The 125,835-nt window shown below is 38.9% G+C and overlaps 5 protein-coding genes, 6 long non-coding RNA genes and 1 pseudogene across 31 annotated transcripts; 4 read left to right on the plus strand and 8 right to left on the minus strand.

Annotated features, from left to right (window-relative positions):
- Positions 1-24,695: 24,695 nt before the first annotated feature.
- Positions 24,696-26,609, minus strand: LOC133736308 (uncharacterized). Of its 4 annotated transcripts, XR_009859506.1 has the most exons (7): positions 26,548-26,609; positions 26,292-26,453; positions 25,940-26,018; positions 25,737-25,842; positions 25,486-25,630; positions 25,309-25,400; positions 24,696-25,174 (listed from the first exon to the last, which is right to left on the minus strand). It is a non-coding gene; the product is annotated as an uncharacterized LOC133736308 (long non-coding RNA). The 4 variants fall into 4 exon arrangements; XR_009859503.1 differs by having other exon boundaries at positions 26,292-26,605; XR_009859505.1 differs by having other exon boundaries at positions 25,300-25,400; positions 26,292-26,605.
- A 392-nt stretch (positions 26,610-27,001) lies between these two features.
- LOC133726926 (putative disease resistance protein RGA3) lies at positions 27,002-33,291 on the minus strand. The gene is made up of 9 exons (XM_062154570.1): positions 30,439-33,291; positions 30,297-30,353; positions 29,935-30,196; positions 29,781-29,860; positions 28,829-29,650; positions 28,371-28,687; positions 28,160-28,290; positions 27,130-27,694; positions 27,002-27,016 (listed from the first exon to the last, which is right to left on the minus strand). Exon 1 carries the CDS (start codon positions 33,289-33,291, stop codon positions 30,460-30,462), a length of 2,832 nt encoding a protein of 943 aa, XP_062010554.1. The 3' UTR covers positions 27,002-27,016; positions 27,130-27,694; positions 28,160-28,290; positions 28,371-28,687; positions 28,829-29,650; positions 29,781-29,860; positions 29,935-30,196; positions 30,297-30,353; positions 30,439-30,459.
- A 6,818-nt stretch (positions 33,292-40,109) lies between these two features.
- On the minus strand, positions 40,110-43,062 carry LOC133726937 (glucan endo-1,3-beta-D-glucosidase 1-like; annotated as a pseudogene).
- Positions 43,063-43,295: 233 nt separating this feature from the next.
- LOC133724789 (uncharacterized) lies at positions 43,296-51,594 on the plus strand. 4 transcript variants are annotated; one of them, XR_009854006.1, is made up of 8 exons: positions 43,296-43,599; positions 43,746-43,801; positions 43,889-44,022; positions 44,950-44,994; positions 45,219-45,270; positions 45,421-45,475; positions 50,744-50,839; positions 51,163-51,594. It is a non-coding gene; the product is annotated as an uncharacterized LOC133724789 (long non-coding RNA). The 4 variants fall into 4 exon arrangements; XR_009854004.1 differs by having other exon boundaries at positions 43,989-44,022; XR_009854003.1 differs by having other exon boundaries at positions 43,889-44,994.
- LOC133724788 (uncharacterized) lies at positions 46,522-50,507 on the minus strand. Of its 7 annotated transcripts, XR_009854002.1 has the most exons (9): positions 49,936-50,504; positions 49,565-49,673; positions 49,402-49,462; positions 49,031-49,139; positions 48,746-48,796; positions 48,207-48,326; positions 47,100-47,513; positions 46,955-47,008; positions 46,522-46,847 (listed from the first exon to the last, which is right to left on the minus strand). It is a non-coding gene; the product is annotated as an uncharacterized LOC133724788 (long non-coding RNA). The 7 variants fall into 7 exon arrangements; XR_009854000.1 differs by having other exon boundaries at positions 49,402-49,673; positions 49,936-50,507; XR_009853998.1 differs by lacking the exon at positions 49,031-49,139 and having other exon boundaries at positions 49,402-49,673; positions 49,936-49,996; positions 50,099-50,501.
- A 493-nt stretch (positions 51,595-52,087) lies between the features above and the next one.
- LOC133736320 (THO complex subunit 4B-like) lies at positions 52,088-54,753 on the minus strand. The gene is made up of 4 exons (XM_062163780.1): positions 54,601-54,753; positions 53,888-53,956; positions 53,610-53,800; positions 52,088-52,689 (listed from the first exon to the last, which is right to left on the minus strand). Exons 1-4 carry the CDS (start codon positions 54,736-54,738, stop codon positions 52,419-52,421), a joined length of 669 nt encoding a protein of 222 aa, XP_062019764.1. The 5' UTR covers positions 54,739-54,753; the 3' UTR covers positions 52,088-52,418.
- Positions 54,754-59,138: 4,385 nt separating this feature from the next.
- Positions 59,139-74,738, plus strand: LOC133724792 (uncharacterized). 8 transcript variants are annotated; one of them, XR_009854014.1, is made up of 7 exons: positions 59,139-59,734; positions 60,100-60,142; positions 61,769-62,262; positions 72,338-72,428; positions 72,592-72,638; positions 72,966-73,019; positions 74,245-74,273. It is a non-coding gene; the product is annotated as an uncharacterized LOC133724792 (long non-coding RNA). The 8 variants fall into 8 exon arrangements; XR_009854013.1 differs by lacking the exon at positions 74,245-74,273 and having other exon boundaries at positions 72,966-73,962; XR_009854010.1 differs by lacking the exons at positions 72,592-72,638; positions 74,245-74,273 and adding an exon at positions 74,283-74,738 and having other exon boundaries at positions 59,140-59,734.
- A 141-nt stretch (positions 74,739-74,879) lies between these two features.
- LOC133726946 (uncharacterized) lies at positions 74,880-77,960 on the plus strand (the record flags this gene model as incomplete). Its single annotated transcript, XM_062154586.1, has 5 exons — positions 74,880-74,923; positions 76,495-76,569; positions 77,081-77,210; positions 77,301-77,426; positions 77,532-77,960. Coding segments are annotated over 5 exons (519 nt in total), but the record flags the coding sequence as incomplete, so codon positions are not given.
- Positions 77,961-94,638: 16,678 nt separating this feature from the next.
- On the plus strand, positions 94,639-96,536 carry LOC133736329 (uncharacterized). The gene is made up of 3 exons (XM_062163789.1): positions 94,639-94,741; positions 95,304-95,388; positions 95,727-96,536. The coding sequence occupies exons 1-3, from the start codon at positions 94,649-94,651 to the stop codon at positions 96,212-96,214; spliced, it is 666 nt and encodes a 221-aa protein (XP_062019773.1). The 5' UTR covers positions 94,639-94,648; the 3' UTR covers positions 96,215-96,536.
- Positions 96,537-116,577: 20,041 nt separating this feature from the next.
- LOC133736339 (uncharacterized) lies at positions 116,578-119,461 on the minus strand. The gene is made up of 8 exons (XR_009859512.1): positions 119,322-119,461; positions 118,917-119,233; positions 118,706-118,836; positions 117,676-118,240; positions 117,430-117,528; positions 117,094-117,160; positions 116,838-116,999; positions 116,578-116,761 (listed from the first exon to the last, which is right to left on the minus strand). It is a non-coding gene; the product is annotated as an uncharacterized LOC133736339 (long non-coding RNA).
- Positions 119,462-119,509: 48 nt separating this feature from the next.
- LOC133736345 (uncharacterized) lies at positions 119,510-121,044 on the minus strand. Of its 2 annotated transcripts, XR_009859517.1 has the most exons (6): positions 120,985-121,044; positions 120,843-120,899; positions 120,481-120,742; positions 120,327-120,406; positions 119,813-120,196; positions 119,510-119,646 (listed from the first exon to the last, which is right to left on the minus strand). It is a non-coding gene; the product is annotated as an uncharacterized LOC133736345 (long non-coding RNA). The 2 variants fall into 2 exon arrangements; XR_009859514.1 differs by having other exon boundaries at positions 119,510-120,196.
- A 1-nt stretch (position 121,045) lies between these two features.
- On the minus strand, positions 121,046-123,837 carry LOC133726976 (putative disease resistance protein RGA3). The gene is made up of 2 exons (XM_062154609.1): positions 121,219-123,837; positions 121,046-121,060 (listed from the first exon to the last, which is right to left on the minus strand). The coding sequence occupies exons 1-2, from the start codon at positions 123,835-123,837 to the stop codon at positions 121,046-121,048; spliced, it is 2,634 nt and encodes an 877-aa protein (XP_062010593.1).
- Between the last annotated feature and the right edge of the window lie 1,998 nt (positions 123,838-125,835).

Raw genomic sequence — 125,835 nt, forward strand, 5'->3', positions numbered from 1 at the left:
TTACATTTATCCTTGATCCTTATTTCATTTAGTTCTGTCTTTTAGATAGTATTGTATTTATCTTCATTAACAATTCATAATTCAATTGTAGTTTTGTATGTAAATGGATTTTTGTTAACAAGCTTTAGTCCTCTTTCTCTCTAATTTTTTTTGTTTTTAAAGAAGTGGAATAATAATATAAGATAAGAGGGCAAAAAAATAAGGTAATTAAATTTGTATTTATATTTGTTTGTATATAACACAATTTTTCAATGATATATTCATGTATAATCGCGCAAACAAGGCCATATTTTTTATCTCGCACAGGGCCTCCAAAACTTTTAAGACGGCTCTGCTTTTACTGTGTAACCGACACAATGTTATCATTATCTATCATGACCGGATGGCAGGCAGTAGGCATTAACAAATGAACATGAAAATCATGAAAACCAATAAAAGCTAACTTACCATAGCAGCACAAAATGCAAATGCTGGGCAACTAAAAAAGGGTTTCTGTCCAAAAAAAAAAAATACATAGCATTTTAGAACACTTTGGAACAATGGTCCTAACTATTAATAAAGGAAATGGAGATGTTCGACAACAAAAAACCAGCCAGCTAGCGTGAATATCGGTCACATTGATTCATATGCCAATCCTGGGCATATGCATCTTGGGCAAAGAATTTGTTTGCACCCGATTTGAAACTGAAATACATTTTTTTACCAACTACATTCTCAATCAGCATTTGAAGTTTGTCTGTAGACTATAATTAACCTCAATCCTATCAAACAACTAATTATTGATAATCATCACAAACATTCTCTTTCAAGAATTAACAATCAAATCTCTATCAAACAACTAATTACTGATAGTCATAACAAACATTCTCTTTCAAGAATCAAATCATACTAATTTATCATATGAAAAGTTCCTACCTCGATCTCTTGCACTCATGTCCCAAAAACCATCGATGAGGAGCTGGGTTTTGAAGAGACAGAGAGATCGATCCGGGAATGCTTTGGGTTTGGAGCGTGTGGCGGAGGAGCGACGGAGTTCGGTTTTGAATCCTCTTGAGAGATCGATCGATGTTTTGCTTTGGGTTTGGGGCGTGTGGCGGAGGAGCGACGGAATTGGGTTTTGAATCCTCTTGAGAGATCGCTTTCTATAGAAACCGATGGTTTTGAGATCAATGGTTTTGAGGAGGAGGCTGGGAAGAGAGATCTGGGAAGAGAGAAGGAAGAAACGAAACCCTAGAGAAAAGATGAGGACATAATAGGAGAAAGGAGAAACTTTCATTTAATCAGTACTGTTCTGTCACGCCCCTGATTTTTAACACAATTAAAAATCGATATATAACCCCATAATTATACATGCGTGATCGTTCAGCCATCAATACAAAATACCTGGAAACTTTTTCCTTTTCAAACTACATACACATTGATGCCCTGAACCCACAATGTCAATATTGACCTGACCACAGAGTCATATATTACATAAGCTTACGAATTAAATTGCCAACACAATATAAAACGTAACTGCTCCTCAGAGTTTACTACACAACGGAAGTCATAAAAATGGTAAGGCCAACCAAATATGCTTCCTACCCGTTCTGCTGCCAACAAGCCGCCTCAGCTTCAGCCACGATCACCCTGACCTGCAAGGTTAACCCCTACACCGTTTGAATAGTGCACCGGGTTGTCACACAACAAACTCGGTAAGCTTTTGCAAGCCCGTATGAGTAACTCAAAAAAACTCACACCAAATCACGGGATAAAAGCTCGCACAACTCACGCCAACACGAGGAACATCTTTCGACTCGAGAATAAGGAAAACATACCATGCTTCCCAAAAGGAAATCACAAAAGTCATACAGTGGCAAAATCATATAAATCGTTAACCTAACAATTCAAATATGATAAATCGATCCAACCTGGATAAAACACATCAAATCAGTCCAACCTGGACAAAACACATCAATTCGGTCCAACCTGGACAAAACACATCAATTCGGTCCAACCTGGACAAAATACATAAGCACATCAATCATACCTATCGTTAACCTAACAAATAGCATATGATTCTTTTAGTCCAACCTGGACACACAACACATTAACACACCCTCAATCATACATATCGTTAACCTAACAAATAGAATATGATTCTTAGTCCAACCTGGACAAAGTACGTACCCAGGAGTCATAAGTAACCTACTTAGATCCATGAAGTACCATGGCAGACAGACTAGCACCCTAGCTGATCGTACCCACTTACCCGGCCAACTGCGTGATTCCCTATTTCATGCCTTGGTCACTATCTGCGACCTGTCACCATCTGTGACCTATAATCATTCAGACCCCGTCTGCTCTCGGAATCAACCTTTGGTCACCATCTGCGACCTATCACCATCTGTGACACTTGATCTTCAGGCCCCATCTGGTCTCAGATCAACCATTGGTCACCATCTGCAACCCATGCTTTTCAGACCCCATCTGGTCTCAAGCCAACGTTAAGTAAGTCACACCTGACTTAAAACGTTACGACCATCTAGTTCCGGCTTTCCCCATCCCTGCTCACCATCTGTGACCCTCGGTACAAGGACCAATACATTTAAAATGAGTCACGCTTGACTCCAAAATGTAACATCAAATTCAATACTTTTCAAACAATAGAAAACATCTTTTTCCACAATATTGTTTCTATGAAAAGTCTCATTCAACAATAATATGAACCCATCATGCATATTATTCATCACACATCATCCACAAGAATATATATATTTCACGTAAATATATATATACGTAGTCATTCGCTCAGGAATGCCTACTAATACCAACTATAGTTTGCAGTTAAATAATTAACGCCAAAACAATAATGGTAATTTCGTTCATAATGAACCTTGTGAGATTACTCACCTCGAATTCCCGCTGCGTCTTCAACAAAGAACAAAGCGGCCAATCCGCCAAATAACCGTCCAAATACTTCGTCAAGTACCTAATCACAAACGGTTTCCACTTAGTAACGATTCACATTTGATTTAAGTCTGAAACCCCTGTTTTGAACTAAAATCCCCAAAGTGACGCCAATCGAGGCGAAACCACATCCGAGACCACCAAATGTCTCCGGAATACTTCTACGATCGATATGCCAAAACCACAAGTCGATCGGAAGCTCGAATCCTCACGGATCGAAACATCGAACGGTCCGAAACCGTAAAAATCACAACATGCTCATACGATCTCCAAAAATTACAAACAATATATCGAAATGCTCGTATCGACGAGTAGATCGAACTCAGGAACAGAAACTATCCCTGAGGTGGCCGGAAACCACCGGAAAACACCATCACAGTGGCGGCACCGCCGCCAAACCAAACTCGGAATTTGACAAAACTTCCAACACCAAAGTTCTTCATCTCAACCCCAATTTCAACTTTCATAACTACAACAAAGTCCAATTATAAACCAATCGATCGAATTTTACCTTAGAACAAACCGGACCGATTGAAACCCTAGAATTTCAATTCCAAAATTCGGCCTCAACGAGTTGAATCGATGCAAGCCACCTTGTGGGAAGCATCAATGTCCTCCAAGCTCCAAAAGCCCTCAAGAATCACCGACAACGGTGGCCGGAATCTCCGACTCCGATCAAGGCGATTTCATCCCCGAAGCGGCCACTTCCAGTCGATGTAGCTCCCTCCACAGCTCGAATCTCTCTTCAATCCTTCCACAGACCTCAATAGGGGATTGAGGCGAAGAGAACCCACTTTGAATCGCGTCCTATGGTGGCCGGAGGAGGGAGAACGAAGCCGGCGAAAATGGAGAGGCGACTCGGGCTCGGGGAGAGAGAAAACAGAGCTGGGTTTCCCAAAATGGAAACCTGGCCTTTTTTGCAATTTCCGGAAATTTTCGTCCTTTTATACAAAAATGGAAAGTTTTTCCGAAGCCCATAACTTCTTCATACGAACTCCGATTCTAGCATTCCGCATGTCCACGAACTCGTATCGACGCGCTCTACGACTTTTGTGAAGGAAGTTTTCGGAGAATCTCAACGTATCAAAAGTCAACCTTAGCAACCCCCATAAAGTCATACTTTTCAAATAAAAATTAGTCCGAAACACTTCCGCTCCATCCATGAGCCACGAAACCGTCCGATACCCACAATTTAAATTCCGGAAAATCCTCGGAAAGTAAATACGAATTTCCGGGGCATCACATTCTACCCCCCTTAAAGAAATTTCGTCCCGAAATTTAAACGTACTACTCCAACAAGTACGGATAAATCATCCACACATCCAATTCTCATTCCTCAACAACCTGTTCTTGTCTCACTATACAATATATCTAGATCAACAACAGATACAGGTACCCTACCTAGTATCACAGCACTAGGAATCTTTACCACACCGCTCGGTGGTAACCCAATCATTTCATGGATCTCATCCTCGTACACTATCCAACAAAGACTCTGTGACTGCAGCACTACACACAGATCACACAAGAGTCCAGAATCCTGTTATCACAACAGTATCTGCATCATAGCCTCAATAATGCAAACCTTGCATTACAAGAATTGAAAATGAAACCTTCATTTCAACTCACCTAGAACCTATGCATCACAACTTAATAAGTGTCTACCCAACCTGGGAACACAAAATCAAGCCAAGGTCTGGCCCCGCCTGACCCGCACACACATCATCACCTGTCATTGTAATTACAATCAAAGTGGCATCTACTACCACAACAATGAAGGATGCCTCACACCACAAACCACACTCGAAGTCTAACTTTAGACAACAGGGAAAACCCAACACAACACAACACATGGAAAGAAGTACACAACTATCACACATTATTCTAGCACACAAACAGAATTAGATAAGGTACCTTCTTATCCTCACACACATCAGCTTGAGGAAACCATGCAACCATGATTCCTTCTAACATTCTATATCCTTTCCACCGAAAGGACAACATAAATCACCACTGTGACAATGTTCTATTTGCTAACTTAACCATCAAGAAGCAGTTCAAGTCTCATCTAGACAATAAAGGAAGAATACTCCTTGAATTCTCCTATAATTACATACTTATGAGTCTCCAGCAACCTCGACCGTTACTCCCATAAACTATCATGGCAAACAAACAAGAACTCTGACTGACATCGTAACCACTCGTCCGGCCAAGGACGTGATTACCGATAACATGCCTTTGTCACCATTTGTGACCATCTGTGATTCAATCTCGATCACCATCTGAGATCAGTCACCGTCTATGACTCAATATTTTATCATCTGTGATCAGTCACCATCTGTGACTCAATATATCACCATCTGTGATCAGTCACCATCTGTTACTCAATATCAATCACCATCTGTGATCAGTCACCATCTGTGACTCAATGTCAATCACCATCTGTGATCAGTCACCATCTGTGACTCAATATCGATCACCATCTGTGATCAGTCACCTCAACCTAGACACAATATACACATAGCTCACACCTACGGCCATCAATTCCATAATCTTCCATATCGTGCCTACATAAGTCAACTGGTGACTACATGCTCATGCTTAGATTCTCAACTAGCGTTCCATTACACAAATTCAATCAAACAAGACTTCCTCAAGAAATGTTTGATGCCATTCTAACGCCCTACGGCGAATCCCAAACCACGCTCATTTCCTCCCCACTAAGAGCCTTTGTCATCAACATGACATCAAAGGTGAAAACAATAAATCACCTTCCTATCCTCACACAGAGTACAATCGTCATCACTATGACCTTAAAGATCAATCAAAACAAATCATAGTAACCCCTGCGTGCAATTTAGTTTAGGAAGTCACAGCAAACAAGCAAAACAATTCATAGTAACCCCTGCATATAATTTAGTTCAGGAGGTCACAGCAAAACAAGCAAAACAATTCATAGTAACCCCTGCATATAATTTAGTTCAGGAGGTCACAGCAAAACAAGCAAAACAATTCATAGTAACCCCTGCATATAATTTAGTTCAGGAGGTCACATTAAGTCAAACAATTCAAGTCAAAGTAGTCATTGCAATCCCACACTCCGACGTCTGTAGGTAGCCCTGACCATCACAGCAGTCTTCTCGATTATTGTTAACTTAATAACAATTCAGCTCCGCTACCGAGCTGTCATCACATTGATCATCACACAGATGTCGCCAGTCATCACACAGATAGCGATCATCCAACTAATCATCACGCAAATATCGCCAGTCATCACATAGATAACGATCATCACCTAGATTCATTGCTAGTCATCACACAGATAGCAATCATCACACAAATATTCCTACACAAGCTACACAGATATTTCTACACAAGCTTTACATTACAATCATCACAAAGATTCATCATATTGATGTCATCGATTCATCACACGGATATTCCCTTTCCAACTGCTCCCAGCCTCGAAATTTCCTTAGCCAACCTCGACAAACGAGTGGCATCCACAACTTCCACAACGGGTGGAACAGGCAGCTCCACATTTGATGCCTCGACATCATTCTCAAACATCTCCTCAACATGAGGAAGAATCCTGCCCCTACCTCTGGGTCTACCTCGACCCCTAGCTCTGCCTCCTGGTAATCCATCACCCAAGGAGCATAGCACTCTTGGTTAATACTTGCAAAATCTCCAAACGCAAGTATAAGTCAACGCTATGACTAAATCAACCACAACACCACGTCAGAGGAACAATCCCATCCCTCATGTCAAACCAGAGTTAAATCTAAAGGTCCTCAATCCTCAAAAGATTCTAACTCCTAGAAGCTACTCTAAGCTCCTACACTTTGTTCACTGAGCCAACACTACCCTAAAGACTCCCATTCCAACTCTCACTGCATACCCAATGACTATATCAATACCGAAGAGCATCGGATGGGGATCCGCTGCAGACGGGCCATCACTCGAGGAGTATTGATTGTCACCAAATATGCACCTTACGCTCTGATACCAATCTATCACGCCCCTGATTTTTAACACAATTAAAAATCGATATATAACCCCATAATTATACATGCGTGATCGTTCAGCTATCAATACAAAATACCTGGAAACTTTTTCCTTTTCAAACTACATACTCATTGATGCCCTGAACCCACAATGTCAATATTGACCCGACCACAGAGTCATATATTACATAAGCTTACGAATTAAATTGCCAACACAATATAAAACGTAACTGCTCCTCAGAGTTTACTACACAACGGAAGTCATAAAAATGGTAAGGCCAACCAAATATGCTTCCTACCCGTTCTGCTGCCAACAAGCCGCCTCAGCTTCAGCCACGATCACCCTGACCTGCAAGGTTAATCCCTACACCGTTTGAATAGTGCACCGGGTTGTCACACAACAAACCCGGTAAGCTTTTGCAAGCCCGTATGAGTAACTCAAAACAACTCACACCAAATTACAAGATAAAAGCCCGCACAACTCACGCCAACACGAGGAACATCTTTCGACTCGAGAATAAGGAAAACATACCATGCTTCCCAAAAGGAAATCACAAAAGTCATACAGTGGCAAAATCATATAAATCGTTAACCTAACAATTCAAATATGATAAATCGATCCAACCTGGATAAAACACATCAAATCAGTCCAACCTGGACAAAACACATCAATTCGGTCCAACCTGGACAAAATACATAAGCACATCAATCATACCTATCGTTAACCTAACAAATAGCATATGATTCTTTTAGTCCAACCTGGACACACAACACATTAACACACCCTCAATCATACATATCATTAACCTAACAAATAGAATATGATTCTTAGTCCAACCTGGACAAAGTACGTACCCAGGAGTCATAAGTAACCTACTTAGATCCATGAAGTACCATGGCAGACAGACTAGCACCCTAGCTGATCGTACCCACTTACCCGGCCAACTGCGTGATTCCCTATTTCATGCCTTGGTCACTATCTGCGACCTGTCACCATCTGTGACCTATAATCATTCAGACCCCGTCTGCTCTCGGAATCAACCTTTGGTCACCATCTGCGACCTATCACCATCTGTGACACTTGATCTTCAGACCCAATCTGGTCTCAGATCAACCATTGGTCACCATCTGCAACCCATGCTTTTCAGACCCCATCTGGTCTCAAGCTGATTCGGTGCCTATACTAGCGCCTCACGCGTAATACAACACGGTCATCAAGTTTAGGGCAAATAAATTAAGCTCCAAGTATCGTACCCAAGGGAATAGGGAACCCCCACTTAGTTACGGACAACTAAGCACAAATACAAATTATCCTAGCAACAAGTATCCGAAATTGTGATTTTTAATTGTGAAGACTTAAACTAAATTTAAGAACCGAAAATAGAAAATTGCTAAAAATGAAAAATGCAATGCTAAAGTAGTTTGCGAAAAAATTCAAGACAAGAGAGTGTTGGGTGCTAGGGAGGTTCCTTCACCCAAATCCTATGTGCCGGAAGCTAATCTAATGTAGATGCAAAATTCTTCATTTGGCGGTAGTCGTATCCTAGGCTGTTCAAGGCTCAAGGACCATATATTCTCAATTACGGTATTAATGTGCCGTTTCAAGGGTCACACAAACTCAATTAGAAAGAGGTAGAGCCGGTTCAAGGGTCTCTAAGTCGCTCTAATTGGCATAAAGCTCAAGAATTAGACCACTAAGCGATTCACCCTCGCAATCACGCGGCAGGTGTAAATCACCATGCTCATAACCCCTACAATACCAGATTGAGGGTTCTAGCTTAGGAATTAAAGGAGGTCAAGCCTCTAATTCCGTCCTAGACATGCTCAAAATACATACCCTAGAGTTGACTAGGCTCCTAGACATGCATTTCAACCCAAAAAAAATTGATATAAGCATCCAATAAAATAAATTGCATCAATGACATTACAATAGGCATCATTTACATAAAATTTGGGCTAGGGCACACAACCCTAGCCCCCAACAACAAATCTACTCACTACCCATCAAGAAACAAACATCAATATACATAATTTTAAGAGGAACAAAGTGAAGAGAAGTAGGAGCAACAAGAACAAGCCACAAATTGTTATAAAGCAATTATGGCTAGCCTTGATTTATAACTCCCCACTTTTACCCAAATTTAATGGTGATGAAATTCTTGATGCTTGGGATTCCCCTTTGAAATTTGTGGAATTGATGAGGAAAATAGAATCTTAGTGAGGTGGATCTTGATGAGGTGAAGTGGATCTTGGTGAGGTATATTTTGGTGAGGTGGATATCTTGATGAGGAAGAGATCTTGGTGAGGAGGAAAGAAAAGATGAGGAGGAAGAAAATGGAGAAGGAGAGGATTTGTGGTGAGGTGAGGTTTCGGTGAAGAAGAAGAAAAATTGGAGAATGGAATGTGGTTGTGTGCGGCTGTTCTTGAGGAAGAGAAAGGAATTGGAAATGGATCTGGGCGTGAGTGGGTAGAGAGGAAGAGGAAGATTTTATTGGAACGGGATTAATTGGTGTGTGTGGTGTTGCCGAGAAGGAGGAAAGAAAGGATTGGGTAAAGGCCACGTGGCCACATGAGAGAGGAAGAGAGAAAAGAAAAGGAAAAGGAAAAGGAAAAGAAAGGGAAGGGACGGATCAGCCATGCTGACGTCACCATGACGTCAGCAAACTTAAATTTTTTTTTTTTTTTCCTTTTCTTTTCCTCATTTTTTTTTCTTCTTTCTTCTCTCTTCTCAATGCACTTCCACAACATATCAACTTCGACATAAAACTGAGAGCAGCTCAGAACTAACTAGATACTGAAATTTATATTCTTGGAAAGCCTTGGATGTGTAGTTTCCAGAACTTTTAACGGTTCATTCATATCATTTTTCTACAAGAAGTTATGGCCGATTTAGTACAGCAAGGTCGAGCAGTCCGGGAATCTGACACTTTGACGGAAATCCATGATTTGAGGCCCGAATTCCTTTTAGAAGCCCACCGACGACTATTAACTGAATATCTCTGTTTATTAGAGATATATGACATATTTTTATGGGTGAAAATTATTAGAAATCTTAGAGGAGAAGCTACTTGAATCCTAAAAGGAAAAGAAGTGAAAATTTGCTGACCTAAGCAATAAAGAAGGGAGACGTTCAGTTGAGTAGAGGTTCGGCCGCACAAGAGAAAGGAGAGAACGACATCTTCTGCCATCATCTAGCCGTGATCTCATCTCCTTCTTTCATCTCTATTTTTCTTTTCAATTCTCTTGATGTATGCATTCAGCGAATTCATGACTATGTCTAGCTAAATACTTTTGTAGCTAGGGGCAATTTCAAAGCCCCAAACATGTTCAATTCATATTGATGACAATTCAGTTTTTGGTTTTCTATATTATCAATTGAGTGTTTATGTTTCACTGTGTCTACAAGATGAATCTTTACTTGTTTTTTTAGGTGCGCAACTAAATGAAGAGGTTAGGGTTCTAATGCTAGGAGTAACACTAGATTCGTATATGTCGTGTGTTGATTCCAATTGAGTAGCAAAATGTCTTCTTGAATTACATGTGACTCAAACCCTAGGTTTAGCAAGACTACCAACGTACTTGTGACCCTAGATTTATCCAAACCCTTTTAGTGCTTAATGATTTTGATATGTTAAACTTAGCGAGCTTGTGTCTAGGTTGCATAATCGGAAATAGATTAAGTGGTGAGCTTGTATTCACTTAACGAGGAACTAAGAAAGGGTAATGGGTTAATTCGAGCTTGTGAGTTAACTTCGGGTAAATTCAATTGAGATTTAGGATTCCATAACTGAGCTTTGATATGATTGAGTGTGTTTGGTGGTGGAGAATGAGTCCTTAGCTTTGTTTCTATCAATAGTTTAAAGTTATAAAATCTGTTTCTGCTTTGTTATCTTTCTGTGTTCAGTTTTATGTGAATTATTTAATATACCAAATCAACTCCGATTGTTTTGAAATTTTGTATATGTGTTATTCAATGTGTTTTTAGTGTCATGTAAAAGTTTCAGAAAATTCCATCGAGTATAGGTTAGTTAATTAATTTATTTTTGTTAACTATTCAGTAGCATAGTTTAGAGTAGCTTGTGACATTTGATTAGCAGTTTAGGAACAATCTTCAGCGGGTAATGACCCTTGCTTGATCACTATATTACCAACGATGATATTTGAGTGCAAGGTTTAAGCTGTGCATCTTTTAGATGTACCAATTTTTGGCGCCGTTGCCGGGGATTGTTTTCCTTAATTGCTAATCTGTTTTGTTTTTGTGTTTTTCAATTTTGTAATATACTAACTTAGTTTTTGTTTTGTTTTGTTTTCGGACTGCAATACCAAGGTTATTTCGAGCATGCTACTATAATGTGGGAGGATCCCAACTCAAGCATTTACAACAATGGTTGGACTAATGCTAACTCTTCATGGAATCCGGAAGCGTTCAACTCATGGCAGCCTTATCAAGTCCCTATGTATAATCCTTATCATCATGATATTGATTCATTCATGTGGCCGTCATACCAAGAGCAAGCACTAGTCCTCTTGGTTGATCTAATGAAGCCCTCCCTTGAGGCAATTGTACAAAAAGTTGCGAAAAGTGCGGAAGAATCATCAAGGAATATGGACAAAGCTGTGGAGAATATTGAGCGACATATCCAACAAATTATTAATTCTTTGAACCAAGAAACAGAGGAGCGGGAAACACAATCTTGGGTTCAAGAGTCATATCATGAGGTATTGACCAGTGAGGAAGAAGATTGGGCAGAAGCTAATGAGCCTTTGGAGGCCAAGGTACTTATGGAGTGCCCTCCTACACCTACTACAACTTTAGGGAAGTCCCTTGAAGTCACAGCCTTACCTCAGCCTCATAATGTATTCCATGAGTCAATTTTGGATGAGGATGAGGATACAGATTTGGATGAGCCCTATGAAAAGAAACTTGAGGCTGGGACATGTGAGGATTATGTGTTACACTATACAACCGAGCTTGAAGCATATGAAGATAGTGATATTGAAGAGTCCTTGACAGACGAGGAAGTTTACATTAAAGAAAGCAAGGTTCAACTTCATGCGAATGAGTACCAAGTGCCGAAAGCAATCATCATAGCTCATAAAGATCAAGAATGCAAGGATGACATGGAGGATTGCTTAGAAGAGGAGTCCAGCAAATCTCCTATAGACGGGCTTCTAATTCTATCACATGCCCGACCACCTGACCATTACTTGCCACATTCGAGCTTTACATTTGTTACCTCCATACAAGAAACTCTTGAGTTTGTTGATCATGTGGAGATGGTGATAGGTGAATATCCCAATTCTGATAAGAAGATTCTTTTGGCCATGCTTGTGGGACATAAGAAGAGAACGAGACAATGGAAGAAGAGAAAGAAAACGAGAAAGTTGAAATCCTATCTTTCCATTGTTACCAAGGAGCACAAGTTGCTTACAAGGGATCACCTAGCATCTTTGAAAAAGGTCAAGCATCTCATGGAACCAAGACCAAAACCTCCTGATTACTCTTAAAGAATTGGCCTGGCTGTCAGGCTGAGGACGTTAAACCAAGCGCTTCTTGGGAGGCAACCCAATGAATGAAGGAGGAAAATTGCGGTATTTTTCTAAGGGATGTTTTCTTTATTCTTTTCTTCTCTTTCTTTTCTTCTTGTTTTGTTTGGTTTTATGTTTTTGTGTGTGTGTGTGCAGGTGTCATAGTTGAGAAAGATTTACAGGAGTCACTTTTTATCAAACCAGTTTTTCTGACGCCCAGATTTCAGTCTACTTTGAACAGCTGTCGTTCACAGCTCCTTTGGAACCAATAGACGTAATATATATGGATCCAAATCCCCAGATGTCTATTTTCTAATGGCTTTGGCAGATCCAAATTTCAAGTTTCACACCATCTGTAGTTTCCAGTTGAGTACAGGAGGGTTGGAACAGAAAAGCAGAAAACTGGGCATCAGAGCCACTTAAAGTGCAAAACAGGGGATACTTCCGGGGGTCCAAATGAGACAAAATTATATGGGTTTGAAGCCCCGGATTTCTACTTCATTTCTACCAAAGGGTTTCTGAATGTGACCCCTGTAGCTTCTTGTATTCAGGTTTGAATGGACGAAGGTTATTCTGTCAGCATTTAGCCAGTTTTCTGTAATTTTTTTTTGCTAACTTTGCAGGTCTCTATTTTCTACATCCCTTGGAGTTGGAATGCGTGCCACATATGTATGGAAATCCCTAAATATAAACTTTCATCTCCAAGTGGAACCTTTGGATTCCGGTTCTTACTGGATGAGCTATGAACCTCGGAAACAGGGATGCTGCAAGGTTTTAGCTGAAATCAGTTTGTGAAAAGTGATGTTTCCTAATGACTTTGAGCATTATTGGAGTATCTTTGGTGCATTTGGCATAGAGCTTGCCCTAGACTTATAGCCTTGAGGTTGATATCCAAAGATCATTAGCATTGGGAGGTCTACAAGAGGGAGCATTCTCTACTCTTCTTAACTACATTTGTTTGTGATGTGTTTTCTCTTTCCTTCTATACTCAACTATATCATTGCATGATTATATCTAGATCAAACATTGAGGACAATGTTTAGTTTAAGTGTGGGGGAAAGGAATTTGAACTTTTTGTTATTTTTCAATCAAAAAAAAATGAAAAAAAAGAAGAAGAAAAAAAGAGTCTAGTTCTTAGGTTTATTTTCTGTTGAGTCTTTAGGGTTCTTCCAAACTCTATGATGAGCATGAACTGTTTACGGATTTATATTTTGGTCACAAAAGGAATGCAAGCATGTGTTAGATTCTTGATTTCAAATAATTGTTAATAGATTTTGATGATTATTGTGCTTGATTTATATACATTGATGGTTGGATTAATGTAACACTTGAGAATTGATGGATGCATGCTATGCCATGTTAAACTTGATTTAAACCCTTGTGAGCTTTTGATCCTGTATATGTGCTATTTCTTTTCTGAGTGCTTAGTGTAGAATCATCTTATTTTTTTGACGAGGATTTTGCATGATCTCATCTCTTATTCATCTTGGTTGAGACTCGGATTCGACTTGCATATTTTATAAGGACAAATGCTAGAACTTGCCCCAAAGCCTCTTGAAGCGTATGGTTGAATTGCATGATGGATGGGAAGGGATAAAGGCACTAGGATTACCACCATAGCAAAATTAACCTGTGTCCCTTTTATGCACACAAGATGTGCAATCCCCTAGTTAACCCCCTAGAGCCTACATTAAGCCTTTTTGTTTCATTACCCACGAATTCCTTAACCCTAAGCTTAGTATAGATTTATCCTTACCCTATTCTAAGGAATTAGTGGAGCAAATATTTTTAGAGATATATGTATGTTCAAGGTACTTTTGTAAGCAAGTGTGGGGGTAAGACTTGTCCATAAAAATAAAAAAAAACAATATATGTATGCCGAAACAGAAAAAAATATGAAGAAAAAAAAAGTATACGGCAAAAGAGAGGGAAAAAAAAGTGTATGGATTTTAGTCCCCCTTTTGTGAATAAGGAGCTTATTTTTAATTGAAGGCCTGTTCAAGAAAATTTGGCCTTTGTCCTATTTCACAAGTGTTAGAAGAAAGGTTTAGAATGAAGCAAAGGCCCAAGAAGATGACATCTGGCCTTGAAAAATTACTTGCTTCATGTTTGAAGATTGATTACCTTGAGGAGTTCCAAGATTCTTTTATCTCTTATGTTTTTCTGGTGCTCCACTAGGTTCTTTAGGATCTTTGAATTTTCCTTCCTTTTCTTTCTTTTAACCTTAATCTTTGGCCCCATTACAACCCTGAATAAAGACCTTGTTGATCTTTGAAGTTGTGCATTTGATTTGTGGAGACTTGTGTAGAGGGGTGAGCATATGGTGTCACTGGCATTTCATCCGAGTCTTGGCGTTCCAATCATGGGATCATATGTAAAAAAAATTCAGAAAAAACCTTTCTTTCTTATTATTATATGTGAGCTATTTGTTTGTCTTATTACATCATTCCTCTCACATATAACTTGAGCGAAATATATGCTTATACATCAAGTCAGAAAATCATGAGTGAAAAGAAATTGAGAGCATCTTTGTGAGAAATTGAGTTGACGCGTGTTTGACCCATGAATAAGTTGGTTCTCCTTTGTTGCACTAGTTTGATTGTTCATGTATTATAAATTTAGCACTATGGTTATCAAAATAAATTAGCTCTGAAGTGAAATTGTGAATTCTGATATGTGACTGCTTGAATTTTGTTGATCATACTAGTGGGCATTATAAGTTCTCTGAGATGTTTGGAAGACATTAGGTCCGTGTCTTTTGTTATAGCAGTTAGTTTCTTTTGTTTTGCTCGAGGACTAGCAAAAGATAAATTTCTCATGCTTGTCTACCATCTGAACTCCCAGAATATTCGCCATATTTTCGCGCAAGTGGGGAAGCACACTCCTACTGAACACCACATTACTTTTCTGCAAGTTAACTTGTTGCCCCGACGCTTTCTCATAAATATTAAGTAACTGACGAATAAGATAACAGTCCTGAGGACTAGCATAGGAATATAACATGCTATCATCAGCAAAGAGCAAGTGACTAATAACAGGAGCCCCATCACAAATGCATAACCCCTGCCATTGACCACTAGAAACAGCATGACAAATAAGAGCCGATAGACCTTCAGCACATAGCAGGTACAAGTAGGGTGAGATAGGGTCACCTTGCCTCAGACCTCGCTGCGGAGCAATGAAACCCCTGGCATTGCCATTAATGAGAAAGGAATAATGTACCGTGGACAGAAAAAACATAATCAGTTCCACCCATTGACTAGCAAAACCCATCTTGAGCATAATTTTCTGCAAAAAACTCCATTCCAGCCTATTATAGGCTTTGCTAATGTCCAACTTAAGAGCCAAAAAGCCCTCATGACCTCGCTTCAATTTATGCATGTAGTGAGCCACCTCTGAAGCCACAAGTGTATTATCAAAGATTAGGCGATCTGGTACAAAAGCACTCTGTTGAGAGGAAATAAGAGCTGGTAGAAAGCTTTTCAACCTGTTAGCAACAACTTTGGAAGCAATCTTATAAATGATATTGCACAAAGCTATGGGTCTCAAGTGTGACATATTCACCACTTCCTTAATTTTTGGAATCAAAACCACATGAGTAAAGTTCAAATCCGGGGACATCTCCAATTTAGTCAACATAGACATAACAGCATTACTCACTTCATGACCCACCAAGTCCCAATATTTCTGAAAAAAGAAAGGAGACATACCATCAGGCCCCGGAGCTTTGGACGGGTGCATTTGAAAAAGAGCGTCTCGGATCTCCTCCATGCTATACGGAGCCAATAAGGTCTCATTCATTGAATCCGTAACCCTTGGCGCAATGGTTTGTAGTACCATCTCCTGAGCTTCCAAATCTGAAGGCTGAGAACTAAAAATGGATTGGAAATAATCCAAAACAACTTTATCGATCCCATTCTGTGAATCCTGCCAGACACCATTGTCATCAAAGAGACCCTTGACTTAATTTTTTTGTTGTCGATTAGAGGCTCTCTTATGGAAAAATTTGGAGTTCCTATCTCCATCTTTGAGCCATATTGCACGTGAACGTTGACGCCAGTAAGTCTCATCTATCGACATCAATTCGTTCAATCTTCTAGAAAGTTGTTGCTTAGCTTCCTGGTCATCTTGATCAAAGGGCTTCTGTAATAGGGTGTTAAGCTGTGAGCGAACTACCTCCACCTCCTCCCTCCGGCTTCGGAAAACAGTGCGATCCCAAGTCAACAACTGGTTTCCAACTCCTCTTATTTTCCGACATAACTGAAGCATAGGGTTCCCATTATAAGACTCACTCCATACTTCCTCCACCTTCTGTGTAAAACCTTCATGAGCACACCACATTTCCTCAAAGCGGAACCGCCTTCTCCTTCTCTCCAGCTGCGACGGCTCACGACGCACCTCCAGAAGAATGGGAACATGATCAGAATGACTAGGGTGCAAGTTCACCACCCTAGAGAAACTAAACTCTGTCCTTCATGCTAGTGAACAAGTGCCTCTGTCCAAATGCTCTTTGATGCTGGGACTGCTCCACATGTAGATACCACCAGCAGCTCCCATGTCCTCCAAGTTACAGTCCGACAAAGCTTGCCGGAACGCCTGCATCTGGCCTTGACTTCGAAGCCGACCGCCTGACTTTTCCCCCAGGTCCAACGTTAAAATCTCCAACAACAATCCATTTCTCCGCCGGATCACGGGCCAAGGATCCCATTAAATCCTAAGAGACATGGCGTTGACCAGTTTTCGGGTGCCCGTAGAAGCCGGTGAAACGCCATTCCATGTTGTCTGGCCCTTTCACCATCGCATCAATGAAATACCTGTTCACATCTCTTACCTGGACAGAGATCGAATCATCCCACATCAATGCCAGACCTCCTGCTCTATCCACCCGATCAAAATGAGCGATGTGAGGGAGTCCCACCGATCGAAGGAGTGTCTTATGCTGCTGTTTGGTGCAATGGGTTTCACTAAGAAACACCAAGCACGACTTATGCTTCTGAATCAATAACTTGAGGGCATGCCGAGTTTCTCTGTTCACAATACCTTGGTAATTCCAAATCAAACAATTCATGGTGTGGAGGCAAGGTGTCGAGCACCTACTGAAGCCGGAGATCGGCACTGCAGAAAACCCTAGAAACAGAGGCGGTAACCCTAGTTTCAAAAAGTTCTCGATATTTTAACTCAAATTTCCGCAGAAAATCAAATTAGATTCTTGTTTAACATGTTTAATATTTTAAAGAAGGGATGTGTATTAAGTGAATGAGTGTGTGTATATAAAATGCAGTATAATTGTTCAACTTTATATATATATATATATAGGTTCAAGGTTTTGTCTTTTGCGAGAAAAACTTCCTCTTGTTTAAGGAAAAACGTAAATTAACAGAGAGAGAGTAATGTTGCAGAGAGAATGGAGATTCAAGTGTGTTTTCATCTCATACAAAAGAGGTATTTATAGGGATACATTTGAGGTGTGAGTGCTTAAATAATAATGCAACTTGATGGCATCTTCATTTGCAGCTTCACATTGTGGCATCTTCATTTGCAGCTTCACATTGTGGCTGTGATGATGATGATTGTCATACTTGTTCCCCTTTGGCATAAAGCTTGTCACACAAGTCACTATACCTACATTATACACTCAAGCACCTACTCAAATACCTATCTTATACATGATATAGACATTTATACTACAACACTCCCCCTTGGATATTTCATGTCAATAGTATTGTCTAGACCGTGCGCTTCGAAGTTGCCTAGTTAAAAACCTTGCCAAGTAATAAAACCCTGTGGGAAAAAACAACCTTGGTCGAAGGAAAAAAAGAGCACAACGCGCATTGAGTGTGGAGTATGTTTCTGGATACTCCCCCTGATTTAGACTCTTTCTTGTGTCTCCCAAACGTGGTGCTTCTCTTGTTGCCTCATTAAAAACCTTGTCGAGTAACAAAAACCCAGTGGGACAAAAATTACCTCGGTCGAAAGGGAAAAAGAGCACAACACACTCTTCACGTTTCGAGACCATATGTGTAGACATCTCCCCCTCTGATTGATCTTTTGAGGAGAGTCAGTTGTTGCTGATTTATGCTTGGTGTTGTCGCTTTTGATGTAGCCTTGCTTCATTCGTTCAATAATAAGCAGCATTGTCCTAAATGCTTGTAGGCTCATCTGTGGTAGACTTTAAATTAACCACAACTGTTCGTACATGCGTAACTATGGATTCAATCCATATACATTCATGATCTTCTTCGTGAAGAGCAATAATCTCTGCATTGTTCGAAGATATAGCGACTAATGTCTATTCTGTAGACCTCCAAGATATCGCGATCTTACCCATGGTGAACACTTTACCAGTTTGGGAAGACCTTTGTATGGGTCAAGAAATACCCAACATCAGCAAAACCTTCCAAAACACTGATGTCATTTTGGGGTAGAGATAGAAAACGCAGGCCAGCGTTTGGCGGCGTTTCTAGTGTGTGATGGGTCCGAATCCATCATCTTTCTATAGGGATAGAATAAGCCCATATCGATCGTACATCTCAAGTTATCGAAAGATATCTTTTACACCAATCTAATGGCGTCGCGTTGGCGCAGAGCTATACCTTTAGCTAACAAGTTCATGGCAAAGTGAGATGTCCAGTCTTGTGCATTGAGCTAAGTACAATAATGGGCTTTATTGTACTTGAGTAAGGCACTTCAGCCTCTCTAACACATCTTCGTCCGATCATCCATTTAGACGAAGAGGATCCTTTTCAGGATCAAGACTACGAATGATCATGAGGTGCTTGAAGGCTTGACCTCGTCAAAATGCCTAAGCATCTATCAACACGGTGCTCAAATTCAAAAACCGAGGCTTAATCGTGTTCCCCAAGAATCCTTCATCTCAAACTCGGATTTCAAGTGTTCAGCGGTTTCCCTTAACTCTTTAAGGGCTTCTAATAAAGATCATGTCCAACATGAAAATCGCAATAGAATCCGAAACTTGTTATGGAAACGCGCGGGCATATCCCTTCTCAATCAAGTAGTCACTTTAGTGAGCGTTTCAACTCTATTGCAAACGCGCTCGGTGGCCTAGAGCCACTTGATTTGGGTAAATAAAGTTTCACTATGAACTTTCATGTATATTTCGTATCTAGATCCCCATAGAGATACGTAGTGACCACATTTATAAGCTGCATGTTCAGTTATTTGGAAACTACCAAACTGACAGGGTAGTGGATGTAATGTCATCCATTACGAGAGAATATGTTTCATCGTAGTTAATTCCAGTGCGTTTTGTGAGAAGCCTTGCGCCATAAGGCGAGATTGCCATCTCGTTTTCTCAACACGCTTTCTAACGAAGTCCCATTAATCAATAGGTTTTATGTAAGGAGGTGTTGGCATCACTGGCTCAAAAACCTTCCTCTTCGTTTAATCTGGATTGCATCTTTCCATTTAGGCTCAATTTCTCTACGTTGGTATTCATACTTCAATGGAGTGTGGTTCGATATCATTGGTTTCAACAAACTCATGCGCAACTACATCATCAATTATGATGGAGTTTCTTTTCCACGTCTCATGTATACTAGTGTAATTTCATAGAGCTCTATATTCTCAGGAATAGGTTCTGACGTTGAGGTGTCCCCCAACGATAACCATAATCTGGAAGATATTCATGAGACGGATGTTGAGTGTCGATGATCCAAGGATGCCAAAGTCTCCTTCGAATCCACGGGCTTCCCACGCATTCTAGCTGGGGCCATGGCCTATAACGCCAAAGTGCCACTTTCTATGGCGTTGGCGCCTTGCCTACCTCTGTGTAGGGTGGCGCTACGTCCTCTTGTAGGGACGTCCTTCCTTGCAGGCATTTTTGCAGCAAATGTGTGTGATCTCGTCACTTCAATAGGTAGGGATCGAGATGAGACATAGTAGGGACAAGCTACGACTTTTCCTGTCGTTCCTGCTGACCATTCATGTTCTTATCTCCCCCTAACGACGGGAAGACTGTCTCATCAAAGTGACATCCGTAAATCAAACGGTAAGGAGATCGCCTGGCAAGGGCATTAAGTGGCGGACGATTGTTGGAGTCTCAAATCCAACCAAGTTGCTCACTTGTTTTTAAGGACCTACCAGAGGCGCTGTGGCAGCGCAATTGGCACATAAATTGCTCACATTGGCACATAAATGGCTCACTCGAATGTGCGTAAGTACAAAATATTTGTACCCAGTCACTAGCTGTAACGCAGGGATACATTGAGTGGCGGTAGGTCGTAGAGGAATTAGCATAGTTGTATGCGATATTGCATCACCCCAAGTGGATATAAGGAGATTGGTGCGCATTGCCAATGTCTGAACTACCATCGTAGTTATTTCTGCGAAACCATTTAGGTGTGTATATGGGAATGTGATGTCCAACATCAGTCCCTTTGCAATAACCATCGAAAATCTTCGATGTATACTCACTAGCATAGTCAAAACCCAATTGACTGAATGGATGATCCGGGGAGTGAGCCCGTTGTTATATGATTTGTGCTAGGAGTATAGCATACGTAGCTTTTACATGTGGATAATGGCACAACACGTGATCAGTGTGTTTGCGTGTCAACCAACATCATGAGATATTTAAACGTCCGCAAGTTAGTTGAATAGGTCCATAAATGTAAGAATGGTATTTTCTTTAGTGTCCTTTGCATAGGATGGTCTCGATCCTATCTTTGTTAAAGAGCAAGCTTTGCAAAACGAAGTAACTCTTTGGACCAATCTTTGGTTCGTACTTCTTTTCGTTTTGAGGAATGGATGTCCGTGAAGTCTTTAATATACGGAACATCATATCACGACCTGGATATCCCAAACGGTCTTGCCAAAGCCTATATGTGTCAGAATCCCATAAGTCATCTCTTATGACATGGTTTGATTCAATGACTCGAATAGTGGTTGCATGCAACCCATTAGAGCGACACATAAGTTTCTCTAATACTCGTTTATGTCCGTAGTCATTAGAGGCGATGCAAAGGAACTCTTGTCCATTCTTACAATGTGTTTCCACATAAAAATCATTGGCTCTTATATCTTTCAAGTAATAAAGTTCGAAATTTAACACATGTCCATGACATTGAATAATAATGCGACACTTTATTAATAGCCAATGATTACATCAAAGTTTCCAAAGTCTATTCCAAAATAAAATCAAATTTATACAAATTGTAATTGCTCAATCCGTTTGGTAATTCCATTGAAATATGACCAGGGAAGTAGAGAGATGTTGGTGGAGCGAGGCTCGCTTAAATACCCAGATCTCAATTACTTTCCTAGACATCATACTTCATTGGGTACGCCACATGAGAAAGAGTCAATACAATTGTTATTTATTGACTAAGGCACATTTGCCGTTTATTGGAAAATAGAAAAGACTATTCTAATAAAAGTCTGCGGCATCCTCGTACTCTTTATTTGCAGCTTTGAAGTCCTCAGTGGTGAGAGTGATATCTTCACCATCTTCATCTTCAGCAAGATTGATATCTTCATCTTCAGTAGGATTGGTTTCTTGCTCTCTCAATTGCCTATACTCCTTGTAGCTTTCAGCTAGTTAGGTACTTGCATGGCATTGCTTGAGCCAATGCTCAATTGATCCACATCGATAACACATGTCATTGTGGTTACCTCCCTTCATTTGAGGTGCAGGTTGTCCACGTTGTGGATATTCCCTCGGAGGGTTGCTGCTACTACCACGTCTCATGGTGCGACCTCCACGGCCCATATTGTTACCATATCCTCGGCCCATGTTGCTACTGTATCCACCTCTCCCACGTGTGTAGTTTCCACCACGTGTGTCCGCTCTAAAGTTGCGGTTTCCTTCTTTATTGGGGCGGTTATATGGACCCATTCGTCCTTCTTGTCCCCTGTTATTAGGGTACCGCTCCTTGTGCCCTCTCTTGGGTGCATTATAATTCGCCTCACGAACGTTTTTGGTTCCAACGGGCCTTGAATTATAATTCTTTACGAGGATGTTGTCGTGCTTCTCAGCTACCGACAAAATATTGATGAGCTCATTGAACCTCGTAAGTCGTCCAGCATTGAATTCAATGCGATATTGCTTTGATAGTATAATTGCTACGACGGGAAAGGTGGAGAGAGTCTTCTCAATTAGGTCTTCTTCTGTGAGAGGTTTTTCACAGAACTTCAACATGGCTTTTAGCCAAAGAGCTTCTGAATTGTATTCAGCAACAGACTTGAAGTCGGAGAAGCGTATATTGTTCCACTGAACCTTCAAGTCAGGGAGGAGGGAATCTTGGATATTATCAAAGCGCTCTTCTAGCGCTACCCATAGGTCCTTTGCATCTTTAATGGACATATACTCTAATCTGAGTGCTTTGTCCATATGACGTCGCATCAAGATAATTGCTTGTGCATGCTTTATGGGTGTTCGTTGGAACACAAGGCCCGCGTTTGGTGCCTGGATTATGGGCAATATCCCTTTCGATGTGAGATGGTTCTCAACGTCGGTTTTCCAACTATGGTAATCCAAACCTGTTGAGTCAAGGATTTGAAAATCGAGTCTAGGTTCATTCGACATCCTGAAAAATAGGAAGAGAAGATATATTAGTTTCGGAGTTTAAACTTCCACGAAAACTAAAATAATAAGATTTCCGAGCTATGCTACCAAGAAATCAATTTTCAAGAATATTTGGATTAGACCAAAACAATGATGTTTGCGGACGCTCTTAGTCCGAATATTATGAACACTCTTAGTTCATTGATTACGAACGCTCTTAGTTCGTTTAGGTTGAATCCCCACGATTCCGCTTTTAGTTGATAAATTGATACTTGCGGACTCTCTTAGTCCGAATATTATGAACACTCTTAGTTCATAGATTACGAACGTTCTTAGTTCGTTTAGCGTGAATCCCACGATTCCGCTTTTATTTCATAAATTGATGTTTGCGGACGCTCTTAGTCCGAATATTATGAACGCTCTTAGTTCATTGATTACGAACGCTCTTAGTTCGTTTAGCGTGAATTTCTATAATTCCGCTATTTAATTGTAAGTTCCCGAAAAAAGAAAAAGGAGGAGAAAAATAAATAAAAACTCAAAAGCAGGAACTTTTAGTAAAGAATACCTTGAAATAGTGTTGTCGGAAATGACCGAAAAGTTGCCAAAAAGTCGCCGGAAAAGTGTCCGAAAAGTTGTCGGAAAGTCGCCGGAAAAGTGTCCGAAAAGTTGTCGGAAAAGTGTCTGGAAAGTCGCCGGAAAAGTGTTTGGCAGGTGGCTCGGCAGCTGCTGCGCAGGGACTCGGCAGGAGGTGCTGCTTGCTTTTGGCGGAATAGTGAAGGTCCCAAAACAACTCCGATAAGGCTGAAATTTGGAGGTCAGATAGAAGAGACAGAGACGAACAACTTTGGTGAAGGAAAGATTTTGATCTGAGGTACCGATCAAGATGTTTCGGGGCATGCAAGCAGGCTGATCTGCACAGGAACCAGCATGCTGAACAACTCCGACTTCAAATGATGTACAGGTATCAAAACCACTCCAATAAGGCTGAAATTTGGAGATCAGATAGAAGAGACATAGATGAACAACTTTTATGCAGAAAGTATTTTGATCAGAGGTTCTGAACAAGATGTTTCGGGGTGTGCAAACAGGCTGATCTGCACAGGAACTAGCGCAGGGGCAGCGCACGGTATGGCTAGCAAGGGCTAGGAGCTCGTGCTGATAACGTGTTTAAGGAAAAACGTAAATTAACAGAGAGAGAGAGAGAGAGAGTAATGTTGCAGAGAGAATGGAGATTCAAGTGTGTTTTCATCTCATACAAAAGAGGTATTTATAGGGATACATTTGAGGTGTGAGTGCTTAAATAATAATGCAACTTGATGGCATCTTCATTTGCAGCTTCACATTGTGGCATCTTCATTTGCAGCTTCACATTGTGGCTGTGATGATGATGATTGCCATACTTGTTCCCCTTTGGCATAAAGCTTGTCACACAAGTCACTATACCTACATTATACACTCAAGCACCTACTCAAATACCTATCTTATACATGATATAGACATTTATACTACAACACCTCTCTTTTTTTTATGTGGTTTTCTTCTGGAAAAAAGATTGTGTATTGATGCACTCGAGAGATGCGCATCAGTTCAGAACAAAGTCAAAATTGCAAGTATTTTCTATTCAGTTATCATCATCAATTGAACAGAAGATTACTTCATTCTCATTCTCAAAACTGCTCGAGGTTGGGATGAGTACGTAATTTCATGCAAAAGCCTGATAAGTAGAATACTGAATACTGAGTAATTACATAAAATGTCGATCAAAATGACAGTAAATCAATAGGTGATTACAACTACTCACTAGTCATAATGCAACTAGTTACCAAACTCAGACTGCCTACCTAAACTGAGCAAATCTTCTCTCCGACTAGGCATCCGTCTCTTTCCTCACCTCTGCTGTGGAACAACACAACAGATTCGTAAATCGAGTTGCCATCATCGTGACCATTCAAGCTCCGAATCTTCTCCAAAGCACCATTCTTGTCATAAACCTCTTGCAAAGAGTACACAAACCCTTTCCATCCTTCCCCAAGACCCTCTCTACTCAGAGCTGGTTCAGGAAACTTGTGAAGTAGACTGAGAGGGTGAATTTCAGAGTTGGGTAACTTGACGAATAGCAGTTTGACTTCCGATCAAGTATTGGATGCATGCTCATTTGCCCCATCCTCTGCAAAAGAGAATCTCCTATTAGAAGTTAAATCAGCAGAAGGTCACACAAGCTAGCAGGATCTAGTATAGACCAAAGGAACAATCTCAAGTCTAAATTGTCCGATGGCAGGTCATTGTTACAACCTTGCATACCTTCCCAATAACTCTAATAAAGTCCAGACGCTTGGAAGAGATGCTCTTGACTCAGCTCCATCATCGGCCCATGTGATTAACCAAAAGATTTTCTGTGACATAGCTAATCAGTCCAACTTGAAAACCAAAAACTTCAAGTTATGATATAATATACAAAAAGGTATGCACGTAGCTTACCAAACTCTGATAGTCTGATGCCATTCTGAATGCATCAAGCTTCAATATGAGCAGTACAAGTAGCCTGGTGCGATTCTCATCTACAATATATACATAATTAGATAAGATGCTCAGCTGCCTGACTAAGCTACTCCAACCTCGGTATCTGATTAATGAAAAAGGTAAAAAGAAATTAGTAACATAGCTAATCACTCCAGCATGAAAACGAAGAACTTCAAGTTATGCTATTATTATAATTATATGCAGCTTACCAAATTAGCATCCCATAAACTCCAATGCCATTCTTAATGCTTCAAGTTTCAATGTAGTAGCATCTACACTATATGCCAAATTATGTAAATAGAAGAATTGTATAACCTGAATTTGAAGAGGATAATCAATTACAATTTATAAACTATCCGAGTATTTATTGAAAATTTTGTATCTGAAATGTCAGTGCAAGAGAAAGACAAACCTGAGGAGGTGAGGATCATCTTGTCCTTGAGAAGTCCAGAATCCTTTCAGCTCTATACATGACCGAGAATCATCATTTCCTGTATATAAGCAACTTAAATTGGCTAATAAGCCCAGAGACTTCATACACAAATCAGACATTGCAGACAAACATATATAGTAATCACACTGCTCTGCAATTAGCTGTATGTTTAAGAAATCAAGCCGCAGAAGTAATTAAAGCTGATAGGGAGTTCAGTTCAGTATGTGAGGAAGCCATGAGCTGCCTAGCTAATAGCTACAAAGACAATGCTTGATGCTCAACTGATGTGAAGGTGCAAGAACAATGTAATGAAGATGTTTGTTATTCGTACCTTCATTCCTGGAACAGTCACTGGTACGGTGGCAGTTAATGTATCCGTCTTTGACAACAAGCTAGTCAACAGTTCACTCATTTCAGCTCGTGCTGTCTTTGTTTGGCGGACAAACTACAGGGAAGATTCTGTTGATGAAGGAAGATGTAGTGCTTATCCTCTCTGCATATAAGTACAGAATCTTTAAGGCAGGTTCGAAGATGTCGGTGATTCGATTTCAGTCTATCACTCTGTCACATTAATAGGGAAGTGAGACGTGTTTGGAAGTTGGTCGAGCTGGGATTACTATCAGATATTGGCAGATCATTATTCCCATCCTCCATCTAGGTACAACCAAACAACCAATAAAAGTTAAAAGCAATCTCTGATGCTCGATTTAGTGCGCTACTCATAATCTAACAGAACAATGTTCAGAGTCAATAATACAGACAAAACAAATGCTCTCTAGTAAATTGTATACAAATAAAAAGCGAGTAGACATTTCTCAGAAAATACAGCTGCATGCAGTTGCAACTTAAGTCACAAGTAACAGCAGTTCCATGCCGCAAGGCACCAGTTATGAACTTATGATATAAATCATATAATAGCTTACCAAAGTACAATTCGATCAGGCTCTCAACTCCAAGGCGATTCTAAATGCTTCCAGCATCGGTAAATATTAGCTTTACATGTATCTTGGTACGATTTTCTTCTACATTTGATACAAAATCAGAGGACTTAGTAACCTGAATCAAAAGAAAATAATAAATTCTAAACAACTTGCGTCAGAGGAAACGGAATATTATTAACAGTATATGAAGATATAAGTTATAATCAGCAGTAAAGACACAGGCACAACCTAGGTAGACCAAAGAAACAATCCCAAGTTGAACAATCTTCTATGATGGCTCATAGTCACACCTCACACCTCAAAACCATGCACAGCTTCCTAATAAAGTTGAGACACTCGAAGAGATGCCTCAGCTGCTTGGCTAGGCTCCATCCATAATACATCGAATTAACCAAAAGGTTAAAAGCAATCTGTGATACCGAACCCAATAGATAATAAGTTGAACTCATAAATCTATGTGGAACAACATTGTTGCAGCAATGGGCTAAATGCTAATCTCAGTCTTCAAAACATGGCAAAAGTGAATTTTCATGGAATGGACCTCATGGTCATATCCACTCTTTTCTTCCACACCTCGAATATCTTAAGCCAATAACACAACTATTTCATGCCATGGGATCAGTCTAGTTTGTAACATAGGCTTACTTAAGATGGTTATGAAAAATTACCTAGTTTAGGTAAGATAGCCTGCCTCATCCATCAGTCAAATAGGTGATACAAAATAAGTTTGTAATTGCATGTTGTAATATTGTTGCTTGACATTCTACCGCAAGGAATGGTGGTTTGACTGCACCTGCAATATATTAATTGGATTACGGTAAGAAACTTGCTTAAAATAATGTGAATATGAAGACACACTTGTCTTAAATAGTAAGAGATGATTTTGAAAGAAACAGATATGAATCAAATAAAGCTGGTTGCAAGAATTTCAAGCCAATGCCAGAGACACTCAAAACTCAAGAACTTCAAGCAAGTATATACAGGCATGTAGCTGTTTTGATAGTATACTTGTAACAGGCCTATGATACTGTAAATAATTAGTACTAGAAAGTCCATAAAAGTTTTTTGATATCAGTAGAAGTTTTGATAGTCATGTTACTTTACAGATTTCTATAGGAATTTTCTCTGCTCATCACTGTTTTTCAGTTGGAATGACAGCACATATAACAATCTTGCACCCTATAATTCTCTATCTATATATTTTCCTTAAAATCAACTTATCTAAATGTAAAATAATAAAAAAATCTGTTACTCATACCTTGATTATCCTCTCTGCACAAGTAGAGATCAGCATACAGGCAAATTCGTATCAGCAAAAAGGAATAGGGAACGGAGACCTGGGCTGGGCTCCCAATCAAATATTGGATGCATGAGTACTTGCCCAATCCTCTGCAAAAAGGAATTAATCTCCTAGTGACGAGGGGAAACAAAAGTAAATGAAGCAGGCTTTGTGTCTACAAGCAAATTACCCTTCTTTCATCTATCATGGCCACCCCACAGCTTGTCAAATGTAGGTCTGATTGGTGCCTCAGATGCATTGCTCCAACAGTCCAACCTAGGTGCACCCAAATAACCAAAAAGTTAAAGCAATCTATGATCCTTAACTCAGTCTCACAGTCACAGTCTTACAGAGCCATATATGTGCCACAAACACACATGAACTGAGAACTTTAGGTTATGACATAGACAGCTTATCATATTAGCATCCCATCAGCTTTGCAACTCCAAGGCCATTCTAAATGAAGCCTCAGTGTGAGCTGTACATGTACGTTGGTGCGATTTTCTTCTGCAATACTAACATTAGTTAGACTTGACTATATCTTGAATCAAAAGAAAATGATAATTCTAGGTAACATAAGGTTTTGTTATGCTACCTAAAGATTTCTTTTGAATTATTCTGGAACTTTCCACACAACATGAAGAGTACCTGAGGGTCATCTCATCTTCAGGAGTCTAACCAACAGAACTTTGAAGCCGAACCTCCCAATTCCATACACAGAAGGGTGCTTGCAATCTTTCTAAAATGTACTTGATAGGGACCCAAGTTCCAGCATTAGAGGAAGAAGAGTATCATAACCAAACAGGAAGGTCTTCAAACTGGCAGCCTTCAGTAACCTCATGCCTTCTTTCAATGCTTTAAGAACATGTCTCTAACTGGTGCTGTTTGTAACCTCTTAAGCTCCTGACAGTCATGATCACCTATATCACACTCAAACATTAATCTCTCAAGAAAACCATCTGATGCATCATTCTCATGTCTATATAATGCATCAATATTCTCACTTCTTTTTCCTTGCTAATTACTGATAAACACCAAATATACTAAAACATGCAAATTTAGAATTCTATGGCAGGAGTTATGTACCTATATAAACAATGACAATATAACTTAGACGAGCAGAAGGATACACAAGCTAGCATAACCTACTTAGACCAAAGGAACAATCCCAAGTTTAACTTCTCCAATGACAGCTCATTGTCATAACCTTGCATAGCTTCCCAGTAAGTCTAATAAAGTCCAGACAATGGAAGAGATTGATATTCTTGACTAGACCGTCCTCGGTCCATGTAATTAATCAAAAGGTTTTACGAGACTTGCTAATAGTCCAACTTGAAAACCAAGAACTTCAAGTTATAATATAATCTACAAGTTGGTACTTATGCAGTTTCCCAAATTCAGATGCCATGATGAATGCTTATGCATGCAGCTTCAATACGAGCAGTACAAGCAGCCTGGTGCGGTTCACATCTACAATAGATACATAATTAGAGGACTTATCTATAACTTGGTTTACAGAAGAAAATCAATAAACTACCAACTGTCAAAAGATTTAAGGGGAATTCCCTATCTGGAACGTCAGCACAAAAGAAAAACAAACCTTAGTGGTGAAGATCATCTAGTATTGGAATTGGAAGTCCAAGAATCCCTTTAGCTATTCACGTGGGCATGAATGATCATCTGCTGTATAAAAGCTACTTAGTTTTGCTAATAAATACAGAGACTGGGCATAAAAATCAGAGCATTGAAGTTACCTGTATCCTGAAAAAATCAAGGTGAATACGGCTAAAATTGATAGAAAGTTGAGCATCGATCTGAGGAAGCACATGTATGACCACCTCAAGTGTTTGACCTCTTTCGTACCCTCCTAGGTTTGGTCTATGCTATAACTCTGCTAGCTCATGCTCAACTAATCACTGATGTATCTGAAGGGTAGGGGGGAAGACAATGCCTGATGCTCAATTGATGTTCCCTTGTCCCCTAGCTCCAATATTGACTTCCATTGGACATGCATCCCTAGAATACATAATGGTAAAAGAAATGATTCAATTATATAACTAGGAGTCCCATGCATGTGATAAAAATAATAACAGATAAGTGCACATATTAAGCTCACCAGGTTGAAATATGACGAATGATAGAGAACTGTGCTTGTTTCAAGAGAAGCTGAAGCCTGGAATGTGTCGAATGATGGAGAAATTACACATCCAAATAAGAAATATCCCATTAATTAAATGAAGCAACTGTATCAAATGTACCTTTGAGATGCGTCATCCAGATTAGTCTTCTATCACGATGGTTGGGATCTTGGCCCACTTCTCACCTATTCCTTGTCTGTAAAGGTCTTGGAGAATTGGAGATCTAAAGATGTGCAATTTCTGTAGTGGTGTCTCCCACAGGAAGTCCGGCAGTGCTTTTAGCTTGTAGCAGTACCCAATTGTCAATTGAGAGAGGCATGGCATGATTGTAATATTATTATTTTCCACTCCTACCCACTCTTCCCATGGCCCCATGTTGTAGAAGCCGAGTTGTTTAAGCTTGGGGAATGATATGAAAATGGAAGACGATGAGGAGGTTTGCCCATCATCTATTCCCAAAAACTCAACTCCTACCTTTGAGACTCCATGGAGTTGCACAATATGCAATGATTCAAGGGACGCCAGTTTCCCTAAAGGAGGCAAAACCCCACATTCCGTGCAAGTCTCAAGGATGAGCATTCTCAAGCTGTGTAAATACGACAACCAATGGGAGAAGGCGCCACCTTTATAAAACCAGATGTATAAAGATTCCAAATCTGGATGCGGCTCTAAGCCATTCATAATTTCTCCATGCTTTCCTTCATCAACCGAGTAAAACTCTAGTCTCAATTCCAGGAGGTGAGCCTTATTCACCATGATTGCTGCTGCATTCTCCGCCATATTTGGATTTCCCAGAATACGAATAGCAAGACTCCCTTGAAGCTGGTTCAAGTCTTTCAGATGTTCCAACTTGTTTCCTTCATCACCACCGATAATTGGGACAACAAACTGATCTAGCCTTTGCAGATCTGTTAATTTCTCAATCCCTTCAATTAACTTTAGCTCCCAACAGCCTTCAACATAAAGATGCCTCAAGTTAATCAGCCTTCGGACATCTACTTTTTTCAGATTCACGCAACGAACAAGTCGCAAGGTTTGCAGGTTGTATAAACTGCCCAGGGCGCTGGGTAATTCCTCCAACCCCAAATTCTCAGATAAATCGAGATACCTCAAATGTATCAATCCACCTATCGTCTCGGGAATTTCTTTGAGACAACCCTTCCCCCGCCAACCACGCAAGTCTAATGTTCTAAGGCATTTCAATTGTACTATCAACTCAAATATTGGGCCAATGGAATATTCGGATGATTGTATAGCTATCAAGGTACGTAATTTTTTATAATTAGGGAGAAAAGTTTGCAGAGAATCACCCTCGGTTGCATGCACTAAGGTCAAATGATGAACTTTATCCTTTGACACATCTCTTCTCTTACTAGCATCCAACTCAAAATCCAAAATCAAACATTCATTTTCTGTCAAATATTGTAGAAAGTCATGTACAATATCATGAATTTTGCATTTTATGTTTCCATACTCAAACTGAACATCCTCAATATCTTGAAAAAATGACCGCATTACTAAGTCATCAAAATAATTTTGACCAACCACTATCTTTTCTTTACTTTCTTTGACATTCAAATAATCTTGCGACATCCACAACTCAATCAAACAATTCCTATTGTACACATAATCTTTTGGAAATGTAACACAATACAAAAGACAACGTTTGGTTGCTGGACTCAAATCATGATAACTTAATAGTAGTGGTCGAAAAACATCTTGTTGAATCTCTTTCAATTCCCATGTCTTACTCTTTAAAACAGCTTGCCATTCATGAATCTTTTTCTTATTACGCATGAGGCTTCCTAATGTCTTTGCAGCAAGAGGCAACCCATTGCACCTTTTCACAATCTCTGATCCAATATTTTTAAACTCGGTGGACACACTACTCTCATCCATGTCTGCACTGTAATAGAACAATGACAAACAAAATGCTTCACCCAACTCCTTCAAATGGATCAATTGAGTTGTTGCTTTCATTAAAGTAACAACCTCCTCCTTTCTAGTGGTCACCAATATCCTACTTCCTATACCACCATTACGTAAAGGTTTGATCAATTCTTCCCATTGATCAGAGTTTGGGCTCCAAACATCATCTAAAACTAGGAGAAACTTTTTACCCTCAATCAATTTATCTATACATTGCGTCAGGGTTTGCAACACATTTGAGCTTTTTGAACTATTATCTTTATCTATTTCTTCAATGATAGCTTGAGCAATCTTGATCTCTTCAAAAGGGTCCGAGACACAGACCCATATTCTCTTGTCAAAATGAGATTTGACATTTTCATCATTATAAACAAGTTGAGCAAGAGTTGTTTTCCCCATTCCCCCCATCCCTACAATAGGGATGATAAGAGGAACTTCCTTTTCTTGACTACTCTCACTTATCAACTTGCTAACTATGAGGTTTTTCTCCTTATCTCGACCAAATGTTTTAATATTGGGAAGAGAAGTAGTTTTTTGTCGTTGAGGTAGTTCGGGGACCCTAGTGGTGTTTTGATGAAAGCCAAAACTTTGTTTGTTTTGATCAATCAAATCTAAACTTTCATTTAGCTCTTTTATCTTCGCAGCAATTTCGTGACGACGAAATAGCTGATTGACTTGGCCGAAGCGAAAGCAAGAGGAAGGAAAGGGAAAGCATACCTTCTTCTTAGTAGTAGCAAGAGCATTTGCACCTTGTTTTTCTTGGTTCTCCAATTGATGCATGAGAACTCTAGTGATCCACTCATCCAGCACGTCATCCATGTCGTCGGAAACATCATTTAGCTCATTCAGCCAATCTTTCACGCTGGCTTCCATCACTTGCCTCTGCTCTGCGTCCTCCAGTACAGCTCGAATAGCTTTGAGTTTCTTGGTGAGATTTTTGATTTCTTGCTTAACCCCTCTCACCAGCTTCAGCTCGCGTTCGACCTTGTCAAGGGCTAGCGTAGCCAAACGCTCTAACAGAACGTCAACTAGTATTCCAGCCATGTTCTTGAAATAGCTAGCTAGGGTTTGAGAATTGTGAGTAATCGAAAATGGAAGACTGAAAGGAAAGGATAATGTAGGATAATGAGTGTGCTATCGTCTTGATTGACTAGGCAACTTATCGATACCCTCTCCATTTTATAAGATCGCTGATACATAACTTTGTCGACAAGGCAAAAAAGGCAAAACTTCTCCAACGAAGATACCCACCTTCTATAACAGGTAAACTAAATTAAGAAAAGGATGCCCACATGCAAAAATTCGTACTCTTTTTCTTTCAGTTGGCCAAAAGAAATGATATGTTGTAGGAGAATAGAATTGTGTGTTTATTATTGATAATAGGAGCCCCTATATAGGGAGTTACAAGGTATACAAAAGGTAAGAGAATCCGAATACAATTGAATACCAATAACACTTTCCTATTACAATCCTAAACCCTAGTTTGTAGAGGCACACTATGTCGACATCCTTCAACACTACCCCTTGTGCCGCTCAAACTTGGTGATGACGCTTTGATCGTTGCCTCGTTAAAAACCTTGCCATGTAACAAAAACCCTGTGGGACAAAAATAACCCTGGTCAAAGGACAAGAAGAGCACAACACGTCCTTCACTCTTCGAGATCGAACATGTAGACATCATGCCTCCCCCATGATGTCAATATCTCCCCATGATTGCTACAATCATGGGAGTTCGGATAACTTTCTCAATCCGATGCTCTTCACATGTTTCTCGAAAGTGGATTTTGGTAACGACTTAGTAAATAAGTCCGCTACATTATCCTCTGATCGGATTTGGTTCACTTCAATATTTAGAAATGCTTGTTGTCATTTTGATGGAGGGAAGGAGGAGCACGGAAGGTGGCATTTTGCCTTGTGGGGTCCGATCCCACACTTCCGTCATCTCTTTTCTCTGTAGGGATAGAACAAGCCCATATCAATCGTACCTCTCAAATATCGAAAGATTGTCTTTATACCAATCTAATGGAGTTGCGTTGGCGCGGAGCTATATCTAGCCAACAAGTTCATAATAATTGAGGTGTCCGGTCTTGTATTGTGCTAAGTACAATAATGCGCCTATTGTACATAAGTAAGCACTTCTGCTATTAGCACGTCTTCGTCATCATCCCTGGGACGAAACGGATCCCTTTTAGGGCCAAGACTACGGACGACCATGGTACATCTTTGACTTTATCAGAAATGTCTCTTGACACGGTATACAAGTTCTGAATTTAGACAAAACCGTGTTCTCCCAAGGTCATTCCTCTCAAACTCGGATTTCAGATGTTCAGCGGTTTCCCTTAACTCTCAAGGGTTCCAATTATGTTTATCAACATAAACCGCGACAATTGCAAATCCGGAACTTGTCATGGAAACGCGTGGGCATAGTTCATTATATCCCTTCCCAATCAAGTAGTCATTTTAGTGAGCATTTGAACCTCGTTGCAAATGCGCTCCGTGGTCTAGAGCCACTTGACTTGGGTAAATAAAGTCCACAAGAACCTTCATTATATTCTGTATCTAGATCCCCATAGAGATACGTAGTGACCACATTCGTAAGCTGCATGTTCAGTTATTTGGAAACTACCAAACTGACAAGGTAATGGAGTGCAATGACATCCATTACGAGAGAATATGTCTTCTCGTAGTCGATTCCAGGGCGTTGTGAGGAACCTTGCGCCATAAGGTGAGATTACCATCTCTTTTTCTCATCATGCTATCCAACGAAGACCTATTTATGTCAATAGGTTTTATGTTAAGAGGTGTTGGCATCTCAGGCCCGAAATCCTTCCTCTTCGTTAGTGAATCCAATTCAACATGGATCGCATCTTTCCATTTAAGCCAATTTTCTCTACGTTGGCATTCTTCAACAGAGTAAAGTTCGATGTCATTGGTCTCAATAATTCCACGTCCTCATGTACACTAGTGTAGTTCGTAGAGATCTCTATATTCTCATGAATTGGTTCTAACATTGAGGTGTCCCCCAACGATGTCTCTTGGACATAACCACAATCCAAAATATTCTCATGAGACGGATTTTGAGTATCAATGATCAATGGATCAAGTTGTGCCAAACTGGCTCTCTTCTTAGGGCGAGAATCCATCAAACCTATGGGTCTCCTACTCTCTCTAGCGGAACCCATGGCCTATGACGCCATTATGCCACCTTTGTGGCGTCACCATACTACCATCCATGGTAGTGGTGCAGTTCCCATCTTCTCTGGGTGGCACCATGTCCTCTTGTGGGGACATCAATCCTTGCAGGCATGTTTGCAGCAGGTATATGTGATCTCGTCACTTTTAGGGGATCAAGATGAGACATAGTGGGGACAGACCACGACAATTCATGTCGTTCCTGTTGAACATTGACGTTCTAATCTCCCCCTAACGACGGGAAGACTGTCTCATCAAAGTGACAATTCGCAAATCCAGCGAAATAGAGATCGCCTGTCAAGGGTTCTACATAGCGGACTTATAGTTGGAGACTCATGTCCAACAAATATATATATATATATGCATTCGTTGCAATGACTCATGTTGATGCGCTGTGGCGGCGCAATTGGCACATGAACCGCACACTCAAATATGCATAAATACGAGATATTAGACTCGAACCCAGTCACTAGCTGTAACGCAAATAAAAGTTGAGCGGCTGCTATGAGTCGTAGATGAATTAGCATAGCTGCATGCGATATTGCATAACCCAAGCGGAAATATTGGTGTGCATTACCAATGTCCGGGCTACCATCGTAGTCGTTTAATGGTGGCTTTTCCGCGAGACCAATTAGGTGTGTACATGGGAATATGATACTTGATATCGATACCCAATGATATGCAATAGTCATCGAAAATTGTCGATGTAAACTCTCTAGCATTATCAAGTCAAATTGACTGAATGAGATGATCTCGGTAGTGAGCCCGTAGCCATATGTTATGTGCTAGGAATGTAGTATAAGCAGCATTACGAGTGGATAATGGCACAACACGTGACCAGTGTGTTTGCGTATCAACCAACACCATAAAACATCTATACGGTCTGCAAGTTGGTTGATCAAATCCATAGAATTCCCTTAGATTCTTTGTAAGAATGGAATTATTTCCTCAATCTCCTTTGCATAGGATGGTCTCAATCCTAAATAACAGGCTTTACAGAACGAAACATGGGCTTTCTAATCAACCAATGAAGGTTTTGGTGAAGCCATAATGTCACAATAGACTTGAGAAGTAGAGAGAGGAGTTTATGGCGTCAATGCCATGTATTTGTTGCAGGGGGTAGGCGGCGCCGACCATGTATGGCCGGTCTTTGCACAATCATGGCGCCATGAGGCACATGTGAATCTCCTCAAACCAATTCGTGGTTCTTACTTTGCTTCGGTCTGAAAATGGATGTCCGTGTAAAGTCTTTAATACACGGATCATCATGTCAAAGCCTATATGTGTCAAAATCCCATAAGTCAGCTCTCATGACATGGTTGGATTCAATAACTCAGATAGTGGTTGCATACATTACACTAGAGCGACACATAAGTTTCTCTAATACTCGTTTATGTCGTTTATTTTTGGTTGGATTCATTGTGAACGCTCTTAGACCGTACAGCGATCTTATAAAATGGAGAGGGTATCGATAAAACACCAAAAATTCGTTCTCTTTTTTCTTTCAGTTGGCCAAAAGAAATGATAAAGAATAATGCTTTTTCTTTCATGTTTTGCTTTGGTCAGAATTCTTTGAGTAACATGAAGGTCTAGAATTTTGTTTTGCCTTTTCCCTGAAGATGTTCTAACACGCTCAAAATTTTGGTAGAAGTTGGCCGGCCCTGTCTAGCATCAACATCTATGCACTTGAATAGATCTGCTTTAGATCTTTGATGGACCCAAATGAACATTTACTATTCTGCTTTTGGGATGAGGACTCGAATAATGGAAAAAAAAAAAAAAGGAAGGGTCGATTCTGCTCTTTCAATATTGTTTTTGAGTGACCTGTACCATACCAGAAAAGAAAGGACCGGGGGGGGGGGGGTCTTAATGCCAAGATTGGTGCCTCAGCTGCTTGACTCAGCCATCCAAATAACCGAAAAAATCACTTAGAAACCATCTGTAATAATGCTCGACTATGTTGAACAATGATGAAAGTCAAGAATACAAATAATAGCAAGCTGCCCTTTGTCTAGAAATTGGTAAAAGATAATGACAAAAAGGATTTAGACATGAAAATGTGTTTCTTCTTCAGAAAATACAGCCGCTTGCAGTTGCAACTTAGTTAACTCACATGTGACATGCATGCAGTTCCACTCCCATCCATCCCTTACAACTCCAATGCCATTCTCAATACTTTGAGCTTCAATATTAGCTGTACATAAGGTGATTTTATTCTGCAATAGATACAAAGTTAGAGGGTTTTGACTATCCTGGAATACAATTAATTAAATAATCAATTCTACAGAAACATAAAGGTTTTCTTCTACTACTTGCCTAAAGATTTCTTTCAAATTACATATTACATAATCTGGAAATTTGCATGCACACAAAATTAAGAGTACCTAACGGTAATCATCTCGTCTTGGGGAGTCTAGCCATCACGAATTTGAGGCCTAACATTCCAATTCCCTAGCCTACAGAAGTGTTGTTGCAATCTTTTTACAAATTTCATGGCCATATAGTGTGGATGGATGACTAATCTGACCAAGAATGTCAGGATGTGGGGCTACTTGATAAGGAGTTCAGTTGAAGCATCTGAAAAAAAAGTATCACAATCAACCAGGAAGATTTTCGATCCTGCTTCAAGAATATGGCTCTGCCTGATGCTATTTGTGACCTTAATTCACTGATAGACTTGATCGATATTAATGTTTCAAGAAAACCATCTGATGCAATAATGCGTCCTGTTAAATGTATAATGGTTGTATGCAGTCCGGAAGAAGCAAATGACCTCGATGTGGCCTGTCCTCTGGAGTAGATACATGAATTATGCTTGATGCATGAAACAAATGCTGCCCTAGATAGAGAAAGGTCTATTGAAGAAGTCATAGAAGGAAATAGGTCATAAGAATGGAATCGTGTATGAGCATCTCCTAAAAGTGCAGTCTGCCAATAGACTTTTAACAGGCTGATGAATAATGTAATGTACAAATACTTATTAATGTATAAATACTTGCTAAATGCTGACTAGTAATTATGTTTAGCAGATGCATACCATCTTGCATATGAAATTGTCTTAAAAGTTCCATATGAAGGTACGTTCTTCTTATCTTCCTGTCAAGACTTCTGAAAGTAATCGACAGTTCCATGTAAAGAAGTTTCCCTGCCGTCCATCACTTTTTTTTTTCTTTTTTTTTTTTTCAATTGGAATGACACAATATTGAGCAGACATTTTTCAGCGTGAGGAAGTGGGATCCAGAAGGTGCAAGAACAATGTAATTAAGAAATTTGTGATTTGTACCTTCATTCCTGGAACAGTCACTGGTTCTGTGGCAGTTAATATTCTGGCTTCGACAACAAGCTAGTCAACAATTCTTCCTTAATGTATCTGTACCAACGAGCTGAAATGAGAGAAGAACTGTTGGTGGACAAACTGTAAGGAAGATTCTGTTGATCAAGGATAGTGCTTATACTCTCTGCAAAAGTAGAGAATTTCCAAGGCAGGTTCAAAGATGCTGGTCATTTGATGTTAGTGTATCACTCTGTCACAACTGTTTGGAAGTTTATCGAGCTGGAATTACAATCAAGTATTGGCTGATCATTATTCCCATCCTCCACCTAGCTAGGTACAACCGAACTACCAAAATAAGTTCAAAGCAACCTCTGATGCTCGATTTAGTGCTACTCATAATCTAACAGAACAATGTTCAAAGTCAATAATAATAGACAAAACAAATGCTCTCTAGTAATTGAATATAAATAAAAAGCGAGTAGACATTTCTCAGAAAATACAGCTGCATGCAGTTGCAACTTGAGTCACAAGTAACAGCACTCTTCCACTACCTCCATGCAGCAACGCACCAGTTATGACAGTAAATCAATAGGTGATTAATTACAAGTACTCACTACAATCATAATGCAACTAGTTAATTACCAAACTCAGAGACTGCCTACCTAAACCGAGAAAATCTTCTCCATCTCTTTCCTCACCTCTGCTCTCTAATTCCATTATTTGTTGTGGGAGTTACAGATTGTCCGTTTTCAGGGCATCTCAAAGTGTGCCTGCTATGATTTTTGGACCTGCATGGTTTATTTTTTACTGTAAATACGTTATTCTTCAGGTAGTTGTTGATTGTTGTAAAATGGCTGTTGAGAGATTTTGCTCCTCTAGTGACATCGAAGCGATTGATTTTCTGAGAAAAGTATTGGTTTTAGTAACTTTCTTGCAATATTTAACATGAATTGTAAGAGTATCAGCTGGGAATGCTAACATCTTTTAGGTTTTTTTTTTTTATGATTGTTCAAAGTTTCTTCTTCTGCGAGAAAGACTTCCTTTGTTAGTGGTTTTCTTCTGCAAAAAAAGTTATGCATTCACGCTGTGAGAAATTATCATCAGAAGTTTAGAAAAAAATTGAAATTGTAACTACTGTGTTATTCAGTTACCATCATTACTTGAACAAAAGATTACTTCATAATTATAATTCCTATTCTCTAAAGTGCTCAAGGTTGGGACGAGTAGGTAATTTCATGCAAAAGGTAGGCAAGTAAATACCGTATACCGAGTCAAACATCACATCAAATTTATATATAACGAGAGTCTATTAAAATGACAGTAAATCAGTAGGTGATCACAACTATGTCGAGTCTCACTACAATCATAATGCAACTAGTTACCAGATTAAGACTGCCTAAACTGAGCAAATCTTCTCTCCGACTTGGCATCCATCTCTTTCCTCACCTCTGCTGTCGATCCACCATAACAGATTCGTAAGCGAGTTGCCATCATCGTGACCATTCAAAGCACCATTCTTGTCATAAATCCCTTGCAAAGAGTACACAAACCCTTTCCATCCTTCCCCAACACCCTCTCTAATAAGAGCCGGTTCAGTCCACTTCACAAGTTCCCTAACATAGCCAACATCAGAGAACAATTCCTCAGTAATAGGTACAATAGGCAGCAGCTGGATTCCAAGCAGGCACTCTCTCCGCTGTGCAGGCGCAAACCAAAGATTACTGTTTCTCTTATTAGCCCACAGCAGTACTCCAACTACCCGACTTTCCTTTGTGTAATCTGGTGCATAAATGTTATCTCCCTCTCTTACATGGCACCACATTTGAGCTGCCTGGATTTCCAATGCTGCAAGCATTGACCCTGTGGCCACAAGATCAGTGTCTCCATATGCTAATCCCAACAATGCAGCTGAGTAGTTAGCATTCACCACCTCGCTAGTGCTCTCCTGATTCCTGCTATCTCCAAATTCAGTCACCCCTCCTGCCCAAGAATGCAGTTTATACAAATCAAAGCACCTCAACCTTGGATAACTCGAACCTGACCTCCTCTCTAATTAAGTTCATAAAATCCGCGGCAAATGAATAAGCTTGAGGCTTATACTTCATCCCCCATTCCAAGTCAATCTTAGCGAGCACTGAAATGCCATACGGAAAGTAACCCAAGTGATAATGGTGATCATTGTTGTTAGTATAGGAACTTGTATGTTGGCATTCCCTTTATACAAAACTAGAGAGTTCTGGCTTAAGAGGGTGTGTGAGAAGAATGTTCTTAGCAATTGGAATTGAAGGTTCTTGAGGATCATGTTCTAGGCCTTCGCACCCTCATTCTTGGGGTTAATGCTCAGCTTGACACACTGGTTGTTAGAAAAATAATTAGGAAATTGCTATATTGTGAATCAGTATGTCTATAAGAAATCACTGTAATTCAAATCAAATACGATATAAGAAAACTAAAGTATGAAATCTTAGAAAAACCTTTGACAGAACGAGGCTAGAATTTGATTCTATAGCCTTAAGACAAATCGCCCCTCACAGGTGCTTGAAGGTTTGAATTGGCGAATGCCTCCCAGGATACAACGATCTTTCCTCTTGCAGAGAAAGCACTTTAATCAGCAAGAAACGGCGAACCAATGTAGTGTTTGAACCTTCTCTGTTTTTAACTCTAATATGAAATGCAGAAATTCTTTGAATACTAGATGAATTTTCTGATGCAAAAGTTGGATGCAAAGTGGTGGGATTGGTTCTGTAGATATGTTGTTGGGAGATTAGGAATGAGAACAAACTCTTAGACAGACTAACAATCATTTATTTGAGTCAGTTTCTATTAGAAGATACTGGAGCATTGAAGAGACAACAAGTTATTATTTTGTTTTGTGTTTGGGTTGCATTTGTTTTATTTTTGTTTTTGTTTTTTTATATTTTGTACATCCTAGGAAATCTGTAGAAGTCATTCATAATAAAGTATATAGATTTTCATGAATCAATAAAAGTCTGTTGCTAAAATCAATGATTTTAAGAAATCCATAACAGTCTATCAACTTTTTAAAGAGTCTGTGGACTTTTCAAAAAGTCTGTCATTTAAAAAAAGTCTGCACAAATCCAAATACAATACACCCTCCTACGTGTCTGGGTTTTTAAAAGGGTTGTCATATCAAGTGTTTCTGTCAATGTTTAATTCTCTGATTTGGACGTGTTTTGTTTAGAGCACATATTAGGTTAAAATCAGTTTTTATTGCATATTATCTTTTAGGGAAATTTGTTTCCTATTAGGTGTCAATTTACTTTTATTGGTTGATTGACACGTTGATTTCTACTTGTTCTATTTTCATTGTGTTGGGATAACAATCTTATTATAATCCTTGAGATCAGTTTTGAGTGTACATCCCAGAGTGTTGCCTATTCACAGCCCACCCTCACCCCTCCCCCCCCCCCCGCGGCCATTCTAGTACTTTCAATTGTAAACTCCAAACCCGACATCTGCACCAGAATCCAATGATCCTTGTTTAGTAACAATGCCACCCCATTCACTCTCATACAAAAACCCATTCCCACCAAAAGTCCCATCCAAAACCATGGCTCAATTGCATCCCTCAAGTACTTCTCAATCGCCAGAATCACATCAACATAACCCACCTCCTCAGCAATCAAAGCCAGCCTCGCCGCCCTGGCAACCAACTTCCCTAGAAATACGAAGACTCTGTCACAACTGGTGTCAAACTCAAACCCTCCACATCTTGGCACAATGCAGCCATGATCTCACTTTTCGACTCTTCCTTAACACCCTTAATCGAATGGCAAGTAACCGAAACAGGCTCTGGCCTCAGCACCCACGAGTCCCCTACAACACCAACAAGCTCACCATCAATGTTCCTATACTTAACACCCTCCAAAACAGCCACATGCATAGTCATCATTCTTAAGAAGCTTCACTTGTAGAGGATGAGCCAGCATAAGCAAATCCCAAGACCCTTTTGCTTCCCACTTATACTCCAAATTAAACCCATCTCTGGACACAGCCTCACCCGAAACAGGGTAGCGAGATCGAGCCTCAGATTCTGGGTCCGGCAGCACGGCAACCCTCACAATGCCTGAAAACCCAGAAGAAGTGATCACAGACAAGTTGTGGTCAGTCAAATGGATCGGCGAAGAGGTGTAGACCAGCCATGTCTGATCGTTACTGAGCTGGATGGTGTGCTTGGTGTGATCTTGGCTCGAAGAGAGAGATAGAATGGCATGGATGGTTGAGAATGATATTGAGGTCTGGTTCGAAACAGAGTATGTGAGATATGGGCTTCCCCGGACAAGAATGAATGTGAGATTGGAGGAAGGGAAGTCGAGGGTGACACCATTACACCAACAACGACCGGGTTAACGGGAGGGATATATCATCATCACTGATGGAGGAGTCCGAGTGCCTGAACTTGAAGGATGATATCTTAGACTACCTTGGGGTTACATCTTTCATATTTAGGCACTAGTGACTTGTTAGAGTTGCTGTACGAGTTATGGCGCGCAAATTTTAAATATACTAAAGCTCTGTTGCCCCATTCCCTGTTCATCACTGTACGCAGTGGAGTGACGGTTTTGCCCTTATTATTTTGATGAATGACAGTGTTGCCTGAGAAGTTCGGCTATAATTCTGGGTTCTTCTTCTTTTTGGAAGTATCTGTTTTCACTATCTCCACACCGACATCGGTTCTTGCAGACTGTCAATGTGGTTTTCGGTTCAATTTTCAGTCTATGTTGGGTTTCTGTTTGATTACACTTAACAAAACCTGTTTTTTGCTTTCCGATTTTGTTGAAACAGAAGAAGAGGAGGAGGAGGAAGAAGAAGAAGAAGAGGGAGACGGGAAGAAGTTGTCGCTCGATTCGAACAAATCATCTCAGGTATTCTATGATGGGTTCGAATTTGTTTGATTTATTTTTTTTGTCGGTCTCTCAGCTTTTCCATCATCATACATCACCATTTTGGTCTTTCCTATTCAAGAACCAATCTACGTAGTTTTCAATTTACCTGGGTTTGGGTTTTGTAGGGGTATTGTTCCTGCTGCAGTTTGGGGTTTGAGTGATTGATTTGAGGACGTTGAAGGTGAGTTTTTGATTTTGGGTAATTTCAGAACAACTGAAAAGAGAGAAATTCGCATTATTACCTGAAAACAGAGTAATCTGAAAACAGGTTGAAGTTTGGATCTTGGTTGTAATCTGAAAACAGAGTTCTGCCAAAAACAAGTAAAACAGGTTTGATCTCTAATGAAAGTCTTTCACTACTATTACAGTTCAATTGCTTTGGGAGTCATTTCTGTTGAGAAGGTGAGCCTCTGTCTATTTATATTCAAATATGTAATACAGTAATAGTGCCCTATGTACTATTACTGATACTCAAATACATCCAAAACTCTTTCCTTCTGAAATTTGAACCTTAAGTACAGAACTGCTATATTCATCCATTGTTATTCAGTTTTTCTTGCATTAGTAAAGACTTGGGGGGAGAGACTGAGAAAAAAGACATAAACGATTAGCATCAAAGTGATCAAAGGGAAAAATATTGGTCATACAATATGCGGGTTCTGACCACTAATAGGAATGAAGTTGTTTCCATTACTCGAAGACAAGCTTAATTATTTGAATGATGTACTTGAGTATCAGTAATAATACATAATATATATATATATATATATATATAATTTTTTTTTTTCTAGAAACTCCGAGGTGTTTAATGGATTTAGGATGGAGGTTTAGATAAGCTAACTATACTTTCACTACTATTGTTCTTTCAATTGGATGATTTACTGTTGTTAGTTTTGAAATGATATTAATTTTTATGTTCTATATACTTTATTTGTTCTATAGTTTCAAATTTAGGTAATTGACTGCGACAGCTTCAAGGTATGAATCTAATCATGGGATGAATAATAGAATGCTGTAATTGCTTTGGTTTCTTGAGTTAGTGTGAAAATGTTCAAATGGATAAACCTAGGAAAGGATAGGTTGTTGTAATTGCTTCGGTTTTTTTTTTTTTTTTTGGTGAAAAATGTAACAAAGTTTTAGTCTTTCAATTCCATTTATGATGTCAAAATGTTATAGTTTTCAATTTATGTACAAATTTGGGTTAGTTGATGCACTTATCTGGGTAGGTGAGAGTTTTTGTTATTTCTTTCTTTCGTTAATTGAAGCTCATCTGATTCAATTGTTCATGTGTGGAATTTGGTTTTGTAACTTCTTTGTTTATGATTGCAGAGATGGAGCTATCCCTGGTCTCACTTGAAAGAAACCTCCTTAAAGGTATACAATGCCAATTATATATCGAAGTATACATTTTCTAGATTCATGTGTAAGATAATTGGCTGATTTGAATAAAGTAATAGTAAATTAAGTTGGACAGAAATCAAGTATAGTGGGTCTGTGTCTAAAATTCTCAATTTGTTCTGACATTCTGAATTTGTTTATATTGGACAGATTTCCTATTATTCATGCTAATTATATAGGTCTGTTTTCTTCTTTGGAAGGGATGAAGAAGCCGTGAAGAAATCAACGCTGGTCTGCGCCGAAACATTGAAGGTATTAGACTCTCAATTTGTTTATATGGTGTGAAACCAAGTATTGTGAGTATGATCATAGTGTTTATTTGATTTGTTTGTGCCACTGTGATAGCTGAATTACCATCATTCAGCTAACATATACTTTTTATGTCCCTTTTCTCTTACACAGAACGAGGCAATCCAAGGATCTTTTCTAGAAGCATACTACACCACAGTAAGGACTGGTATAATAATCTGAAGTTTACTTTATCTATTCGAAATGATATGGTACTTACTGTTTCATTCGGTTTCTAATATAAATAAAACTATATGATTTATTTCTCATGGCATACCATCAGCACTGGTATATCTTTTTACTATTATCATTCTGCCTCAATGTAAAACTGTATAATTGTACCAAAAAAAAAAAAACTGTATAAGATAAATGGAATAGCAGGAAATTGGCTTTTAAAAATCATGTTTAGTGTCATTTAACCCAAACAATTAAGAAAACATGTGCAATTTCTGTTGTCAATCTTTCTTGTAGTACATTATCTACTCCAAACAGTTTTAGACATATGTCTGATAATCTGGTTTACTTAGGATTGAGGAAATTATTTGTTCAGTATCTTCCAAATTTATAAGTTGTTATAATTTTTTTTCGGCAAGCTTCTTTTAAATGTTTGCAATTGTTGAACTTTTTGTTTAATGGGAATGGGAATGTCGATCTAATATGTTTCACTTATGACTACATGCATATAGCCCAAGTTTAGCTTATTAATAGACTTAGAAAAGAATATGCATATGATTCTAGAATAAACCTTAACTAGCTAGGCATTCTTCATACTAGCCTTCCTGCACGCGCAATGCGCGTGCGGAAGGGCCGCGCTCGCGCGTGCGTATTGTCCTTTCTCTCTTGTCACACTTGTTTGAAATGTTACTTATGAGTGCAATATAATTTCTGTGCTGCATATTACCTAACTCTTACTTAATTCTTACCCCATACTCTTTTTCTCTGGGTTTGATATTGCTAATTCTTACCCCATACTCTTTTTGTCTGGGTTTGATATTGCAAATAGCAGATAAGGTTAACCTTCAGACTTATCTGCTATAACATTGGACTGACAACCAATGACCAATGTTATAGCAGATTAGTGATGTCAACTACTCTTTTCTCCCTCTGCAGGGGGTACCTACAATTTGTTTCAGACGTACAACATTACTTAAATGGACTGACAAAGTGAAATTTACGACCACGTTTGTAAGGAGTTAACAGTTGAGGAGGAGAAACTTTCAATAACCTCATAAGCCTTTGAAATTCACATGTAATTCTTTTTTGAAATAACACCAGCAACCAATATTCATCTTGCATTAATACAGGTACAAACTAAGCATTTCATCAGCTCCTAAAATCCCAAATCCCTGCTATGAAGCTTTCAATCAATTGTTTACATGTAACAAACGAAACAATGTTTCATGCAAATTAACCTGATCTTCATCCAGTGGGTGAGACTGCGATAAAATAGCTTCTGAAGAACTCACTGATTGTCTCCTCTCTCCTTGAGAGGTATTTGTACTTTGCCTTTCTGCATTGGGTGCATGAACACGGGATGGTTCCTATATAGTAACTATGTTAAGTTCAAAACATAATCGTCACAGAAAAAAGGTTCTATAAGTTGTTATATTCTATCTATGAAAGGAAGAAAAGTACAATGCTAATCTACCTGGCCATCATTCGATGGCTGAGGGCGTGATGAAGAAACTTGTCCCATAACAATCTGGAAAACCACTTCAGCCATTAATTAAAATTCCAAAAAAAAAAAAAAAATCCATGTAGTTTGGGTTAAGAGTTGCACTCGAAATCCTTACCAATAAGGAATCAAATACGGCGAGTTTGAATTAGATCAAATTCTAATCAAGGCCTTACTTGAGGCCGCATCTTTACTTGATGGTTGCAGTATTTTGGCATGTCTGTGTTTATAGCGTCCTTGAAGCTTGCTGCATTGATTGATCACATGAAAACATAAACTTTGAGGTTCAATAGCCAAATACATGGCAATTGAATCATGAGCGAAGATCATAAAGAGCATAATGCGAGTAGGAAGTGGATTTAATACAATGAATTCAAAACCATCAGACCTGTCTTGTTCAGAGCAGTGATAAAAAAAATGAAGCTTTTTCCAACCTTGTCAGCCTTTGAATGGTATAGAAGTCAGGAGCCCCTATCTGGGAGAAATGAGTTGGAAACCCTTTTCCATGCTCGGTTTGGAAGCGCTGAAGAGCCTGTTACAATAGAAGATCTGAGTCACGTGCGGCAACAAACCAGTTAAAATGCTGCGCTTAAATTTAGCTTAAAGAGATCTTGAATGAGTATGATATCTATTAAGCATGAAAACTTTATTGGATACAAAGCAGATGATGAACTTTGGTATTAGAAACTGAACTATTATCTCAACCAAAGCGCTGTTGACTGATATGTATAACTATCAACCTAAGGAGCTCAAATCGTATGATACATGGCATTCACTAAAAGAAACACTAATAACGAAAAATTAATTATCTATTTTTAAGAAAGGAAAAAAAAACTTGATTAATCAGAAACTGAAGCAATGAGAGCCAAAGAAACTCAACGGCAAAAAAGGAGTAATCTGAATCAATAATTTTATCATTTTACATAAACCCGGACATAGCAATGACAATGCAAAATCCATAGGCATAGGCATCAAAAATGAAGTCCTATTTTCCTTGAGTTACAGCATTTTTCTCCCTTGGCAAGTCAGTAGTGAACAAACATTATGGGGTAAGAAAACAATGATATACATAAACTTCCATAACAGATAAATAAACATCCTACCAATAAATAATTCAAAATATCAAAAATGAGATATTATCAACAGATTTCGTAGCCTGGGAGCTTGATGAGGGGGGGAGATGTGATTCTAGAATAACTATAAATGAAGCAAGGGAGAAACTTACTATGTCAAATATATTGAATACTTTTCAATTATTGGGTAGTACACCCAAGGCGCTGCAGCAATAAGAGTATCAGGTTCCAATATCTCCTTAACATGCTCCAAGAAAGACGAACCAAGAAGACTGCCAACAGATCAGAAAATCAAGAGACAGCAATAGTAAACTTTGATAAGAAGAAAAGAAAAAAATTAGCTACAATCTTTAATTAATACATTAGAATCAGCTGAAAAATGAGGAAGGAGAAACTCAAGATGAATTGACGAAATTAAAAAAATGCCTTGAAAGTTTAATTAGGTTTCACGTAGACCAATTCTATAGCCAGACAGCAAACAATTTCTATTGGTATTAGAGTACTATGACTTCCTATAACCATACGGACACAAATCATTGCCTAGAAGAGCTTTGCTGCTATAGCTACATCAGATGGGCACTTTGTTTATAAACTTGCACAAAAACTCCTTTAGGTAACAATGAAATCCAACAGAAAAAGTAAGGACTGATGAAATATTGAACACAGTTGACAATGAAACAATTTAACATACCTGGTCTTGCGCTTTTCCTTTCAAGTCCCCAATCAAATACTTTACAGGTACCTAAACAAATGAAGTAAATGTCAACGTAGATCATTATCACCTATCTTACACAAAATACTGAAAGCTCCAAATCCTTGAGAAACAATTGAATAGCAGTATGGAGTACTCTGTGAAAATTGACGAAATTAAAACAGCATAACCCTGAGAAAACCAAAAGAAAATTTGAAAGAAAACCAAAACCAAATCAATGGAAACTTAACCCCAAAATACCCTGTCACAATTAGGTAGTCTCACCTTTAGGTAATTCGCCAAAACTGAGTCGATTTTGATTTTAATTTTGTTCCTCTGTTTGAGTTATAATTAACCACTGCGGAATGGCCTTACTGAAACCTTGGTGGCTCCACTGTTCAAAGTAATGGAGCAGCATTATACCCTCTCCTATCCTTTTAGCTAGTCGAAAATCAAACAATATTAAAGTAGAAAGACAACCAATTCCCACTCTTCCTAGTGTAATAATAACATCATACAGAGAGGCCTTAAAAGCACGATTCAAAGCAAGTGGAAAAGAGTTTACTGCTTATACATGTTAGGTCCTAATTTGGCAGAAGAATTGCATACAAATTGGGTGATTGAAGATAAAAGAACATAGGATACAGAAACACCACCTGCAACTAATATTAGGCGACACCAACTTTCACAATGTTCCGAAATCTCCCATACATTTACCTGCAAAAATTGAAAGAAAGCGAAGCAGCATTTGGCAATCACCAAAACCAAATCAATGGAAACTTAACCCCAAAATACCCTGTCACAATTAGGTAGTCTCACCTTTAGGTAATTCGCCAAAACTGAGTCGATTTTGATTTTAATTTTGTTCCTCTGTTTGAGTTATAATTAACCACTGCGGAATGGCCTTACTGAAACCTTGGTGGCTCCACTGTTCAAAGTAATGGAGCAGCATTATACCCTCTCCTATCCTTTTAGCTAGTCGAAAATCAAACAATATTAAAGTAGAAAGACAACCAATTCCCACTCTTCCTAGTGTAATAATAACATCATACAGAGAGGCCTTAAAAGCACGATTCAAAGCAAGTGGAAAAGAGTTTACTGCTTATACATGTTAGGTCCTAATTTGGCAGAAGAATTGCATACAAATTGGGTGATTGAAGATAAAAGAACATAGGATACAGAAACACCACCTGCAACTAATATTAGGCGACACCAACTTTCACAATGTTCCGAAATCTCCCATACATTTACCTGCAAAAATTGAAAGAAAGCGAAGCAGCATTTGGCAATCACCAAAACCAAATCAATGGAAACTTAACCCCAAAATACCCTGTCACAATTAGGTAGTCTCACCTTTAGGTAATTCGCCAAAACTGAGTCGATTTTGATTTTAATTTTGATTTTCGCTCGAGTTGATACCTATTACTCTGCCTTTTGGGTTTGATTGAGAATCAGCTCTGCCCACATCAATGGAAATAGGATACCCAAATCAATGGAACACGAAATCTGAAAGTCTCCGATTTGATTCTAATTTTTTCCTCTTTCTGGGTTTGATTTTGCTCTGCTCCTCTTTCCCTTCTCCTTTTATATGAACCGTAAATTGAGAGTGGGGTGAATAATAAGGAAGCCATATCCACTCCAATCATCTCCCACGTCCGCCTTCCGTCTCCAATCGTGCGCCCCGGCAGTCGTTCTTCGAGGAGATCGTGCTAACTGCCGGCAATTTCTGTTTTCCTCAATGATTCCGTATTTATTTTCTTATTTAGGTTTTTGTATTTTACATTGTTATCCCTTGTTGATAATTTTCACTTAAGTTGAACTGTTCCTTAAATCATGGGTAATTATGGGAGTTCAAAAATTTGGTGAAGCTTTGACACCAAATCTGGCGCCTCCCTTTATAGTAGTAGAGATGTGTCCTGACCTTTACGTAGTTTTGTCCCATGCCTGAGGTCAACAAGCAATCATCTAACTGTTTCTTCATTTTCTTTTTACATTTAGCTGCCTTCTTCCTTGCCTAGCAGTTTTTGGTTTCTCAACTTTCTCTCTATTTACTTTCCTTGCTGCTGCCTCCATGCACTTTGGCATCCGTTGCTGGTGAGTTTTGCATTTGTTGCTTTAAAGCGGTTTCCCGTAACATGATCTCTCCTTCAAAAGAGAAGAACAGAGTGAAACTAATCCATATTAATAGTCTGTGAACTCTATGTAGCATGTTTCAGTGAAATGATCAATTTTGATTAAACATTAAAACTAATATACATTAATAGTCTCTTTGAATCTGCACTACTGGTTACAAATTTAGACCGACTGTTTTTGTATCCAGAATTAATTAAAGTTATGGTTCATCTACTGTTTAGCTCACTTGAAGAATCAACTTTTATCAATTTTGATGAGATGACTGTATTTTCTTTGTTTTAAAGTGACAGGCAAGCAGAAAAACATGGAACTACATCATCATCATCAGCACCATTGTCAGCTGCTAAATAGAAAAACAATTGAATTGAAATAGCTATGTTATATAGCTTTTGCTAGACTAATCAATTTCGTGCAGCTGCAACTACAACTCCAATCGGAGCCGTCACTTTTTTGAACCAACACTAGCATTTTACAAAGCTGCAACTGAAACAACCAACTGGAGTACTTTGTACAAACTGACTCCTTAAATTCACTCCAGCAGCTCCTTTTGATAGATTAACCTATCTCTTATATCCTTTTTGTAAAGCTACAACTAGAATAGCTAGCCTTTTTGTGCAGCTAGCATGTTTGCATCATCTCCTTTCAAATAGACTGCAGCTAAAATCTAAGATGTATGAAAACTGTTTTCACTATTTGAATGAAATGTGATGATTTTCCTTTTGTATGTTATTTTTCTAAATTACTCACGAGAACAAATTCCGCAGCAAAGCGCGGGTAGTATTTCTAGTTCACTTCTATTTGAGAGTCCCATTAAGTCTTGGGTTTGGAAGCCCAAGGCCCAAACTCAACTCCAAATTGTGTTGTTAATTTTTGGTCATCACGCATGCGCAATTGCATAACATGAAAAATATTGAATAAAATGGAGTTAATTACAAACATTCTTTGTCCATGTGCTTCACCTGTTTAGTTAACTTGGTGTATAGGTTTTTCCGTTTTACTTTTGTCAAATTGATCTATAGCTTTATCTCTACTAATCAATGCGGAGGAAATAGGTGCCGACTTCAACACCAAATGAACGGAAATGACTCCATTGATTAACCGAGATAACACATAGATCAAATTGACCAAGTTGAAAACACAAACCAAAATAGCTAAAGACTCAGAACACATAGACCAAGAAATGTAATTTCCAACAATTAACACACTGTATGTATGCTTAAACTAATAAAAATGATCAATCATAACAGAAGTGACCAGCCAAAAATAATAGCAGAGGTAGAAAATCCCCTTGGATATATATGTTTGATAGCAGATGGCACTGAGGTATCTGCGGTGTCCTTGTTACTAATTGAAGGGGTGACTTTGTAACAAACTTCTTTTGCATCCCAGCACAAAAGTGGTACTAAATACCAGACAAACTGTAAGATATAATTCAAGGGAGCAAGAAATGCTAATAGGTAGTGCTCCATATCCATCTATATGTTATATATTACCAGTTTGCCTTCCCCTAAACTACCATGTCTGTCATCTAACTGTGATTTCAGTTTACCGGCCTACATTTTAGGCGGTATTTTTCCAAATCAGCATCCAGATCATCAAAAGTCACAGTTGTATCTCCATAAAATGTTTTCTTCCTTTTAACAGATTCTGTAATCACATTCTTCCTTTGCTGATTTTCTGCAGTCACATTCTTCCATTGCTGAGATTCTGTAGTAACCTTCGGACCACCATTTCTCACCTGTCCACAGCCTCTTTCAAGTCCAACACCACCATGACCATGAAACGATCCCCTTGAACCAGCTCTTCCTAGCCTGTTCCCCAACAAAACAAGAAAAAGATCATGTTCATGACTATGCCTTTCCTCAGTAATGGCTTTCCCAGTGAAGTTAAGCCGCGAAAAAAAAAATAGTGAACACAAGTAAACGGCAACATCAGGAAGACATCAGCTAGCAAAGTTCTACTTAACATGTCTTTTCTTTCCCACTTCTCCAAATCCAAATAATTGTCTGCAAACAACATATAGACTGCATTTTGCAAATGCTAATATCAGTACATTTTTCATCTGTGTGAAAGTGTTCACACATTCACATGTAAACTTTCACACACACAATATGTAACAGCCTATACATTATACATACACTCATCAGTCATCACATTTCTTTCACTTCCATGAATAATGTTCTCCCTCTCTTTAGCAGGTTCCTTCAATAGTTTCAGACTGCTATTTCATCACACAGGTGCTTAATAGAAAAATTTCATAAAAGAGAACAACTATAGCTCAAGTTATTAAAAATGTTTTCAGTATGCTGCCTTGGTTAGAAATACTTTAGCCAATGTATTGGTATAAACATGTTTGACTACCAGTGAAAACTGGATAAAGTCGGAAATAAAAATATCATAGATACACAAATGCTCCTTGTGGCTTGAAATCACTGGCTTAAGTTGATACAAAATAAATTAGTAGGCAACATAAAAACAAATCTTTATGATGAAACTGTGAACAGAACATCAATGAAAGCTCAGACCAAAGTGAAGCGGGACTGATATTTTCCTCATTAGCTTATTTTCCAAATGCATAGGGAGATCAAGATAACCATTTCAGACCAAATAAATATGACTTCATGTAACTCAACTCAATGGAAAGTCCTATATTTAATTGCAAAGACACAACATACAGAGAGATCATAATACCGATTCCCAACACAGAAGCAGAAAGAAAGAAACACTATACCTCTGGAAGACGGGAGTTGGATGTTCTTGCATGAAATTTGTATTTGGAGGCAGAAGCAGAGGAACAGGAGAAACAACATTGAGTCCCACAAGCTTAATTTCCACTTTCTTTCCATCAAGATGCTGATTGTTGTATCTCTCGATTGCTGCTAGAGCATCTGAATAGTGCTTATAGACAACTTCAGCTGTTCCCTGAACAGAAGCAACGCAAACCTTCTAAGCCAAAGAAAAGAAAAACATTCTTTAAAGAATTCCATGGATGTCAAGCTGTGAAGATACCTTAGATCTTCCACTTTTATCATAATGGATTGAGTGCCTTTCCAATTCACCAACCTCAGAGAAGAGCAACTGCAGATTGCATTGTAGTTATAACCTTTTCAACTTAAATGCCAAAAGAGTTGTGAAACCAGAAAGTTCAAACAATTACAAGGCACATTTTTTGAGTCTAAAACTGACCAAACAACATAAAGAAGAATAAGAACAATCACTCATACAAACTGGCAGATTGAGCAGCATCCTATATATACAACTTGACCTTATGAACACATGCACATTCATTTGCCCCACAAACATGTTTACATATACACACCCCCTGCATAGATTACAGTGCCCATATCAAAAGAATAACACTATTTCCTTTTAAAAACCCAGACAGGTGATTCAGGGTCACAGATTACAGTGACCATATCAAAAGCAAGACACCATTTCTTTTGAAACAGGGGATAGAGGGTCGTCTAGTAAAACTCCTACCATGACAAACAGAGTTCATAAAAGATTGCAAACCAAAACTTCAAGTTGGGATCTTTGGCACCCTTTAGTTAAAACCCCAATTCCGCTTTACTTCACTGAATCATATAACCCTCTTTGACAGCTCTGGGACTAAAAAGGCCCCCTCTTTTCCCACATGGATTATACATTTATACACCACAACACAAACAGAGAAAGGACACAAAAAATAACCAAATTCATGTCAAAAAATAATAAATACCTACCTCTATATCTCGATTGGTAACATCATAGTCCAAGTTAGATATATAAAGCTTGGTGCTTCCCTCACTGTTCATCGCTTGGCTCAAAGCCAATGGCAGCTCAATCCTTCTGGGTCCAGGCTGTCCTTGCATTTCCTGCATCAAAATCACTAACACACATCAAACACTAAACCAAAACATCATACATGCAAACCCCAAACCCTAAAGCCTACGCCTTTTTGGTTCCTGATAGCAGAAGAGAGTGAAAAAATCAAAGAAGCTCGGAAAACCCAAAAAAGTTGAGAATGTGGGGAAGCGTAAACGGTGGCTCACCGGCAGAGTGGGATACGGCGCCGTTCTGTAGGCGTTGCGGTTCATCGGCCGACGAGAGGGGCCTGAGGTGGAGCCTCCGCCGCCGAAATGACCGTTATGCCCTCGTGGCTGGTGAGCGTGGCTGTTGTGACGGCGTTGTTGCTTGGATTCGGCGATGAGGGCTTCGAGAGGGAGGTCCAGGCGGTCCTGAGGGAAGGGCATTTTGGGTAAAAAGCAGAGAGAGAGGTGAGGGGTTTTGGAGGACAGTGAAGCAGGGTTTTTGGTTTTGCAGAATCTCTACAGTACGTTCTGGTGGTGAAGGAGAATACTGGCGTGGTTTAAAGGCGGGGGAAAGATTTGTCTCATTAGGGACACGTGTCGAACGTTGAAAAATATGTGTTCTTATTTTGCCTGTTTTAAAAGTCATTTTTGGATGATATTATTTAAGAAAAATTAGTAATTTCGAGCTTATAATTATATAGTTTCTATTTTTCAGTTTCAGTTCATTAATCTTACTGGAGTCACCAGTTTTATGAGGTTTTCATTTTCGAAACTCAAGCTCTTTTAGTTCATAGATTTTATTATCATTAGAAGTTGATATGTTTATTAGTTTAGCCTTGATCTTTTTTTTTTTACGGCAATGGTGATGTTGCCGCTTGGTGCTTGTTTTCAAACCCCAAACCCAAACAAAGGTCCCTTGAGTTTGTTTGACTAGGTTATCATAATGTCACACACATATACACACCTATAAATTTACAATTATTTTGTTATAATCTGATAGTCGCGTTATATACTTATTAAATCTATGTATATTATGATCATCACTTAAAATAAGTTTTTTTTTTTAGAGAGAATGGGCTGTCAATCCATTAATAATGAATATGTAGGTAACATTACAGAAAAACAGTTCACCCAATCCTCAGGCTACGACAAGATTGAGTCATTCTAAAGCAACCTAAAATGCAACATCACCTTGGAAATAAGTCCAGAAATAACCAATAACCAGACATGACTAGTGAAATGTTTGAAACAGCTCAAGAGCTAAACCGCTTAGAGTAAATTATATTTATACAAAACCCGATTGACCTAAAGACATGTGACATATCGAATAGAGGCCAGATGATCAAGAAATGAAATAGTAAAATAAATTAGGGACTTTAAAATACCAAAAGAAGAAACCAAGAGCTTAAATAAATTTACAAAAAAATAATAATAATAAACAAGGGCCTTGAAACAATTTTACATTTTCAAAAACGCATTTACTTCTCACGACACCAAGAGTAGACTATGAGTGATTTAGGGTTTAACGAGGGCTTTTTTGCCAAAACAAATTTCAGTCGATTCTCACATGAGTAGATTCAAAACACTGAATCTAGGTGGGTCTGTCATGAAAAGATGAAGGCTTAGCACAAACTTGTCACCAAAGAAAATCGTCACGTTCATGTTGTTCGAGAGGCTCCCAGTTGTTATTCCCAAAATTTACCCCGTCGTCTATGCACTTTAGGAGTTCTCATAAGTTCTTATCTTTAAATCTCAATCTTTTTTAGCAAATCGACCTTTAGATGTTTAGAACTTCATGAGTATATAATTTTTGTAAATTTTTAGCCAAATAAAAAATCGTAAAAACGTTCATAATCGTGATTTATCATTTATGAATACGGAAGGTTCAAAGTGGACATATTTGGTTTGTCTATTGATTTGATATAGTTCGTCACCTTTACGATTAGCAATATGGAAGAAAACTTGCAGCAATGATATACTCATGGAGACCTAAAATATTTAATAGAGGATTTGTTGAGATGTGATAGAAACGTAGGTCTCAAAATCATTGATTTGAAAGCTCTCATGATGTTCTCATTTTTATGGTCTCATTAGAGCCTCTCCCTACATGTTTATAACATCTGAAAAGGCAAACAAATTGGTCGACCTTTTGGAAGAAAAATATAATTCTTTGTTTCCTATTACGATCTCTTGGAACATCTCTTCAATCATGTCTCTCATAAGAAAAATAAATGAAAAAAACGATGTTCAAAATGATGAAAAAAGAAATAAAGTTGCAAACTTTCTCATATGATGATAGTAATTAATGAATTTTTTTAATCAAAATGAAATTTCCATTGAATAAAGTAACTCACACAATTAAACCAACACATAAAGTAAATCAAAACAAATGTTAACATAAGAATGGGATGCATCATACATAGCTTGTGAGACCTTTTCTTATTGGCTTTTGCCCACCAATGGTTGGGCAGTTAGCCCCAAAATTAAGGGAAGAAAGAGCAGACAATAGTAGCCTTTCTAGATCAGGGAATTTTAATATTTAGCTGGTGCTACTATTCATTTGAAAGATTACATAAGGAGTTGGAAGCTGCCGCCACTGCGACAAGAGATTTGCATAATTTTATATTTTAATAAATAAGAACATCAATAAAATATTAATATTGTTTAGCTTCATTTCCTTACATAAATCAAACACTATAGTGAGTTTTTTTCCTTGTTATTGGGAAAACGTTCCAAAACACCGGAAAGAAAAACTAGCGAGACGTTTATTTTCCCTTCATATGAACACAAAGGAATTGATTTCATTTTTGAACCAAACAAGGCTTTAGTGTTTGTTACACCATATTTATTGAATGAACTATTGAATTTTTTTTTTTTAATAGAACGAAGCTAGCAAGGTTTAACGTATTGATTCACAATTTTTAATCACACAAAGTCACAAACTATGAAATCTCTATCTTGATTTGCAATTTGAATGTATCTATATGCACTCACTTTGAGGTACCATAGCTTTTTGGCCAAAATAATATTTGAGGAACTATACAGAGCGTTTCTTGCCTATTGAATAAGGAAGGTGTCATGTTGTACATACTGCATATTGTACCGCTTCATAGTGATAAAAAATTGACTCTTATAAACATTAAAGCTTCTTTTTTCCTTTAAATACTTTTTTATTATTGTTTTATATTGTTTTAAAGGATATGGATCTTCCGGCTCCTGAAAATCCAAATGTCCAATAACTAGGCCAGGACAAACATGTATTCGTCCCAGATACACTGATATCTCTAGTGAATTATATGGATGCTCAGCACGATCTAAATCTGCATTGTGTGGCGCACACTCGAGCACAGACCCTATGTGGCCCCAGGTAAAACCAAAGAAATTATTAATTATCAAGAATTAAATCAATATCATCATCAACAATTACACTTGTTGAAAGGATAAATAACAGGTCTGCAAAATGAAATCGACCAAATTAATGGATAGGTGAATGCATTGAACCTAAGTATACAAGAGTCTATTGATGCCAAAGATTACAGGAACGAGCTACTTGAACAAGATACTAATCTTGCAAATCAACTTCAACAACAGTTGATGGATGTAGACGTCATCACTGTTGGATCATATACGCAAATGGAATACATTGTGAACAACATGTTACCTTTCCCCAACTAAAAGCGAATTGCTATGTTTTCGTTTGTAACTGTTCTCGAAAAACACTGTATACAGAATCTAATAATAGAAAACGGGGTGGAGTTTATGCCCTAATCATTCCTCTGGCATAATTATATGTGTTTAACCCAAATGCTATCCCAAACATCTCTTAGAAATGGTGTATGGAATTATCTAATTTTTGTGTAGTTCGAATGAGTTACTACTACGAATAATGTCTGAGTTTATACCCTAATCGTTCTTATTTTTACTTGTTTTTAAAGTCTTTTGAATGATATTATTTAAGAAAACTTAGCAATTTTGAGCTTATTGTTTGTATTTTTCAGTTCATAAATCTTATTATAGTCATTAGCTTTATAGCTTCCATTTTTTTCGAAACTTGAAGACTTTTAAGTTCATAAATCTTATTGTCATGAGAAGCCAATATGTTTCTTAGTTTATCCGTTTAGTATTTTTAGAAGTTGAAGAGTGTTCGAAAATTCGTATCATATTGGTGGTGCTTATGCTGTCCTTTAGTGTTTTGTTCCCAAACCCAAACAAAGATCCATAGTTTTTGTTTGGTAAGCTAGTTCTAATGTCACAAAGACACATTTACACAACTACAATTAGGGGTGGGCACAACCGATTTGGAAACGGTTTTCTGACCGAATCGGCCCGAAAATATCAGTTCGGTTACCGAACCGAAAAGAAGAAGGAAAGAAAGTGTTGGAGCAGAGCCGAAACCGAATGAATACGGTTCGGAAACGGTTGTTGGATGTTTACCGACCACTTTTGCACCGAACTGACCAAATTTACTATATACTAAAGGAGAGATACTGTTCATATAACAGTGATTTGGCTCCAAGTGGTTTGACGCTTTTGCCCTCGCTTCAGATTTTTTTTCCGGCTCTACCTCGGTTCTGGATACGATATCGTCATTTTGCTCTTTCTTCTACACTCTTCTGACCATCTTTATCAATTGTTGAGAGAGAGAGAGAGAGAGCGGTTGTGTGTTTGCTTCGCACGAGGAGGTAGAGGGATAGATCGGAGGGAAAGTTTGAAACCTCAATCCTGGTTGAGAGAGAGAGAGAGAGTTAGAGAGATCGGTTGTGTTTGTTTGCTTGGGACGTATTAACTATATTTCGTTCTTGGTTTCTACAGAAAACACAGTCGAAACAGAGAGAGAGAGAGAGAGCGAGAGAGAGTCAGAGAGGAAGGAGATCTACGTCTTGGATAGCTCTGCCGTGTACCAATTACGAAACACCCAATCTACTATCTTCGGGAAGCCTCAATCAGCCATGTATCGGAAGTGTGCAGAAGAGAAGAGGTTCGTCTGGATTTCGTAATAGCGGTCTTCTGCGACAGAGTGAGGCCGATCCGAGAGAGAGAGAGGAAGAGCAGGAGACGGGAAGAGGTAATGACTTCGCCTGAAATTTCAGTTCTTTATTGAATTTTGGAAGTTTGGTTTGCCATGAATGGTGAACGGTTTGTGGGTTTTGAAGTACGATTCGAGTTGTCTGATTCGAAATTGAAAAACCCAATCAAAAATTCAATTGGTGGGTATTTGAAATTTGGATTGCGAATGCTCTGTTTTTTTGTTCAGATTCATGGCTGCTAATTATTAGCTGTTAGAGATGAATTTTAGCCCTGCATAAAGGCTTGATAGAGGTTGGCTTTATGTTTGATGAGAGCTCATAAAACCTTTTAGTACGTCACTGATCAAAATAATGGTTTGTATGGAATCTTTTTCTAACTTCAGTTGAATTGATTATGATGCAGCTCAATTCAAGTTTTTATGACAGTCATCAAATGTACTACCCAGGTAAATTGACTAAATTCAGTACTCTCCCTTAGGTTGTTCATGTTCGTGTCATTTGTTTCGAAATTGAAAAACCCGGTCAAAAATTCATCTTGGTGCATTTATTTTAATTCAATCCATGAAAGTTCAGTGCATACATTTATAAAAGTTCAAACAAATGTAGAAGTGCCCATTTGAGTTCTTTGTCTGATCGAAAGTAAAACTTGGTGTGTTTAGATCAATTTGCATTTGAGTATTCAGCAGTTATCATATTGTTGGTTCCTATGCTTAATCATTCTGCATTTTTATGTTACATGGCAATTGATTGCCTTAAGTAACAAAGCAAAGAAGTGTAAATTTACTTCCAATAATTACTGTTACAATTCTGATATCTATTTGTTCTTCTTGTTTCAGAAGTTCTATGTATGCTTATTGTATCTCCTCTGATGTGAGTTTGAATGTTGGTCATGAAGTCTTTATTTTGTTTGATTTATGGATTGCTGTACATTTATCTATGGATAGAGATTTCGAATGCAACAGTTACTCAAGGAATACTTTGAGTTACTGGAATTGATGTGTATTTGTCATTCAGCTTATAATGATAACTTAACTAAAATATCAACTTGGTTCAACTTTTGAAGGTTCAAGTAGGAGAATCAGTTTTTTTTTTTTTTTTTTTTTTCAAAACTTCATTTGCTTTTGTAGTGATCAAATGATGTAGTTGAGCTGAATAGGATCATAGTGCTACCACATTAAGGACTGTAGCTCACTCATTTTTCTCTATGTATCATAGCCTGATTTTCATTCATAAAATCCTCTCTCTCTAAATATCTGTTCTTTAAGACTTCATACTTTTTCTTTGTTAATTTTCTTTCAGTTTCCATTTGAAATTTTCATGGCTTTGGAGTCATAATGTGCAGTTATATGAATACATACTTTACTTTTCTTATTTTGTGGGAAAAAAATTTAATATGAGACAGAAGCTTAATTGAAACAAGCCATTTGTGTTTCTTCATTGTCTTAGTTGCTGCAATCAGAACATATAAAATAATGCATTCATATTTAGTCACTTATACAAGTTATGAACTCATATTTTAGTTTTTTATCATTAAATCAATTTATATGATATTTTCCCTATTTGAAAATCATCATGTCAATGAATATTAACTAATACTAAGTTGTAAATCATGATCTAACTGCTTTTGTGGTAAAAGTCCCATCTATAATAACCAATTTATGTAGAACAATTAAAATAGAATAAAACCTGCAGCACATAAATCTGGTAATCATTCAATATTTACAAGTGTGACGAATTCATATTGATGTCTGGTTTGGAAATCAATCAATTCTCTTTGAATTCTATTTGACAGTTGATTTTAATTTTAATCAATTAACAAACTAGCCTGTTCAATTTGATAGACATGTTGATATTCAAAACCACCTGTTTGGTCAAAATTATAGATATATTCACATTGATCACGTTACCCTGTTTTAAAACATTAGTAAAGTCTATAGACATGTTCACATTGATTGAAGTACCCTGTTTTGAAACATTATCTCCAACATTCTTTCTATATCTATAGGCTATTCTGCAACTTTGGTAATTGCTATAAGCATGGAAATTTACTAAATTCACATTTGGTTTTGCAGCCATCAAACTCTCAGATAGAATTTTAGCTTTTTCGCGGAGCCTCGATCGACATCCATCTTCACTATTTCGTAGGATATTCGTCTTTTATACTGGTGGATTACAGGTGATGTAACAGCTCAAGTTTGATGACAGAAAAGACATGATTCATTCATTTCAGTAAAATTATAAAATATGAGTAAATTCACTTAACTATTATGTATGTTTTATGATATGAGAGCGAACAAACTATATTTTGGTTTTATATTTGGGTTTTCGATTGTTCTGTTTCTTGGTGAAATTTTGGGTTTGGTCTGTTTGATCCTTGATTGTGGAAAATGAGAATAAGGGCTTGGTTTTGGTGTGCTTTGGTTTTTACTGGGTCTTTTCTTTGACTTAGTTTTGGAAATCTCAGTATTTGGTTGCGTTTTGCAGTTTGACGTATTGTGGACTGGAGTATCTGCCTGTTTTTGCTTCCTTGATTGGATCTTGCTGTATCTAGCGTGAAGCTGATCAGGTATTAGCCTTTGTTTTTATTTTAAGTTCTTGATTGATTGCTCTGTACTTTTGGTTGTTTTGAGTTCAGAACATTGGTATTTGGTAGCAAAAAGAAATTTGTCTTTATATTTATTTTTAAATTAGTGTGGTGGCTTTTAACGTTATGTCACTGATCAAGTTCTATAAGATGATATAATCAATTACAGTTTTAACTAAGATTTGAGAAATTGAAATATTGAGGTTTTATGTTTTTTATGGTTTTGTTGTCAATGGTTTGAAGTTATGGTTTGACGTTTACAATAGTGGTATGTATTTCTGAGAAGAAAATTTTGGCAAGAGTTCAGCAAGAGAAAGTCATTTGATGTTTCCATTTTAGTTTCTTAACAAATAGGAAACCAATATTTTGATATTTTGTACTTTTGCTTTTTGAAACATGGTTAAAGAATGCAATGGTGTAGTATATTGGAAGCTGAATTTCGTGTGTTGGGGATATATCAAAATAGTATCAAAAGTGATACATCATAAAATAATTTGATTGTGACGAAGATTGAGACTGCACCTATTTGTCACCTATTTTCAAAGGTGTTATCCTGTTTTGAAACATTGTATAGCTTTTTTTTTTTTTACCTGGTAAGTTGGAGATAGTTCTCTGTTTTTGCCCTTTGGTTTTGTCTCAATCACAGTTTGCCATTGTTTGATAGTGTTGTTGTGCGATGGGTGTTTTTGTTATTTTGGTTTCCTCCCCCTTTTTTTGTTCCCTGGTTAGAATTTTAAGTTGGTCTTTACTCTGTCATTATAAGCTGCACCTCAAGTTTCTTTAACTTTTCCCTTTTCATTTTCTTTGGGTTCTTCTTCATCAATTTTGTTTACTTCTGTAATGAGATCAGAATTAATTTATCCTTTTTTGCAGCTCTGATGCTGTTACTAGATTTACTGCCCTTGATCTTCCATCTATTTCGTCTTTGACATATACCTGCACCCTTTTATGTTAATTCCTTTCTCTATTCATTATCAGGTAATTCAAACTTAGGAACTGTCCATGGGGTAAAGCTTTGAAGTTCGAACTCGATATAATCTTAGGAAAAAACTCGATATAAAGTGTTGAAACACTTAGAAAATCCTGTACTGGCTTACAATTTCTATTACATCATTTGATGCTGCAATAAACTAGAATAGAATTCTCAACATGAAAATTTTTGGATCACTTTATTTTACATATTCCTTGCTTCATTTAAAGATCTTATTCATTTTTGTTAATCAAACCATACTCACTTACAAAATCTGCAACTAAGTAATCATCGCATAACAATTCTGCCCCGCAGCAACGCGCGGGAAACATTTCTAGTTTTACATATACTAAAGCTCCTACACTGTTCAACTAACAGTGATTTGGCTCCAAGTGATTTGACTCTTTTGTCCTCGCTTCAGATTTTTTTTTTCCAGCTCTACCTTATCTGGATATATCCTATCTTCGCGTCGTTTCTTTCTTCTACAATCTTCTGACCATCTTTATCAATTGTTGAGAGACAGAGATCGGTTGTGTGTGTTTGCTTCGCACGAGGAGGTAGAGAGATAGATCGGAGGGTAAGTTTGAATCCTCAATCCGGGTTGAGAGATAAAGAGAGTTAGAGAGATCGGTTGTATTTGTTTGCTTCGGACGAGGAGGTAGAGAGATAGATCGGAGGAAAAGTTTGAATCTTCAATCCGATAATTGCCTCGCCTAATTCTCAGGGCTGGTTGCACTTGGATGTGAATATTGTGGGTTTTGTTTAACTTGGGGCCTCCGATTTGTGAAATTTTCATTGCTTTGTTGTTTGTTTGTTTGATTTGGTGTTTTTGCTCCATTGTTCCTGGTTTCTGTGATAATAGTGTTTGTTTGTTTATTCTAAATAGGAGTCTGGGTTTTGGGTCTCTTGCCTTTGTTTTTGTTCTGATCGAGTTTACAACCTTGGAATTGATTGTAGGCTATGTAGAAATCTGATGGTAAGAACCCTCTTCTTATTGTTTCTTCTTTTCATGATCAGAGTAATCAGCAAAAGAAGAAGCGGTTTCATTTTCAGCAAAAGCAAAATAAGAAAAGCGGTTCACTTGATTTGATGGCTTCAATTGCATGATGGCTGTTTTCATTTTTCTTTTTATTATGAACAGACATAATGTTTCACATTTTAACCTTCTACTTAAATGCATTTTTCGCGGGTGAAGCTATTTGGTTGGCATTGATTGCTATTGATCTTTCTTCTGTTAACTGAAGCTTATCTGATTCAATTCTTAATGTATGCGATTTGGTTTCCTTCTGCAGCCTGGGTTTTAACTTTTCAACAGTTCCAAGATCCAAATTTTTTGTTTTCAATCTTTCATCTTTGTTATGATTTAGTAAATTGTCATTCTTTTCCATTACTAAAAGATTTTCTTCTGCTGATAAGTGATAAGATTGTGAGTTTGTGATGATGTGAGAGGTTTATTACCAACTGATGTATGAATATGGCCGAAGAACATATTAGATTATGTTAAAGGAAAAACATATTGTGTGCCTTCATCAAAGCAACTAACGAAGAGGGTATCAAGGAATCAGTGATTACCATCAATCAGCACAATTACGGATCAATCAGCATTTAGTATCATTAATGTAATCGATATTTCCGTTGTAATTCTATCCCTATATAAAGGGACTATGAAATGAAATGAGTAGACCAATTCCAATTGGCATTTTACTTTAACACGTTATCAGCACGCTCAGAGCAAATAGCCAATAGAAAAAAATCTTAATTTTCTAGTTTTCTTTCTATCGAAAAAAAACTAAAACCCTAGAAGAAAAAAATCTTTTTCTTCCTTTTTCCTGCCGCCACCAACTAAAAATAAAAAAAAAAAAAAAATTCCCTAGACCGGCCTCATCTCTGTCTCTCAGGCCAAGCACCACAGTGCCTAGCCCAGTACACGGGCCTCCAGCGCCGCCCCGATCTGCAACCCGACCTCACAACCCGCCTGCGTAGCCCAAGCCACCTGCAACGACGGGCCCGTGTGTGAGATCCCAGCAGCGGCGCGGCCAGCCTCGCATCCCTGCCGACCTGCGTCTCGGCGCCCCCACCTTGATCCTCCACCGCGCCATCACAGCCCACACAGGAGCCCCACCCACCGCGCACCTGCGCAGCCCTCCCCATCAGCGACTGCTCAACCACCTGCGCAGCCCTCCCCATCAGCGTCTGCTCAACCGCCTGCAGCAGCAACCCAGCACCCTTGCAGCAGCAGCCTAATCCACCTGCACCGACATTGCAACCCAGCCCCCGCGCCCCGCGCCCTTGCAACAGACCGGGGTCGAGCCCCGCCGCCAGCCTTCACCGGCCTCTTGCCCAGCGCATCGCTGCCTCCACACCAGAAAACCAGAAGAAAGAAGAGGAGGCGGAAGAGGAAGAGAGAAAAGGAGAGGAAGAAAAAAAAAAAGAAAAAAAAAAGAGAAAAAAGGGCGGGTTGACCCGGCCCAGAAAAGAGGACTGACCCGGCCCAAAGAAAAGGTCCGGTCGAAAGAAAAAAAGGGAATCCCAGCCCGAAAAAAAAGAGAAGGGCCAAAGTATACACCCGGCCCAAATAAAAAAAATAAAAAAAAAGCAGGCCCTGCAGGCCCAGAAACGAAAAAAAAAATCAAAAAACAGAAAAAGAAAAGAAAAGAAAAAAGAGAAGGCCCAAAGAAAAGACCAGGCCCCGAAAAAAAAAATCAAAGCCCACTGCTGAAAAGGGAGAGGAAGCGGCCTAGTTTCATAAGCCCAAAAACATCGCTACGCACGCCTGCATCAACACTCGCGTGCGCTAGGACAGAAACCAAGTATGTTCTCTTTAATTTATTTAATTTCATACTATGGTAGATTCTCATTATTTATTTTCTTGAGCATGCTATATATTTTATTGTTTATGCTTTTATTATAAATTTTTCGAGCATGTTTAGTTAGATTATATTAATCATTTTAAGCATGCTTTGTCATTTATGTTTTATATGATTATCTTTAAGCATGATTTATATATTTTTACTGTTTAGTAAAATTTCAAGCATGTTCTGTGAATTTCATTTACGCTTTATAATTATGCGCACACCTGCATTTTCATTATGTTATTGCTTATATTTTTTTTTTTTTTTAGCATGCCATATATATTTTGTGATTTATGCAATTTTAGCATGTTTTATTTTATTTACGCTTATATAATTTTCCTATGCATGCCTTTATTTGCTATGATTTATTATTAAATATGCTATGGCTATTTTTAGAATGCAATATACAAAAATTGCGTTTTGCCATGATAATGAAAATTCATGCGCATTATACACACACACTTATTGTGATAAAGTATTTTCACATAGCATCGAAAAAAAATGTGACCATTACGAATCTTGGTCTTGAAATCTAATTCACATGTTTGGAAAATAATTTACGTGGATGTCTTTATGACTGCGTAATTTATATCTTCTCTCTTGTTTTATGTAGATGGCTGATCCAACTCGACCTGAGTTTGACATCTTGGACTCAGAAGGACTTGAGTACCATCGTTGGGTTTCCGATATGGAAACTGCCTTTGTGGCAAAAGACTACACTGCCACCATTACCGACCCCAAAGATGATGAACTATCTAACAAGGTGAAAGCAGATGCCTTAATGTTTCTTAGGCGACATATTGATCCTAGCCTACGCTGGGAGTACCTTCAGTTGAAGACACCCAAAGAACTGTGGGATGCCCTTAAGGGACGTTTTGGGAACATTCATGACACTTTGCTCCCAGAACTGGTTGTTCAGTGGAATGGAATCCGCTTGCTTGACTATAAAAGGGTCAATGACTTCAACAAGGACATGTTGCGCCTACAGGCACGTCTCAATTTCTGTGGAAGGGAAATCACAGAAGATGATATGATCTACAAGACTCTTTCCACTTTTCCTAATTCAGCTTTTATACTAGCGAACCAGTATCAGTTGGATTATGACAACAAAAGAATCACAACCTTCAATAAGTTGATAAGCCTACTGCAAGTGGCTGAGAGACAAAATAAGATTCTCTTGAATAACAATGCCAGGCCCACTAGGACAAAGAAAATTCCCGAGGCTAATTATGGAAAAATGAAAGGTGGAAATAACTCCAATGCAAGGGGGTTTAGACGTGCTGATCCCTACCCACGTGGCAACAATGCACCACGTGGAAAGGGACATGGGGATCATGGAAACAAGATGCCAAAGGAAAGAGTTGACAATGAACCATGCTATAGGTGTGGATTCATTGGGCATTGGTACAAGAACTGCCAAGCAAACAACAGAGTAGCAGCCAATTACAAGAGGTATAGAGAGTCTAAAGAACAAGAGGCTCACTATATGGAAGAAGGAGGTCATGACCTAGACGTCAACCTTACAATTGCAGACTTCAATGGCAAAGAGGAACTTGCTAAGTCAATGGATGCTCTCAATCTTGACTGATCTGCTTTATTCATTTTATTTTCCAAAGACAGTTGTGAAGGCATAATGCCTCATTTTTAATTAGACTACTACTTGGTCTTAAAGTTTATTTCAATACTGGTTTGATGAATTAGAACAAGACCTTGATTTGATTATCGTTGGCTTATTAATAAATTTTGAATTTTATTCTGAAGCACTGAATTTATTCAAATTTATTTACTATACACATATTTACATGGTTCGAAATAGCATTATAAAGATGTAAAGCAATACATCTAGAGAAAAATTATTAGAATGAAAAGATTATCATTCTACTAAAATAGAAATACTCTAAAGAATATGAGATATATTTAAAGAAGCTCTATATGCACCAAGAGCTAATCGAACCTTGTTAAGTATCAAAGATATTCATGCCAACGATTATCATGTAAAAACACACTGTGAGAATGGAACTGAATACCTTTATATTACCTCTAATGAATGTGGAAGGAAACGCATTTTAGAGAAACTTATGAGTCAATCTAGTCGACTGTACCTCACTACGATTCGGATCATTGAATCCTATGTTGTCACCAACAATGAAATGTGGGACACTGACTCATACAGGCTTTGGCATGACCGCCTAGGGCACCCCGGTCGTGACATGATGATCCGTATTTTAAAGAACTCATATGGACATCCCTTCTTTCGAGTGAAAAATAAAATGGGACAAAAATCCGTCACACTGCAAGGTGTCGGTCCTAGTACTGCTCAAATACAGTCATTGCCTTCTGAAGTACCAGAAGCACTACCTCCCTCCCATTATGCCTCATTGACTATTTCAAAGGCATATCACTCGTTTTGCAAAGCCTGCTCTTTAGCAAAAACAGGATCGAGACCTTCCTATGCTAAAGATACAAAACAAAACATTCCATTCTTACAAAGGATACAAGGACATATCTGTGGACCTATCCATCCAGAATGCGGACCATTCAAGTACTTTATGGTTCTGGTGGATGCCTCGACACGCTGGTCACATGTCGTTTTAGTGTCCACAAGAAATGCTGCAAAACTCCTAGCACAGACTATACGTTTAAGGGCTCACCACCCTAATCACCCTATCAAGTCTATAAGGCTTGATAACGCTGGAGAGTTTACATCAAAAGCATTTGATGAATATTGCATGTCTATTGGGATCAATATAGAGCATCCTGTACCCCATGTGCATACACAAAATGGTCTCGCAGAAGCCACCATCAAAAGGCTACAGATGGTGGCTAGGGCATTGGTTATGCGCACCAACCTGCCTATATCTGCCTGGGATTATGCAATATTGCACGCAGCTTTACTTATTCGTTTCAGACCCACTGCTAGCCAACCATTTTCTGCGTACCAGTTGGTAACTGGATATGAGCCTGACATTTCACACTTACGCATATTTGGTTGAGCAGTATATGTGCCTATTGCGCCCCCACAGCGCACTAAAATGGGTCCTGAGAGACGATTAAGTATTTATGTTGGATACGAATCCCCAACAACTATCCGCTATTTGGAAACCCTTGACAGGCGATCTCTTTACCACTAGATTTGCGGATTGTCACTTTGATGAGACAGTCTTCCCGTCGTTAGGGGGAGATAGGAAAAAGAATTTTCCAAGGGAACGACAGGAATTGTCGTGGTTTGTCCCCACTCTGTCTCATTTTGATCCCCGCACTTCACAAAGTGAAAGTGAAGTGAAAAGAATAATCGATCTTCAGAACGTAGCAGATTCGATGCCTGATGCGTTTACTGATATCGCAAAAGTGACGAGATCACATATACCAGCTGCAAATGTGCCTGCAAGGTTAGAAGTCCCCAACAAGGGGCACGGTGCCGCAGATAGAGGCACTGCAACCGCACTTAGTGGAGGTGTGGTTGAGGCCGTGGCTCCCCAAGGAAGAGGGGGGGCCACTTGGTTCGATTGACACTCACCCAAGGAAGAAGAGGGTGAGTAAGGCACAAACCAATCATCAATGTACAGAATCCCTCTCATGAGATTGTCTCTGATTATAGTTATGTCCATGAATCAATACTGGAGGACGCTCCGATGTTAAAAATGATTCCAGAGAACAAAGAAATCTCAAAGGATTATGAGAGTGCGTATGAGTTGATAGAAAGATCTTCCATACACATTGATGATATATACTGTCGCTCAAGGAATCATAGAGCACGATGATATCGAACCACGCTCTGTTGCAAAATGTCAACAAAGAGCAGATTGGCCTAAATGGAAAGAAGCAATCCAGGCAGAATTAGATTCTCTGACAAAGAGACAGGTATTTGGTCCGGTAGTGCTAACCCCACCAAGTGTAAAGCCTGTAGGACATAAATGGGTCTTTGTCAGAAAGCGTAATGAGAAGAATGAAGTCCTGAGGTATAAGGCTCGCCTTGTGGCGCAAGGTTTCTCACAACGCCCTGGAATTGACTACGAGGAGACATACTCTCCCGTAATGGACGTTATAACGTTCTGCTACTTAGTTAGCATAGTAATTTCCGAAGGACTGGAAATGCAGCTCATGGATGTGGTTACTACATATCTCTATGGGGATCTAGATTCAGAGATATATATGAAAATGCCTGATGGCCTTACATTACCCAAGTCAAGTGACTCTAAACCACGGAGTGCGTTTGCAATTAAGTTGAAACGCTCACTTTACGGAATGAAACAATCCGGGCGGATGTGGTATACCCGTCTAAGTGACTACTTGATTGGGAAGGGATATAAGAACGATGAAGTATGCCCCTGCGTATTCATAAAGAAAACAAGTTCCGGATTTGCAACTGTAGCTGTATATGTCGACGATATGAACATAATAGGTACTCTTGACGAAATAAGAGAAACCGCGAGCTATTTGAAATCCGAATTAGAGATGAAGGATCTTGGGAAAACTCGATTCTATCTAGGCCTTGAACTAGAACACCGAGTTTGTGGAATACTAATCCACCAGTCTGCGCATGTCCAAAAGTCAGGCGATATAACATGGACAAAGCGCATCCTGCTAGCACTCCCATGATCGGTCGAAGCTTGGATGCAAGGAAAGATCCATTTCGTCCAAAGGAAGATGACGAAGAGGTGTTGGGAGCTGAAATTCCCTATCTAAGTGCAATAGGCGCATTATTGTACTTAGCCCAATGTACTCGACCAGAGATTGCATTCTCAGTGAACTTGTTAGCTAGATTTAGCTCAGCGCCAACGCAGCGTCACTGGAATGGTATCAAGAACATCTTCGATACCTAAAAGGAACCATTGATTTGGGACTGTTCTTTCCCTACAGAGAGACAAGAGGGACCGCAGATGGAACTACAATCCCTAAAGGAAATGTTGATGGCGAAAGCGCCACTCCCTACACCGAAACGCCAAATGACGTTTTGGTTGGTTTTGCTGATACTGGGTATCTCTCTGACCCACATAAAGGTCGTTCCCAAACTGGTTATGTATTTACCAGTGGGAACACGACGATATCTTGGAGATCAACCAAGCAAACCCTTGTGGCTACCTCCTCTAAACCACTCAGAGATCATTACTCTACATGAGGCGGTTCGTGAGTGTGTATGGTTAAGAGCTATCATCACACATATTCGAGGGACTAGTGGTTTGAGTTCTACCACTGAAGAGCCTACTTGCATTAATAAAGATAATGCAGCTTGCATCGAACAGATGAAGCTAGGGCATATCAAGAGTGATATTACAAAACACATATCACCAAAGTTTTTCTACAATCAGCAACAACAGGCCCTCCTCAAGATTCAAGTGAATCAAGTAAGATCTGAGGAGAATGTGGCAGATTTGTTCATCAAATCATTGCCTAAGGCCATATTTGAGAAACATGTGAAAAGCATAGGAATGCGAAGACTTTCCAAGCTCCCCTGATTAATGTAAGTATCAGGGGGAGGTGTAGACGTCAGGGGGAGTCTAACACACACATGTCATCCTCAAATGTAAAAGGTGCGTTGTGCTCTTTTCCTTCGACCAAGGCGTATTTTTTGTCCCACAGGGTTTTTATTGTTACTTGGCAAGGTTTTTAGTGAGGCAACAACTCATGCACCATTTCGCTTTGACTTGGCACAAGGGGGAGTGTTAAAGGAAAAACATATTGTGTGCCTTCATCAAAGCAACTAACGAAGAGGGTATCAAGGAATCAGTGATTACCATCAATCAGCACAATTACGGATCAATCAGCATTTAGTATCATTAATGTAATCGATATTTCCGTTGTAATTCTATCCCTATATAAAGGGACTATGAAATGAAATGAGTAGACCAATTCCAATTGGCATTTTACTTTAACAGATTAGTACTTATTTATCCATTGTTTTCTTAGTACTTATTTATCCATTGTTTTCTTCCGCAGCATTGATTGTAATTAGTAATTATTATATTATCTAAAGAAATTAATTCATATGGTGGTTTCAAATATAAAATGCAAGAAGTTGTTCTCACTTGGTTTCCATAATGAGAAGTTGTGCTTCAGTGTTGTTGTCTTATTTATGTTTTATGATTTCTTGATATCTAAGCTACAAAGTTATTAAAACCAAAGTTCACAAATCAATAGAGATGGGTCCTGTTATACTTCTTTATGTATGTAGAATGCAGCTTCCTTCTGAAGCTTAAATTGTTTTTCTGATATTTCCATTTGCTTTATTGTGCAGACCACAATAAAGTTCCTTGGTTTGCTGAGTTCTCCTTTGGTTTGATCAAAGGCTGTGGTTTTGGTGGATTTCGACAGAGTGAGGATTGCAGGTTTGGAAGTTTTTTTTAGCTTTATTCCTTATTATTATTATTATTATTATTATTATTATTATTTTTTTTTTTTTTTTTTTTTTTATAATTTTTTTTTGAAGTAGTTGGGTTTTCACGTTGTTGTTTGTTTAGAATTCATGGATATATGGGTTTTTTGGTTTAGGGGTTGTGATTGTGTTTCGGATTGGGATTTCGGAATTGATTGAAAAGGTTTGAAGTTATGTTTGTGATGTTTATGTGTATCGAACTGATGTACGGTTTGACGCTATGTTTGTAAAGATTATTGTTGTTTGGGTAATTAAAACATATGCCTTTATGATCACAACGATAGCTATTAAAGACTAAACAATGAATACAATTTTCTATCCATTAAGAAGATTATTTGCAATAATTAGTGATTGGTTTGCATATCTCTTACAACCAACACTATAGAGTTTTCTATCCTATACTCTTGAAATTATCAGTTACATTCAATCCCATACTTTTATTATTTGTTGTTCTTAATATTTAAATAATATTAATTTTTATCTGTTGCAGGCTTTGTTTGTGCTACAGTTTCAACTCTGGGCAATTGATTGCAATACCTTCAAGGTATCGTTTTTATCTTTCATAATTTAAAATCTTTCATTAATTTATATATTCATTCAACTGTGGGATGAATGATAGGATGCTGCTGCTGATTTGGTCTCCTGATCATTCTTTTGTTCTGTATAAGTTTAGTTAATTAAACTATGATTGACTGAATTAATGGAAAAACAATTTTATCTTTGGACTTCAGCACTGAACCTGCAGGATCACATTTTTGTTAGGATTAAAATCCTGTTTATTAAGTTTAATTATCTGAGCTGTGGCATACCATGTATTTTTGATTGTTTCCCTCTTTTTGAGCATTTCTGTTTTGGATCAGTCTGTGTCATATTTGTGGAATTAAGTTTTGCTTGGACCTTTAAATTGTTAATCGATTTCTATATAGATTGAGGTAAGTTGGGTATTACTATCTTCTTCATTGACGAAGAAAGAATGGTTTAGGGAGAAGAAAGAATGGTTTAGGGAAAAGAAAGAATGGGTATTTTCGGAGAGTTATAGAAAATTTTTGAACTAAAGGCAGTCAATTGCAGTGGGTATTGAGTAGTTTCTTTTTGTGGTAATATTTTAGTTTTGTACAGATTCAAGTTTGGAAGAAGATAATAAAGTGTTTTTAGTTTTATTTATTTTCTGTTCAGTTTAAAAATAATAGAGTGGCTATGGGTGTTAGTATATCTGGAGAAGATTATGGTGTTAGTATGGGTTTTTTTTATTTATATTTCTTCTGCTTTTCGATGACAAGTACTAATACATTTTGCCAAGGGGTGTTTCTTTCTTTGGTGAATGCATTGTCTTATCTGATTCAATTCTTAATGTTCTGGGTTTTGGGTTTCTTGCCTTTGCTTTTGTTCTGATGCATTGGCTTAGACATTTTAGCATTGTTCATAATAAAAAGAAAAATGGTGAAAATTGAGAAAATTGTTTAATTGTATTTAAAATGGTGAGAATTGTTTTATTGTTATCATTCACATCCCGCAGCAAAGCGCGGCACTATTGCTAGTTCAAATATATTCATATAATGAATATATTTATCAATACGTGTCCAACGTTGATAGGGTTAGATTTTCTAATGGTTTAGATGAATAACACGACAGCCCTAGGTCTATCACTTTCTCATTTTCCCTACCCTTATCCCCTCTCTCAAACTCGGCCGCACTCTCTCTGTATCTCAGTCTCAGAGACTCAGACTCTCACTCTCTCAGTGTCTCACTACACTCTCTCTGTCTCTCAGTCTCTCTCAACTCTCTGTCAAGTGTCAACTCGTAGCAGCAACAACAGTTTCTTCACTCTCTTCGACTCTTCCTCAAGCTGTGATTATGTGAAGCTCGGTGAGACGGTGACTCAAGCTCGGAGAAATTTTGGGATCGATTTCTGGGTTCGAATTTCTTGAATCTCTTTCTCTTGTTAAGTTGTTGGGTTCGATTCACTTTCTCATTCTTGTTTTGGAATTTGGGCTGTGGTGTTTCTGGGTTCGATTAAGTTGTTTAACACACAAGTACTTTTAAGCTTTGGGTTCGATTAAATTGTTTCTGGGTTCGATTAAGTTGTTTCTGGGTTCGAAAGAGAAACTGATCTTGATTTCATATGTTTCTTGTGGTGTTTCTGGGTTCGATTCAGTTTCTCAAGATTTCTCATTCTTGTTTTGAAACTGATCTTGAAATAATGATATTTGGGCTATATTTTGGATGGGAATTAAATTACATCGATTTTGGTCTAATTTTTTGCTTGCAGGTTAGAGCTGCTGAGCTTCGGCAAATACTAGTAGAACTTGGACCGGTACTGTGAAAATTAGAATAAACTTTTCTACTCCCGGCTTCTTCTTTGTTCGTTGAGTTGGATTTCTTATATTACTTCTTTTGTTAATTTTACAGGCGTATATCAAAATCGCTCAGGCTATTTCGTCTCGACCTGTAAGTTGACTCTTTTCTATGAGCCAAGTACTCTCTTTATAGTTGTTGAAGCATGCTGTTTCTTTTGAAGAACCAATCCTACATTTTTGCAATGCATTTCTTAGTAAATGTTATGTTAAACTCATTAGGAATTCTTAATGATAAGTCAGGCTTTGTTTTTTTTATTTTTTCCTTCTTCTTCTCTAATAGACTAATACTAAGAAGTAGATTGGATATTGATGAAGCCTTGGAGATGGTTTCTCTCATTTGTTGCTGGTTTGCAAAGTAGTGAGTCATATATATGTGTGTAGATATATTTACAAGGTATACCTGTAGGTTAATGCAATAAGTGGAACAATTGCATATGAGCTTTATCAATTAGATTTTACAAATAAACATCAACTTCAACTACCTTTAAGGTGTGGCAGCCACTGAAACCAGAAAATAGACTAATCTAATACTGGACACAATATGAACATATCGGGAATCAAAAATTTCCTGATCATCATGCACGACAGTATGAAATTTAGTTAAAATGGCAAATACGCCCAAGAATACTTTTTACTGGGAAATGCACCTTTACGATTCAGCAATTAGAACAGAAGGCAAAAGCCACAAATGTGCTTGATAAATTAGAAATAGAAGGAGGGCCATCATTCATATGCAATGTAGTTGTGATCAAGTAACAAATCCAATAAAGTAATCAGCCTCTAAACCTCACCTAGCATTAGACTTGTCTAAAAGTTCATCTGGATATCTGCGTCGATATTGCTGTCGCCACCGAAACCTACAATCCCAAAGGCCAAAACAACAAAGTAACATGAGCTCCACTAAACAAAAAAAGCACATCACTCACAGAAATTGAATCAAAATTCTACCAATTCAGGTATCACCATAGTACACACTTATTAAAGCAAAACACTGAATTGGCATTCTTCAATCTTCTGAAACTGTAAAACTGAGCTTAGCCCAGCTCAAATCAGCTACTCCATACACTCTTCTACCATATAAACCAATCAAATTTTCAAACTTTTCTTTCACTTCTCTTCCAAAACAATCAAAATTTCACTTTTTTCTTTCATTAATCAAATTCCGGAGCAAAACACAATCATCAAATCGCATCTGAATTCAATTTCTGAGATTAAAGATAAGAACTTACGAGAACTCCTGAAATGCATAGACGATGGGGTCGATTTTGGGAATAACAACCGGGAGCCTCTCGAAGAGTACGGACGCGACGATTTTCTCCGGCGACGAGCTCGTGCTAAACCCTCGGCTTTTGACGAGGGACCCACCCAGACTCGCAATCGACCTCCGCATTCTGAATCTAACTCCGGCGAGGATCGACTGAAATTTTCTTTCTGGCAAAAAGCCCTCGTTAAACCCTAAATCACTCTCACTCTGCTACACTGAGAAGTAAATGCGTTTTATGAAATTGTAAAATTGTTTTGAGGCCCTTGTTGTTTTGTGAATTTTATTTTGGCTCTTGGTTTAAAGTCCCTAAATTCTCTTACTATTTCATTTCTTGATTGTCTGAGCTCCGTTTGACGTGTCTTTATTTTTCTAGTCTGACACTTTGTTTTGGTGAACAGGGGAAAAGGAGACTACCAAATTGATTATGTACCAGCTCCACGGATCACTGAAGCTGACAAACAAAATGATAGAAAGTATGGAGTATAATTTTGGTCTATCTATAAGAATCTATTTTTCCATCTCAACTTTTCACTTTATTTGAAGTAAAAGAGCTCCTAAATATTGCCTATGAATTTCTTAAAAAACCTATTCTACAGTCGTCTTGGATTTAAGGTGGATAAATGTTTTGCACTGGTAATGGTTGGATATTGAGTGATTACTATTGATAATTTGTTTTAGTGGTTACTTCTTAGTTGGCTGTTCTTTATGGGTTAAATGTAATGTGAGTTAAGTTTTATTGCAATTGTAGTGTTTCAGAGGTCTGTATGTAATATCATATTAGTAGATCATGTGTGTCTGTGCCTTGGAGTTATGATATGGTTAAAAAACTATTGTAGTGGGTGAAACTTAATTGCTGAGAGAAAAATTAGAAAGAATTGATAACTCATTAGATCTTTTATACATAAAACTTATGTGAATGATTTTGATGTCAGAACACAAAAACAAAAAGTTCCTAGTATTGAAGTTAGTTGTCTTGTTCTTTAGGTCATTGCAGAGAGCACTTGACAGAAGACTTTATCTTCTTATCTATGGTAACACACATGGATCTCCTAATGGAAAGCCAGTCTGGCATTTTCCAGAAAAAGTGTACGAGTCTGAGGAGACATTGCGGAAGGTGATGGCTGTTACATGATATATATTATTTTTCCTGTTCTTCCATATAAATCACATTTGTGTTTGCTAAATAAATACCATTTTTCTTCAGTGTGCAGAATCTGCATTACTGTCTGTCCTAGGTGATCTGTCCCACACATATTTTGTTGGAAATGCTCCTATGGGACATATTGCAATGGAGTCATCAGCGAATGTGACCGACTCTCCATCTTTCAAGGTTGGCTTTTGGCAACATTTTCTGTTTTACACTGGCTTGTGCTGATAGTGATAATAATTTTATATGTGTACTGACAATTACATCTTTTTCTTCCCTTTCTTTCAGCAATTCTTTTTCAAGTCTCAAGTGATTGCAACAAACAAGTTAAAAATTGGGAAGTGTGAGGATTTTGTTTGGGTGACCAAGGATGAATTGATGGAATATTTTCCTGAGAAAGCTGAGTTCCTCAGCAAGATGATCATTAGCTGATCTGCCATATGTAATCTCTTTTTGCATAAAATCTTTGCAATTCAGACTAGGAATTTATATCGACTGTTGATTAAAGAGTGAAACCTGACATAGTGAATCTTAGGCTGTAGAATGCTGCAATTAAAGTTTGTTGTGGGGCTTGCTGTTTACTGGCTGAAGCCTGGCTCAGTACTGGAATTTTTGGATAGTTGTTGCATCAATGCTGCCCCTTCTGGATTTTTCATGTATTTTCCCTCCCTTTTTTTCCCCTGGTAATAAATCTACTTACTGCAATGGTACTGTTGATCTTTGATTGTACATTATGTTCGCAAAGTCCCTCTCCTGAAGCTCCATTTTTTGAATGTGCTTGGTTTGTTTGTTTTTTTTTTTTTTTACATCTTCAGGAATAAGAATACCAGTGTCATTTGTCATGTTAAGGTAGAAATCAATCAGGAACCAGGCGCTCATTCCCTAAACCCAGGCTACTAGAAATAGGAGATGATAGTTTTGCTTATTCTCTTTAACATCCCACTTGCTATTGTAGACAAGTATGCATACAAGTATAGAACCCACGCAAACATATAAACAATAACAAAGATCTTCTGTGCCAAGGTCTCCGGCTCTGGCATAAAATCATTTCTTTTTCTGCAGTGTCCGACTTTTAGTTTTGATTTTCTTCAGAGTCTGACTTTTAGTTTTTATATGATGTTTCTTTATGTGATCTTCAGAGTCTGACTTTTAGTTTTGTCTAGGTCTATGTACCCTGCATACACAATTGGTTCTGCTATGTAATCTTCTTCTAGGTGGTTACGATAGCTCTCATCAAAGGTAGACGCCTCCACCGCACGTACTCCCCACTTACCGCACATCCAACAGTGAGCCGCTGTAGGCTGCAATAACTCATAACCACACAAGTCACATATTACTAGATAGTCAGGGCCAACAGTTGCACCAGGTGGAACACACTCCAAGTACGGGCAACTAATAATGTGTTGGTGATCATCACCACAAATCTGCCATCCTTCTTTTTTGATGACTCTGGCGGCAGCCTTTAGATCTTCTTCAGAGTACTTCTCCTTCTCCTTGCCCACTGCTGGTCTCACTGTGATTCCAGAAGCATCCATATCTAGGGTTATTTTGGTGCTGGGGTGAATGAGATCAAGTGGTCACGGATGTACAAACTTCTTCTAGTCTATCTTGAAGGTAGGTATTTATAGACAAAACATAATCCTATCCTATTAGGAATAGAAATCTTAATCAAACTAGTATAACACGTCTTAAACTAGGAAACATGTATATTGCAATTTACCTCCCTCAAGCTGAGAATGCATGAAATAGTTTTTCCTCCGTAGTACATTCTACACCCATTTTCTAGTTATATATCCATTGTTTTTATTTTTGTAACGGAATTGTTTTTATTCCTAGAAATGGGATCCGCATATCTTAACAGCTTAACTCATGCTTTATCGTTAGGGCAGATAAATGCACATGCATTATAGTACATTATGCAGCACATGCATCAATCGTAGAGACATGAATATTATGTTATTATCTTGCAGCAGTTGACAATAACTTTGATTTATGATCTCTTCCTAAATTATACTGGGGTGAATGAGATCGAGTAGTCACGACGTACAATGTTCTTCTCTCCTTTTATAGAAAAATAATAATAATAATAATAATAATAATAATAAAATAAATAAATTGAAAATCCCATAATTTTATTATGTCACGAACTTCAGAATCACTATGAGGCTTTGCCATTCGCCCATTTGCAACCATTAAAAGATTATAATGCTTGACATTGTAAATGATGGAAAGAAGTTGTCCATATATAAAGTGAACGAGTGCAAGTAATTTACATACAATAGGTGGAGCATCTACCTACCAACATAAAATCAAATGAGAAATCAGCAAGCTAGTTGTGTCAAAATCAGGCTGAGTTTGCACAAATACTGATTCAAATCCACACGAGACCATCTCTTCTATGGCTCCTTCATAAAAACAATGATAGAGCTTAGTGGGAGCAACAGTGCATGATTAATCTTATTCATCTGCAATGCTCCAAAACAACCCGAATAGAGAGAGGATGGCCAGGATGAACAGATAGGCAATCTTGAAGATGCGTTGTTTTTTCTCCCAGCTCAGCAGGTTGTAAATCTCAGTCACATCTGCCAAGTGCCGCCCCTTCATGTACGAATTGACGTTATAATATAGGTGCGGGAGAGCCAATGGAAGCATAAATCAATGTCTCGTTATAAAAAGAATGACGCAGAAAACTCCTTGAACGATAAACTCTGGCAAAACAGTACGGTTTATCCGAGATGATGAATCATATGAGTTGATGTAATCGTCCTCGAGGTCCATTAGGCACAAAAGCTGATAACCCACAAGGCATAAGAGAGTTAAGATGAAGGAGATACTCAAAAAAGCCATGTCCATAGCATCTCCATCACAGAACACCTCTTTCTCTCGGTATTGGTCTGTCTGTGATTTGGTCTTCTCGGTAGAAATCGGCTTCTGGTTTTCGTTGGTGCAATCGGAAATCAAAATCTTGTTTCTTCTTCTCTTCTATCTTGAAGGTAGGTATTTATAGACGATATTATGACTAAACATAATCTATGTGGAATAGAAGTCCTAATCAAAACCACTTGGCGCATGTAGTAAAGTTGGTCGAGCTACCTAGTATGGAACTCCTCATATTTGGAGTTTGAGTCTCAACTCCCACCAGTTTGTGACCAGCAACGTTTGAGGGGCCTTCAAGTTCGTGTGCCTACAGTGGGAGATTAGTCTGACTTTACTGAGATACTCTCGTGAACCTCGGTCCGAATCTTGACTGGGTGGGTGTGTTATCAACTTGCTAACGTAACAACTATAAGTCAAAAAAAGAAGTTCTAATCAAAATAAAAATAGAAAACCTAATCAAACTAGGAAAGAAAACCTGCAACATATGTTGAAGAAACATGGATGAAATCGTTTTGCCCTCCTTGTACATTCTCCACCCATTTTCTAGTTTTTATATCTATGATAATTACAACTAGCATTTCGTGAAGCAATCTCACAACCTTCCACTTAAAAATGAGAGACTTATGTTACTAGATCAAATGGTAATAAGCTGCAATATGGATTAGTTAGGCTAATTGGATTAAACATGGGGTATTTTACCATGCTTCGACTCAAGTTGGGAATTAACCTCCATATAAGGTTGACGTACATACACATTGCTCCCATCTTGTTATTGGATAAAGCAAAGTTTGTCCATTGATTCTAAGTCAAGTCGAGTGGTGATGGTATTAGTCATGAGGAACAAAACAACATTTTTGATAGAATTCACAAAGCTGAATGATGAGGGCAACCAATGGCTTTGTCCTGGACTACCCGTTGGTGAGATTTCAGAATGAGAAATGTTAGTAACCTTCCCCATTTATTAACCGCTATGTGTCCTCTTTTGTCACTCAAAACCATAATATTAATTTTGTCAAAGCTGAATTTCATTTCTTCCAAATATACCTCTAATTATTGCTTATTAACAGCTTTATTATTTTTCTTCTTTTTACTTAAACTCTCTCTCTCCCTCCCTCACTCCAGCGAGCGATTCTCCTCCTTGGCTCCTTTATTATGTTGGTTCAATACAAATCCCCAATAGTGATCATATCAATTAACAAATCATTATTGATTTTTTTTTTTTGGACAGAGTAATAGAGATTTCATTTAATCCCAAAGCCAGAACGGCACATCAGTATTAATTAAGCCAATAAGGCTTATGGTTAAATTTTTAAAAATCCACAATTTACCCTTCTTTGATTATAGTCTAAAAATCTATAATTTAACAAAGGAAGGATAAAATAGTAAATATAATAGCAAACTGAATTGAAGAAATTACAAAAAAAAAAAAAAGATCTTAAACGTTTTGTTAACTGCAATGGCAATTTCTTTTTTTTATCTTTTTTTTTGGGAGTTGGCAGTTTAAATAAAAAAAATTACTTATTAAACAAAAAGTTAATTTTTTTTTTTGAAGAAAAAAAAAATTATTCATAATTTAAAAAAAATATATTTTTTAGATAAATTACTAAAACAAACTCTTTTTTTAGAAATACTAATAAAAACTCAAACAAAATGTTATAGACACAAATAAAGTATGAAAAAATAAAAAAGGCCAATTGACACACGCGTGAGCGTGTGTTAAGAGGCTAGTACAAATAAACCCTATATGCTTGTACCCTACAATATCGGTGGTTAAGCAGGTAAGGGAATACGGGTACCATTCACTAGTACAATGATGTTTATTTGAATTTTACGAGCCTACACAACTACAAATCTCATAGTACACTAAGAAAACTATTTCGAATCTCCTTTCGTCAATGCACTCAATTGTGGTACTTCAGGAGATTCATTAACTTGGTGTAAGAAGAAACCATAGCAATATAGACTAAAACCCACTAATAAAACAGGCCTAGCCTGGGCCAAAACGCACTATTTTCCCCAAACAAACTAGGGAGTTATTGGAATTTAAAAAAAAAACTTAAAAAAACCTAAAGCCCAAAAGAAAACCCTAACCCATTCCAATCATCCCTTCCCTGTGCCTTTAGAAGTTAAGCTCCATTAACTATTCACCCATAGCCACTACGGCGGCTGAATTGTAAGATGGACACCCCCTGCTCCATTAACCATTAGTATTGAGACTTCTACTCTTTTTTTTTCTTTCGGTGGTGGAAATCAAATCACCGAGTCTCAGGTAACTGCAGATTCTCTCTCAATTTCCTTGATTAAATTTTGGTAATTTTTTCGTTGATAATGAACAAATCTGGGTTCTTTCTCTCTCTCTCTCAAAGTTTTTGGGTTTTATTGTTGGTCAAGAAATCAAGATCTGAGTTCTGTCTACTCAAATTTTGGGTTAAATTTTTTTTTTCTAAAATGAAATGAGCAGATCCCAAATTTATTTTGGTTCTTCTGTAGTTTTCCCTCTTCATAGAAATGTTTATCCTCTTGGGTATGACTTTTTGCTCCTCTTCTGTTTTCAATTCGTTTTTGTTTTGTTTTTTTTTTTTTTCAATTCGCAGTTGCATAATCAAATCCTTCGTGTTTAATTTATGTGATTGGTGGTTAGAAGGATATGGCTGGTGTTTCCTACTGGGTTTTCAGAAGCATATATATATGTAATGAATTATTACACTAGTTGTGAAATGCCTGCTGTTCTTTACTGAGTTTTCAGGATATTATATATGGCTCAACACAACATTCTTGAGGGCAATCATGTTCACAATGCCCCACAATCATTAATTTCCTTAACGGGCTTGCTTGCCGCAAGGTCAAGGATTGGCGAACATCAACAGGCAGCGACAGACCACGAACAAACTCGAGTACAACTAGAGGAACAAAGGCATATACTCCTAGCTAATAGAGCAGCTATCAATAACCAATTCTTACCTCTGCGAACGCAACGTGATTTTCATGCAGGTCGCGTTGACCACTACAACCACCGAGTTCAGCAATCTGATCAACAAATAGCCGAGTTGAATGGTAGAGTACAAGACCTTGCGGCCCTTCGTGATGGAGCCTTGGAACGAGTGGAGGTGTATGGGCATGGTTTAGCAACTCTTCCAGTAATTACAGTGGCAACACTAAAGCAAATGGTGGTTATTGTGAATGAAATCCGACCATTAGGCTTTGGTAGTCAGATTAGGATCCATGACACCCCCATGACCTCTGAGCTTGAAAGGCAAGAAATCCGTGATTTATGTGCCCAATTTAATATTATAGTTCAAAACTAGTTATTTATGAGATGATTGTAGTTGGAATTTTAAGTTTCAGTGGCGACTTTAGATAGTTCCAATGCTAGTTGATGTTTGATTTAAAAGTCGATTGCTTATTGTAATTTATGTCGCTACTTGATCACAATTGCATTGCATACTCTGCAATGGTGCTTCTTTCAATTCTATTTTTTACCAGGCACATTGGATGTTCCCCTCAATCTAATCCTGAATCGTAAAGGTGCATTCGCATATAAAATTTATTGTTGGGGTGTCTTTGCCAATTTAACTAAATTTCACACTAGCGTGTTGAATGATCAGGATATTTCCCAATGTGTTCATATTTTGTCTAGTAGTAGGTCAATTTATATATCTAAACCCTGATCAGTGGACCAAGTAACTTGTGTTGGCACTTGTTGATTCCCTGTTCATTATCGCCCATTGTGTTGGTATATTGTTTTCATATTCCCTGTTGATTCCTGATGCTTGTTTAGTTAATGCAGATTGATAGTTATATGATTCAATCAACAAGCAAAGAAATGTTCAAAAGATGGCGTTAGAAATAAGGTCTTTAGTCTTTGGTTGGTCTTTTGATGTTGTGCTAAAGAGCCAAGCATCACTAAGTAAATAGATGAACACTAGGTAATAGACCGCGTGATGCGTGTGTTTGTCTTTTTTTTTTTTTTACTTGAATTTATAAGTAAAAAAAGGTGAGATCATACATATTAAAATCTCTCTCTCTCTCTCTAAGTATGTATATGGGGGAGACTGGGCTGCTGCGGGTTTGGGTGCTAAGCCTTCTTTTATGTGGTGGAGCTTAGTATGGGGCAAGGAGTTATTGTGTGCTGGTATTAGATGGAGGATTGGTACGGGGGAAACAATCAGAATATGGGAGGATAAAATGGCTGTCGGGCTCCCTGAACGTTTAAAGTTATCACACTGCGTTTCATGGTGGCCAATGCAAAGGTCAATCAGCTCATGTTGGAGCCAGGTATGTGGAATGTAGATTTCTTAAAGCAACATTTCTTACCTGTGGATGTGGATAAAATTTTATCAATTCCGTTATGTGAAAGGACTGAGGGAGATGTGGCTGTGTGGCATTTTAATGATGATGGGCGGTACTCTGTTAAATCTGGATATTGGTTTGGGATGGAGTTAAGAAGGATGGAGAGGGGATCGACTAGTGGTAGTGGGCATGCTAATTCAAACTCCATTAATATTTGGAGTCTCATGTGGAATCTTTCGATTCCGAACAAGGTCAAGCTTTTCTTGTGGAGGGCTTCCCATGCTTTTCTACCTTGTGCTGAGCGTTTGTTTAAACGCAAGATTAGCCCTCATAGAGGTTGTCGGCGGTGTGGAGGAATCCATTATTCATTGTCTGTGGGATTGTCCTGTAGTTAGGAAGGTATGGAAGGTTAGTTGGTTAAAGGGGGTTGTTAAGACCTGGAGAGTGGCATGCTTTACAGACTTGTTTTCCCTTGTGGCTGATTGTGGTGAGCCACGAGAACTGGAATTGTTTACTTTAATTTGTTGGTGGATATGGAAGGATAGGAATGAGGTGTTTCATGGTAAAAAGGGATTAGAACTGTAGCAGATTGTGGATAGAAGTGTAGAGTGGTAGCATGAGTTTGTTAGTGTAGCCTTGAAGAAAAATGGAGGACTGGCAGGTAGCAGCTTAGGTTTGGATGCTCAGGATGAGTCTATTGGAGAGGGGGCTAATGCACAGGGCGTAAAATTGTATTTTGATGGGGCTTCTGACATGGATGCAGGACGTGTGGGGTTGGGAGCAGTAGTGATTGATGAAGGAAGGTGCTTGAAGGGGGCAACTGCAATACCCATGATTAAGGCTTTAGCGTTATGGCATGGCCTTAAATTGTGTAAGCATTTAGGTGTAAGCAGGTTGGTAATTATTGGTGATGCTGCAAATGTGATTAATGCACTAGGGCACTAGGGACTTGATTTAAGTGACATTGGAGGAGTACTTGATGCAGTTCGACGATTGATGCTAGAGTTTGAGGTAGTTACCTGGAAGCATGTACGTAAGAGGAACAATGAAATTGCTCATGCCATTGCTCGAAGAAGTCTGAAGATGGTGCACACTATGTTTTGCCAAGAAGTTGGGCCTCCTTGGCTTCTTGAATTAATCGTTTGATGAAAGCTATTGTTTTAGTTTCTGGGGGTTCTCTTTGAGAACAGCTTTTCCCAATTGCTGTATTATCAGTTGATTTAATAAAAGTTTTCTTTTCAATCAAAAAAAAAATCTCTCTCTCTCTCTCTCGTCTCTTCCCCACCATAAACCGCCACCCAACCCACCGCCTTTACCTCTGATCACAACCAAAAATTTGTCTATCATCCTTGTTCCATTTTTCAATTTGATGTTGAACTATTCCGATCTTTTTTCACATAGATGCCATGCAATTATCATATTTTTGGAATTCCAATTGCGATCTTTCTCAGTGCTTTCTTTCTTTTGGTTCTACATATTTGTTTGGCAAATTGTCATGGGTCTTTTAATGTGGGCAATCTTTGTGGTACTGCATTGATCCTGCCAATTGAGTATTGGTTCTTCTCTGTCCAATCTCACTGTGACTTACACTTTGTTTGTTGTCCTTTGCATTTTTGTGTTGTTTGTTTGCTTTGACTTGATTGCATGATTTTCTAGTTATGGGGGCGACGTTGAACAAAAATGGTGAACCCCAACTGATAAAAGCCAAAATTGCACTGGGGTCACAGCCCCCAATCATCCTATACAGTGTCCGTCTCTACTTGAATGGATTGGAAAAAATATACATGATGCAGTAAACTTGAAGCAATAAGATGCTTGTTCTTGGAACTGAATTTGCAAGTAGCAAGCTCGAAATAATTCACCACTTCATGCGCTTGGAGGGTTGCATTATAGGATTAGGACTTTAGAGCAGATATGTGTGTGTGAACAAGGATGAAACTTGGTAAGCTACATGGATATGCACAAGGATGAAACTTGTACTTGAGTTTGCTCAAGCCTTCAAGCTTCGTAGGATATATACAAAAAGGATAAAAACTTGGTAAGCTAGCTCTGATACCAATTACACAAAGGAACTTTTTTATTGATGTAGCTAGAAATTTCTTACAGAGGTATAGACAAAGAAGGAAAGTTTTTATAACTACAAGGAAGCTAAAGAGGTGAAGGGATCGATGATCCTCTTCTCACAACAATGAGTCCTACGTATACAATTGAAAATGAGCTCTAGTTAACTAACTATGATTACAAAATTGTCCTAACTAGGATTACAAATTATCAAGTCACCAACCATGGTTAGGTCAAAGTGACACCTAACGTTATCTACAAACTTCTACCGCCTTCGAAGCGACCAAAGACTTTTTATCTGTTGTCGTTTCTGCTCGAAGTGTCGTGTGGGTCCATACGCTTCCATAACTTTTTCTAGATTTTGATAATCCATGTCGTATAATCCTAAACTCGGGTTTGAGTTTGAATTAACTTCTTATTGGCACAGTAAATATGAGATTTCTTCAATCTCTGTTGCCATCATCAATGGGATGTCCAACTGAGTAACATCTGTGGCCATAGTCTTTTGCCTGCTTCTGTTGTTCAGGAGTAGGCTGATAGTTGCTTGCCATGTGTTTGACGAAAACTATTCGTCCATCTGTCAGCTTAAGCAAATTGCTTTGTCTGACTTCTTCTATAACGTGTTTTAGTTAAGCTCCACAGTTGATTGCGTATTGCCCATAAAGCTTGCTCGGACGACTCAGAAAGTAGAAAATTTGGGGTTAGAGCAAGCAATATGATGATTACAGAAGTTGGGCATGAAGAAGAGGAAGAGAGACCTCCCCCTTATGTAGAACCGAAGATCAACTCTAGGCCCCGCTGCATTGCTCTGTTTGTTGAGCCTTCCCCCTTTTGAGTGAGTCCCTGAATTTTGCTTTTTTGACCTTTACTTTATTGTAAAGAACTAATCTTCATGAATAGTTTGACTGCATCTTCATCTGAGATACCCATCTTTGCAAAATGGTTTCTTTTGTTGCTTTTAGTTAGGGGTTTTAGTATTTTAAGCTTTAGTGATTAAAGTTTGTGACTTTAGGTCCTACCATTGGCATTGGATTTGAAACTTTGAGATCGAGCCTGCTTTAGCTAGACTTACATGTGCTTGATGAATGGACTATGAGGGTATGATATTGTAGCCACAATTTGGTTACTTTTTTACTCAGTTTATTTCAGTTACAATTTCTTACAAAGGTTGTTTTAACAAGTTCCCAACTTTTGTTTATTTCAAATATCACTTCCTAGATCCGATTACTCACATTTATTTACTTCTGTTTATTAGGAAACTGAGTTTCAAGTTTGCGGTGGTTCAAGACTTCAAGGTATTAAGAGATATAAAATAGGACTAAATTTAGTTTGCTCCCTCAAACTTTAGGACAAACATTAGTTTGGTCCATGACTTTTTTTTTTAATCACGATAGTCCTTACACTTCTATTTTTCATTACGCACGTCTAAAATTTAAATTTGTATCCAAACATGACGTCAGATGCTGAGCTGGACCCTACAGCATGACCCACTTTTCAGACTTGTTCCCTAATTTTAGATGAAATGTCCAAACTACCCTCCTCTCATCTCTCCTCACCTCCTAAATCCCACAACCCTCTCTCTAACCCCAAAAATCTAGATTTCTTCACAGCTCCGCTCAACCCCCACCATGAATGCAACCCAACCCTCCTCTCGTACTTCACTTCCCACACTCAATCCTCTTCACCATCAAAACTAGTCTCTGACTACACACTCTCTCTCCTCTCCCTCATCTCTGAATCTCCCCAAACCCACTCTCTTTGTACGCGTCAGAGGCATCCCCACCACCATCCAAACCGTCAAAACCAAATTTCACTTCACCTGCGCCTAGGGGTGGGATCGGTTTGGCTCGGCTCGGGAATGAGCCTATACCGAGACCGATACCAACTTTATAGTCGGCTCGGATCGGTTCGGGATGCCGGAATTTTAGCAGGTATACCGATTGGTCCCTAAACCGATCGATTCGGTACAGTTTCGGTACCAATCGGTTTCAACAGTTCTCAGATGGAGATGAAGAGCAGGCTGAAGGGGCTTTCGAGCGGCGAAGCGACGCCGACGTCAGTGAATGGGAGGACTGAGTCTGTGGTGTTGATGGAGGATTACGAGCCTTAGGAATGGGAAGCGCAAGTGAAGCCTGGTGTGCTTATCACTTTTGATTCAGGTAGCTGTTTTTCACTTTGTTTCTGGAGTTGGATCTGACTCCCTGCCTCGACTTCAGCGTCGCCCTCTCCGTCGCCGGCAACTTATTCCACCCGGGCTTCCACGCGCACGACACCACCACCCCGTCGTTTCCGTCAACCCGTACCCATGACTCACCACGAATCCCAGCAACTCAATCCGAGACAGAACCGCCACAGGAACCGCCGTCATGATCTGGTTTCGGCTCGGTTCGGTCAATACGGTATGCTTTTCACCCATACCGGTGCCGACCCGTTTGCAGAGGTTTCGGTACGGTTCGGATCGGGATTCCGGCGAAACGACTCATCATACCGACCCGATCGGTTTCGGCTCGGATCGGACAGGATCGGTTTCGGGATCTCGATTTGGAATTCCCAGCCCTACCTGCGCCACCCAAATCATCAAACCCAAAATTCAATTTGCCTTTACCATTAAAACTAGATTTTTCCTCTACCTCCAACAAGTAACACGCCGGCAAGTCAACTCAGCCACTGGCAAAGTCCACAAAGGTCCAGAACCCAGATTCCATAACTGAGCTAACCTGCGCACAAAAAAAAAAAAAAAACTGAACCAAAGATTGAAACTTTAGCCAAAATGAAAGAAACCCAAAAGAGAAAGATGAAAGCTTTAGAAATGGGTTACCTTGAAAATCGATTAAGGGAGTTTTTGAGATTTTTGAGGTGGGTGTCATCGTTGGTGGGTGTCAATTGGAGTTGACTCGAATTTGAGTTTTATGAGGATGAAGAAGTCAACGAGATTGGAGGAGAGGAAGACGAGGATGGATATGAGACCAAAACTAACAGAGCACCACCGCTACACATTTCACATTTGCACACTCATAATGAAATTCAAGAAAGTGAGGAACACGATCAGATTAGAAAGATGCATGGGAGGCGGGAGACCTTCATATTCTTCATCTTTGTCTTCTTGTTCTTTACAACTATGTCTACCTACACCACCACCTCGGACTACAAAATTCCACTCACCGAACAGAGCCAAGCATAGGCCTAACTCGCCGGAACCTAGCTCCGGCAAGTCGTCTTCGTCGACAATGACTCCAACTACCCAGATTGGACGGTCCTTCTCCCGGATAAGAGAACAAGATTTCTGCAATTTTCAAGTGTAGGAAAGAAGAGAAGAGGCATCGTCGGCTGGGGAGAAGAGAAGTGAGGACAGAGGAACTGGATTTGATCCAAGGGACAGAAAATGTCGATTTGAGCAAGGCCCATATATTCTGGTTTTTTTTTTTTTTGAAAGAATTATGGGATTTATTATTTATTAATTTTATTTTTTGAGATTATTGGGTTTAAATGTCCATTATGCCCTTCGAAGTCTGAAAAGTTGGCCATGCTGTCGGGTCCAGCTCAGCCATCTGACGTCATTTTTGGAGACAAATTTGAATTTTGAACGTGCGTGATGAAAAATAGAAGTGTGAGGACCATCATGATTAAAAAAAAAAGGTCAGGAACCAAATTGATGTTTGCCCCAAAGTTTAAGGGGGCAGACTGAATTTAGTCCTATAAAATACAACAAAACATGTGGTGAAGTCAGTGTAGAATTGGAATTGCATGTTGCATTAATTTAAAGTTGCTTTGTTGTGCTGAGTTCGTGCAAATAAGAGCAGCATTTAGAACATTACATTTACCCTTAAGCTTGGGGCGATTTTTGCTCTCTATGTTGTTGTTTTTAATTTTGCTTTACTGGGTATATCTCTATTTTGCTAATGGTGGCTATTGACTCATTCTTTTATGTGATCTGGGTTTATAGTCGTACCTATTGACTACCTTACGCATAAAAGAAAAAAAAAGAATAGTTGTTTCAATTTTTCATTATGCAAAAGATTGAGGATTTTTAGGTTACATTTGCTATGAACTGCGAAATTGGAATCTTGATTGTCAATATGAACAATGTTTTAATGAGCGAAACAATGTTTTTCTTTTACTGGTACGGTGGTACCAGTGGCTGAGCCATAAATTAATTTCAAGTGGGTCACCCAAATATTTAAAACAAAAATTGAAACTTAAAATATATCAAATTTTAATAAAAACTAATAAATTAAAATAAAGTTACGGAAATATCAATTATTTTTTAAAGACAGTTATATATTTTTTAATTAATTCAATAGTTTTCTTTATGATGGTAACCTATTTTATCTTTGATTTTTAAAATTATAAGAAATAATTTTACCAAAAAAAAAATTATAAGAAATAATAGTGTTAATGTTAAAAAGGCAAGAGATTAAAAATAATACTTAGTCTAATGCTGCAAAAGGTCTTGAACCTGAGACCTGCAGTTGCATAAGTAGCGGAAAAATAAGGCGGTGCCACTACACCAAATTGGCATTCATTTAATGAATACTCAAACACTACTTATTCAGTAATCCGTAGAGAAATTTTTATTTTTTTTTTAAATCCAGTGGGGCACGAGTTCCACGAGTCCCAACGTGGCTTCGCCCCTGTATAATAAAATATGCTCTTTATGTCCTATTAAGGCACCAAAGTTATTCGCATGCAAATATTTGTGGTCCAAGAGTACCACGTGTCATCAATGTTGGTATTACCTTTTTTGACACTAAATCAGAGTTGAGAAAAGAAGGAAAAAAAAAAGGCTAAATACTGTTTACTCCTTGAATTTTCACGGAAAAAACAATTCAGTCTCTCGCCTTTTAATTTGACACTTTTACTCCTTGTTCTTTCAATTTTACACCCAATAGGTCCATTCCGTAATTCTCCATCCAAATCCTCCGTTAACTCCACATTTTTAATGATAAAATTACTCTAATACCCCTGACTTTCTCATTCTTTAATTTTTTTTAAAATTTTTTATTCTTCTGTTCGACATCAGACCAGTATCTACCATATTGAACCCCAGACCTGACATTATTAATCCTTCTTCCAGCCATGGCATCACAAAATCACTCTCAGCCAAGCAGGAAATCCACTCGTAATTCGACACAAAAATCAACCCCCTCATCACCCTGTAAAACCCAGTATCAGACTATCAGTCTTCGATCAAAACTCATTGAAATCCCACAAGACCAACCTCTCTGCATTTCAAGCCATTTCCCCATCTCTGGTGTTACACTTCACCTCCAAAACACACCCTTTTCACTCTCCCCTTACTCTTAACCCAAATTCCCTATTCCCTATTCCCATTCCCATTCTCAACTACCAAATCCTCCCATAGCTCCTCCCCATTCTTCCTCTTAACCAGTTTTGGCTCCCCCACTTCCAGGAACCAGTGAATTCACCGAATCCTTCCTTGTGCCAACATGAACTTCAAATCATCCTATGATCAATACGCATACTCAGGTAATTGAATACCAACTATACATATACACAATATCATCCAAAGCCTCCAAGGAAGAACCTAATTAACTAACCTTGATGCCAAACAACATCAGAACAGATGAAGTTGTCCCTTGACGAAGAACACAGTAGCTGGGAAAAATTCTCCCTTTGCTCACGTCTCAAAAAATTCACCAATCTTGTAACCGAAATGCAGTCATCATCATAGAAATCAGAATTCGAGTTAGAATTGGCCGAAGAAGAGACAAAACCACCATTGAACATAGTGGCCACGGCTGTGGCCGTGTGCACCCAAAATGCAATTTCTCCAAAACATAATTGACTTCAAAAATTAATTATAGCCCGACATAGAGTACGACGAGAGGATTGTTTCCATAACTCATGCATCCAAAACCGCCATCGGAGTCACCGGAAAAGGCATCGGAAAACCGAGAGCTTCTCTCATTTGATTTAACTCCTTCTTTCGTCCTTCGGAGAAACCAAATTCAGTAAGCTGTAGGAGGCCGAGGACTTGGCTATAGCCACGAGGTAGTTGATCGCGAAGTGGGTTAGGGTTTCGAGGGCGGAGATCTGGGCGACAACTGTTCTAGATATGGCGGTGGAGAACTCCGACGGGTTTGGGTTTTCCGGTGTGGGAATTATGACTAGTTTTGGGGTTTTGCACTGCTGGGGTTTTGATTTTGGAGGCATGATGGTGGTGGAAGAGAGGGTTTGGAAAAGATAGATCAGGGTTCTTGTGATGAAGAGGCAATCTGGTATGATGTCGAACAGAAGAAAAAAAAGAGAGAATCAATTAAAAAAAATTAAAGAATGAGAAAGTCAGGGTATTATAGTAATTTTATCCTTAAAAATGTGGAGTTAACGAAGGATTTGGATGGAGAGTGATGGAATGGACCTATTGGGTGTAACATTGAAAGAACAGAGAGTAAACGTGTCAAATTAAAAGGCGAGGGACTGAACTGTTTTTTCCGTGAAAGTTCATAGAGTAAACAGTATTTAGCCTAAAAAAGAAGAAGAAGACACAATTGGACAAGTCAACATCAACATAATTCCATATTGGTCAATAAAATTGTCTCGAATGGTGGTCCAAAACTATTTTATAATTTTTTTGAATTAAGTTTATTGAGAAATTTCGATCTTTTGCCTCATGTTCTTCTCAAAAACTTTTCAAAACGAACCTTAAAATTAAATGACTCTTTTATTTTCAGTACTTTAAGTTAACGGGAATAGGAAAAAAGCTCCTAAACCTGCGCCTCCTGTAGCCTTAACTCTATTCCCTCCTCTGTCCGGCGGCACATCCTAGCAACGTTGTCGTCGGACGGGACACGTTCGTCAGAACCCTCTTGGCTGCTCTGTTTGGTCTCTAGTGGGAATTTTTGGCCTGAAAGTTGTTTAAGAATGGGGAAGAAAATCTATTCGGCGGAGCGTGTGTGTTTCCGGGATCGATGGCGGCAGGATCTTTGGTGGAAGAAGGATGCGAAGGGTTGGATCACACCGGTTAGCATCGCCGGGGCTCGAGGTTTGGGTATTGGGCTCATAGGGTTGAGGCGGAGATCAGAGATCGATCTAAGCTTGGTTGTTTGCATGTGGGATCGGGGATCGTCTTAGCTGGGATTGATTCCAGGTGGTACCGGAGATCGATCTTCTCTGTGTGGATCGGTGGTTTGCAGGTGGGGACTGGAGATTGTTCTGGTCCGGCATGTGGCAAATCGGGATCAGCTCAGTTCAGGCAGATGGCTTGGGCTCGACGGTGTTGCAGCAATGGTGGGGAGGTCTCGACGGCGGTTTTGGTTCTGTTTGGATGGTGGTGCGACGTTAGGGATGAGACAGCAACATTCATGGGCCGGTCATGGTCTTCTCCAAATCTTAAACGACTATTGGGATAGGGTTTAGGAATTGGGTCCAATTTGGGCAGCTATGTTTTTAGCTTTCATTTACTTTATGCTTTGTTAGTTGTTACTTATTTACTGTTTTCAATAAGAAGAGGTGGGCGTTGTCCCGATATGGGCACCTTGCGTGCCTTGATTGTCCTAGTTAAGCGGCGAGTTCCTTGCTTTGTCAAATGGTCACAACCTCCTAGTAGCAGAGTGTCGCCGGATTAGATTCCGTGCGGCAACATAGTAGGAAAACTGTGCTATTTGTTATGGTGCTTCTCCTTTGTAGAGTTATCTTTCCGTTATGCACATATTTGTCAAAGCAAATAGAGTTGTCAAATATGCACTATTTACCAATTAGTGCATGTTAGAATACCTTACATTTTGTAATATGGGGTTTAGGCTCTATGTCCTCCCCTTGTAGTCTATGGTTTCATTAATCAAAACTTGAGGCCAGCCGCACCGGCCCACTTTACAGAAAAAAAAAAAAAAGTTAACGGGAATAAGAGATTAGATGAATCTAACAGAAAAATGAAATTAGAGTCGAGAGGGAAACAACAAAAAGAGAATTTCTTTTAATACCTCCATATTATTTCTCACATTTATAATTTCTTTTAATTATTGAAAATATCATATATTTTAAAGGGTGTGCTGGCCCAATTCCGGACCGTAACTTTTCTGGATCCCCTTGATCGGTTCGCAATTCACATCTCACAGCAATAAAGGTCTTCCCTCTCTTACTCTCCAAATCTCACAGTCACCCAAACCTTGACATACCCGTAATCGCCGCCTGAAATGGAGCCCGACGGCGCAGCGCCGATGCAAGCCGAGTCCGCGGCGGACAAAAGCCCTAACTCGGAGCTCCCTCCCAAATCCAGAGAAGAAGGCGAGCTCTCTTCGGATGATAATGACGTAAGATTATTACTCTCCCCAAACCCTAGCCCCATCTGCAACTTGTGTGTTGATTTTTGGTTCTTGATTATTATCTGTTTGAGCTTGTTGTTTCAGTGCATGAGTATTGTGTATAGATTTGGGGAAATTCTGGAAATTAGAATCGGATTTTTGATGTTAGATTGTTCAGTTCCTGGATATTGGAGTTTACTTTAGCTTGGGTAACTTATAGGATTAGATTGAGTAAGAGTGTTGAAATTAGTCTCTGTGTACATGAAATTGGGGTTTGCACTGTTTTGAGTTTTAATTTCTACGTTACGCTACCGGAAAGTTCTGGATTCAATGAGGGGTTATGGTTAGAAGTTATGTTGGAATGAGTGATAATATAGAGGTATTGGTTGGTAAGATCATAAGGTTCTTCACCTGATTGACTCTGCTTCCGAGCTTCTATATTAAAACGGTTCTTACCTGATAATGCCTTTCCACCGTTTCTATTTTGCTAATGATTGTGTGTTGTGATTATAGTCAGTTAAGGAAGATACATAATTGTCTTTAATGGGTACTCTTTATCCAATATCCACAGGAAAATCCTGTTCTCTCGGTTGCACGTTCCACTGGTACTACAGGGCCCATGCTGGTGAACAAATTCACCCATGGGAATCAAGTGGGTAAGTCTTGCTTTTCATCACAGGGAAAGATTTTTATTTTGTTTTGTTTGAAACATTAAGATGGAATATTTCATATATATCATCTTGTCGAGCTCCCACTCCTGCCAAATTGGCAATACATCTGAGGCTGATGGTTCCCAAAATAAATTTTTTTGACAAATTTTAAGTTGGTCTTAGGCATGTGGGTGAAATGAAAATGTGCAGATGTCAACAAATCATGTATGTAGCAGACTAGTGCACTTATTGGTGACTTTCTTTTGTCGCATTAAATTTCATGGTCCCTCATGATTCAGCATCGTGTACTAGATTTGTCTGATGGACTTATGTTTATCTCACAGGGAAGGCTGTATCTCCTGCAAGCTCTGCTGATATTCAGTGCCAAACCTCCAAGCAACCTACTTCCCAGAAGAGCAATGATGCAAACAGAGTACCAACACCTGGATGGCGTCCTCCACGTGCCCACTCGGGGCCCAACAATAATCTTGTGATAAGCTTCTCAGACGATGACAGTCAGAGTGATTCTGAAGAAAAAGAGCGTGGGAAACTAAAAGCTTTACAAACTAAAAGTAATATGGCTCGAGGGAATGCTAATGGAAAACCACCCATTTCTTCACTTGCAAAACCAAACAAGTTGGGACAGCCTGCCAGAAATGTGAACAAAGTAATGCCCAAAAAGTTGTCTATGAATGGCACATTTATGACATCAATGGCGAATATCCGTGGAGTTAATTCTAGAGATTCTGTGCCTTCATCAGTTGAGCAAGGATCTCGAGCTGGAAATTTCAATTCCGGCAACAAAAATATAGTGAACAGAGAGCGATTATAACATACTTGATTATAATATTTTTTCGCATTCCCTAACATAGAGTTTCATTATCCTGACAGCGACGAGAACGAGGACGTAATTGAATCTTGTCTCTTGTCCTGTATGTTCGGTGGGGACTATACGAGAGGGTTTTGGAGGGTAGACTGAATGCTATTATCTCTAATTCCATTTTATGTTGTGGGCATCACAGTGTGTCCGTTTTTTCAGGGCATCTCAAAGTGTGCTTGCTATGATTTTTGGACCCGCATTTGCTCATGTATGGAAAAGTATTGGTTTTTGTAATTTATTGCAATATTTGAAGGGGAGTGAAATTTGCACTCTCTTTTTTATAAACCACACACCCTTTTTCTCTTTTGTGCATTAAATTTTTCAAATTACCCTTACTGTCTTCTTATATTTTCATCTTCACTAAATGAGTTTCACAAAACAATCAGAGCTTCTCTATGTCTTCCTAGAAGTCGAGAAAACCAAACAAGGCCACGGAGAGATCTCTGACCCCGATCATCACTTGTTCAATCCTAAATCAAAACTCTGTCCAGCCAACCAATCAGATCCATCTAGCTCGACAATGCTCTGGTTCGCGCTACCAAGTCTGGTCCTAACTTGCTAGACCGCCTCCAGTCCAACAAGGGCTTCCCAGCCGGCGACAACCTTGAACTCGACCCCTTCCTTAGCCGAAACCCCAACTCCTCCTCGACAAACCCGAGTCCCAATGCCTAGTCAACTGAGTCAATTTGATCAGTCTCAAATCGACCCGAATCTTCCAATCCGACCCGAGACGACGGAAAAGGAGCTGGGCCTAATGAATGCCGCCATCTCCGAGTTGTTCTTTATCGATGGCTTCGAAGAAAGCTCCGAACTTTCCAACAAAAGAGTCCTCATAAAACAAACCGACCCCTGAGTTTGTGTCACCTACACCACCCACTCCAATAGTAAAGACAAGAGATGGAGGAGCACCAGAAATGACGTGCTTGACCTTACCACGATCCCTTCCTTGAATTTGGACAACAACAAGGAATTGAATGAGGTGGAAGAGTTGGCAGACAAAGGGGAGAGAAACCTGAAGGGGTGTTCAAAAAACGAAGTGACTGTGATCGACACGAGTTGCGAGGTTTGGAAGATGGATAAGGCATGTTTAGGAGGTAGAGTGTGTAGAAAGTGAGGGAGAAGAAGAGCAAGTTGAGGAGCTTTGGGAGGAATAAGAGGAAAGTGGCCAGTGGTGAGGAAGGTGATGATAGCATTGAGGATTCAAGGAGAAGATCGAGGAAAGTGGTCAGTGCTAGTGCTAAAGCTCCGGATCCGCCATATTGAAATCATTCTCATTCAGATCCACTTCATCTTCTTCACCTTCATAATCTTCATATATGCCCTCTAATGGAGCCTTCACATTCCACTCAACAAAACCAGAAACAGGGTACCAAAGAAAAGAAACGATAAAAATAGAGATGAAGGACTAACAAGGGGTATTTTTGGAATAAACAGCAAAGAGTGTGTGGTTTACAAAAAGGGGAGTGCAAATTTCACTCCCCATTATATATACGCAACCATAATTTTTTAATACACACCCCTTCAATTTTTTGTCCAACTTTTTCTTTAAGCTTCCTTATATACCCTCTTCATTTTATTAAAAGAATTAATTATAACAATTGTTTCAAATCATTCACCAGTTCACCACCTACCTCCCATCGACAACGCTCGCAGCCTTCCACTGCCACACTCCTTCACATGGTTAACCTCGCGTCCTTCTCTCGTCTTGTCTCGTCAAACACCATGCATGGAAGCCACAGCTAATCATACTTATCTAATTATATGGAGATGTAATGATACAAATCAATATAGAAGTGCCAATACCAATTATACCATATAGGCTTTATAAACTTATTAACCATAGTTGCCCATCAACATCTATACTACGTCTCAGGGACTGCGATGTTGTTGTCGTCCTCCAATCTCGACGGAGTCTTTCATTTTTTTTTTTTTTTCAATTGAAGGTTAATGTGGTCATTAAATAAATTAAAAAAAGAAGGGAGGTGTATTTTTTTTTTGAGGGAAATGGAAGACTAATTCATTGATGAAACGTCATTACAATCAGAGAAAATTAGAACCTCCACACTTGGAGGGATGTTGGTAAAGAAATCAATACCAAATTGACCAGCTTTGGCCTCCTGCGCCAAAGTATGCGCTACTAGATTAACCTACCTATTACCAAAAACTACTTTAGCATCTAAAGCAGCATGCAACAAGTTTCGCAAGTCATCAATTAAGAACCCCAACTCCAATTGATCAAGGGAAGAGCCAGAAATAGCTTGAACCAAATCCATACAATCTGTTTCCACTATCACTGGTGTTAAATGCTGATCAATAGCCAACTGCACTCCTAGAAGCAAAGCCAACAACTCCGCATGGCGGGCAGAACTAGACACCATTACTGTGTGTCAAAAGCCCCCCAACACAACTCCTTCATGGTCCCTGAAAACACCTCCCAATCCTGTGATACCCGAATCCAAACAAAAGGCCGCATCAACGTTCAATTTAATAAAACCAATAGGAGGCTTTTTCCATTGGGTTAAAGACCCTGATCTATGAACAGAAGGTGAGGGAGTGCGAGCAGCCTTATAATCCTCCCACCAACCCAATGTTATTGGCACAATATCAGTAGCCAACTTGCACTCCTCATCCCAAATCCGGGAATTTCTGTTACGCCAAGTAGCCCAGATGGTCATCAATGAAGGAGCAAAAACTGCAGGGGCCGGTGAGTAAATGGATACCAACCAATCCGCAACACAAGAGGCACCTAGGAGATTAGGAATATGAGCTACCTGGAGCATACTAACTGCATGGGGACAATCAAGTAGGACATGAATTGGGGACTCAACTTCTTCATCACAAAACGGACATTGGGTATCAATATCAATACCTCTTTCACTAAGCCTGCTTCGTGTAGGAAGAATATTAAAGGCCACCTTCCAAGCACAAACCTTCACATTACCTGGCACGGGGGCATTCCATAATTGTTTCCAAAGAACTGCACTAGGGTTAGGATTAGAAGGCTCCTCTTCAAGAATCCTGCACCTAGCAATATGATAAGCAGACTTCACTGTAAATTTGCCTTTTCTGTCAGCATCCCAAATCCATCTGTCTGCATGGTTCTGAGGGCTAAGTGGGAGTGCCTGTATCTTCTGAACAATATGTGTAGGGAATAAATGAGATAAAAGAGTAGTGTCCCACACACCTGGAGCAAGAAACAGATCCGCAACCACAGTAGCTCGATCGGACCTATACAAACTCAAGTCCTCCCCCATTAGCCAGGGATCTGCCCAGATATTAGTGGTTGTCCCATTGCCAATATGTCTTCGGATACCTTCCCGTAGAATATCTCTACCTTGCACGATACTCCTCCAAGCATAAGAGGGTTGCGCCCCCAAAGTTGCTTCCCAAAAATTACAATGGGGAAAATACAAAGCTTTTAAAAGCTGGCCAATTAAAGAATCCGGGTTTTGGATTAACCTCCACCCTTGCTTTGCTAACATGGCAAAATTAAAAGCAAATAAATGTCGAAAGCCCATACCTCCCATGCTCTTAGGTTTACATAAAGCATCCCAAGCACGCCAATGCATAGACCGCTTCTCCTCCGTACTACCCCACCAAAACTGAGCACATAATTGGTGAAGTTCCTGAATAAGAGACTGAGGTAGCAGATAACAATTTATCGTATATAGAGGCATAGCCTGAGCTACTACCTTGATTAAGATCTCTCTACCAGCGCTGCTTAATAATTTAGACAGCCATCCTGTCAGTTTCTTTGACAAGTTGTCTTTAATATAGGCAAATGTATCTGTCTTGGACCGGCCTACTAGAGTTGGGATACCTAGGTATTTTTGATAAGCTCATAAATGTACATGATTTTGTGTTGATTTCTTCATGTTTTCTCAGCTAGTTTTCTATTTATTTGAGTCATTTACTCTATTTTTATGTTTTGTAGGTGTTATGGAGCAAAGTAGAAGAAAGGAAGCTAAATCAGTAAATCTGCCTGTGCAGATCAGTCAACTTCGACATGAAACTGAGAGCAGCTCAGAACTAACTAGATACTGAAATTTATATTCTTGGAAAGCCTTGGATGTGTAGTTTCCAGAACTTTTAACGGTTCATTCATATCATTTTTCTACAAGAAGTTATGGCCGATTTAGTACAGCAAGGTCGAGCAGTCCGGGAATCTGACACTTTGACGGAAATCCATGATTTGAGGCCCGAATTCCTTTTAGAAGCCCACCGACGGCTATTAACTGAATATCTCTGTTTATTAGAGATATATGACATATTTTTATGGGTGAAAATTATTAGAAATCTTAGAGGAGAAGCTACTTGAATCCTAAAAGGAAAAGAAGTGAAAATTTGCTGACCTAAGCAATAAAGAAGGGAGACGTTCAGTTGAGTAGAGGTTCGGCCGCACAAGAGAAAGGAGAGAACGACATCTTCTGCCATCATCTAGCCGTGATCTCATCTCCTTCTTTCATCTCTATTTTTCTTTTCAATTCTCTTGATGTATGCATTCAGCGAATTCATGACTATGTCTAGCTAAATACTTTTGTAGCTAGGGGCAATTTCAAAGCCCCAAACATGTTCAATTCATATTGATGACAATTCAGTTTTTGGTTTTCTATATTATCAATTGAGTGTTTATGTTTCACTGTGTCTACAAGATGAATCTTTACTTGTTTGTTTAGGTGCGCAACTAAATGAAGAGGTTAGGGTTCTAATGCTAGGAGTAACACTAGATTCGTATATGTCGTGTGTTGATTCCAATTGAGTAGCAAAATGTCTTCTTGAATTACATGTGACTCAAACCCTAGGTTTAGCAAGACTACCAACGTACTTGTGACCCTGGATTTATCCAAACCCTTTTAGTGCTTAATGATTTTGATATGTTAAACTTAGCGAGCTTGTGTCTAGGTAGCATAATCGGAAATAGATTAAGTGGTGAGCTTGTATTCACTTAACGAGGAACTAAGAAAGGGTAATGGGTTAATTCGAGCTTGTGAGTTAACTTCGGGTAAATTCAATTGAGATTTAGGATTCCATAACTGAGCTTTGATATGATTGAGTGTGTTTGGTGGTGGAGAATGAGTCCTTAGCTTTGTTTCTATCAATAGTTTAAAGTTATAAAATCTGTTTCTGCTTTGTTATCTTTCTGTGTTCAGTTTTACGTGAATTATTTAATATACCAAATCAACTCCGATTGTTTTGAAATTTTGTATATGTGTTATTCAATGTGTTTTTAGTGTCATGTAAAATTTTCAGAAAATTCCATCGAGTATAGGTTAGTTAATTAATTTATTTTTGTTAACTGTTCAGTAGCATAGTTTAGAGTAGCTTGTGACATTTGATTAGCAGTTTAGGAACAATCTTCAGTGGGTAATGACCCTTGCTTGATCACTATATTACCAACGATGATATTTGAGTGCAAGGTTTAAGTTGTGCATCTTTTAGATGTACCAATTTTTGGCGCCGTTGCCGGGGATTGTTTTCCTTAATTGCTAATCTGTTTTGTTTTTGTGTTTTTCAATTTTGTAATATACTAACTTAGTTTTTGTTTTGTTTTGTTTTCGGACTGCAATACCAAGGTTATTTCGAGCATGCTACTATAATGTGGGAGGATCCCAACTCAAGCATTTACAACAATGGTTGGACTAATGCTAACTCTTCATGGAATCCGGAAGCGTTCAACTCATGGCAGCCTTATCAAGTCCCTATGTATAATCCTTATCATCATGATATTGATTCATTCATGTGGCCGTCATACCAAGAGCAAGCACTAGTCCTCTTGGTTGATCTAATGAAGCCCTCCCTTGAGGCAATTGTACAAAAAGTTGCGAAAAGTGCGGAAGAATCATCAAGGAATATGGACAAAGCTGTGGAGAATATTGAGCGACATATCCAACAAATTATTAATTCTTTGAACCAAGAAACAGAGGAGCGGGAAACACAATCTTGGGTTCAAGAGTCATATCATGAGGTATTGACCAGTGAGGAAGAAGATTGGGCAGAAGCTAATGAGCCTTTGGAGGCCAAGGTACTTATGGAGTGCCCTCCTACACCTACTACAACTTTAGGGAAGTCCCTTGAAGTCACAGCCTTACCTCAGCCTCATAATGTATTCCATGAGTCAATTTTGGATGAGGATGAGGATACAGATTTGGATGAGCCCTATGAAAAGAAACTTGAGGCTGGGACATGTGAGGATTATGTGTTACACTATACAACCGAGCTTGAAGCATATGAAGATAGTGATATTGAAGAGTCCTTGACAGACGAGGAATTTTACATTAAAGAAAGCAAGGTTCAACTTCATGCGAATGAGTACCAAGTGCCGAAAGCAATCATCATAGCTCATAAAGATCAAGAATGCAAGGATGACATGGAGGATTGCTTAGAAGAGGAGTCCAGCAAATCTCCTATAGACGGGCTTCTAATTCTATCACATGCCCGACCACCTGACCATTACTTGCCACATTCGAGCTTTACATTTGTTACCTCCATACAAGAAACTCTTGAGTTTGTTGATCATGTGGAGATGGTGATAGGTGAATATCCCAATTCTGATAAGAAGATTCTTTTGGCCATGCTTGTGGGACATAAGAAGAGAACGAGACAATGGAAGAAGAGAAAGAAAACGAGAAAGTTGAAATCCTATCTTTCCATTGTTACCAAGGAGCACAAGTTGCTTACAAGGGATCACCTAGCATCTTTGAAAAAGGTCAAGCATCTCATGGAACCAAGACCAAAACCTCCTGATTACTCTTAAAGAATTGGCCCGGCTGTCAGGCTGAGGACGTTAAACCAAGCGCTTCTTGGGAGGCAACCCAATGAATGAAGGAGGAAAATTGCGGTATTTTTCTAAGGGATGTTTTCTTTATTCTTTTCTTCTCTTTCTTTTCTTCTTGTTTTGTTTGGTTTTATGTTTTTGTGTGTGTGTGTGCAGGTGTCATAGTTGAGAAAGATTTACAGGAGTCACTTTTTATCAAACCAGTTTTTCTGACGCCCAGATTTCAGTCTACTTTGAACAGCTGTCGTTCACAGCTCCTTTGGAACCAATAGACGTAATATATATGGATCAAAATCCCCAGATGTCTATTTTCTAATGGCTTTGGCAGATCCAAATTTCAAGTTTCACACCATCTGTAGTTTCCAGTTGAGTACAGGAGGGTTGGAACAGAAAAGCAGAAAACTGGGCATCAGAGCCACTTAAAGTGCAAAACAGGGGATACTTCCGGGGGTCCAAATGAGACAAAATTATATGGGTTTGAAGCCCCGGATTTCTACTTCATTTCTACCAAAGGGTTTCTGAATGTGACCCCTGTAGCTTCTTGTATTCAGGTTTGAATGGACGAAGGTTATTCTGTCAGCATTTAGCCAGTTTTCTGTAATTTTTTTTTGCTAACTTTGCAGGTCTCTATTTTCTACATCCCTTGGAGTTGGAATGCGTGCCACATATGTATGGAAATCCCTAAATATAAACTTTCATCTCCAAGTGGAACCTTTGGATTCCGGTTCTTACTGGATGAGCTATGAACCTCGGAAACAGGGATGCTGCAAGGTTTTAGCTGAAATCAGTTTGTGAAAAGTGATGTTTCCTAATGACTTTGAGCATTATTGGAGTATCTTTGGTGCATTTGGCATAGAGCTTGCCCTAGACTTATACCCTTGAGGTTGATATCCAAAGATCATTAGCATTGGGAGGTCTACAAGAGGGAGCATTCTCTACTCTTCTTAACTACATTTGTTTGTGATGTGTTTTCTCTTTCCTTCTATACTCAACTATATCATTGCATGATTATATCTAGATCAAACATTGAGGACAATGTTTAGTTTAAGTGTGGGGGAAAGGAATTTGAACTTTTTGTTATTTTTCAATAAAAAAAAAATGAAAAAAAAGAAGAAGAAAAAAAGAGTCTAGTTCTTAGGTTTATTTTCTGTTGAGTCTTTAGGGTTCTTCCAAACTCTATGATGAGCATGAACTGTTTACGGATTTATATTTTGGTCACAAAAGGAATGCAAGCATGTGTTAGATTCTTGATTTCAAATAATTGTTAATAGATTTTGATGATTATTGTGCTTGATTTATATACATTGATGGTTGGATTAATGTAACACTTGAGAATTGATGGATGCATGCTATGCCATGTTAAACTTGATTTAAACCCTTGTGAGCTTTTGATCCTGTATATGTGCTATTTCTTTTCTGAGTGCTTAGTGTAGAATCATCTTATTTTTTTGACGAGGATTTTGCATGATCTCATCTCTTATTCATCTTGGTTGAGACTCGGATTCGACTTGCATATTTTATAAGGACAAATGCTAGAACTTGCCCCAAAGCCTCTTGAAGCGTATGGTTGAATTGCATGATGGATGGGAAGGGATAAAGGCACTAGGATTACCACCATAGCAAAATTAACCTGTGTCCCTTTTATGCACACAAGATGTGCAATCCCCTAGTTAACCCCCTAGAGCCTACATTAAGCCTTTTTGTTTCATTACCCACGAATTCCTTAACCCTAAGCTTAGTATAGATTTATCCTTACCCTATTCTAAGGAATTAGTGGAGCAAATATTTTTAGAGATATATGTATGTTCAAGGTACTTTTGTAAGCAAGTGTGGGGGTAAGACTTGTCCATAAAAATAAAAAAAAACAATATATGTATGCCGAAACAGAAAAAAATATGAAGAAAAAAAAAGTATACGGCAAAAGAGAGGGAAAAAAAAGTGTATGGATTTTAGTCCCCCTTTTGTGAATAAGGAGCTTATTTTTAATTGAAGGCCTGTTCAAGAAAATTTGGCCTTTGTCCTATTTCACAAGTGTTAGAAGAAAGGTTTAGAATGAAGCAAAGGCCCAAGAAGATGACATCTGGCCTTGAAAAATTACTTGCTTCATGTTTGAAGATTGATTACCTTGAGGAGTTCCAAGATTCTTTTATCTCTTATGTTTTTCTGGTGCTCCACTAGGTTCTTTAGGATCTTTGAATTTTCCTTCCTTTTCTTTCTTTTAACCTTAATCTTTGGCCCCATTACAACCCTGAATAAAGACCTTGTTGATCTTTGAAGTTGTGCATTTGATTTGTGGAGACTTGTGTAGAGGGGTGAGCATATGGTGTCACTGGCATTTCATCCGAGTCTTGGCGTTCCAATCATGGGATCATATGTAAAAAAAATTCAGAAAAAACCTTTCTTTCTTATTATTATATGTGAGCTATTTGTTTGTCTTATTACATCATTCCTCTCACATATAACTTGAGCGAAATATATGCTTATACATCAAGTCAGAAAATCATGAGTGAAAAGAAATTGAGAGCATCTTTGTGAGAAATTGAGTTGACGCGTGTTTGACCCATGAATAAGTTGGTTCTCCTTTGTTGCACTAGTTTGATTGTTCATGTATTATAAATTTAGCACTATGGTTATCAAAATAAATTAGCTCTGAAGTGAAATTGTGAATTCTGATATGTGACTGCTTGAATTTTGTTGATCATACTAGTGGGCATTATAGGTTCTCTGAGATGTTTGGAAGACATTAGGTCCGTGTCTTTTGTTATAGCAGTTAGTTTCTTTTGTTTTGCTCGAGGACTAGCAAAAGATAAATTTCTCATGCTTGTCTACCATCTGAACTCCCAGAATATTCGCCATATTTTCGCGCAAGTGGGGAAGCACAGTCCTACTGAACACCACATTACTTTTCTGCAAGTTAACTTGTTGCCCCGATGCTTTCTCATAAATATTAAGTAACTGACGAATAAGATAACAGTCCTGAGGACTAGCATAGGAATATAACATGCTATCATCAGCAAAGAGCAAGTGACTAATAACAGGAGCCCCATCACAAATGCATAACCCCTGCCATTGACCACTAGAAACAGCATGACAAATAAGAGCCGATAGACCTTCAGCACATAGCAGGTACAAGTAGGGTGAGATAGGGTCACCTTGCCTCAGACCTCGCTGCGGAGCAATGAAACCCCTGGCATTGCCATTAATGAGAAAGGAATAATGTACCGTGGACAGAAAAAACATAATCAGTTCCACCCATTGACTAGCAAAACCCATCTTGAGCATAATTTTCTGCAAAAAACTCCATTCCAGCCTATTATAGGCTTTGCTAATGTCCAACTTAAGAGCCAAAAAGCCCTCATGACCTCGCTTCAATTTATGCATGTAGTGAGCCACCTCTGAAGCCACAAGTGTATTATCAAAGATTAGGCGATCTGGTACAAAAGCACTCTGTTGAGAGGAAATAAGAGCTGGTAGAAAGCTCTTCAACCTGTTAGCAACAACTTTGGAAGCAATCTTATAAATGATATTGCACAAAGCTATGGGTCTCAAGTGTGACATATTCACCACTTCCTTAATTTTTGGAATCAAAACCACATGAGTAAAGTTCAAATCCGGGGACATCTCCAATTTAGTCAACATAGACATAACAGCATTACTCACTTCATGACCCACCAAGTCCCAATATTTCTGAAAAAAGAAAGGAGACATACCATCAGGCCCCGGAGCTTTGGACGGGTGCATTTGAAAAAGAGCGTCTCGGATCTCCTCCATGCTATACGGAGCCAATAAGGTCTCATTCATTGAATCCGTAACCCTTGGCGCAATGGTTTGTAGTACCATCTCCTGAGCTTCCAAATCTGAAGGCTGAGAACTAAAAATGGATTGGAAATAATCCAAAACAACTTTATCGATCCCATTCTGTGAATCCTGCCAGACACCATTGTCATCAAAGAGACCCTTGACTTAATTTTTTTGTTGTCGATTAGAGGCTCTCTTATGGAAAAATTTGGAGTTCCTATCTCCATCTTTGAGCCATATTGCACGTGAACGTTGACGCCAGTAAGTCTCATCTATCGACATCAATTCGTTCAATCTTCTGGAAAGTTGTTGCTTAGCTTCCTGGTCATCTTGATCAAAGGGCTTCTGTAATAGGGTGTTAAGCTGTGAGCGAACTACCTCCACCTCCTCCCTCCGGCTTCGGAAAACAGTGCGATCCCAAGTCAACAACTGGTTTCCAACTCCTCTTATTTTCCGACATAACTGAAGCATAGGGTTCCCATTATAAGACTCACTCCATACTTCCTCCACCTTCTGTGTAAAACCTTCATGAGCACACCACATTTCCTCAAAGCGGAACTGCCTTCTCCTTCTCTCCAGCTGCGGCGGCTCACAACGCACCTCCAGAAGAATGGGAACATGATCAGAATGACTAGGGTGCAAGTTCACCACCCTAGAGAAACTAAACTCTGTCCTTCATGCTAGTGAACAAGTGCCTCTGTCCAAATGCTCTTTGATGCTGGGACTGCTCCACATGTAGATACCACCAGCAGCTCCCATGTCCTCCAAGTTACAGTCCGACAAAGCTTGCCGGAACGCCTGCATCTGGCCTTGACTTCGAAGCCGACCGCCTGACTTTTCCCCCAGGTCCAACGTTAAAATCTCCAACAACAATCCATTTCTCCGCCGGATCACGGGCCAAGGATCCCATTAAATCCTAAGAGACATGGCGTTGACCAGTTTTCGGGTGCCCGTAGAAGCCGGTAAAACGCCATTCCATGTTGTCTGGCCCTTTCACCATCGCATCAATGAAATACCTGTTCACATCTCTTACCTGGACAGAGATCGAATCATCCCACATCAATGCCAGACCTCCTGCCTATCCACCCGATCAAAATGAGCGATGTGAGGGAGTCCCACCGATCGAAGGAGTGTCTTATGCTGCTGTTTGGTGCAATGGGTTTCACTAAGAAACACCAAGCACGACTTATGCTTCTGAATCAATAACTTGAGGGCATGCCGAGTTTCTCTGTTCACAATACCTTGGTAATTCCAAATCAAACAATTCATGGTGTGGAGGCAAGGTGTCGAGCACCTACTGAAGCCGGAGATCGGCACTGCAGAAAACCCTAGAAACAGAGGCGGCAACCCTAGTTTCAAAAAGTTCTCGATATTTTAACTCAAATTTCTGCAGAAAATCAAATTAGATTCTTGTTTAACATGTTTAATATTTTAAAGAAGGGATGTGTATTAAGTGAATGAGTGTGTGTATATAAAATGCAGTATAATTGTTCAACTTTATATATATATATATATATATATATATATATATAGGTTCAAGGTTTTGTCTTTTGCGAGAAAAACTTCCTCTTGTTTAAGGAAAAACGTAAATTAACAGAGAGAGAGTAATGTTGCAGAGAGAATGGAGATTCAAGTGTGTTTTCATCTCATACAAAAGAGGTATTTATAGGGATACATTTGAGGTGTGAGTGCTTAAATAATAATGCAACTTGATGGCATCTTCATTTGCAGCTTCACATTGTGGCATCTTCATTTGCAGCTTCACATTGTGGCTGTGATGATGATGATTGTCATACTTGTTCCCCTTTGGCATAAAGCTTGTCACACAAGTCACTATACCTACATTATACACTCAAGCACCTACTCAAATACCTATCTTATACATGATATAGACATTTATACTACAACACTCCCCCTTGGATATTTCATGTCAATAGTATTGTCTAGACCGTGCGCTTCGAAGTTGCCTAGTTAAAAACCTTGCCAAGTAATAAAACCCTGTGGGAAAAAACAACCTTGGTCGAAGGAAAAAAAGAGCACAACGCGCATTGAGTGTGGAGTATGTTTCTGGATACTCCCCCTGATTTAGACTCTTTCTTGTGTCTCCCAAACGTGGTGCTTCTCTTGTTGCCTCATTAAAAACCTTGTCGAGTAACAAAAACCCAGTGGGACAAAAATTACCTCGGTCGAAAGGGAAAAAGAGCACAACACACTCTTCACGTTTCGAGACCATATGTGTAGACATCTCCCCCTCTGATTGATCTTTTGAGGAGAGTCAGTTGTTGCTGATTTATGCTTGGTGTTGTCGCTTTTGATGTAGCCTTGCTTCATTCGTTCAATAATAAGCAGCATTGTCCTAAATGCTTGTAGGCTCATCTGTGGTAGACTTTAAATTAACCACAACTGTTCGTACATGCGTAACTATGGATTCAATCCATATACATTCATGATCTTCTTCGTGAAGAGCAATAATCTCTGCATTGTTCGAAGATATAGCGACTAAGGTCTATTCTGTAGACCTCCAAGATATCGCGATCTTACCCATGGTGAACACTTTACCAGTTTGGGAAGACCTTTGTATGGGTCAAGAAATACCCAACATCAGCAAAACCTTCCAAAACACTGATGTCATTTTGGGGTAGAGATAGAAAACGCAGGCCAGCGTTTGGCGGCTTTTCTAGTGTGTGATGGGTCCGAATCCATCATCTTTCTATAGGGATAGAATAAGCCCATATCGATCGTACATCTCAAGTTATCGAAAGATATCTTTTACACCAATCTAATGGCGTCGCGTTGGCGCAGAGCTATACCTTTAGCTAACAAGTTCATGGCAAAGTGAGATGTCCAGTCTTGTGCATTGAGCTAAGTACAATAATGCGCTTTATTGTACTTGAGTAAGGCACTTCAGCCTCTCTAACACATCTTCGTCCGATCATCCATTTAGACGAAGAGGATCCTTTTCAGGATCAAGACTACGAATGATCATGAGGTGCTTGAAGGCTTGACCTCGTCAAAATGCCTAAGCATCTATCAACACGGTGCTCAAATTCAAAAACCGAGGCTTAATCGTGTTCCCCAAGAATCCTTCATCTCAAACTCGGATTTCAAGTGTTCAGCGGTTTCCCTTAACCCTTTAAGGGCTTCTAATAAAGATCATGTCCAACATGAAAATCGCAATAGAATCCGAAACTTATTATGGAAACGCGCGGGCATATCCCTTCTCAATCAAGTAGTCACTTTAGTGAGCGTTTCAACTCTATTGCAAACGCGCTCGGTGGCCTAGAGCCACTTGATTTGGGTAAATAAAGTTTCACTATGAACTTTCATGTATATTTCGTATCTAGATCCCCATAGAGATACGTAGTGACCACATTTATAAGCTGCATGTTCAGTTATTTGGAAACTACCAAACTGACAGGGTAGTGGATGTAATGTCATCCATTACGAGAGAATATGTTTCATCGTAGTTAATTCCAGTGCGTTTTGTGAGAAGCCTTGCGCCATAAGGCGAGATTGCCATCTCGTTTTCTCAACACGCTTTCTAACGAAGACCCATTAATCAATAGGTTTTATGTAAGGAGGTGTTGGCATCACTGGCTCAAAAACCTTCCTCTTCGTTTAATCTGGATTGCATCTTTCCATTTAGGCTCAATTTCTCTACGTTGGTATTCATACTTCAATGGAGTGTGGTTCGATATCATTGGTTTCAACAAACTCATGCGCAACTACATCATCAATTATGATGGAGTTTCTTTTCCACGTCTCATGTATACTAGTGTAATTTCATAGAGCTCTATATTCTCAGGAATAGGTTCTGACGTTGAGGTGTCCCCCAACGATAACCATAATCTGGAAGATATTCATGAGACGGATGTTGAGTGTCGATGATCCAAGGATGCCAAAGTCTCCTTCGAATCCACGGGCTTCCCACGCATTCTAGCTGGGGCCATGGCCTATAACGCCAAAGTGCCACTTTCTATGGCGTTGGCGCCTTGCCTACCTCTGTGTAGGGTGGCGCTACGTCCTCTTGTAGGGACGTCCTTCCTTGCAGGCATTTTTGCAGCAAATGTGTGTGATCTCGTCACTTCAATAGGTAGGGATCGAGATGAGACATAGTAGGGACAAGCTACGACTTTTCCTGTCGTTCCTGCTGACCATTCATGTTCTTATCTCCCCCTAACGACGGGAAGACTGTCTCATCAAAGTGACATCCGTAAATCAAACGGTAAGGAGATCGCCTGGCAAGGGCATTAAGTGGCGGACGATTGTTGGAGTCTCAAATCCAACCAAGTTGCTCACTTGTTTTTAAGGACCTACCAGAGGCGTTGTGGCAGCGCAATTGGCACATAAATGGCTCACTCGAATGTGAGTAAGTACAAAATATTTGTACCCAGTCACTAGCTGTAACGCAGGGATACATTGAGTGGCGGTAGGTCGTAGAGGAATTAGCATAGTTGTATGCGATATTGCATCACCCCAAGTGGATATAAGGAGATTGGTGCGCATTGCCAATGTCTGAACTACCATCGTAGTTATTTCTGCGAAACCATTTAGGTGTGTATATGAGAATGTGATGTCCAACATCAGTCCCTTTGCAATAACCATCGAAAATCTTCGATGTATACTCACTAGCATAGTCAAAACCCAATTGACTGAATGGATGATCCGGGGAGTGAGCCCGTTGTTATATGATTTGTGCTAGGAGTATAGCATACGTAGCTTTTACATGTGGATAATGGCACAACACGTGATCAGTGTGTTTGCGTGTCAACCAACATCATGAGATATTTAAACGTCCGCAAGTTAGTTGAATAGGTCCATAAATGTAAGAATGGTATTTTCTTTAGTGTCCTTTGCATAGGATGGTCTCGATCCTATCTTTGTTAAAGAGCAAGCTTTGCAAAACGAAGTAACTCTTTGGACCAATCTTTGGTTCGTACTTCTTTTCGTTTTGAGGAATGGATGTCCGTGAAGTCTTTAATATACGGAACATCATATCACGACCTGGATATCCCAAACGGTCTTGCCAAAGCCTATATGTGTCAGAATCCCATAAGTCATCTCTTATGACATGGTTTGATTCAATGACTCGAATAGTGGTTGCATGCAACCCATTAGAGCGACACATAAGTTTCTCTAATACTCGTTTATGTCCGTAGTCATTAGAGGCGATGCAAAGGAACTCTTGTCCATTCTTACAATGTGTTTCCACATAAAAATCATTGGCTCTTATATCTTTCAAGTAATAAAGTTTGAAATTTAACACATGTCCATGACATTGAATAATAATGCGACACTTTATTAATAGCCAATGATTACATCAAAGTTTCCAAAGTCTATTCCAAAATAAAATCAAATTTATACAAATTGTAATTGCTCAATCCGTTTGGTAATTCCATTGAAATATGACCAGGGAAGTAGAGAGATGTTGGTGGAGCGAGGCTCGCTTAAATACCCAGATCTCAATTACTTTCCTAGACATCATACTTCATTGGGTACGCCACATGAGAAAGAGTCAATACAATTGTTATTTATTGACTAAGGCACATTTGCCGTTTATTGGAAAATAGAAAAGACTATTCTAATAAAAGTCTGCGGCATCCTCGTACTCTTTATTTGCAGCTTTGAAGTCCTCAGTGGTGAGAGTGATATCTTCACCATCTTCATCTTCAGCAAGATTGATATCTTCATCTTCAGTAGGATTGGTTTCTTGCTCTCTCAATTGCCTATACTCCTTGTAGCTTTCAGCTAGTTAGGTACTTGCATGGCATTGCTTGAGCCAATGCTCAATTGATCCACATCGATAACACATGTCATTGTGGTTACCTCCCTTCATTTGAGGTGCAGGTTGTCCACGTTGTGGATATTCCCTCGGAGGGTTGCTGCTACTACCACGTCTCATGGTGCGACCTCCACGGCCCATATTGTTACCATATCCTCGGCCCATGTTGCTACTGTATCCACCTCTCCCACGTGTGTAGTTTCCACCACGTGTGTCCGCTCTAAAGTTGCGGTTTCCTTCTTTATTGGGGCGGTTATATGGACCCATTCGTCCTTCTTGTCCCCTGTTATTAGGGTACCGCTCCTTGTGCTCTCTCTTGGGTGCATTATAATTCGCCTCACGAACGTTTTTGGTTCCAACGGGCCTTGAATTATAATTCTTTACGAGGATGTTGTCGTGCTTCTCAGCTACCGACAAAATATTGATGAGCTCATTGAACCTCGTAAGTCGTCCAGCATTGAATTCAATGCGATATTGCTTTGATAGTATAATTGCTACGACGGGAAAGGTGGAGAGAGTCTTCTCAATTAGGTCTTCTTCTGTGAGAGGTTTTTCATAGAACTTCAACATGGCTTTTAGCCAAAGAGCTTCTGAATTGTATTCAGCAACAGACTTGAAGTCGGAGAAGCGTATATTGTTCCACTGAACCTTCAAGTCAGGGAGGAGGGAATCTTGGATATTATCAAAGCGCTCTTCTAGCGCTACCCATAGGTCCCTTGCATCTTTAATGGACATATACTCTAATCTGAGTGCTTTGTCCATATGACGTCGCATCAAGATAATTGCTTGTGCATGCTTTATGGGTGTTCGTTGGAACACAAGGCCCGCGTTTGGTGCCTGGATTATGGGCAATATCCCTTTCGATGTGAGATGGTTCTCAACGTCGGTTTTCCAACTATGGTAATCCAAACCTGTTGAGTCAAGGATTTGAAACTCGAGTCTAGGTTCATTCGACATCCTGAAAAATAGGAAGAGAAGATATATTAGTTTCGGAGTTTAAACTTCCACGAAAACTAAAATAATAAGATTTCCGAGCTATGCTACCAAGAAATCAATTTTCAAGAATATTTGGATTAGACCAAAACAATGATGTTTGCGGACGCTCTTAGTCCGAATATTATGAACACTCTTAGTTCATTGATTACGAACGCTCTTAGTTCGTTTAGGTTGAATCCCCACGATTCCGCTTTTAGTTGATAAATTGATACTTGCGGACTCTCTTAGTCCGAATATTATGACCACTCTTAGTTCATAGATTACGAACGTTCTTAGTTCGTTTAGCGTGAATCCCACGATTCCGCTTTTATTTCATAAATTGATGTTTGCGGACGCTCTTAGTCCGAATATTATGAACGCTCTTAGTTCATTGATTACGAACGCTCTTAGTTCGTTTAGCGTGAATTTCTATAATTCCGCTATTTAATTGTAAGTTCCCGAAAAAAGAAAAATGAGGAGAAAAATAAATAAAAACTCAAAAGCAGGAACTTTTAGTAAAGAATACCTTGAAATAGTGTTGTCGGAAATGACCGAAAAGTTGCCAAAAAGTCGCCGGAAAAGTGTCCGAAAAGTTGTCGGAAAGTCGCCGGAAAAGTGTCCGAAAAGTTGTCGGAAAAGTGTCTGGAAAGTCGCCGGAAAAGTGTTTGGCAGGTGGCTCGGCAGCTGCTGCGCAGGGACTCGGCAGGAGGTGCTGCTTGCTTTTGGCGGAATAGTGAAGGTTCCAAAACAACTCCGATAAGGCTGAAATTTGGAGGTCAGATAGAAGAGACAGAGACGAACAACTTTGGTGAAGGAAAGATTTTGATCTGAGGTCCCGATCAAGATGTTTCGGGGCATGCAAGCAGGCTGATCTGCACAGGAACCAGCATGCTGAACAACTCCGACTTCAAATGATGTACAGGTATCAAAACCCCTCCAATAAGGCTGAAATTTGGAGATCAGATAGCAGAGACATAGATGAACAACTTTTATGCAGAAAGTATTTTGATCAGAGGTTCTGAACAAGATGTTTCGGGGTGTGCAAACAGGCTGATCTGCACAGGAACTAGCGCAGGGGCAGCGCACGGTATGGCTAGGAAGGGCTAGGAGCTCGTGCTGATAACGTGTTTAAGGAAAAACGTAAATTAACAGAGAGAGAGAGAGAGAGAGTAATGTTGCAGAGAGAATGGAGATTCAAGTGTGTTTTCATCTCATACAAAAGAGGTATTTATAGGGATACATTTGAGGTGTGAGTGCTTAAATAATAATGCAACTTGATGGCATCTTCATTTGCAGCTTCACATTGTGGCATCTTCATTTGCAGCTTCACATTGTGGCTGTGATGATGATGATTGCCATACTTGTTCCCCTTTGGCATAAAGCTTGTCACACAAGTCACTATACCTACATTATACACTCAAGCACCTACTCAAATACCTATCTTATACATGATATAGACATTTATACTACAACACCTCTCTTTTTTTTATGTGGTTTTCTTCTGGAAAAAAGATTGTGTATTGATGCACTCGAGAGATGCGCATCAGTTCAGAACAAAGTCAAAATTGCAAGTATTTTCTATTCAGTTATCATCATCAATTGAACAGAAGATTACTTCATTCTCATTCTCAAAACTGCTCGAGGTTGGGATGAGTACGTAATTTCATGCAAAAGCCTGATAAGTAGAATACTGAATACTGAGTAATTACATAAAATGTCGATCAAAATGACAGTAAATCAATAGGTGATTACAACTACTCACTAGTCATAATGCAACTAGTTACCAAACTCAGACTGCCTACCTAAACTGAGCAAATCTTCTCTCCGACTAGGCATCCGTCTCTTTCCTCACCTCTGCTGTGGAACAACACAACAGATTCGTAAATCGAGTTGCCATCATCGTGACCATTCAAGCTCCGAATCTTCTCCAAAGCACCATTCTTGTCATAAACCTCTTGCAAAGAGTACACAAACCCTTTCCATCCTTCCCCAAGACCCTCTCTACTCAGAGCTGGTTCAGGAAACTTGTGAAGTAGACTGAGAGGGTGAATTTCAGAGTTGGGGAACTTGACGAATAGCAGTTTGACTTCCGATCAAGTATTGGATGCATGCTCATTTGCCCCATCCTCTGCAAAAGAGAATCTCCTATTAGAAGTTAAATCAGCAGAAGGACACACAAGCTAGCAGGATCTAGTATAGACCAAAGGAACAATCTCAAGTCTAAATTGTCCGATGGCAGGTCATTGTTACAACCTTGCATACCTTCCCAATAACTCTAATAAAGTCCAGACGCTTGGAAGAGATGCTCTTGACTCAGCTCCATCATCGGCCCATGTGATTAACCAAAAGATTTTCTGTGACATAGCTAATCAGTCCAACTTGAAAACCAAAAACTTCAAGTTATGATATAATATACAAAAAGGTATGCACGTAGCTTACCAAACTCTGATAGTCTGATGCCATTCTGAATGCATCAAGCTTCAATATGAGCAGTACAAGTAGCCTGGTGCGATTCTCATCTACAATATATACATAATTAGATAAGATGCTCAGCTGCCTGACTAAGCTACTCCAACCTCGGTATCTGATTAATGAAAAAGGTAAAAAGAAATTAGTAACATAGCTAATCACTCCAGCATGAAAACGAAGAACTTCAAGTTATGCTATTATTATAATTATATGCAGCTTACCAAATTAGCATCCCATAAACTCCAATGCCATTCTTAATGCTTCAAGTTTCAATGTAGTAGCATCTACACTATATGCCAAATTATGTAAATAGAAGAATTGAATAACCTGAATTTGAAGAGGATAATCAATTACAATTTATAAACTATCCGAGTATTTATTGAAAATTTTGTATCTGAAATGTCAGTGCAAGAGAAAGACAAACCTGAGGAGGTGAGGATCATCTTGTCCTTGAGAAGTCCAGAATCCTTTCAGCTCTATACATGACCGAGAATCATCATTTCTTGTATATAAGCAACTTAAATTGGCTAATAAGCCCAGAGACTTCATACACAAATCAGACATTGCAGACAAACATATATAGTAATCACACTGCTCTGCAATTACCTGTATGTTTAAGAAATCAAGCCGCAGAAGTAATTAAAGCTGATAGGGAGTTCAGTTCAGTATGTGAGGAAGCCATGAGCTGCCTAGCTAATAGCTACAAAGACAATGCTTGATGCTCAACTGATGTGAAGGTGCAAGAACAATGTAATGAAGATGTTTGTTATTCGTACCTTCATTCCTGGAACAGTCACTGGTACGGTGGCAGTTAATGTATCCGTCTTTGACAACAAGCTAGTCAACAGTTCACTCATTTCAGCTCGTGCTGTCTTTGTTTGGCGGACAAACTACAGGGAAGATTCTGTTGATGAAGGAAGATGTAGTGCTTATCCTCTCTGCATATAAGTACAGAATCTTTAAGGCAGGTTCGAAGATGTCGGTGATTCGATTTCAGTCTATCACTCTGTCACATTAATAGGGAAGTGAGACGTGTTTGGAAGTTGGTCGAGCTGGGATTACTATCAGATATTGGCAGATCATTATTCCCATCCTCCACCTAGGTACAACCAAACAACCAATAAAAGTTAAAAGCAATCTCTGATGCTCGATTTAGTGCGCTACTCATAATCTAACAGAACAATGTTCAGAGTCAATAATACAGACAAAACAAATGCTCTCTAGTAAATTGTATACAAATAAAAAGCGAGTAGACATTTCTCAGAAAATACAGCTGCATGCAGTTGCAACTTAAGTCACAAGTAACAGCAGTTCCATGCCGCAAGGCACCAGTTATGAACTTATGATATAAATCATATAATAGCTTACCAAAGTACAATTCGATCAGGCTCTCAACTCCAAGGCGATTCTAAATGCTTCCAGCATCGGTAAATATTAGCTTTACATGTATCTTGGTACGATTTTCTTCTACATTTGATACAAAATCAGAGGACTTAGTAACCTGAATCAAAAGAAAATAATAAATTCTAAACAACTTGCGTCAGAGGAAGCGGAATATTATTAACAGTATATGAAGATATAAGTTATAATCAGCAGTAAAGACACAGGCACAACCTAGGTAGACCAAAGAAACAATCCCAAGTTGAACAATCTTCTATGATGGCTCATAGTCACACCTCACACCTCAAAACCATGCACAGCTTCCTAATAAAGTTGAGACACTCGAAGAGATGCCTCAGCTGCTTGGCTAGGCTCCATCCATAATACATCGAATTAACCAAAAGGTTAAAAGCAATCTGTGATACCGAACCCAATAGATAATAAGTTGAACTCATAAATCTATGTGGAACAACATTGTTGCAGCAATGGGCTAAATGCTAATCTCAGTCTTCAAAACATGGCAAAAGTGAATTTTCATGGAATGGACCTCATGGTCATATCCACTCTTTTCTTCCACACCTCGAATATCTTAAGCCAATAACACAACTATTTCATGCCATGGGATCAGTCTAGTTTGTAACATAGGCTTACTTAAGATGGTTATGAAAAATTACCTAGTTTAGGTAAGATAGCCTGCCTCATCCATCAGTCAAATAGGTGATACAAAATAAGTTTGTAATTGCATGTTGTAATATTGTTGCTTGACATTCTACCGCAAGGAATGGTGGTTTGACTGCACCTGCAATATATTAATTGGATTACGGTAAGAAACTTGCTTAAAATAATGTGAATATGAAGACACACTTGTCTTAAATAGTAAGAGATGATTTTGAAAGAAACAGATATGAATCAAATAAAGCTGGTTGCAAGAATTTCAAGCCAATGCCAGAGACACTCAAAACTCAAGAACTTCAAGCAAGTATATACAGGCATGTAGCTGTTTTGATAGTATACTTGTAACAGGCCTATGATACTGTAAATAATTAGTACTAGAAAGTCCATAAAAGTTTTTTGATATCAGTAGAAGTTTTGATAGTCATGTTACTTTACAGATTTCTATAGGAATTTTCTCTGCTCATCACTGTTTTTCAGTTGGAATGACAGCACATATAACAATCTTGCACCCTATAATTCTCTATCTATATATTTTCCTTAAAATCAACTTATCTAAATGTAAAATAATAAAAAAATCTGTTACTCATACCTTGATTATCCTCTCTGCACAAGTAGAGATCAGCATACAGGCAAATTCGTATCAGCAAAAAGGAATAGGGAACGGAGACCTGGGCTGGGCTCCCAATCAAATATTGGATGCATGAGTACTTGCCCAATCCTCTGCAAAAAGGAATTAATCTCCTAGTGACGAGGGGAAACAAAAGTAAATGAAGCAGGCTTTGTGTCTACAAGCAAATTACCCTTCTTTCATCTATCATGGCCACCCCACAGCTTGTCAAATGTAGGTCTGATTGGTGCCTCAGATGCATTGCTCCAACAGTCCAACCTAGGTGCACCCAAATAACCAAAAAGTTAAAGCAATCTATGATCCTTAACTCAGTCTCACAGTCACAGTCTTACAGAGCCATATATGTGCCACAAACACACATGAACTGAGAACTTTAGGTTATGACATAGACAGCTTATCATATTAGCATCCCATCAGCTTTGCAACTCCAAGGCCATTCTAAATGAAGCCTCAGTGTGAGCTGTACATGTACGTTGGTGCGATTTTCTTCTGCAATACTAACATTAGTTAGACTTGACTATATCTTGAATCAAAAGAAAATGATAATTCTAGGTAACATAAGGTTTTGTTATGCTACCTAAAGATTTCTTTTGAATTATTCTGGAACTTTCCACACAACATGAAGAGTACCTGAGGGTCATCTCATCTTCAGGAGTCTAACCAACAGAACTTTGAAGCCGAACCTCCCAATTCCATACACAGAAGGGTGCTTGCAATCTTTCTAAAATGTACTTGATAGGGACCCAAGTTCTAGCATTAGAGGAAGAAGAGTATCATAACCAAACAGGAAGGTCTTCAAACTGGCAGCCTTCAGTAACCTCATGCCTTCTTTCAATGCTTTAAGAACATGTCTCTAACTGGTGCTGTTTGTAACCTCTTAAGCTCCTGACAGTCATGATCACCTATATCACACTCAAACATTAATCTCTCAAGAAAACCATCTGATGCATCATTCTCATGTCTATATAATGCATCAATATTCTCACTTCTTTTTCCTTGCTAATTACTGATAAACACCAAATATACTAAAACATGCAAATTTAGAATTCTATGGCAGGAGTTATGTACCTATATAAACAATGACGATATAACTTAGACGAGCAGAAGGATACACAAGCTAGCATAGCCTACTTAGACCAAAGGAACAATCCCAAGTTTAACTTCTCCAGTGACAGCTCATTGTCATAACCTTGCATAGCTTCCCAGTAAGTCTAATAAAGTCCAGACAATGGAAGAGATCGATATTCTTGACTAGACCGTCCTCGGTCCATGTAATTAATCAAAAGGTTTTACGAGACTTGCTAATAGTCCAACTTGAAAACCAAGAACTTCAAGTTATAATATAATCTACAAGTTGGTACTTATGCAGTTTCCCAAATTCAGATGCCATGATGAATGCTTATGCATGCAGCTTCAATACGAGCAGTACAAGCAGCCTGGTGCGGTTCACATCTACAATAGATACATAATTAGAGGACTTATCTATAACTTGGTTTACAGAAGAAAATCAATAAACTACCAACTGTCAAAAGATTTAAGGGGAATTCCCTATCTGGAACGTCAGCACAAAAGAAAAACAAACCTTAGTGGTGAAGATCATCTAGTATTGGAATTGGAAGTCCAAGAATCCCTTTAGCTATTCACGTGGGCATGAATGATCATCTGCTGTATAAAAGCTACTTAGTTTTGCTAATAAATACAGAGAGTGGGCATAAAAATCAGAGCATTGAAGTTACCTGTATCCTGAAAAAATCAAGGTGAATACGGCTAAAATTGATAGAAAGTTGAGCATCGATCTGAGGAAGCACATGTATGACCACCTCAAGTGTTTGACCTCTTTCGTACCCTCCTAGGTTTGGTCTATGCTATAACTCTGCTAGCTCATGCTCAACTAATCACTGATGTATCTGAAGGGTAGGGGGGAAGACAATGCCTGATGCTCAATTGATGTTCCCTTGTCCCCTAGCTCCAATATTGACTTCCATTGGACATGCATCCCTAGAATACATAATGGTAAAAGAAATGATTCAATTATATAACTAGGAGTCCCATGCATGTGATAAAAATAATAACAGATAAGTGCACATATTAAGCTCACCAGGTTGAAATATGACGAATGATAGAGAACTGTGCTTGTTTCAAGAGAAGCTGAAGCCTGGAATGTGTTGAATGATGGAGAAATTACACATCCAAATAAGAAATATCCCATTAATTAAATGAAGCAACTGTATCAAATGTACCTTTGAGATGCGTCATCCAGATTAGTCTTCTATCACGATGGTTGGGATCTTGGCCCACTTCTCACCTATTCCTTTTCTGTAAAGGTCTTGGAGAATTGGAGATCTAAAGATGTGCAATTTCTGTAGTGGTGTCTCCCACAGGAAGTCCGGCAGTGCTTTTAGCTTGTAGCAGTACCCAATTGTCAATTGAGAGAGGCATGGCATGATTGTAATATTATTATTTTCCACTCCTACCCACTCTTCCCATGGCCCCATGTTGTAGAAGCCGAGTTGTTTAAGCTTGGGGAATGATATGAAAATGGAAGACCATGAGGAGGTTTGCCCATCATCTATTCCCAAAAACTCAACTCCTACCTTTAAGACTCCATGGAGTTGCACAATATGCAATGATTCAAGGGACGCCAGTTTCCCTAAAGGAGGCAAAACCCCACATTTCGTGCAAGTCTCAAGGATGAGCATTCTCAAGCTGTGTAAATACGACAACCAACGGGAGAAGGCGCCACCTTTATAAAACCAGATGTATAAAGATTCCAAATCTGGATGCGGCTCTAAGCCATTCATAATTTCTCCATGCTTTCCTTCATCAACCGAGTAAAACTCTAGTCTCAATTCCAGGAGGTGAGCCTTATTCACCATGATTGCTGCTGCATTCTCCGCCATATTTGGATTTCCCAGAATACGAATAGCAAGACTCCCTTGAAGCTGGTTCAAGTCTTTCAGATGTTCCAACTTGTTTCCTTCATCACCACCGATAATTGGGACAACAAACTGATCTAGCCTTTGCAGATCTGTTAATTTCTCAATCCCTTCAATTAACTTTAGCTCCCAACAGCCTTCAACATAAAGATGCCTCAAGTTAATCAGCCTTCGGACATCTACTTTTTTCAGATTCACGCAACGAACAAGTCGCAAGGTTTGCAGGTTGTATAAGCTGCCCAGGGCGCTGGGTAATTCCTCCAACCCCAAATTCTCAGATAAATCGAGATACCTCAAATGTATCAATCCACCTATCGTCTCGGGAATTTCTTTGAGACAACCCTTCCCCCGCCAACCACGCAAGTCTAATGTTCTAAGGCATTTCAATTGTACTATCAACTCAAATATTGGACCAATGGAATATTCGGATGATTGTATAGCTATCAAGGTACGTAATTTTTTATAATTAGGGAGAAAAGTTTGCAGAGAATCACCCTCGGTTGCATGCACTAAGGTCAAATGATGAACTTTATCCTTTGACACATCTCTTCTCTTACTAGCATCCAACTCAAAATCCAAAATCAAACATTCATTTTCTGTCAAATATTGTAGAAAGTCATGTACAATATCATGAATTTTGCATTTTATGTTTCCATACTCAAACTGAACATCCTCAATATCTTGAAAAAATGACCGCATTACTAAGTCATCAAAATAATTTTGACCAACCACTATCTTTTCTTTACTTTCTTTGACATTCAAATAATCTTGCGACATCCACAACTCAATCAAACAATTCCTATTGTACACATAATCTTTTGGAAATGTAACACAATACAAAAGACAACGTTTGGTTGCTGGACTCAAATCATGATAACTTAATAGTAGTGGTCGAAAAACATCTTGTTGAATCTCTTTCAATTCCCATGTCTTACTCTTTAAAACAGCTTGCCATTCATGAATCTTTTTCTTATTACGCATGAGGCTTCCTAATGTCTTTGCAGCAAGAGGCAACCCATTGCACCTTTTCACAATCTCTGATCCAATATTTTTAAACTCGGTGGACACACTACTCTCATCCATGTCTGCACTGTAATAGAACAATGACAAACAAAATGCTTCACCCAACTCCTTCAAATGGATCAATTGAGTTGTTGCTTTCATTAAAGTAACAACCTCCTCCTTTCTAGTGGTCACCAATATCCTACTTCCTATACCACCATTACGTAAAGGTTTGATCAATTCTTCCCATTGATCAGAGTTTGGGCTCCAAACATCATCTAAAACTAGGAGAAACTTTTTACCCTCAATCAATTTATCTATACATTGCGTCAGGGTTTGCAACACATTTGAGCTTTTTGAACTATTATCTTTATCTATTTCTTCAATGATAGCTTGAGCAATCTTGATCTCTTCAAAAGGGTCCGAGACACAGACCCATATTCTCTTGTCAAAATGAGATTTGACATTTTCATCATTATAAACAAGTTGAGCAAGAGTTGTTTTCCCCATTCCCCCCATCCCTACAATAGGGATGATAAGAGGAACTTCCTTTTCTTGACTACTCTCACTTATCAACTTGCTAACTATGAGGTTTTTCTCCTTATCTCGACCAAATGTTTTAATATTGGGAAGAGAAGTAGTTTTTTGTCGTTGAGGTAGTTCGGGGACCCTAGTGGTGTTTTGATGAAAGCCAAAACTTTGTTTGTTTTGATCAATCAAATCTAAACTTTCATTTAGCTCTTTTATCTTCGCAGCAATTTCGTGACGATGAAATAGCTGATTGACTTGGCCGAAGCGAAAGCAAGAGGAAGGAAAGGGAAAGCATACCTTCTTCTTAGTAGTAGCAAGAGCATTTGCACCTTGTTTTTCTTGTTTCTCCAATTGATGCATGAGAACTCTAGTGATCCACTCATCCAGCACGTCATCCATGTCGTCGGAAACATCATTTAGCTCATTCAGCCAATCTTTCACGCTGGCTTCCATTACTTGCCTCTGCTCTGCGTCCTCCAGTACAGCTCGAATAGCTTTGAGTTTCTTGGTGAGATTTTTGATTTCTTGCTTAACCCCTCTCACCAGCTTCAGCTCGCGTTCGACCTTGTCAAGGGCGAGCGTAGCCAAACGCTCTAACAGAACGTCAACTAGTATTCCAGCCATGTTCTTGAAATAACTAGCTAGGGTTTGAGAATTGTGAGTAATCGAAAATGGAAGACTGAAAGGAAAGGATAATGTAGGATAATGAGTGTGCTATCGTCTTGATTGACTAGGCAACTTATCGATACCCTCTCCATTTTATAAGATCGCTGATACATAACTTTGTCGACAAGGCAAAAAAGGCAAAACTTCTCCAACGAAGATACCCACCTTCTATAACAGGTAAAATAAATTAAGAAAAGGATGCCCACATGCAAAAATTCGTACTCTTTTTTCTTTCAGTTGGCCAAAAGAAATGATATGTTGTAGGAGAATAGAATTGTGTGTTTATTATTGATAATAGGAGCCCCTATATAGGGAGTTACAAGGTATACAAAAGGTAAGAGAATCCGAATACAATTGAATACCAATAACACTTTCCTATTACAATCCTAAACCCTAGTTTGTAGAGGCACACTATGTCGACATCCTTCAACACTACCCCTTGTGCCGCTCAAACTTGGTGATGACGCTTTGATCGTTGCCTCGTTAAAAACCTTGCCATGTAACAAAAACCCTGTGGGACAAAAATAACCCTGGTCAAAGGACAAGAAGAGCACAACACGTCCTTCACTCTTCGAGATCGAACATGTAGACATCATGCCTCCCCCATGATGTCAATATCTCCCCCTGATTGCTACAATCATGGGAGTTCGGATAACTTTCTCAATCCGATGCTCTTCACATGTTTCTCGAAAGTGGATTTTGGTAACGACTTAGTAAATAAGTCCGCTACATTATCCTCTGATCGGATTTGGTTCACTTCAATATTTAGAAATGCTTGTTGTCATTTTGATGGAGGGAAGGAGGAGCACGGAAGGTGGCATTTTGCCTTGTGGGGTCCGATCCCACACTTCCGTCATCTCTTTTCTCTGTAGGGATAGAACAAGCCCATATCAATCGTACCTCTCAAATATCGAAAGATTGTCTTTATACCAATCTAATGGAGTTGCGTTGGCGCGGAGCTATATCTAGCCAACAAGTTCATAATAATTGAGGTGTCCGGTCTTGTATTGTGCTAAGTACAATAATGCGCCTATTGTACATAAGTAAGCACTTCTGCTATTAGCACGTCTTCGTCATCATCCCTGGGACGAAACGGATCCCTTTTAGGGCCAAGACTACGGACGACCATGGTACATCTTTGACTTTATCAGAAATGTCTCTTGACACGGTATACAAGTTCTGAATTTAGACAAAACCGTGTTCTCCCAAGGTCATTCCTCTCAAACTCGGATTTCAGATGTTCAGCGGTTTCCCTTAACTCTCAAGGGTTCCAATTATGTTTATCAACATAAACCGCGACAATTGCAAATCCGGAACTTGTCATGGAAACGCGTGGGCATAGTTCATTATATCCCTTCCCAATCAAGTGTGTACTATGTATCACCATAGTACACACTTATTAAAGCAAAACACTGAATTGGCATTCTTCAATCTTCTGAAACTGTAAAACTGAGCTTAGCCCAGCTCAAATCAGCTACTCCATACACTCTTCTACCATATAAACCAATCAAATTTTCAAACTTTTCTTTCACTTCTCTTCCAAAACAATCAAAATTTCACTTTTTTCTTTCATTAATCAAATTTCGGAGCAAAACACAATCATCAAATCGCATCTGAATTCAATTTCTGAGATTAAAGATAAGAACTTACGAGAACTCCTTAAATGCATAGACGATGGGGTCGATTTTGGGAATAACAACCGGGAGCCTCTCGAAGAGTACGGACGCGACGATTTTCTCCGGCGACGAGCTCGTGCTAAACCCTCGGCTTTTGACGAGGGACCCACCCAGACTCGCAATCGACCTCCGCATTCTGAATCTAACTCCGGCGAGGATCGACTGAAATTTTCTTTCTGGCAAAAAGCCCTCGTTAAACCCTAAATCACTCTCACACTGCTACGCTGAGAAGTAAATGCGTTTTTTGAAATTGTAAAATTGTTTTGAGGCCCTTGTTGTT

The sequence above is a fragment of the Rosa rugosa genome, chromosome 1, assembly GCF_958449725.1.
Source record: "Rosa rugosa chromosome 1, drRosRugo1.1, whole genome shotgun sequence".
Lineage (NCBI taxonomy): Eukaryota > Viridiplantae > Streptophyta > Magnoliopsida > Rosales > Rosaceae > Rosa > Rosa rugosa.

Coding starts and splice junctions, on each gene's coding strand:
- LOC133736329 (XM_062163789.1), top strand. CDS start 94,649: ATGCAAGCCGAGTCCGCGGCGGACAAAAGCCCTAACTCGGAGCTCCCT. Junction 94,742..95,303: donor TCTCTTCGGATGATAATGAC/GTAAGATTATTA, acceptor CAATATCCACAG/GAAAATCCTGTTCTCTCGGT. Junction 95,389..95,726: donor CACCCATGGGAATCAAGTGG/GTAAGTCTTGCT, acceptor TTTATCTCACAG/GGAAGGCTGTATCTCCTGCA.
- LOC133726926 (XM_062154570.1), bottom strand. CDS start 33,291: ATGGCTGGAATACTAGTTGACGTTCTGTTAGAGCGTTTGGCTACGCTA.
- LOC133736320 (XM_062163780.1), bottom strand. CDS start 54,738: ATGCAGGAAATGCAAGGACAGCCTGGACCCAGAAGGATTGAGCTGCCA. Junction 53,801..53,887: donor ATAAAAGTGGAAGATCTAAG/GTATCTTCACAG, acceptor GCTTCTGTTCAG/GGAACAGCTGAAGTTGTCTA. Junction 52,690..53,609: donor CCAACTCCCGTCTTCCAGAG/GTATAGTGTTTC, acceptor GTTGGGGAACAG/GCTAGGAAGAGCTGGTTCAA.
- LOC133726976 (XM_062154609.1), bottom strand. CDS start 123,837: ATGGCTGGAATACTAGTTGACGTTCTGTTAGAGCGTTTGGCTACGCTC.